We start from the raw sequence: 144,179 nt of genomic DNA, 5'->3' as shown, positions 1-144,179 counted from the left end.
ATTTCACTTGCGTAGATTCCTTCAGAATAGGACATTTGCAATCATCATTAATTGAACAACCATCATTATAAATTATCACATTTAATTTATCACAAGGTTTTAATTGTTGTCGACCACTTGTGTTTAAGGAAAATGGGATCAAAATAGTCTTGGAAACATTTAGTGAAAGAAAATTGCTTTCTAGTAATTTTTTTTCAATAGGGTCCTGTAATATTCGAATATGACACAGGCAACCAAGATAATAAAAACTTAGTCTTATTTCATATGAAAAACTAATCGAAAGATTTGTGCTTAGTATTTTTTGCATATGGATGCTAAATATTGATACACATTCCAATTGCATTTGTATCTGCGTCCCATTTCCTCACTTGGTAGGATAATGACACGCATGAAAAAATTTCATATGTATGTATTTATTCACACTGCAAGTGGGTAAATACCCGGTGGCAGTGGTAACTAATTACACTGAATAATGACAATTAATAATAATAATAATAATAATAATAATAATAATAATATAACAATAATAACAATAGTATAATAATATTAATTAAGAGCATCCTAAAATTAAATTAAGCAAGATCGCTTAACCTCTTCCCTTACTATATATTTTACCATTTCTGTGAAAAAAGTGTCATATTTTTTTTTATTTTCGAAAAGCGGTCATTTAATATTGCAGAGTCACTGTACATCACTAATTTTGTTACATACCTAAAAAATCACTAAGAAATAGACATACATTCATACCTGAATTATTATCCCGAGTCATCTCGTGCACCTTGATTCCAGCTCTGGTAGTTGTCCCACTTAGATTTTCTCCTGAACTATTTACCAACTTATGTTTTTTTATGGATCAATTTATGAGGTACAATATCAGTGCTGTTAACAAGGCGTTAAATGTTGCTTGTCGTGTGATAGGCTCGAAAGCAGGGTATTACGCACAGTGGCACATTGCATTCCGGACAGTAGTATCTGCTCTCCTATATGAGAGAGTTTTGGGAAGAATGGTGTAGCAATCATTGAATATTTGTACCAGTACATCTGTTCTTCAGGTTTGTTAATAATGTTCTGCAGTATCACCATGCCCAAAAGTACACGTATTTCAGAGTCTGTAGTAGGCCGCCACGAATTATTTTCAGCATTCTGTGAACACTTATTAGCATGCCGAATCGTCTCCTCGAATATAATGTTGATGAGGTCATTATTAAAGAATAATTTAAAAAATTGACAATTTTTAAATTTCAGGAAATGGGGACCTCGGAGGTCAGAAGAAATGGTGCCAGATGTCTTCTATTCAAACCACTGTCGAAAAGACGCGACATCAACTGATCTGAATTTGTGTGTTGGTCTATAACTTCGTCTTCTGATACCGATGTTTCATTTCCTAATCTTTTACAGGAATATATTCCTAATCAAAAGTTTCGGAATCACTAACTTGATCCATCTTTACCCAAAACAGCACAAAAAGCACTAAACACAAACAGAAACCGCCAAAACTAACTAGCATCTACTCACTACTGTGTGTGAATGCTATGTGAGCATAGAATTCCACTCGCAAGGAAGAGGTACGAAAAACACCACCAGATATAGCAATATCACTAACTTCTGTAGCCATCTAGTGAGGAAAAGGTTAATGAAAGAATGGAAACGTATGTGTTCGGGATATAATCCTTAGCAGCGAAAATGGGACTCAAACGAGTTAACTCGGGTTAATAAATTTTGACACAAGTTAGCAACCCGAGTTAACTCGGGTTAATCAGGGAAGTGGTTAAAATAACATTTAAAGTAAATCACTGAGTGCAGCTTCAAATCTATCTATATTTAAATTGTGGGCTTCAGGCTATAATTTATTAAACATGTTTAAAGCCACAGTTTTAAACAGCCTTGTAGTTACATTTAATCTTGCTGTGGGCACATTCAACCTAATGGAATACTGATGCACATCGGATTTTAACTTTCATTAAGCACTGATATGTATAAATATTAATGACTGTCAAAATGCCCTCGTTAACTAATGGAGATCTGCAATGAGCGTCGTAGGAAGAACTAAAATGTCACTACCGTTGTCCCATATTTGAATCCCATATAACATTACCCTGTTAAATAAGGCACAGTAAGCATTCTTGAAGTTGGACTTTGGGACCAGTTTCTTTAATTCTCTCAACAAATATACGACCCTAGATAATCTCGTACAAAAAGTGGCATAAGTATGCATGGGCTTATCCCACTTTCGTCCTTAATTAATTCTGATTTGCCTCTATCCCATATTTACCTCTACAGTCAGTTGTCACTTGTCAGCAGCTCGTGATTCCCAAGTTCTGACCAATGCACCAATGCAACTGTTTCGTAAGCTCTTTCTGATAACGTAATAGGTCGTCAAATTATTCATTTTAGCTGCAACATGAAAGATACATTTAAGGCGTATTGCTCGATATTTCTCCTAAAAGTTACAAACAGATCCACAGCTATACAAGGTGAACCGTAAATAATGTCAGTAATTTAAATTTGTTATTCTTTGAAATATTTCAAACAATAAAGTTTAATATAATTTCGCTCGCTTTTGCTTCCTTTTCCGAGAAAAAATGTTTTATATGAAATTTTCATAGCGTTTTTGGGAAAGCCATTGATTGCATTCCAAATATGCTCAGTCAATTTAAGAGAGCAGTGTGTTATGATGATAAATGACAGAGTTTTAGTTTTGTCCTTTAAATGTGAATAAATTTGATCCAAAGAAATGTAACATCGAAAAATTTCTTTGCAGAATGTAAAAGTAGATTCGCTCGGATCAAATTTCTCCACGTTTAAAGGACAAAACTAAAATTATTTCATATTATTTGTATATTAAATATGATGTACCGAAGTACGTATGATAATTCCGTGCAAGAATTCTGCGTTAACATATGATGGAGGATGGATAAAACAGAGAAAAATTTTCTCTAGCACCGGGTCTCGAACCCGGGTATTCATCTCTACGTGCTGACGCTTTATACACTAAGCCACACCGGAGAGAATAAATCTCTACTAAATAGTTGAGTTCCAGGTCTTAGTACGACTCGTAACATGGTTAATAAATTTCGTGAAACTGAAAGTGTTCATGATAAGAACCAAAAAAGACGACGTGCAGTGCACACAAACTCTGAATAACATTGGACACCTGGTGGAAAATTCGCCTAAAATTTATTCGGCGTCGTTCTCAACAAACAAGAATTTCCTTCACTTCCGTACGAGAGGCTACGAAATTATTTAGGGTAAAACAGTATAAGATTCTGTGGAGCAAGAACTTACAATCTGTTGATCCAGTACTTAGGAATAGATTTTGTAATGCATTTTGAGTGAAGTGCTTGACGGAGAAATTGATCCTAATCTCATTTTGTTTCCAGACGAAACTTGGTTCCAACTACGTGGTTATATTACAGAGGGTCGTACCACAGTCTAGTATATACAGTCGCGAAGCTCAATACGTAGTAAATATGCAAATATTAGATAGTTGCTCACCACTAGGATCACTAATATCGCCTCATTAGAGGCAATGCAAAATAATACCGTCGCAGTCTATTGTTCCTAGCACCCTCAAAACTCAAGCTTCGTGACTGTATATAGTAGACTATACACTTATGTATTGACATATTGTGACGCCATTAACTTCTATCATGTGACCACAGGCAATGTTTGCAAAATGGTCGAGAACGATGGTTCGTTTCGACAGCGTGCTGTCATTAAATTCCTTGTTAAAGAAGAAAAATCTGCTGCTGAAATTCACCTCAGACTTCAGCGTGCATACGGAGATGTGTGCATGGGCGCCAGCAGTGTTAGGAGATGGGAACACGAGCATCCAAGATGAACCTCGTAGCGGTCGCCCTCGAACTGCCTCCACGGAACGCAACAAGGAAAGAGTTCATAAATTCTGGGATGCATTTTGGTTGAATTTCTTGAACCTGGACAGACTATAAATGCTGTCCGCTATATTCAGACAGTTTTGAAGCTCCGTCGTGCATTGCACGAGAAACGCTCGGGAAAGAAGATCATCCTGCAACACGATAACGAGTGGCCTCACACTGATCGTGTCACCGTGGAGAAAATCAAAACATTTGGGTGGGAAACTCTTCCGTAATCTCCCTACAGTCCCGACTTGGCACCCCCCCGACTGCTATCTTTTCGGTTCTGTAAAGACGCAGCTGCGAGGCCAACGCTACGAGACTCTGGAAGACATACGGAAAGCAGTGCGTCAGTGTCTTCGGGAAGACGAAACAGACTTTTACAGCAAGGTAATTTTCAAACTTACAAAACGGCGGGAAAAGTGTGTGCAAAGAAATGGCGACTATGTTGAAAAGTGACAGAAAAGTCTGTAGATTAAGATGATGTACCTGGTTTGTCTAAAAAAAAAATAATAAAAATTAAGATTTATAACAATGGGTTGCGCATGACTTTCATAATGACCCTCGTAATAAGCAAGAAATGTGTGGAAAATGAAGGTAGACAGTTCTCCTTGCAGAACATGCGTGAATACATAACTTTCAAATATAATAATAAGTAGTATTTTGTTAAACAGTGACTTCACTGTCTCGAGTTTAACCGAGAAATGATGTTGCTGGTCGGGAGCAAAACTCCCGTGGCCCGTGAACTCCATGCTGCACTCACGTTTCATAGATAATCCGCTCACTCAGAATATATTTTATGCTCGACCATGCCGAAATGTAGTAATTATACACCTGGTAGCAGTCCTTTAATGCGTGTCATTAAAGTACACCTACTCATTAAAGTACAGGTGTTTTCAGCCAATGACAACTCAGCTTACAAGTGTTCAGCCAATGACAAGTCAGCTTTGCACCGTTATAAAACCACAAGTATCGATTATTCTCGGATATGCAATCGAAAGAGAACTAGCGAAAAGTCACGGAGGCTGGAAATCCAATACTGTCGCAGAAGGTTATGTTCTGTTACTATAATAATTAGCGTTAATTATAAATAATATTCAAATAAATTCAATTTGTCATCTCGTTTTTCAATGTCGAATTCAATAATCAAGGTTATATCAAATTTAACGGGATTACATCAAGGTCAATGACATTATTGTTCCCCGGAAAAAAATCAATACTTTCGCGTCTGCGCACATCTCACAATTCACGACCTAGAACAAGGTCACTTCCGATCTTGTCAGATACAAATAAAATGTATACATCTGAATAATTTCAAGTTAGAAATATGGTCGAGCATAAAAAGTCGTATGAAACTCGCCTATAATGGTAATTAAGAACATCCATACTCGCTTCTTAATTACTATCATTATAGGCTCGTTGCATAATGTACTATTATTTTATTCATTCATTCCATTTATTCATTGATTTACTTACGTATTTGAATTCTAAATTTCTTATAGAATGACTACAATATATGGATTGAGTACTAATAAGTATCAGAAGTTCATAATCGCCAGAAATTGTGAATATTTTTACCATCAAGTCAATTCCATTTATTATGCCATTACACATACAAGTAATACACTTCGTCACATATGATACATTTGAAAGCCACATTAAACAACTGAAAAACACAAATATAAATAAAATTAATTGAAACAGTAAAAATTAATTAGAACAATGACAACACGAAATATACTGAGATTATAAAAATTAATTAAAACAACTCACACTTAACATATTCGTAATAACAAAATGTAAATAAATTTATTCGTTAAAAACAGTTTCATGCGAATTTATGTTAAAAACCTCACCAAGAGAGTAAAGAGGTTTTATTAATAGCTAATTATAAAATCTAGTTTTAAAGCTTTTAATTGGTAATTTATAATACACCGTACCCCGCTTAGAGGGATCGAGAAATAAGTGCTAATTTAAAATATAAATAATGGTTTTATAACATAACTTTTTGTACAGCTTGATGTAAAAACTCTCCGAGTTTCAGAGAATTGTCAGTGCAACTCGATGTGTGCGCCTTGAGCTACCCTGAAGACATCAAAAAGGTACTCAACCTTCTGCCAAGTGTTCCATAACATTCGTGGAGTGATTAGCGCAGCTGCATTTATAATGCGTTGTCTCAGAGCGTATTCCGAATCTCAGCGCTGAGCAATCTGATCGCATCACGGTGTTCCGAATTTCACCGATGGCGACACTGATGCTCCACCGGTGTCCCACCGGTGCCATCAGCTTGCAGAGGTGGTGGCAGTCTCCATCAGCCGCCATTAGAGAATCTGATTGGTTCTTGTATAGGGCGGGAATTAGCAGACGAATGACATCGTGCACTGTTGTGTCATGGCGGTGTGTTCTGCTTTAGTTCTGCTGTATTATTTGTAATGAGCACAACGTAAAAACAATATGTTAATGGCTTATGAGCGAACATGTCAACGGACCACTTATCACTACCGGTTCAAGAAATAAATTGTTTATGCTCTCTTTTCTTTGAACGAGATGGAAGTACAGAAATTTCGCAAACTTTTGTTAGCGTAGCACAGACAAGAACTCATACAGTCGCCATGACAGCCATCGATCCTTCCAGCAGTTTTGTTCCTATTTCGCTGCAGCGTGACGTCATTGTTGTCCATCGGTCCGGTGAGATTCGGAATACGCTGTCAGTTTTTCCAAAGTGTCAACTGTACCACGTTGGTACACAACACTTGTCACAAAGCCCCAGAGGAAGGTCAATGGGCGTCAAGTCGGTTCACCTAGGTGGCCAGGCAAGGGTTCTTCTTTTCCGATCAACCTATTGGGTTTGCATTCAAGAAACCACGCACTGCTTCGTAGTAATGGGGTGGAGCCCCATGTTGCTGAAAACCGATTCTGGAAAGAGTTGATCAACAAAAAAAGTTCTGCAACATTCCAGATACACATTCCCTGTGACTGTCGTCTCGATGATGAAGAAGAATGATCCAATGACGGAATATTCTACTGAATATTAAATATTATGTTTTATTTAACGACACTCGCAACTGCAGAGGTTATATCAGCGTCGCCGGATGTGCCGGAATTTTTTCCCCCAGGAGTTCTTTTACATGCCAGTAAATCTGTTGGACATGAGCCTGTCGCATTTAAGCACACTTAAATGCCATCGACCTGGCCCGGGATCGAACCCGCAACCTTGGGCATAGAAGGCCAGAGCTATACCAACTCGCCAACCAGGTCGACGTTCTACTGAATGGCGCCAGGCTTGTTTCCACGATAAATGTTAGTGCGCATGCGCATGAACATGCAACTGTTTTTAAACCATTGGTGCATAAACTTGGACAGTTTCTGCATCTTATCAGATTTAAATCACAACAATATCTTCATCTGATTTTAAATGTAAATTTGGTATAGAGAGACGAGTCCGATACTTTGTCAGGGAATTATATAACATTTGCCTCAGATTTGGGTAAAATCTCTGAAAAAACTCAACGAGACTAAATTGGAACTCACGCCCGAGGAAAGACTTGGATCACGAGGCTTGCAAGCTACGTTGAGAATATGCAGGTGACGTGCAAGGTTATGATAATGTATTTTTTCTGTTGCAACTTTCCTATATTCCCTTTGAAGTTTTTTTTTTTTTTTTTTTAATGTAACGACGTTTCAAGACATTATCCTCCAATGGCTACTTATTAATTAGTTACAGAGGATTGAATACGAAAACATTCATAACTATATTAGAGGTCAGCAATTCACTCCATTACTGCGGGCGTGACATCACGAATGGCATATTAAATTATCACAAGGTCTGTCAAAAACCGTCCTATAATAAAGCGAAGAAAAAAATCAAAGAGTACGATATAAACTGTGTACATTATTAACTCTCTTATGTAATGACGCTAATACGGTAGTAGTAGTACAATAACATGGACGCTTTAGGGTCCTTCAAACTAAACCAATTTAGTCGCGCGTTAGTGGAGTTGCAAACGCGCGTTAGTGGCGCTGCTTTATAAATTAATTTTTTTAAAGAAATTTGCAGTCTTCCAGTGAACATGGACGTAGAAGGAGATATACTTTTGGCAATTTTTCTCAGACGGAGAAAGGATAAACGTAAAGATAGAAGAGTCTGGGTTCATCCATTAGTTTGGAGTAGACCTGGTTGGCGAGTTTGTATAGCGCTGGCCTATGCCCAAGGTTGCAGGTTCGATCCCGGGCCAGGTCGATGGCATTTAAGTGTGCTTAAATGCGACAGGCTCATGTCAGTAGATTTACTGGCATGTAAAAGAACTCCTGCGGGACAAAATTCCGGCACATCCGGCGACGCTGATATAACCTCTGCAGTTGCGAGCGTCGTTAAATAAAACATAACATTTTTTTTTCCATTAGTTTGGAAAGACAGAATCGAAGACTATTCCATATCTTATTTGATTATTTACATCAGGACGATAAAAATATTAATTTAAAATTACGCAAATCAGAAACAATATGGCATAAAACATATTTTTGTTTAATATTTAAGAATTCAAAATTAATAGGCAGCAAACATGAAACCATTCATAACACGTAATTCAACCACTATGATATACTACAATAGGTGTCTGTTGTGTAATGATAAAGTCAAAGACCGTGGTGTAATTGAACCCAGGTTCTAACCTGAGATCAATTACAGTATTTTTTTTAATCTTTTTGTTAATTTATTTACATTATTTTAGATGCGTTATTTTATTGTAACATGAAATGAAGGAGATTTTACTACATAAATGATATATCCGTAGTTCGCACTAGTCTAGCTATTTAATTGTCTAGTCTATGGTTATATTATTATTTATTATGACTATTACTTACTTACAAATGGCTTTTAAGGAATCCGCAGGTTCATTGCCGCCCTCACATAAGCCCGCTATCAGTCCCCTTCCTGTGCAAGATTAATCCAGTCTCTATTATCATATCCCATCTTCCTCAAATCTATTTTAATATTATTCTCCCATCTACGTCTCGGCCTCCCCAAAAGGTCTTTTTCCCTCCGGACTCCCAACTAACACTCCATATGCATTTCTGGATTCGCCTAAACGTGCTACATGCCCTGCCCATCGCAAACGTCTGGATTTAATGTTCCTAATTATGTCAGGTGAAGAATACAATTACTATTAACTATTATTATTATTATTATTATAGTCATTCTATATTATTCTGTCGTAACACAGAGCCTATAGTTGTTCTTGTGGGTCCCAAGAGGTAAAAAATAATTAATCAAGTAGCATGCATATTCAAATTTTACGACTTGTTATTGTTATCAATAAAGAAGGAGCATTTTCTCAGAAACTATTAGAGATAAAGTAATGAAATTTTGCACACTCATTTGTTATTGTACGTAGGCTATAATGCAAATTTCCCTAAAGAAAATTTGTTTTTAGGTGGATATTTAAAGAAGTTCACTTTGGTAAAGCAATGATATTTTTTTTTTAAATACTACTACATATTTTTAATTTTATTTAAAAAAACGAATCGATTTTTTAAAATTCTGTCTGCTGCGATTTGTTACATATAATGTAGAGCAAATGTGTATAAAATTTCAGAACCATAACTTTAATAGATAATGAGAAAATGTTACTTATATTTTGTGATACCTGGTTCTGTTAGGTGGGTTCGTAATTATGCTTCCTAACATGGTAAGGTATTTTAATTAAGTATCATAATAGTCAGTTACTGTAAATAACTGTACCAAATTCAAGATAGATAGCTAAAAAAATAGTGGGATCAGTGATTAATGACATATAACCACAGTCTAGTACAGTGATGTCAAAGCAAGCGCATTTTTCTGACCTTGATGTCGTGCTTGGGCAGCAAGCGCTAAGTATGGAAAGAGGAAGGGTTTGTGTATATGAATAAGCAGCCTGATGGATTAAGAAAACAGTGGTGCACAAACTTCAAACGGAAAGTGAAATTTTATGTCGTTATTTTTATATGGCTTCTTTCTGTTTAATATTATCTATATTGTCTGTAAAACAAAAGTACTAACACTGATTTCTTAATATTGCACTTTTGATTTAAATCTTAATAACATAATAGAGTTAAGAAGGAATATTCACTTAAATTCCATAGTAGTATAATATTACACTGTATTAAGTGGATGAAACACATCATTCATAAATAAAGTGACATTCCAAAGAAAGAGATTGAGTATGACATGATAAGTTGGAATTTATATTGATGATATCTTTAGCCTTACAAAAATAATCAATAAACTAATCAAAACAATATTACAGTACAAAGCAAAGTTACCTAGGTACTGTATCTGTTTTAAGTGTAACTAATATTACATAACAAAACTCTTATCGTATTATGTTTTTAAGGTGATATTTGTGAGCACCTTCCTATCATCAGAATATTAAATTATTTTCTCGAAATCTGCTGAAGCTATAGAGCTGACATTTTTACAACACATGGGCACGTATCTTTTGCTTATGATGTAACAGTAGTTGGTTTGTTAATTCATTTCCTTACAAACAATTTCCATGCGAATATTTTCAAAATTTTCAATACACTATCTTCAGTAACTTAATACGTATATACGGTATATTAGATTTACGAAAATAAGGCTACTAAATAAATAGGCCTATACCTGAAAATTTCACTTTTCTATGCGAAAAGTTGAGAAAATATTTCTTTTGAATAAAAAAATCAAACTTCTGAAAAATGAGCATTAAAATTAAAACTTACATTCATATAATGCACTTATACTTCTCAGGCAAATCTAAAAATTAACATGAATATAGTTTTAATAAGTTCTCTTCCCTTTATCTATTGAATCAGTGCTGGCATCCCTGAATACACTCGACCAAGCGGCATATACCACCTCTTTCGTCTGTCTCTTTCCTTTCCGCTGTAAAGCGCTCAGGCTCTCCTGGGCTCTAAAGCGCGCGCTTGCTCCTGTGGGCATCAATTGACATGCCTGGTCTAGTATATACAGTCACGAAGCTCAATATGTAGGAAATATGCATCCATTGATAGTTGCTAACCACTAGGATCGCTACTATCGCCTCATAACAGACAATGCGAAATAGTACCGGTACGGTCTATTGTTCCTAGTACCCTCACAACTCAAGTTTCGTGACTGTATATACTAGACTGTGATATAACTGTGTATTTGAGACCAAGTCTCCCGTTAAAATGAAGGTAACAGAGGCAGGTAGCTTAGAGAGAGCTTTTCAAATGCTGCTAGACTTTGTAAATTTCGTAATAGGATCTTGGAATTCCCATCTGTTGCGCCTGTTTCATTCTACCTCCACACAGAAGCTATAAATTGCAGCCAGAGCAGAGTTGAGTACGCTATCAAGGAAACGAAATCAATCAATGTGTCTGATATCTCGAAGCCGCAATGCAGGTTTGTGCCGGACGTACTGGTGGAAACAGGTTCATACCAATTGAGCGATCTTGTTTACAGAATATGAACTATGTTGCAAATCAAGATTTCAGGTATAACTCCCTGTAAAGTTGATTTGAATAATTTCGAGGGAAAAATTGTTCCGGAGCTGGGTATCGAACCCGGGACCTTTGGTTTAACGTACCAACGCTCTACCATTGAGCTACTCGGGAACTCTAACCGACACCGACACAATTTTTCCCTCTATATCCACAGACCTCAAAGTGGGCTGACAACCGTCAAGCAACCAACTTCGAGTGCACACTAACTCTGTGTGACTTAAATTGTGGTTTTCTGTTCACGAACAGTGACGTGTATTATGCAAATCAAGATTTCAGGTATAACTCCCTGTAAAGTTGATTTGAATAAAGCGTAGAAGAGCGTGGTAGAGCGTTGGTACGTTAAACCAAAGGTCCCGGGTTCGATACCCGGCTCCGGAACAATTTTTCCCTCGAAATTATTCATGAACTATGTTAACTGCCAAACATACACAGAAGGTGCAGCACACTCCACTGAACAAAATATAGTTTACGAAAGTGACATCTCTCATACGTTTTACGTGTTTCGCAATAATTCAATGTCTTTATCATGTTACGAATGATATTGCCCTTTATAAATTATTATCTTGAACTATTATTCAATACATATATTCAGTTAAAGTCAATTGATATGCCCTGGTATAAAAGAATGAACTAATAATTCATTAATTTTATTACACAGAAGAATAATAAAAATTTATCTGACCAAAAATATGTATTACCCAACAAATTTAATTTATACAGATTTTAATGTATTAACTATTGAAGAAATTTATAAATATAGTTTACTAACTTACTATCACAGAAACCAAATAAAACATAAATCTAATCGACATGAATATCGTACTCGAAGACAAAAGTCTACTTTCCAATTAATTGAGCCTAAATGTCATACAAGTGCAGCTCTTAAACATGGTGCTAGTTTCGGCTCAAGACTTTATAATAAAATTATAAACCATTTTCCAAATATGAAATAGCCTATTTTAAAATTGAAGCTTTTAAAAAAGAAATTTATAAAATTATTCATGATATATAATATTAACAAATGTATTTTTTTACCTTTTATTTCTGTCGACTATATTCATGTTTTTATTGAATATCACTGGCTTCTGTCTGATTGTCAATTTATATTAAATGCATATTTTTCTCTCTTTTCTCTTTTTTTCTTTTTTGCTCTTGGTGTGTTATTTATTGGTTTGAATTAAGTTACTTACTATATTTAGTAAACTGTCCTTGTAAATTTTATGTTATATTATTGACTAAGACAACACCCTGCACGAGCCTGGCTCTTACGGTAGTGGCGAGAAACATTTTTGTTTTATAAATTTAATTTGTACTCACTAGCTAGCTAGTTAAATAAATAAATAAATAAATAAAAATTTTTTACAGGCCTAGGAGAAAATCCACAAATGATTAGGAAAAATACGGGAATTTTACTTGAAGCACGTAAAGAGATAGGTTTGGAAGTAAGTCCCGAAAACACAAAGTATATGTTTATGTCTCGTGACGAGAATATTGTGCGAAATGAAAATATAAAAATTGGAAATTTATCCTTTGAAGAGGTGCAAAAATTCAAATACCTAGGAGCAACAGTAACAAATATAAATGATACTCGAGAGGAAATTAAACGCAGAATAAATATGTAAAATGCTTGTTATTAGACTATTCGGTTGAGAAGCTTTTATCATCTAGTCTGCTGTCAAAAAATCTGAAAGTTAGAATTTGTAAAACAGTTATATTACCTGTTGTTCTGTATGGTTGTGAAACTTGGACTCACTTTGAGAGAGGAACAGAGGTTAAGGGTGTTTGAGAATATGGTGCTTAGGAAAATATTTGGAGCCAAGAGGGATGAAGTTACAGGAGAATGGAAAAAGTTACATAAAGCAGACTATATGCATTTTATTCTTCACCTGACATAATTAGGAACATTAAATCCAGACGTATGAGATGGGCTGGGCATGTAGCACGTATGGGCAAATCCAGAAATGCATATAGAGTGATAGTTGGGAAGCCGGAGGGAAAAAGACCTTTGACGAGGCTCAGACGTAATTGGGAGGATAATATAAAATGGATTTGAGGGAGGTGGGATATGATGGTAGGGACTGGATTAATCTTGCTCAGGATAGGGACCGATGACGGGCTTATGTGAGGGCGGCAATGAACCTCCAGATTCCTTAAAAGCCATAAGTGAGTAAGTAAATTTCTAATCTGGGAATTTTTATTTTACTATTCTCAGTTTTCTTTATTTTGGCAAATGTTACTAGTTACAACTCGGGAGAAACATAAAATAGCGAGTATTGACAATAATCATATGATTATTCCTGCATTCTACAGAGAGATTATTGAACTGTTGACTTGTTAAGCAATGAATGAATCAGTTATCTGGAAGAAGAGGATTTATTGAGTGACACATTTTAAAACACAATGCAATCATTTATCAGGTTTAGATAGATTTAAAATAGTAGGCCTACATTCAAAAGCAAAATATTCATCCCTTTGCTAATTTCCAGTCAACATAGTACAGCTATATTTACATTTGTGAACAATTTTCTTCAAAACTTACAATTATAAACTCCAAAAAAAATCCACTTAATCAGATGAATTCTTAGGTTACTTGCTAATGGAGCAATAGTAGCAGTTTGTGAAAAATGTGTTTTTTAGAGGAATAAAAATTCTTGATCTCCTGAAAAATGAAAAATGTGTTACTGAAGAGAATTCAGATTCAGTTAACTTCCGCGATGCCTTTTCAACATTAAGGATCAATACTGAAGCCTGCAATGGTACGAAAATATACCGGTAATGATGTTTCATTACTCGTCGTTAATATTCAATTTTAGAATTTTGATAAAATCAACAGATGTCAAGTGCGTTATAATTACTTATAAACCATTTTACTTAAAAATTAGTCACTACGTACATACTTCAAATCAAAATTATCCCTTTATGCACATTTAGAAAATTATGGCCATATTCCATAATCTGAAAGTTCAGAATATCTACCAAAGGCAAATCAATTGCTGGACGGTCAGTTAAACCGAAAGATTGCTCAAAATGTATAAGGAAATGCAATTTCAAATTTACTCAGGCTGAGTGGCTACCAATTCATGAAGAATTTTGGAATTTAAATGACACAGATAATTAGATTTTAACCAAAGGTAGAGTGTGAAAAATGGCAAGTTTGTCAGGCATAGTTTCTTGCAACACTCGAGTTGCCTGAATCGTTCACACATGAAATGCTGTATGTTCAAAAGGAATGAACATTATATAATTTTGAGAGATCAAAGAGGTCAGCACAAACCAGCTTGTCTAAGTCAGATGTTGTAATGGAAGAAATTACATTTCATATTAATGATTTTCCAAAAATAATATCACATTATGCCTGAAAATATTCAGAGAAAGTGTACTTGCCTCATTAGTTAAATCGTAAGAAAATGTTCAAACTGTACTTTGAAAAATGTGAAAATGATGGCATAACTACTGAAAAGAATAATTTTGTCGAAATATATTCACAACACAGAATTTAACTTGCCCTTCCATTTGACTAAAATGATTTGTGCGATACATGCTACTGATTTTCTCATATGAATGCCACAGGCAAAGAAATTCATTGTCAAGATCAGGATGCTCACAATAAACAGAAATGTTTAGCGAGGGCTAGAAAAGACAACATTGAGGCGGAAGCTGCAAATGGAAATCCATTTAGCTGAATTTGATCTGGAGGCTGTCTGCTACTGTCCCAAAGCAGATGCTAAAGCATTATTTTATGGGCGAAGATTGGCTGTGTACAACTTAACTGTATACAATAAATTTTCTGTAGAGAAGTCGCATGCTATGTGGAGTGAAAGAACTGCCAAACGTGGATCTGCAGAAGTTGCTTCATGTCTTTTTAATTTCCTACAAAAAATTCAGATGGTAAGGAATGGAATTCCTTTTTCAAAACATGCAGTGGACAAACCAGAAATATAAAATATGTCTGTTATATTTCTGCATGCTGTTGGGCATCTTGACATCCCTTTAATCAATGATATGTCCTTTGAGTCAGGCCACAAATAGAGTACGACTCTGATCATGTCTCAGTAGAGAAAAGAACAAAATTATTTCACGTCGGGATGGTTCACTATTGTCAGAATGACAAACAAAAAAATACCATATAATTGAAATTCAGCATGTACCGAATTTTTCAGAACTGAGGCGCTACATGAGAAAGGACAGAAAAGTTTTCAGTGATGTAAATAATGTCAATTGGCTCAAGATGGCCTGGTTTCAGTACAGGAAAGAAGACTTAGAACATATTTATTTTAAATACAGCAACAGGACTTCTCAAGAATTTGAGTTTAGAAGAATACTAATCCGCCGAACTAAAACAAGAATGCGAGATTCTTTCACACTTCAGCCTTTGTTTTCTTCTCCAGTTGCTAAATATCTTCTGGATCTACGCAATATGGGGATTATTCCTGACCAGTATCACCACCATGCTATAAGTAATTAATAAATGATGTTACAGACGGGAAAGAAGCGAAAGTTAATGAAGGTGATTATGATGATAATGATGACAATCAGCATTGTGATGCACTTGGAGAGCTATGATAAGTAGAGAAATCCGATTAAGAAAGCCAGCTATAACGGCTAGTATGGGGACCATCGTGCTAATCACACGATACCTCTATTCTAGTTAGATTCCACCTCTGCTTAAGCATCTGTGCTTGAGGCCAGCAGCTGGCTGGTCGGTCTGGACCCTTAAAGTGCTGTAGCGCTACGATTATTATTATTATTATTATTATTATTATTATTATTATTATTATTATTATTATTACTGAGGACTATTCCTTCTTCAGTATAACAATTGTTTACTACTGTTTCAGTGAAACAGGTTTGTGTAAAAGTCATTGCACTTTGTTATGGTGAATTATGGTATATTGCCATCAATTTAGTACTTTAAGCATTTTGGCTTATTATCCAGCACCTTGCTAATCAGTATTAGAAGAAAGACTTATAAAACTGTTTGTTTCACAATAATTAGATGTAATTACACAATAATATATAAATAATTCAGTGCATTATTTCTATTGTCATTAATATTAAAATCAAGTGTAACTTGCAAAAAGAACAATTTATTTAAAGTCAAAACAACGTATCTACAACACAGTCTTTTTTTTCTTACGTAACACTTAGCTTAAACACAAAAAAATTGTTGAGCGGATGTAAACATACTCTAATAACAACGAGTTATCACATATGTCGCACACAATAATATAGGAGGTAACAGTGATAGTGTTTCAGTTGTTGCAAAACTTCTTTTGCATTTATCTCAAAACATGAATTTTGTAGATACGTCGTTATGACTCTAAACCCCCGAATTTATATCAATAATGTCAGTGTTTTTTAGTATAGTGCCTGGCCCTAGTCTATTGTACTTCAAAGATATTCTCGTAACCTAGTTCCCTTTTGAACAGTACCAATATTACCAAGCCCATTCGCAATGCAATAAATTCATTGTTATTATTATTATTATTATTATTATTATTATTATTATTATTATTATTATTATTATTAGTGACGTTAATCTATTAATATTGAGCGATGCTGCGTAAACAGGAACAGGATATGACGTGTACAGGTCCGCCCCGTCGTCGCCATGGATACGCAGTACGTGTCGTGTTTGGTGCAAACCGGACGGCTGCCGACACTGTCTCGCTGCAATGACGCCGGTGAGCGTGTCGGCGCTGCAGCCCGCGTACGCAAGACCTCCGCAACGCGGCTGGCAAGCGCTGCTGTGGGCCCAGGTGTGCGACTACTGCGAGAACACCACCCTGCACGGCTATCGCTACCTCACGGAGCCTGGCCGCCACTGGGTCGAGAGGTTTGACACATACCTTACATTACAATAAAAGCCATCTATAGACTGTGTTACATTACTAGTGATGATTATAGTGGTGGTAATAGCAGCAATACAGTGCTGCTACACTTCTTTTCATTCTACTTAGTTCATAGAAGCCGCGACTTTTTACCCGCCCAGAACAAAACGAGACAGTCGCTCTTTGGCAACGTTGCCTTGTTGTACAGGGGCATCACTTTATTTTTACTTCAATTTTTATTGTACCTGAGTTTTTAAATGTACTTCACTCCCACGCCTTCTACTAATGAAGTTCAACCGTCCTCCACACAGATCCAAGACCGCATATACAGTCCTATAGTAGCCTTACGGTCATAGTAAACAGTACGTTCCAAAAATATGTTCACGTTTTCCAGTGACGAAAGAGCTTTCATTATTGAATCATTTTCGCACAGGTACTGTCGTCCATTTGCCTCCGTCACATCCCGGTTTCCCCCACCAGCTTCTATTCGCCTCTCTGTAAAGGCTAGTGGCTGGGCTGTCTTAGCTGTTTTCTGAGAACATTAATTTCTGGTAGGAATGGACGTCTACGTAACATTATACAACTGTTTAAAATAACTTAAATAAAAGGACCTTGTTAAGTAATTAACTGGCATGTGCTCCCCCCTCCCCTTTGTACGACCTTGCGACGTGACCACTTGGACGGACAGTAGATAGCATGTCTGAGTAATTTTATCTTTTCGGATCGGGCAGAAGTGAAGATTGAATTTATAGTACGTAAGGTACTCTTTTATAGAGTAGGTACAGAATTATTTCAACATGAGTTACTAGTACGAAAGTCGAAACTGGTAATTGGGATTAGGTACAATAGTCTATAGTGCGATAATATGCACATTAGAACTGAAGCCTGTATCGAAATGAACGGCCACCATGTTCAAAAATGTGTTAAAATATCCATATTATGATTATTTTTCAATTTAACTACATTCTCTATATTGTACGCTAATGTGCTGTAGACAGTATAATATAAACTGCATAATGAATACGTCCACATGGACAGCTCAGTTCGTGAGTAAAAACACTCATTGTTAATACTGTACTGTATTTTGATTAAACAAAAGCCTAATGAAAATTATCAAACTCAAAATCGCGATATTTCCTAGTTTACGTAAATGGATGAACTATTTTTCTTCCCTCATATACCTAGTAAGTGATTTGTTTGTACATTACGCCAGTATCATCGAACTCCAGTCGTGGAAGGGGGTAGCGAACGGCGTTGATCCAAAGGTATAGCCAGGTTAATATTAAAAATGTTAGTAAAAATAAAATGATGTCCCTGTATGTTACGACTCAGTCACTGTTAGTGGTGGTAAATTAATTACTACATGCACCCAGACAAAATACTGTATCCACGAAGAAGAGACGTATAAAGTAAATCGCGTGAAAAGCATTACATTAGGCCTTACTTGCTTACAAATGGCTTTTAAGGAACCCGAAGTTTCATTGCCGCCCTCACATAAGCCCGCCATCGGTCTTTATCCTGTGCAAGATTAATCCAGTCCCTACCATCATATCCCATCTCCCTCAAATCCATTTTAATATTATCCTCCCATTTACGTCTGCGCCTCCCCAAAGGTCTTTTTCCCTCCGGCCTCCCAACTAACACTCTATATGCATTTCTGAATTCGCCCATACCCTCCCCATCTCAAACGTCTGGATTTAATGTTCCTAATTTTGTCAGGTGAAGACTACAATGCGTGCAGTTCTGAGTTGTGTAACTTTCCCCATTCTCCTGTAACTTCATCCCTTTTAGCCTCAAATATTTTCCTAAGAACTTTATTCTCAAACACCCTTAATCTCTGTTCCTCTCTCAATGTGAGAGTCCAAGTTTCACAATCATACAGGACAACCGGTTATATAACTGTTTTATAAATTCTAACTTTCAGATTTTTTGACTGCAGACTAGATGACAAAAGCTTCTCAACCGAATAATAATATGCATTTCCCACATTTATTCCGCATTTAATTTTCTCCGGAGTGTCATTTATATTTGTTACTGTTGCTCCAAGATATTTGAATTTTTCCACCTCTTCGAAAGATAAATCTTCAATTTTTATATTTCCATTTCGTACAATATTCTGGTCACGAGACATAATTCTTCGTCTTATACAGTTTCAGTTGCTAGAAATTGGAACTCGCTTCCGAGTGATGTAAGGGGTTGTTGGACAATAACTTCATTTAGGTTAAAATTACATAAATTCTTACTAAACAGATTAATTGCTGATTAATATTTGCTACCTATAATGAAACTAACATCTGTCCATTCTTATTACTATCATTAATTTCTCTAAATAGATTTACAAAACCTCTAATGGCAATTACATTAATATTCTCATTATAGAAATATATTTTAGGTTTATATATTTTTTTCTCCCTGTAACATAGTCCTAGTAAGCTTATATTGAATTAATTTTCATCATTTTACTAGCTAACTCAAATCTTAAATTAATTATAATTGATTGAATTAAATTAGCTCATAAAATAAGTTACTACTTTACCTTATAGGTTTATCTAAATTTAAATAAATATGTAGTCTACTAGTCTTTAAAACTTTAAAACTTAACTGAAGAATATAGCTGGAGAACCTTTTAAGTGTAGTGTAATTATTTGTAATTTAAATATGTATTGTATTGATTAAGGCCGGTTGAGTGGAAGAGAAGGCCTTATGGCCTTAACTCTGCCAGCGAAAATAAAACATTATTATTATTATTATTATTATTATTATTATTATTATTATTATTATTATAATCATATACTTCGTCTTTTCGGAATTTACTTCCAAACCTATCGCTTTACTTGCTTCAAGTGAAATTTTCGTGTTTGAGATATTTCAAACAAAAAAGTTTAACACAATTTTGCTCGTTTTTGCTTTCTTTTCGAGATGTGCCTCTAACAAGAAACAACTGTCTCCTTCAGAATGGACTAACGCCCTAGAAATGTCATGTAACATCTCCACTGTTCGTGACGTAGCGGGCAGAAGTTTCAACACAACCCGATGTCGTTTTCCGAAATGCAGTGAGATTGAAACACTTGGATATGTGCTGGGATCATATCCAAAAGGCGAACTTCTCATTAATGCAAGACATCACAAAGAACTGCATTAGCCTCTACCTTAAATCCTTAGGATGGCAAATTCATGAAGAAATCCACTGTCTCTCTACTGACGGTTCACATCGTAGAGCCGATATAATTTCAATAAACAGATATACACAAAAAGCAATCCGACTATCAGATTTGAGGGAAATTTACAATGGATTGGTGAGGTGGATAAAGAAAAGAAGTCAATCTATTAACCCTACATCCCTTATCTGACATTGAAGTATAATCTTTCAGAAGACAATTGGTCAGTTATTAGCTTATTATTTGGTTATAGAGGAGGAATTTCTAAACTATCATGGACATTTCTAAAAAATCTTAAAGATCCTCTCAACTAGTGTGAAATTTCCGTTTCAATAATTAATGACTGTTTGAAGATTCTTCACCATCATTTATATTTCAACAAACCTAACAATAATTGACATATTAATAATTCTCTTTTTGTCAGACTTTATAATCCCAGTGAAAATTATTTAGTACAAATCCATATTATTTAATTCTACGTTATTTGTTTAATTTTCTTTAAATCACTTACTTTGTAAATAGTGTTCTGTGATACAGGATCCCTGCGGTCATCGATATACTTCGGTTGATGTCATTATGATTAAACATATATGAACTATTTCATAGGAAAGCTAAGAAAGCTATTGATTCAATTCCCAATATGTTCAGTCAATTTAAGAGAGCAGTGAATTGTGGTAATAAGTGACTGAAAGAATTTTAGTTTTGTCCTTTAAATATGCAGAAATTTGATCCGAACAAATTTAACTTTTCGTTCTGAAAAAGAAATTTAAAAGATTGTATGAATGAAAAGTCTCGGCTTTTCAGCCTTGTCTAACTTGCAAATAGTTTTACTAGAGTAAGTGAAACTACTTGGCCCTACAAGGAAAAAGCAGCACTATATTATCAGCTAATGATAATATATTGGCCTTCAAGAGGAAATCCCTGTTTTGGACCAACTGTTCCGCAACCGTATTGTGGAGTATTTCCCAATACCGGTACTTGCAAGAGTTCCGTGATTAGTTTTGACCTGATCAATTGTTGCCAGATTAGCTGTATAATGAGATAACGCAACTTCTTGTTTTGCGCGAGTCTATTGGACAACTAGAGCGAAGTACATCAGGTTTCCTGAGTAAAGAATCCCACTGTAACTTCAGAAAAGCCTCGTACCCTGGCGACGCAACAATATGAAATCTTACTGATATCATTTCTGACTCTAGACTGCAGACAACGTTTCAGATGAAACCATTGGGAGAGTTTTGATACAGTGTTAAGAAATAGTAATCTGAATTGTCTTCTAAAGCTGATGTAGTTCTTCTTTCATTTGTCGGCACCTGCATGTGTGAAGAGGAATTTTTCCTTTTGCTACGACGAAGACAAAGTACCGCAAGACAACTGCATGCTGAATCCGAAATGAGACTTCAAATATCTTCGATCCAACCAAATTAGGGGTGGAAAACAGCACCACTCATCGCATTAAAAAAGAATATTGAAAGTATGGTGAGAAAAGAATGCGTTTTCACTAAACTTGTTCACGTTAGAAACAAATATTTTTAATGTAATGTATGAGAATTTTTAATATCATAATTTTTATTCCACAAGTCATTGTTTTTGACAAAGTATTGGTTTTGTTAATGGCACTCTTTCATAACAGTTCATGGTGAGCAAACATCTGACGGAAAACTATGACTGAGCCAAGGGCTCCGTGGCTGAAAAAGTTTGAGAACCTCTGGCATAAGTACGAGTAGTTACATGAGCAATAAAATTATTGATATAAGTTAATAGCAGTAGCACTGGAGAAGTATAATACCAGTCATTATAAAAGTAGTAATAGAGTAGCAATAACACCAGATAATATTTGCAGTAAAACTAGTTTAAGGGCTAAAAGTTAATTATTTTAAACTATTCTTTCATAATAGAATGACATACCATTATATTACAATGTAACATGTATTACAAAATATAGGTTCTTATACAGTATAGTTGAGAAACTTGGTATCGAAGTTGGACGACTCCACTTTTGCTTTTATTACAGGAGAGGCGAAAAACTAGATCCTCGGAAATCAATGTCACCGTTATATGTATATTTTTTTAAAACATTCTCATGGGTAATAGAAACATTTTTTTCAGTCTCAAAATGTGATTAAAATTAATATTCAGGTCGCAATTTAAGTTTAAAAAGTGGATATGTTCATCTCCGAAACTAAGTTATGGAGTTGTCCGTTTTTGAAACCAAATGAAGCCATATTCAAAGTGGAGTTGCCTGTTTTTGAAACCAAAGAAGCCATTTTTTTAAGTGAAATTGTCTACTTTTGAATCTAAGTCTCTTCTAACTCGGTTTCAAAGCAAATTTACCTAAAACAGCACTTATTCATCCACAAACCGATTATATAAACAATCAGTCATGTTGGATTCGCGATGCGTGATGAGAAAATGTGGTACGAATGTGGGCTTCTCATTGGCTGCTGAAGGAATTGTCCTAATTTGAAACCAAGCCACAGTGGAGTTGTCTACATTTTGATTCTAAAGCGCACAATTAAGTGCTATTTTCGCTCTGTTCTGTCCGTTTTTTAATCTAAACAAATCCAGAATCGCATTCAGCATACAAAATTCAGTGAGAAACAATCGATATATCGCAGTCGCAAAAAACTGAGTTGTCTTTGATAATACGCTCATTTCATTTCGATGATAAATTCTTACATTGGGTACAGTTCGTTAATTCACTGTACAAGTTTCTCTTTGATTTATTGTAAGATTATTGATCATTTTGACAATTCTTTGTAAGCCAAATCTTATAGCTTTGAGTATTATTATTATTATTATTATTATTATTATTATTATTATTATTATTATTACTTACTTACTTACTTTTAACGAACCCGGAGGTTCATTGCCGCCCTCACATAAGCCCGCCATTGATCCCTATCCTGAGCAAGATTAATCCAGTCTCTATCATCATATCCCACCTCCCTCAAATCCATTTTTAATATTATCCTTCCATCTACGTCTCGGTCTCCCCAAAGGTATTTTTCCCGCCGGCCTCCCAACTAACACTCTATATGCATTTCTGGATTCGCCCATACGTGCTACATGCCCTGCCCATCTCAAACGTCTGGATTTAATGTTCCTAATTATGTCAGGTGAAGAATACAATGCATGCAGCTCTGCGTTGTGTAACTTTCTCCATTCTCCTGTAACTTCATCCCTCTTAGCTCCAAATATTTTCCTAAGCACCTTATTCTCAAACACTCTTAACCTATGTTCCTCTCTCAAAGTGAGAGTCTAAGTTTCACAACCATAAAGAACAACCGGTAATATAACTGTTTTATAAATTCTAACTTTCAGATTTTTTGACAGCAGACTAGATGACAGAAGTTTCTCAACCGAATAATAACAAGCATTTCCCATATTTATTCTGCGTTTAATTTCCTCCCGAGTGTCATTTATATTTGTTATTGTTGCTCCAAGATATTTTAATTTTTCCACCTCTTCAAAGGATAAATCTCCAATTTTTATAGTTCCATTTCGTACAATATTTTGGTCACGAGACATAATCATATACTTAGTCTTTTCGGGATTTGCTTCCAACCCTATCACTTTACTTGCTTCAAGTAGAATTTCCGTGTTTTCCCTAATCGTTTGTGGATTTTCTGCTAACATATTCACGTCATGCATAGACAAGAAGCTTATGTAACCCGTTCAATTCCAAACCCTCTCTGTTATCCTGAACTTTCCTAATGGCATATTCTAGAGCGAAGTTAAAAAGCAAAGGTGATAGTGCATCGCCTTGCTTTAGCTCGCAGTGAATTGGAAAAGCATCAGATAGAAACTGGCCTGCTGTAAGTTTCACTAAGACACATTTTAATTAATCGAACTAGTTTATTATTATTATTATTATTATTATTATTATTATTATTATTATTATTATTATTATTATTATTATTATTATTATTATTATTATTTGCTGATTTAAGGCTGGTATGGGTGGTGGTGGAGCTGGTGGCAACGTGGGGTGTGGTATTCATCATCCTGGACGTGTGGAAGGAGTACATCAACTCGCCCACTGTCACCACGGTGGACTCCACCAATTACCCCATCTGGCACGTGCCCTTCCCTGCGGTCGCAGTATGTAACATCAACAAAATCAGCCGCACAGCTACCTGGAACCTCGCTCAAAATCTGTAAGTACGCTCTTTCATCAGATTACATATTATAACTTTTCAATCAACCGCCCGTCCATCTATCCCTGCATTTCTGTTTATCTTGTCTATCTTCTTTCATTACAATATTTACGTAGTCAGGATTGGTTATTAGAGAATGTCTGCAAGTACATTTAACTTCTATTTAGGATTACCGGTCATTTTTCCGAATGGACAATTTCCGAATCTACGTACACTCTTAGACAAAAAAAAAAATGACAGGGCTCCAGATTCTATGTCCAATTCGGAAGACTTCGGGTGCATTCGTCAGAGCATAATACACACGCGGACGAATTTCTTCTGTCGTAAATGTTTCCAACACTCCACTGCCACCACTATATGATGATTATATAACATGCTTTTTAAAGAGTCATCGTCTCTCTTGCATAGCGTAGTCGGTAGCATTGTGGTCTTGTATCCGAAAGGTTTCCAGTTTGAATCTCAGTCTATACTTTGTTTTTTCATTCTCATTTTTTACTTCTTGTATAGCGATAATAACCAGTATTGTGAAATATTTAACAGAAAATTAATATTTACAAAGGGAAAGTTAGATACATAATAGCAATCCTTTCCGTTGTATCTTGTATTTAAAAAGACTAAACGAAATCTTCTCGGATAGAAATAAACAAAAATAAACCTTAAGTAAAAGAAATCCTCCTCGGATAGGAATAAACAAACATCGTCCTTTTCTTTGTATTAAACAAAATAAAGAAATACATCTCGGAGACCAATAAACAAAAATCAAAATAGATCAAAAAAATTCAATATCGGGTATGTAACCTCTCCGCATCTATAACCGCCTGCATCCTACGGGATATACGACCTTGAATCGCCTATACAAGAAGCTAGACTGTTACCATGGAGCTATCACAAAGCAGATATGTAACGGCACTATTTACGAGTGTAGCCAATATCTGGACACACATGGTTTTGTCTTTAACATTATTCATCTCGTTTTTGCATTACTATTAATATTATGATGATGATGATGATTATTATTATTATTATTATTATTATTATTATTATTATTATTATTATTATTATTATTATTGTGTTTGTAATACTATGAATATTATTATTGTTATTATTCTGGTTGTTGCATTATTATTATTATTATTATTATTATTATTATTATTATTATTATTATTATTATTATTATCATTATTACAGCTGCTACTACAATTACTACTACTAATACAAATTATAGTAACTGATCAATATTCCTTATGGAGAAGGGAGAAGATCCAAGAACTGAGCATCTATTTTAATTCAAGGGTAATTAGGAAGAAGTCTCCGATATTACTGAATGTTTTTGTTTAATTTTTAAACTAATCCAAACTCCTGTGCATGTTAATAAATGTATCATTTGTTTCTAGCTAGAGAAAAAATAAAACGAAACAAATATATATACTTATACGAAGGCGGATACGAACCCGATTTTTCTGCGTGTGAAGTCAGAGTTTTACCACGGAGCTATGACACACACACACACACAGAGTTGAAACCGTTGTTTGCCGATATAAGAGTATGTTCTTGGATCTCGCTGGTTTCGTCCTTACTACTCTTATTTTAGTCTCGTGTATCAGGCGCACGGCCGAACGGAATTTAGACAAATTTACGCTTCAAGAGTCCGGTCATTTTTTTTTTTTTTGTCTAAGAGTGCACATTATTCCAGAAAAAAGCAAATTCCGAAATGATGTAATTCCGGAAGTAAAATTTCCTTACTACCAACTTACTTAAATTCAGTGTTTTCTGAAATTATTTTTATTATTGCTACATGTACTGCAGTGAATGGTACTTATTTTAAGTTAATTTCATCTCTTCACTGGTTCACCAATAAATCTCGAAAGTACTGATGAATCAGGTGGTTTTGCCAGGAACTATTTTCTGTTACATTCTGGGCGGTTGGTAGCATCTTGAGGGAAGTTACGCACAGTGTTAATGACATCTAACTGTTCATCAGTAGAGAGCAGGAAAATAGTACCAAAATAGTAGTCTCTCTACGTGGTTACAAGTGCTGCGGGTCTTTACTACAGACCAGGCCTGGGAGATTTATGCGTTAGCTTGAGCGATCTTCAGATAACGGTCTCCTTCTACTCCTACAATTGTGATCCTCGTAGACATAAGAATCGATCAGCGGCGTGCAATGTGTAAGCTAGATCTACATGTGTTATAACTAGAGAGCGGAATTTAGACAAAAACCTATTTTTTTCCTTGATACCATCATTCCCGGAGTGGCTAACCGGGAACTGTTTGACAAGCCACCCTGCATAGTCAGGAGGCCCTTGCCCTTCATGGGATTTCGTGGCTAATTCTAATTCTAAAAAAACATACAGGCTTGAACTTTAATATTTACATTTTTCATGGAAATATAAGTAGAGGGACATCACTTTATTTTTACCAACATTTTTAACATTAACCTGGCTATACTCGGAAACACTGTTGCCCCCTTCCATTTCAGGAGTTTGATGTTACTAGTGCAATATGTAAACAAATCATTTTACTAGGCATAGGAGGAGAGAAAAGTAGTGTATCCATATATGTTGTAGGGAAATACGATATTACAATGTTCAGTTTGATCATCACTTTTACGGAATTTATCAAAATACAGTAGAGTAGTAACATTTTTTTTTTTCAAAAACTCAACTTTTCAGGCGGCTATGTTCGTTATGTAATGTCTACTTTATTTAGCATATTAATTATTGATGTTAGCATACAATATAGAGAGTGCATTTAAATTGAGGGGGTCGTAAGTAAAGGGCTGTAAGTGCACTTAAATTACTTTTGAGAAAATGGGGTTTAAATATTTAAGCTTTCGTAAAATCGGTGACATTTTTATTTAAATTTTAATGTGTGATGCGATTAAAATATCTCTTTGCCACTAAAATTTTAGATACTTTTGCTTACACTGGATGCACTTAACTCATGTTATTACAAATGTCACTAGCATTCCTTTGCTTCTAGCCACCTCAATTCAAAAAAAGCTAATCCGAATTTTTAAACAAGTTGCTGAAAATGGTTGCCGTTCATTACAATGCAGGCTTCAATTCAGTACGCATATTATTAAAAACATTTTGAAGCATATTCTCTGAAATTGAATTTATCGTTTCTTGAATATAATTTTTTAGTACGATATTATTAATATAGGTTCTTTCTTCTATAGAAAACGCAATCATATTTATGAAACACACTATACACTGCAGTGTTTACTTCACTGCTTGAAGACTTCGAATGCAACAGCGGCCGTAAGTTTGTGTGTCTGACGGGAGCAAGGACATTAGTGAAGGGGTGAGAGTGAAGTACATTCAGAAATGCAGGTACAATAAAAATGCAAGTAAAAATAAAATGATGTCCCTGTATAAATAAATAGGTTTTATAGTGCCTAAAATGCCTATTTCGACATTAGTGCCTGCTTTTAATTTCTTTTAATTTTTGCATCACTTTTCGTAACTGTTTCGTACAGTTTGCATTACAAGACGGATAACAACAACTCCTTCCTAGCAGTGAACGACACAATAGAGAAATACCTCCAGGCCACCCCTTCTCATTCTTACAATCTTTCAATCCTAAAATTCCAACTTTCAGGCGGCCTGGGTAGCGTAGTAGGCATAGCGCTGGCCTTCTGTGCTCGAGGTTGCGAGTTCGATCCCGGTCCAGGTCAATGGCATTTAAGTGTGCTTAAATGCGACAGACTCATGTCAGTAGATTTATTGGCATGTAAAAGAACTCCTGCAGGACAAATTATTATTATCATTATTATATTATTATTATTATTATTATTATTATTATTATTATTATTATTATTATTATTATTATTATATCTTCCTCTGTCTGTTAGCAATTTAACACAAACTCGCTGGTTGTACCCGAATAAGCATTCTCTTACATTCCAAGACAGATAACAACCTCTTTCTTTGTTCTCACCATTTGTAAGTACAGCAGTGAGCGAGACAATAGCCACAATAGGTGCTGATCATCTACTGTGAAGCAAACTATGGGAATGTGATTGGTGAATGAAAAACACTAACTTATAGACAGAATGTCTTCATTTTGTGTATGCACGTGTATCCTTGTAAAATGTGAAATGTGTGGAAGTTTCTTTAATCCTAGAATTTTGCGTTAAATAAATGTTGAAACTTACATTAGTGACATTCTTTAAAAAAAAAAAAAAAAATTTATTTTATAGAGCCTAAATAAAGGAGTTTAAGAGCCTATTTTAGGTGCCTAAAATGCAACATTTTAGGGTCTAAAATTCCGCTCTCTAGTTATAACAGGTAATTAAATGCAGTGGCGGCACCTGCATATTTCTTAAGAGGAGGAAAGAAATTAACAGCACTAAATGACACCTTCCTGAATGAAACATGCTACAAATTAGCCTACATACATACATGTAAGACCAGATAGTGTTGGGGTTGGCCTTCCCTTCTGTATAGCAATAATCTGTTCTTGTAAACTGAGTTTCCTAAATTGTCCAAAATATATTATGATTTCACTTCCATTCATTGTTGAATAATTGCACAAATTAACAATTACAAGGAAATTCACAACACAATCTCGAGCACACTACAGCATCACACGTGTTGGAAGAGACTAGCTACTAACTCGTAACCGGAACCGTTTTACGGAAAAATGGAAATGGGAATGGGAAATAATCTGAGGAAAGAGAGAACACTGCACCCACCCACGTGGTCTGTATTGCCACATGTACATTTTACAAGTTCAGTATCACATACTTTTGAAGAATGTCAGTTCTTGTAAAGTCACACTATCATTATTGTTCAAAGCTGCTGGTGGCCGATTAATTTTTTTGTTAAAAATGATGTAGTTTGGAGTACTTACTTTCAGTTTCAAATATATTTGTACAAAATTGACAACTTGGCTATTGCCCTGTCTAGTAAACAATGAATAGAAGTGAATTTCAGGGGCCAACTACGTAAAACTACTTCCTCTTTGTTTTACATAAACCCGACTTTAACTTTCAAATATCCACGAAAGTTTCAAACCATGAACAGTAGCCTATATAAAGTGCAATGAATAATATTTTTTATTTATAATTTTAAAAAAAAGTTTACATGGTATCTTTCATGGCGTTGCGTTAAAACTGTTTTTGTTGTGTCTCCTCCTAGATGTGTTGTAGTCCGGTTGAATGCAACATCGTTAGGTGGCAGCGGTAGCGAGCTTGCTGCACGACCAGTCGGCTTCTATTTCCCCTCCATGACTGATTAAGAGGAGGATCTCCTCCCTCTCCGTTCATTTACTTGCTTTAAAACTCTGCTTCTTTCTCTGGCCGCTAGTGCGCTATTGTCTATGTGTGTTAACTGCAGTAGAGAAGGAATGGAGTGCCTTTCCTCCACACAGACAATCTCGCATCTTTCTCACAATTTTCTACAGCACATGAGCGCGCGTAGTTTAAAACTCGATCAGCCGAGTTTTTCTTATAGCTGTGAACTTAAAAATTATCGAATCTTCCTCGAATTTCAAGGCACATATTTTATTTGGTATTTACTTTCAAAAGAAGAAAATGTGAGGAGGGCGTTCCTCCCTTACCTCCCCCGAAGTACCGCCACTGATTAAATGTAGTATTTACGTAGGTTACATCCGACGTAATTGTCAATAACCAATATCGCTAACCATCAAACATTCCATTTCTCCAAAACGGCTTGTCATGTCCGTGTCAACAGAAGCAGCAGTCACAAGAGCAACGCGACTGCGCAGGAGTTCTTCTCACTGCTGCAGTACTTGGGGCGCCTGTACGACCACGACGCCGACAACATCAAGGAGATGGAGAGACTGCACGAGCTGTTGACGCGAGAGTACGGCACCTATGACGTAGCCTCTATCATGCATAAGGTAAATCGTACTTCTGATTAAGGAAAACAATTAACACAGGCAACTAGACTTGTCAAAATATACAACAATTTGAAATTTGAAGCTAATCCACAAATTATTATTTGATGACTTTATACTTCAGACTTTCTGTTGGTTCTGAGTTCACGCAGGTAATCATGAAAAGTTACATTGTCTATTATAAACACAAAATAACTGTATATACACTGCTTAAGACATTATGGCCCAATTGTATAAAACTCCCTGACTAAAGATCAACTTTGATCGAAGATCGGAAAGTGAACCGAGTTCAGACACTTCTTCTATTGTATAAAACTTTTCCGCGATCAAATTACCTTGGTTCAAATGCAGTCTAAGTTCACGTGAAAAGGATTTGGCAACAATGCATAAACAGATTAAGTATGTGATGCGCGGCCCATGTTGTACAGGTTTGTTCAGTGTCGCCAATTTAGCGACTTTTTACTCTTTTTCAACGACAATTTCTTTTAACTTTTATATTGCTTAAATCGAGATTTAGCGACCTTTTTAACACCCCATAGTGACAAAATTTAATCTTTCTTTGTTGATAATGAGAAATCTAGCGACTTTCCAACTACTTTTTGGCGACTTTCCGTACACTCTGTTGGAGACACTGGTTTGTTTTGTGCATTGTAAATAATGGCGAAAAATAAGAAGATTGACCGTTCTCTAAATTGTTATCATGTTACGGTGCTTGTTGACCGTTCTCCAAATTGTTATCATGTTACGGTGCTTGATACTGCTAAACATAATAAAGCTTTATAAAACGACAATTTTCGTTTAGTAATGCAGTTAATTGAAAATTTATAAATGTACCTATTATATCCATTAATAATTAATGGTTATAAACGTAATATAATTATAGGTTATGTTATTTGATACTCCTGAACACGATAAAGCCTTATAAAATATAAGAATGTTTGTGTATTAAGGCAAGAAATTGAAAACATATACATCTATTAATATTAATAATAATGGTTATTCTTTTTGCACAATCTGCCACTCGTATATTTCAAACAGAAAAGAATAACTGAACTTGGATCATTTAACTTAATCGGAGAAATTTCTTCAGTCAAAGTTGACTTTAGTTTAAGACAAATTAATCTCAGATTAGACTTTATACAACACAAAACTCCAAGTTCAGCTAGAACGAGGATCAATTTAACCTCTGATCTAAGATTAAATGGTCTATACAACCGGCCCTAAATATTATAGGACCAAAAGCTATGTTGTGCATGTTCACAGTATGTCAAATTAATGTATATTTCAAAATTCTACGTAAAATAAGACATTTAAACAGTACTAAAAAACTTTATTGTTAAAGGAGTGAACAACAGCCGATTTTACAATAGAAATCAATCTTCATGAAAACTGATATCAATAATCATTAGGCCTACATATTTTTCTAACAAAGAAAAAGTTACATAAATTAATTTATTTATATAGATCTATACAAGAAAATGAATTGCACAAATTAATCACAAATGTTCGGACAAATCTCCAGTACTCATCTTCAACTACTTATGACACATTTTATCACCAGTAAGAGGAGAAAAAGATTTCCGGTCATGTTGCTTGTTCTCTCGGATCTTCACATTACTCACTCTTTGGCTTTGTGTGTCCATATTGGTAGAAGGTAACATTATTCTCTAGTCTTTGTCAGCACTCACTTTACTTGCCAATTCTGTAATATCATTCATTGGTCTTTGGCATAAATTAAGTTGGAATTTCTGAGATACCTTTTCTGGTTTCCTGCAGCACAAATCTTCTGTAACTCTAGAAGATATCAATCCAGCAGTAGAATTTATACCTGAAATAGGCATCATGGCGGGTTTACGTTTTTTTTTTTTTTTTTTTTTTTTTTTAAAGCTGGGGAAATGGAGTTCTCTGTCTGTAACAATGCTCCTTTTACGTGTTCCTGTTGTTCCGTTATTCTGTTGTCGGTAGTCATTGGTAATACACAACGTTGTAGACCATATGGGTGGCAGTGGTCCTACGTTATTCAAATCATTTGATGATAAATGGAACAGTTTACGTAACCTTGGGTCTTTAAGAACACGTGGATCTGCTTTATTCACTTTTAATCCAGAAAAGTTCGGCCGTGGTATTGTGATGGGCACTAATTTGCATGAAATGAGTGGATGAGAATGTAATGAAGCATCTGTTTCATTGGCAGGTTTATAATAAGGTACAGGGTTCAACGGAAGTCCCATGATTTCTCTTAGTTCTATAGTATTATGGGAACCAGATCCTCTAAGATCACCGTCACCATTTATTTCTATGTCATCAGGAGTAGTGTTGTAAATACTAATTTTTTTACGTCTGTTGTAACAGATCTTAATCCTGTTTTTTCGATGAACGTCTTTCAGTCTGAGTGCAGCAGGAACTGGAAGGCATTGCTGCTGAGGCTGTGATGTTATTCCTACTACGAAGATCTCGTGAAGCAAGTCTAGGATCTCTGGCTTGCATTACTAGCACTTGTATCTTGACATCAACATGTTCTGCTAATTGTGAATTGGATGCAGAACTTCCTTTCAAGACAGAAGTAATATTTCTTGTCTGGATTTAATGCTAGACAAAATTCTATTTACAGACTCATTGATTTCTTTATGTGGAAGTTCCTTAGATGAATTTAATGAAGACGTTTGACTGGAAAAGTTCTTGAGAACATTTACCAAACCTGGATCCTCTTCATCACTCGAACACCAATACTTTTCTTCAGTATTTATTTTTCTCTGTATCATTGATTCTATTTAATTTAATCTCTTTCTGATAGGTCAGAATGTTTGAGGTTGTTTCTTTCTGTTTATTTGAATCTTTAGGAAAAGTTCTCTTTGCTTATTAGGTAGGTTCAGAGGTAAAAAGTTATTATTTTCTGACCGTCCACTTTCGTAACACTCTTGTGCAGTTATGGGCTGTGCAGAGGAACATGTAATTTCTTTATTGCTTTTCGTCTCTAGTTCTATTTCTCTGTTTTCTACAGTTTTCACTTTCATACATTCTGAATGTCCTCTGGCTGAATGACGGCGAAGTTTCCATATTCATTTTGTGAATCATACTCGGGTGAAGAAGGCATTGGTGTACGAGAACCTCCTTCTTCAGAGACTGGTAAGTCATACTTGTTTGGAGAAGGTAAGTCTTTCCTGAACATTGTGTTCTCTAACGTTGTGGAGGAATAATTGGAACTTCTATTTGAAGGAGCGATGGTATTTTTTACTTCCCGACAGAAGTGCTGATATTACTGTGACCACTTTTCATCTCTTTTGAAGCTGTTTCCTCATGTGTATCCACTAAGGATTACATATTTTTATTATGGGCCTTATGACTGAATTTACAACGATCTCCTGCCAAACATCCAAGTCCAGTGTGAAAAAACTTGCATGGGAATTCTGAATGCATATATAGGTACTTTTCCTTCTTCAAGCAACTACTTGCCGCATAATGTTTACACAATTTCATCTTTCTGTTATAACTCTTGATGTTATTTAGAGAATCGTTATGATGACGCTTCTTTTCCAATCGTTTCTTTTTTTCTCACTCAATTCTATGTGTTCTATTTTGTAACTTTTCTTATAGTGTCTTCGTATTGCAGGAAGTGGAGAATCACAAGTACCGATAGGCCTACTGGTACTGGATTCAATATTGTCTTCGTCAAATTCAAGCTGATAATGAGGATTGTCAACTAGTGAACGTTTTGCACGATCAGTTACTTTGCTTTTATAACGGAGCAAATAATTATGATCATTGCATGTAATGAGAGATGCATCTCGAACAAACAACAGTTTATCATTTTTAACTGCCTCGTTTTCATTGAAATGACTGACATTGATTTCTGTTTCTTTTGGTAGGTATTTCCCTTCATTTTCTTCGATATTAAAACATTTTCAATTCCCTCAACATGCTTACTGTGCCTTTTTCTTTTGCGTGTCTTGGGAAAATCCATGATTTTTTAGTATCTCCTTCATGTGTCATTGATGTTTTCTTGTCATAGTCAGACGTACTGCTTGTAATATCGCCTTCTATTAACGTACTATCACAGCTGGAACAAAAGGGCAGTCCTCTTGGGATGGAAGTAGTATATCTTGATTTACACCGACGAGAATGTGAGGTTAGGCTCTGATTGTTATGCACTTCTACAGAAGTAACTGGCACACTAAATGCACTGCGACGCTTTATTCTGGCAAACGCTCGTATGTTTCTGTCATGTCCATCAGGTTTTCCTACGCTTACGTCATCATTTGAAATAACATTATCTTTTATTTTCCCTTCTTCAAGATCATCTCTTTTAATACTCATATCATCAGTTCCATGGGGTACAACAAGGGTCTTAATATTGGCAAGAGCCATTTCCATTGTCTTTGCCCGAATACCTAGTTGGAAACCCTAATAGAAATAAGCAGATATATTTATTAGTATGAATTACACTATATCTAAATGTTACTGGTAAACAACATACGAACTGCATTACAAACATATTGTTTATGAGGACGTTACTGGGTCTGATCTATTGTTAGTGAAACATTTTCATCGATTTTCATATTCATACAATATTAATGCCATTCTCTTAGCCTAATGGCCATTACTAGAAACCGTACTTTGTCCGAGTATTATTGGAGTTTCTGCTGTAACGAATGAGTGCGAGCATGTAGCAAGTGAAGTACTTGTATCTGCTCACGCGAATCCTGTTTAGTCAAGTTGGGCAGAACAAACATAGCTATTTATAATTTATATTATTTAAATTATGTACACTAAAATGCGCTATTTTTATTTTTACTTTATGATAAAGAATATAGGCCTACATTGATCAAACATTATATTTTACACTATTATGTGTAGTGTTGTGTATTGTAATGAAGTGTATTTCATTTCATAATGGTTTAGCCTACTTATTTTGTAAATACTTTATAATGGTGCATAAAGGGGCTTCATACAGTGAGTACTTTCAACAGAACGATTGTCAAAAAGACTGATTTTCGTATTTACAACATGATCTTTATTCAAATATAATTTTTGTAGAATATAATTTTTATTTTTCATATATCAAGAAATCGTCCTTCAGTATGAAATATTATTTCTTTAACACAAATTGTCTTATATAATAATAAATTGCAATTGTTTAACTCTTCGAATTACATGTAACTAAACACATCTGCCTTTTTCCTATTATTATTATTATTATTATTATTATTATTATTATTATTATTATTATTATTATTATTAGTATTATTATTATTATCATCATCATCATCATCACTCCATTGCTTTCTGTGTTGCTGTTATTTATATTTGATGTCCATTTTTATGCTGGTTAAGTGGAAGGGTAGGCCTTATTGTCTTAACTCTACCAGTGAAAATAAATGTACAAATAATTTAAATTGTAGAAAACATCATCGTAGCATCAGTCTTTATCACTGTAATGCATTGTAAACAGTCTATGATGTCTAGTTTTGAATCATGAATAGAAAGTCAACTTCAGCATAAACAAGATGCTGTGGCACGCCTCAAGTATGACGTCACGTCAATATTGTCTATGAACAGCTAACTTTATCTCCGTACGTGCCCTGGGACAAAATACGATCCCTAGTCATTACTAATAACCTAACCAATAAGGAACATGAGCATGGAGTAATAAACCTCCTCATCCTCCTCCTCCTCCTTCCCCTCCTCCTTGACTTCAATGTTTCCGTTTTCCCTACTAGCGATCAAATTTCCCCGTTTTAACAAAAATCTCCCTTCACTTTCCATCTAACTGATGCCCGCTTAATAGAAAATACAAACGTGTATAAAACATTCACATTCAACAAACAAATATGTTTCTTTTTTAATTCAGTAACAATCTTATTACGCCTAATTGTGAGGAATGGGATACAAATAATTGGAGGGTTCAGAGCCATAGTGGGCCAAGCGCCATTTATTAAAAATAGAGAAAACAAGAGTTAAAATTAAGTGCTTACCATAATTTAACGAAACATATAGCAAGTAATATAAAGTATGCACATTGAAACTAAATGATATGTCAATCTTCTTTTTAACTATGGTATTCACTTAACTTTAACCCTTGCTTTCTCCGGTTTTAATAAATGGCATTTGGTCCACTATGGCTCTGAACCCTTCAATTGCATAGGCCTCATATTCATAAACTACAATAATTGTATAAATAAGTAGGTAATCGTACATTAAATTAGCTCATCTTACCCGGAATAATTATTAAATAATTACTATTTCATAGTTTCATAATTTGATGGCATTATGATGTGAGGGAAGGGATCTAAAAATGTAACACACAAATTTATGTTAGCGAGATGAAAGCAGTTGTCATTAGCATCTTAAAATGATTAGGCCTATTCAAAATATTGAATTGTAAGAATATTGACGAATACCTGTTCGTGGCTAAATTATATCAGATACTATTTCCAAAACACGACACTTAAAAATGATTTAAAAATAACTGGCCCAATACTCAAATATCTACAGTACCCAAGTATTTTGTCTTTAAATGTAGTATGGTATTAGTAAACAGTATAAATATTCAAATTAAAATTTGTTTTTCTAAAATGTAAAATTCAGTTGATAAATCAGTTCTGTTGTAATGTAGTACCAGTATATTACAGTCTAGGCCTATTAACTTTTGTTATTATACGCATAGATGGACAAACAGCGTAAGAAATTCCGAAAGGAAACAATATTCTCAACAGTATATAATTAAAAGTGCAATAGTGTTTTGTACTGCAAAATAATGTATACTGTTCTGATTAAAAGTGGTAATGGATCATGGGAAATAAATCAATATGCACTGCAGCCTATAAGCATAGGCCTATTATTCTTATCCTAGAATTTCCTTAACAATGGCGAAAGCAACTCAGAAACCAGACTATGTACGCTGAGTGAACCTCCCACAACCTCTATCTCCTGCTTTAGCCATTCATAATACGGCAATTAAAGGCATACAAATATGTCTTGTAATTACAATACCAATATCTAAATTTTTAATGAATTGAAATGTAAATTATAGTTACGGAATTTCCAGAAATGTTGATAGACATATATTATCAGTTGAATGAACATGTTATTCTTGTCTTTAAATGTTTAATTATATTTTTCTTTCGAATTATTTTCGCCTTCTTTATCGTCACTTCATCAAATAAAGTTATAACTGGAAACGTTTTCGTATAACCATAGTAATGAATTTAAGTGCCAATAATTCAGTACATTTTTAAGAAACCTTCAAATAATGCACTGTTACTACAACAACACTTTCGCAATCATCTTAATTATTATATGAATAAGTATACAAACATAATTTAGAATACCGGCATGTACAATTTATTTAGATAGAAGTTTCAAATAAAATAAAATGTACAATGTCATTGTTGTTTATACCTGGAAATTAAGTTTCACGTTTGCAATATTTGTATTGTAATTTAATATACATGGTGTGTGAGTGTGTGCGTGCGTGCGTGTATGACTAATACCTACCCACTTCACTTTGCGTGATTCGGGTTCCGCATACTGCGAATAGATGGCAGGACTGTGACCCATTTTAAAATTGCACACCACTTCGGCGGACCACGTTATCTGTGAAGAGTTATGTCCTGTACTATGGTAAGTGTATGTTAGGTGTTCGTGTAGGTGTAGTGTAGGGAATGGGTGGTGATGATGATGATGATGATGATGATGATGATGATGATGATGATGATGATGATGATGATGATGATGATGATGATGATGAACATTGTATTAGGGTTATTTTTAAGTAAAGAATTTCGAAACACACCCTTTCCAATAATGTGCCTTTTCTGACAGTCGTACAAGAATAGTCATAAGGTCGTCGATCATCATGTTCTTTTTCTAGGTAATGAATTTTTGTTATTATTTTTTTATTGAATTGTTTATTGGTCGACCAGTAAGAAGCGATCCTTGTTCAATGTTGTCATAACACATTATATAGGGTGTTTCAAAAATACTTTGACAAATCTTGGGAGCATGTTTCTCACACCAAAACAAGTAAAAATGTTCATATAAACATATGTCCGAAAATCCTTAGTTTTTTAGTTATTAATGAAACAACATAATGAAATATCTGTTAGATATTGTAAACTTGGTAGCAAGTGTTGCAACTTAAATCAGTTCAGAAACTCATAACAAATGTTCAAAATGTACACAAATGACTATAATCAACAAGTCTCCATGGCAACACATAGCCATCTAGGATAGAATAGGTCATCAGCAAACTTGTATCGATAACATCATTCGATTATCTAACAAAATGAATATTATTATCGGTTACAAACTTAAGTTGTTGAATTGTACCTCGAAACGCGTTGAACGTAAACTTTCATTGTTATGAGTTTCTGAATTGATTAAAGTTGCAACACTTGCTACCAAGCTGACAATATCTAACAGATGTTTCATTATGTTCTTTCATTAATAACTAAAGAACTAAGGATTTTCGGACATATGTTCATATGAACTTGTTGTGAGGAAAATGCCTCCAAGGCTTGTCAATGTATTTCTGAAACACCCTGTATAGTAGCATGATGAGGTTGGCTGTTTAGAGTCCTCTTCTTGGATTTATTTTCTATTTAATTAATTTAATGAGTTGCTGTGAAATCTGAGAAACATAGAAGTGATTAAAATGTGATCCTGACGTTTCTACGTTGTTATGATTGATTAAAATTTATGAAGAATCATCTCAAGTAGTTTCCTTTTAAGTGTAGACGACATAAAATCTTGCTCCAATGTTTTATGCCATAGCTCCAGGAACGTCAGGAAGTTATTTGAAGTAAGATTTTGGCATTGAATGGATGTATTGTTGCACTGGAATAATTCCTATTTCCTGATGCAGCTGCTGATTTCTTACAAGCCATGGGGCATTTACTTCTGTTCGCAGGAAATTGTTTAAAAGAACTTGTAGGCGATGTACCTATTTGAGTATTATTTGCTATCCCCCACATTGACGCTCAGTGAGTTAAATGAGGTCGTACAAGCGAGGTGTAGAGTAACATTGAACAATTCAATCCAATTTGTGAACGTCTATTTATCAACGGGTATAATTTTCGAATTCTATAAGAGACTAGCGAACAATATGAGTTATGTGGACATTCCATGTAAGTTTCGTATCCAATAATATACCCAGATATTTTATTTGCTATCCCCCACATTGACGCTCAGTGGGTTAAATGAGGTCGTACAAGCGAGGTGTAGAGTAACATTGAACAATTCAATCCAATTTGTGAACGTCTATTTATCAACGGGTATAATTTTCGAATTCTATAAGAGACTAGCGAACAATATGAGTTATGTGGACATTCCATGTAAGTTTCGTATCCAATAATATACCCAGATATTTTATTTGCTATCCCCCACATTGACGCTCAGTGGGTTAAATGAGGTCGTACAAGCGAGGTGTAGAGTAACATTGAACAATTCAATCCAATTTGTGAACGTCTATTTATCAACGGGTATAATTTTCGAATTCTATAAGAGACTAGCGAATAATATGAGTTATGTGGACATTCCATGTAAGTTTCGTATCCAATAATATACCCAGATATTTTATTTGCTATCCCACACATTGACGCTCAGTGGGTTAAATGAGGTCGTACAAGCGAGGTGTAGAGTAAAATTGAACAATTCAATCCAATTTGTGAACGTCTATTTATCAACGGGTATAATTTTCGAATTCAATAAGAGACTAGCGAACAATATGAGTTATGTGGACATTCCATGTAAGTTTCGTATCCAATAATATACCCAGATATTTTATTTGCTATCCCCCACATTGACGCTCAGTGGGTTAAATGAGGTCGTACAAGCGAGGTGTAGAGTAACATTGAACAATTCAATCCAATTTGTGAACGTCTATTTATCAACGGGTATAATTTTCGAATTCAATAAGAGACTAGCGAACAATATGAGTTATGTGGACATTCCATGTAGGTTTCGTATCCAATAATATACCCAGATATTTTATTTGCTATCCCCCACATTGACGCTCAGTGGGTTAAATGAGGTCGTACAAGCGAGGTGTAGAGTAACATTGAACAATACAATCCAATTTGTGAACGTCTATTTATCAACGGGTATAATTTTCGAATTCAATAAGAGACTAGCGAACAATATGAGTTATGTGGACATTCCATGTAAGTTTCGTATCCAATAATATATCCAGATATTTTATTTGCTATCCCCCACATTGACGCTCAGTGGGTTAAATGAGGTCGTACAAGCGAGGTGTAGAGTAACATTGAACAATTCAATCCAATTTGTGAACGTCTATTTATCAACGGGTATAATTTTCGAATTCTATAAGAGACTAGCGAACAATATGAGTTATGTGGACATTCCATGTAGGTTTCGTATCCAATAATATACCCAGATATTTTATTTGCTATCCCCCACATTGACGCTCAGTGGGTTAAATGAGGTCGTACAAGCGAGGTGTAGAGTAACATTGAACAATTCAATCCAATTTGTGAACGTCTATTTATCAACGGGTATAATTTTCGAATTCTATAAGAGACTAGCGAACGATATGAGTTATGTGGACATTCCATGTAAGTTTCGTATCCAATAATATACCCAGATATTTTATTTGCTATCCCCCACATTGACGCTCAGTGGGTTAAATGAGGTCGCACAAGCGAGGTGTAGAGTAACATTGAACAATTCAATCCAATTTGTGAACGTCTATTTATCAACGGGTATAATTTTCGAATTCTATAAGAGACTATCGAACAATATGAGTTATGTGGACATTCCATGTAAGTTTCGTATCCAATAATATACCCAGATATTTTATTTGCTATCCCCCACATTGACGCTCAGTGGGTTAAATGAGGTCGTACAAGCGAGGTGTAGAATAACATTGAACAATTCAATCCAATTTGTGAACGTCTATTTATCAACGGGTATAATTTTCGAATTCTATAAGAGACTAGCGAACAATATGAGTTATGTGGACATTCCATGTAAGTTTCGTATCCAATAATATACCCAGATATTTTATTTGCTATCCCCCACATTGACGCTCAGTGGGTTAAATGAGGTCGTACAAGCGAGGTGTAGAGTAACATTGAACAATTCAATCCAATTTGTGAACGTCTATTTATTAACGGGTATAATTTTCAAATTCTATAAGAGACTAGCGAATAATATGAGTTATGTGGACATTCCATGTAAGTTTCGTATCCAATAATATACCCAGATATTTTATTTGCTATCCCCCACATTGACGCTCAGTGGGTTAAATGAGGTCGTACAAGCGAGGTGTAGAGTAAAATTGAACAATTCAATCCAATTTGTGAACGTCTATTTATCAACGGGTATAATTTTCGAATTTTATAAGAGACTAGCGAACAATATGAGCTATATGGACATTCCATGTAAGTTTCGTATCCAATAATATATCCAGATATTTTATTTGCTATCCCACACATTGACGCTCAGTGGGTTAAATGAGGTCGTACAAGCGAGGTGTAGAATAACATTGAACAATTCAATCCAATTTGTGAACGTCTATTTATCAACGGGTATAATTTTCGAATTCTATAAGAGACTAGCGAACAATATGAGTTATGTGGACATTCCATGTAAGTTTCGTATCCAATAATATACCCAGATATTTTATTTGCTATCCCCCACATTGACGCTCAGTGGGTTAAATGAGGTCGTACAAGCGAGGTGTAGAGTAACATTGAACAATACAATCCAATTTGTGAACGTCTATTAACAAATGGGTATAATTTTCGAATTCTATAAGAGACTATCGAACAATATGAGTTATGTGGACATTCCATGTAAGTTTCGTATCCAATAATATACCCAGATATTTTATTTGCTATCCCCCACATTGACGCTCAGTGGGTTAATTGAGGTCGTACAAGCGAGGTGTAGAGTAACATTGAACAATCCAATCCAATTTGTGAATGTCTATTAACAAATGGGTATAATTTTCGAATTCTAGAAGAGACTAGCGAACAATGTGAGTTATGTGGACATTCCATGTAAGTTTCGTATCTAATAATATACCCAGATATTTTACAGCGTCTTGAGTAGAGAGTTATGCGACTTCTTAATTCAGAAGAATCAAATGAGGGATTATGAATAGGTATTAAAGTGATCATTTTAGTTTCTGTCTTGGTAATGTTGAGCAGTAATCGCCAATCAGAGAATCAGATAGCTCTTGTAGGGATGATTGAACAATGTTCAGATAGCATGAGAATAAAAGAGAACCTATCATCAGCATATAATAGCTATGTCTGATGGTTGTAAGTTGGGAATGTCATATTATGTGAAGAGATTGAAGAGAAGTGGTGACAGTATAGACAGTTGTGTTACTTTGGCTAAAACTGGACGAAGCGTTCATTTTATAACATCTGTACGTACCGGTAGTAAGAACTGACGTTCAGATGACAAACTTTTCACGATGGGTGTGAGATAGTCTATACTTCTATAGGATATAATTTTAGCATTGAATCATCATCTCAAATAGCGTCAAATGCTTGGATAATATCCAGAAACACAGGAGCAGTATACTGTTTTCTTTCAAAGCCTTTTATGATGCACTCAGTCACTCTTTGCAATTTTATGTATGGTAGAATGTTTCAGTCAAAAACCAAACTGAATATCTGAAATAATCTTGTTTTAGAATGTATCTACACTAAGAACGTACAATTCTGAACACTACTCGTGGTTTATGCTTTGTTTAATTAATAGTTGACAATATTTATTTTTATATAGAATTATAGATATTCTGGATAACACGTAGGCTACATGAACTGATAGATGAACCGCTTGTTGGAACGAACCTCACAACATTCGCAATCAAAGGCAACAATCTGACTCACTGAGCACGAACCTCGTCAGTGAAACAGCTGTAGACACAACATTATCATGTGCTCGCGCTGGCTGCTGACTGCTCGATGATCAAGATCACACGTTGTTCACAGCACTGCGTTCCAATAACGAAATGTAACTCTGTAAATATTGAGAATAGCACCCATGTTTGCATGACATTTTTTGCTCAAAATATCTTCATAAATAAGCTCCGTAAGTGACGGTAAATCCTCGTGACTGTTTTATATATATATATATATATATATATATATATATATATATATATATATATATATATATATATATAGGGTGATTCACGAGGAAAGGTAAAAAATTTAGGATGTGAATTCTGAAGTCATTCTGAGTCAAGAAGTTCATATGAACGGTTACGGAGATATGGCTGTTTGATTTCACAAAACCTTCTGAGATTCCATTGTACTAACTCGCATTTAGAGACAGATAACGGACAAATTTAAAGTTTATATTCATGTATGAATATATACCTAATATTCTGTATGTCGGGGTCGATGTTTTCGCACATTTTCAAAGGTACCTCCTTCTGCTTCAATGCACTGTTGCGCTCGGGCGTGAATCGCGCTCGTCGCTCGGGAGAGATGCATGTGGCTGTTCTTATGCCACATCCAAAATACAGTCGATTAGCGCCTTTCACGTTTCCCCGTTCCTTTGCTATACCAAGTCTTTCATCCAACCCCATAGACAGTAAATGCTCTTTGATATGATACCCTTCTGTTCGGAAAGCGTCGTTCATATTCAGCGACGGCACGCAAGGAACTTCCATCGCACAAACCATAAGCATACACATTATCGGCGTATTCTGTAGTCGAAAATTTATAAGGCATCTTGAAAAACACAACTTAACACTTCCGATAACTGTACTTGTATAACTACTGTATACTGTAGGTAGCTGACTGAACTGCTGTGAACCGATAAGTGATAGCGTATTTGTTGTGACATTTGTAATGCCCCACCACCCGGTTTGTTTCTCTTCTCTTATCTACATCGCTCACAATGCAGATTCCAATGTTACGCCATTCATCTGTGACCTTGGCTCACGTCAGCAGCATATGGTAACGTCTGATTCACATTGGGGCGAGACGTTTTACCAAAAAAAAATTATCTAGCTCCGCCATCGTTCGAAAACGGACCTATGTTCATATGAACTTTTTCACTTAAAATGGCCTAAGATATCGTATCCCAAATTTTTTACCTTTACTCGTGAATCAATTTGGAAATATACTGTATAATTCTCACCTCCTGTAATGGCTTTCTCGGTTAAAATCTTCTCCATATTACCCACTACATTCCTCCCAATTTTTTTAAAGTCATTCACCCTGAATTTTCTCCTAACCGATTAAAATGTCCTCATTCAGCTATCGCCCAGGTGCGAGGACTTACTGGTTCGCTGTCGCTGGTTGGGGAGGCTACAAAACTGTTCGGAGCTCTTCCAGATGAGGAAGACGATGGAGGGCTACTGCTGTTCCTTCAACTACATTCGGTCTTCGGACAACTTTGACAGGTGATGCTGTATGAATCTCTCTACTATGCTGCTGCACATATTGTAGGCCGAGTTGCTCAGACTTAATGTTGTGTTAGCAGCGAGAACGTGCCGGAGGGAGTCAAGGGGAAGCGCGTCAGCACGCCCGGCTACCAGATGGGCCTCACCGTGCTTGTGAATCCGCGCCCCGACGACTATTACTACCCGCTCATCTCGTCCTACGGCACCAAGGTTAGACGTAAACTCATCTTAACCCATCGGTCATATTTTATTATGCTTGCTAAATTACATTTGGCATTAATGAATATACAGGGACATCATTTTATTTTTACTAACATTTTTAATATCAACCTGGCTATACCTTTAGAGAACCGGAAACACAGTTTGCTATCCCCTTCCACGACTGGAGTTCGATGATACTGGCGTAAAACACAAACAGATCACTCTACTAGGTACAGGAGGGAAGAAAATTAGTTCATCCATTTACGTAAACTAGGAAATATCGCGATTTTGAGTTTGATAATTTTTATTAGGTTTTTGTTTAATCAAAATACAGTACTGTATTAAGAATAAGTGTTTTTACTCACGAACTGAGTTATCCATGTGAGCGTATTCATTATGCAGTGTATATTATACTGTCTACAGCACATTAGCATACAATATAGAGAAAAAAATTAAATAGAAAAATAATCATAATATGAATATTTAAACACATTTTTGAAAATATTGGCCGTTCATTTCGATACAGGCTTCAGTTCTTTTGTGCATATTATCGCACTATAGACTATTGCATCTAATTCCAATTGCCAGTTTCGTCCTTCGTACTAGTAACTCATGTTGAATTAATTCTGTACCTACTCTATAAAAGAGTACCTTACGTACTGTAAATTCAATCTTCACTTCTGCCCGACCCGCACAGATAAAATTACTCAGACATGCTATCTACTGTCCGTCCAAGTGGTTATGCCGCAGGATCGTAGAAAAGGGGCAAATCACGTGACAGTTAATTACTTAACGAGGCCCTTTTATTTAAGTTATTTTAAACAGTTGTATAATATTACGTAAACGTCCAATTCCTAACAAAAATTAATGTTTTCAGAAAAGAGCTAAGACAGCCCAGCTTTTACAGAGGGGCGAACAGAAGCAGGTGGGGGAAATCGGGATGCGACGTAGGCAAACTGATTGTGCGAAAATATGATTCAATATTGAAAGCTCTTTCGTCACTGGAAAACGCGAACATATTTCTGGAACGTACTATACTCACTAACTCAGTACTGCTTACTATATGCGGCCTTGGTTCTGTATGGAGGTCAATTGGAACTTCATTAGTAGAAGGGGTGGGAGTGAAGTACATTCAAAAACTCAGGTACAATAAAAATTGAAGTAAAAATAAAATGATGTCCCTGTAGTTCCAACCCAACTACTGTTACGAGCCAATGATATGATCTGTGACTAAACTGTGGAGCAGTGTTCTTGAACGGGGAAGCACAATCGCGGGAGATATTACTACTGTTCGACCTGAAAATATTAATTCGAATCCTCCGTCAGAAATGATGACTTGATTTTCCCTTCGCGCACTCGAATTAAACATGCTTCATGTTATACTGTATAGTATGAAAATACAGCATTATTTAATTACAGAAGTAAATCCAACCGTTCCAAATAGCGAATGTTTCCTTAGGGTACGTACAAGATGGAGCCTGGTTCGTTACCGAGTTGGTAGCTTGTAACCTAGTTGGTCGTTGGGCAGAAAGTCGGGTGTACAAGACGGAGCCTGGCTGGTTACCGTGTTGGTCGCTCCTAAGCTAGCTGGTGTCTGGGCAGAAGGTCGGGGTGATGACTGATGAGTAGGGACCAGATTTTTATGTAATATCAAAGTGTGAAATATGTACATATTTATTTAAGAAAAATAAGCTGAATATGTACCAAAATATGTGAAACCATGAAAATATTTAATGTCAATATCTGGCAGGTATTGGATAGGTAAGACTCTCCAGTTATGATTTACCGCACACTTGACACATTACTATTTTTCCATCTGTAGTGAAAGCTTCGTTCACTGCAATCCATGGTTTTATTTTTTTCGTTAGGGTTGAAGATACAGGGGCCATTTTAGTTCGTTAAAAGCAGTAGATAAACTCACTTGCACTTCATATTGTAAGTACTAAAACTAGAGTGAATGAAATGAATGACACAACAGTAATGCAAGCACTGTTTCGCTTTACTGGATTAGGAGAAAATAAGAGGGGACACGTGCATTTTAGCTGCTCCCTGTGAGAAATAGTACCTACTAAAACTTCAAACTATAGGAATTTACAAACTGTTGTTTGAAAACTGACATTCCTGTCTCATTCAGAAGGGTAGGATTATTCCAGCCGAGAACTATACTTTCTAATTGCTCGGAAAATCCTATTTCCGTATAGATCTATTAAATTTAAAGTAAAAAGGTCAAGCAATAACCTGAAAAGCTATTTTTTTTAATCTTTCAACATCTTTCCAGTTTGTTTCTTTACTCCAGCTTCTTTTCAAAAGTTGGCTACTTTATTGCGGCTCATGCCAGACTTGACTCGAGTTTTCCCTGGAAGGATTTGGAAGAGGGTGAATAAGGTTGCAAATTGCATGAGAACGGCTTGTTAAGACGTGTGCAAACAATTATAGTTCGAGACAAACCATGTCGTCCTCATCCCACTCCACCGCATGAAGGCAACGTTACTTTCTGAGCGATTTTTACAATACAATGTAGATGTATATGAGAAAGGTTGCCTTCTGTTCACTCATATTTACAGTGGGCGGTATGAGGTGAGTGCCTCTATTACTTCCTGGAACTAAGGACGTTATGTTTCGTCCCGAAATATATCCTTTCTTGGGTAGGTAAAAAGGTTTTTTAAATCTGTGTAATTATTTCAAATTGTAAACTTCCCCAGCAGTTTTTTTTTTTTTTTTTTTTTTTCCTTTTAGAGAAGTAAAAATGAATAAAACCCTAAATATGTAGATTTATGTAATACTAAGCCATAATATGTAATGTGGGGTAAATATGTAAAAATATATCGAATCAAATTTTAATATATTAATGGTAATTAGAAGATTCGCAAAGGTTTGTTATTTATATACGGTTAGGTTGAAAGGTATATAATATGTAATTACATAAAAATCTGGTCCCTACTGATGAGAACGAAACTTGTTTGCGCCTGCCAGTCAGTGTAGCTGAACTTACTCTGCTTTTTCAAAATTCTCTTTAAAAACAATAATTTATAAAGGTGGCAGGATGGATTATACTGGTCTTCAGTTTCTCCTAAACGTACCTTAGATATTTAGGTATTTTCAGTACGGAAATAACCACGTAAACAATTCCATTTTTCTGGAAAGCGTCATAATAAAACCCTTTCATTAAATCCCATATAGTTCATTCTCATACACACAGAGCATTGATAAAATAATATGTATTAATTGTCAAAAGGTCAGTGCCGGTAATTATATTGTTTCTAAAATCGCCACTTTCTGTAAAATATAAATTATTCATTTACAAAGTTACTTATTATTGGTATCCATTTCACACCACCTCATTCTAGTGCAAGATCAAGAAAGCTTGGAGCTCTACCTCCATGCCCCCGAAGTGCCTTCATGGCATGTGAGGGAGCTCCCTTTACCTTTCATAGTGTCTCCATTTCAACTCCTACTTCATCTCACAATTTCACAATAAGATACAGACTTTGGTGGTCGGGTTGAGCCTAATTTCAAAATTTGTAAACATTGATTAACCTACCGGAAAATTGTTTTTAGAATTTAAAATCTTGAAAATACATCAAATTGATATCAATGCATTATTAAATTTGATATATAAAAATCACACCTATTTTAGATCATATGCTCACAAACAAAACCAAAAGCATGAATACAATACGTTTGTTGGAACCCAAGTGTTTAACGAGCACTGCTTTCAACCAAAGTACTAATATCTGCCCTAGAATTTGTAACAAATTAATAAAGAAATACGCACATCTATTTCCCTCCATCAGTTTGAAATTTGAAAATGTATGTAGGTAAGCAATTTGTTATGAGTAAAGATTCATTTTTAGATGTTAATATGTTGTAATTTATGCGTCATTTATTATATATCGAATCCTACCCTGAACACAAAAACACACTCTTTTAATAATAATAATAATAATAATAATAATAATAATAATAATAATAATAATAATTGTTTATTTGAACTGGCAGAGTTAAGGCCATTCGGCCTTCTCTTCCACTCAACCAGTATGATAGAAAATTACTATAATGCTATGAATATAACATAATTAATACAATACAATACAATACAATACAATACAATACAATACAATACAATACAATTCAAAGTAATACAATACTACAATACAAGACAATATAATACATAATTAATATAATACAATGACAATTCTTTTCATCTTACAACACCAATAAAATAATTATGTAATAATAATAATAATAATAATAATAATAATAATAATAATAATAGTAATGATAGTCATACCTAAATTAAATTAAATTATTAAACTCGATCACAAGTATAACTTCAATTTGACTGCGCCCGTAAGTAATCGTTTAGCCTTTTCTTGAAAGTGGTTATTGTCTGGCAGCCCCTAATCTTCTGAGGTAGAGAATTCCATTCACGGGGGACTGAGACAGTAGAGGAGTGCTAGAATGTTGTAAATTTACAATTTCTTTGTATTGTATTTTTCTGGCAATAAAAATTATTATTATTATTATTATTATTATTATTATTATTATTATTATTATTATTATTATTTGAAATTAATCTTTCCCAATCCATTATAAGCGTTGAAATGACGAGCAGTAGGCGTTTGGCACTTGGGGAAGTTTTACGGACTCACAGGACGCATGCGCAGTAAAGACATTTCGGTCGCTGGTAGCTGGTAGCTGGAAAATGAGGTGATTCATTCTATACCAGCTACCAACGGGCTAACGGGCTAACAGGCTACGTAGCAGTCTACCGACCAGGCCTCGTCTTGCACATCTCCATTGCTTAACGTTCGGGCATTCCTTCCGACTAGAGATGGGTAAAATAGCTGTAACAGTTTATTTGAAACTGTTTCGATGCGAAACAGTTTCGTGATATAACCTGTTTCAACTGTTCCAAAGGGTGTTACACTGCTCCAGTGATCACTTCAACGTTCCACATGGTTCCAACAGATAAACAGTTCAGTTTCTAAACAGTTTTCCTCTTCTTTGCTGTCTGCAAAGGGCACGTGTAGCGCTATCATTGACCTCCAATCGAAAGTAGATATATTATCCATGTTCCACACGGCGCTCGTGCAACAGTAGCCTATTTAGGATCGCGCAATTTAATTGTACGAATCAAATTCTGTAATAAATCTGATATTATTTATTAGCCGTCCATTGATGGAGAATATGTTCATGGTGCCTTAACATGGTGTTAATTATTAATATACCGCGAAAAATATCATCGGCTAATGTCATCGTTATTAAACTCCTAGGGTTATAAACATTATTATTACTAAAATCGATTTATTTTGAATTGTAGTTATTTACTGTACCCTTAACAGTAACCTACGAAAAATGATTTTCGTTGCCATAATACACTGAACAGCTGATTTAAAGACGATTCAAAGGCTTTGAAACATGTAACTGAAGGAGATGAGAGATTGAAACAGTTGCAACAGTAATTATAACGTCATTGGTTGGAACAGTTGGCACTGGTGTTGTAAACATATTCTTATGAAACTGTTATTTTGGAACAGCTTCGTTCATGAAACAGTTATAGTCGAAACTGTTTCTTAAAAAGAACAGTTTATCCCATCTCTACTTCCGACTCGGTAACCAGTCAGGCTACCAACTACCAAACAGGCTCTGTCTTGCACGTGCCCTTACAGGTTGTTTGGGGCTAACGCTGCGCTTATCTGTAGCCAATAGCAGCATTTCCCTCCATCTGCAGCTAAAACAAAATATTTTCTCCTGCACGTCTCCACCACATCACGAATCAATTCGACAGCTCCCTACATTACGGTTAAAACGTACCAGACCAGACACGAAGTTGTGGATCTAGGTGCACTTCCAGAGCATAGATAACACAAACGAGAGAAATTCAATCTAATAGCAAGCATGATCAGAAACTGTCAGTACAGTTAAGCCTAATCTAATATCCGATTCACACGGGGATAGTTTACAGGAGTCAAGTGCTTGAAGCCTCTATACTTGACACCGTATTTGTGATCACACGGAGTCACTGACTTGAAACTACACGTAAAAGGTACACTGTTTTAAGTTTTTTTACCTTTTTTACCTTCTACATCAATGTTTTGGACACCTTGTTCCTTATGTTTCGTAACAAGTTTCTGAAATAATTGCCTCTTGTTTAATTTTAATTTTTATTGTTAACTATTGAAGTTTTCTCGTGCCGTATATTCCACGGAAGTTTGTACATCTCACGCACTTCTAAAAATAGGGTCTATATATTTAATTTTTATTTATTTATTATGACTTACAGGAAAGTATGTACACAGGCTAGATGCCCATCAAAGCATCTTCCTCATAAATTCAATTTATAATTATTGATAATGATTCACATGGACAGCAGTTATAAAATAGGTACTGTACTAATATATGCAACCGATTAGCAATAGAAATAAAAGAAATGAAAACATGAAAGAGATGTTGCTTATTATGAATAAAAATCATAAATTTAATAAATCGATACCGATAATAAATTGCAGGGTCAAAACAAGGAAAATGTTTTGATATTTGTCTCTATCTAGAGATATTAAATACCTATTTTCTTCTATATATATATATATATTTGGAGAGAGATAAAATGGGGTTAGTTTGAGTATTTCAACGGAATCAGTATTATTTTTGTTCATATTTTCTGAGAAATATCGTCGACTAAGTCGTTCTTGTGTCATTGAGAGTATGGAAACCAAAAATTCATCTCAGTAACCTAGTTGGGAACTGGAATAGACAAGGTATTTTGAATATCTTATAATATAAGAACTAAGGAATTTATTCTGTATCAACTTGATAGAATGAACATTGTTTTGGAAACAAGGATTCCAAAAAATTATAGTAACATATTTATTCCAATTGTTTCTAACCAGGTGTAGGTCTAACCTAAAAACAGGTTGTTGCTTGAATAATTTCGAATTACAAATCCCGATTTGTAAGCAGAATTAGTAATTCTTAAAATGTGGGGTGTGAAAGTGAAATTAATCTCAAAATCGATACCTAAATTAATTAGCTATTAATTTAAACAAACCACACAAGTACATTACCCACAATATCTGCTTGCAAGTTGCTACAAGTTCGCATTCATACGAGGAAAGTGGTGGGGCCAAGTTGATCACGTGACGGGAAAGTGACACAAAAGTTGACGAGACGTCAACTCAAATTCTGCTTGACCGCCATGTCACAACTTGACTGTCCCGACCGTATCACACGCTGAAAGTCGAAGAAAAGTCGAGTTACTTCAAGCACTTGACTCCTGTAAACTATCCCCGTGTGAATTGGCCTTAAGGGCAGTAAATTTGTGGGGTAGGAGAATTAATAACAAACAAAGTATCCGAAAACTTTTAATCGGAAGTGTAGGCCTATGTCTTCCGAACAGTTCAAACAAATAAATTATAGATACACAAGTGTCTTGCCCATAGGTAGGTCTTTCACTGCAAACCCAGCATTCTCCAATCTTTCTTATTTTCTGCCTTTCTCTTAGTCTCCGCATATGATCCACATATCTTCTTAATGTCGGCTATCATCTGATATCTTCTTCTGCCCCAAACTCTTCTCCCGTTTACCACTCCTTCCAGTGAATCCTTCAGTAGGCAGTTTCTTCTCAGCCAGTGACCCAACCCAATTCCTTTTTCTCTTTTAGATCAGTTTCAGCATCATTCATTCCAAAACAACTTCATTTCTTATTCTGTCTGTCCACTTCACACGCTCCATTCTTCTCCATCTCCACATTTCAAATGCTTCTATTAGTTTCTCTTCATTTCGACGCAATGTCCATGTTATCATAAACAGTAATATTATAATTTGCATCCTAGTATAGAAAATGAATTCTCGAAAAACTCGTAATCGTATAACGAGAAGTATGTGCCTCTTTGTGATACGCCTTTTTGGAGAAGAGTTCCTGAACTAAACTTACTATATACTGTTTTCGCTGTAAGAAAAATCCTAATGTAAACATAAGCACGTTGCTGTCATACCCGTGATTGGCTCCCAGTCGAAACACTCACATGACGCAGGAAAATATAGTTCGTATTTGGAAACCACAATCTTGTATTATTTGAAAATAAAAAATTGATTTCTAGTTGTTAAATACGATGAAACATTTAACTTCATTCATGTGTAAAACGCTACGTAAATGAAAAGCTAATTTTATATTTTGTTATGTGCTATGACTGCGGATGAATACCAACAGTAATACCGAGGTAGTCTGTTCTTGTAACAAGCTGGCGTCACTTGAGCTCGTAGTTGTTCACGTAAGCTAGTATTGAAGTATGGCTTCTGTATCCTCAACTGTCCATTGTGAAGACATAAGACTTAAAAATAATTTAATTGTAGTAATTATAAAGCAAATGTTTCCTAAACAAATGAATGCATAGTAGTGAGGTCAGGCCTACTTGACGAGTAACGGGAATTGTTTAACATGAAACAATGTACAGGGACATCATTTTATTTTTACTAACATTTTTAATATCAACCTGGCTATACCTTTAGAGAACCGGAAACATCGTTCGCTACCCCCTTCCACAACCGGAGTTCGATGATACTGGCGTAAAACACAAACAAATCACTTTACTAGGTATAGGAGGGAAGAAAAGTACTTCATCCATTTACGTAAACTAGGAAATATCGCGATTTTGAGTTCGATAATTTTCATTAGGTTTTTGTTTAATCAAAATGCAGTACTGTATTAAGAATAAGTGTTTTTACTCACGAACTGAGTTATCCATGCGAACGTGTTCATTATTCAGTGTATATTATACTGTCTACACCACATTAGCGTACACTATAGAGAATGAAGTTCAATTGAAAAATAATCATAATATGGATATTTAAACACATTTTTTAAAATGGTAGCCGTTCATTTCGATAGCCTACAGGCTTCAGTTCTTTTGTGCATATTACCGCACTATAGACTATTGCATCTAATTCCAATTACCTGTTTCGTCCTTCGTACTAGTAACTCATGTTGAAATAATTCTGTACCTACTCTACAAAAGAGTACCTTATGTACTGTAAATTCAATCTTCACTTCTGCCCGACCCGCACAGATAAAATTACTCATACATGCTATCTACTGTCCGTCCAAGTGGTTATGCCGCAGGATCGTAGAAAGGAGGGAAATCACGTGACAGTTAATTACTTAACGAGGCCCTTTTATTTAAGTTATTTTAAACAGTTGTATAATATTACGTAAACGTCCAATTGCTAACAGAAATTAATGTTTTCAGAAAAGAGCTAAGACAGCCCTGCTTTTACAGAGAGGCGTGCAGAAGCAGGTGGGGGAAATCGGGATGCGACGTAGGCAAACGGACAGTACCTGTGCGAAAATATGATTCAATATTAAAAGTTATTTCGTCACTGGAAAACGCGAAGATATTTCTGGAACGTACCGGTACTATACTCAGTAACTCAGTGCTGTTTACTATAAGCGGCCTTGATTCTGTCTGGAGAACAGTTGAAACTTCATTGGTAGAAGGGGTGGGAGTGAATACATTCAAAATCTCAGGTACAATAAAAATTGAAGTAAAAATAAAATGATGTCCCTGTACAACAGTAGGCGTAACACGTACTGAGAATCTATGGCGCCAAACAATGGCCAATGAAGCCTCACTTTAGTCACGTGCTGTTGTTTACATTAGGATTTTTCTTACAGCGAAAAGATTATATGCTACAGTTTCTCTCTTCCGTGCTCGTAGGTGCTGGTGTTCAACCCTGGGGACTTCCCGGATACTCCAAGCGGGGGCCTCATTGAAAAGTTGGTGGCTCCACGCGCCGAAGTATTCTTCCGCCTGGAGGCCACGTCGGTATTCGCCGTGCCCAGCGTGCAGAGCTTCGAGAGATCCCAGCGCGGCTGCCTGTTCCCCAGCGAGCTGCCCACGCTCTTCGCCGGCGCCTACTCGTACAGCGACTGCCTCATGAACTGTCGCATCCGCAGCATACACACCCTGTGCCATTGCCTGCCCTTCTATCTCCCCTCCCGCGGTGCGTCACTCATTGTTATCTTAATAGAAAAATTCTAGTGTGAAATATCACACTTCTAAATCTAGCAGTTCATCAGTACTTCTGTAGCCACTTTTTATAATAATTATAATCTTACAAGGAGAGGACACGCTCTGTATATCACCGAATGAAATAAGATTGTGTGAGATGAAAGCACAAGACGTACCGTTTAAAGTCATACCTGGTATGGGTGGCCAATGACTCCTCTTTTGAAAATATTGGCTACTAGCTGTACCCGTGCGCTCGCTGCACTTATTACAAATAAATATAAAGTAATTATATAATTAAAATAGAACATTGGGTCCAGGGAACATTCGTGTTTGATAGAAGAATAAATCGTCTAATATGCTACTTAATTTAAATTCTATTTAAATAATTAAAATGTTATCATTTTGGTCCATAGACCATCATTTGGTGCAAAGATAATTCGTTTAACATTTTTCTAAATTAGTCTTGAATGCATCCTTTAATAAATCACTCCAAATTAATAGAGTTGATTGTGTACGAAGATCATTTTTATGTTAACCTTACTCTGCATCTTTTTTTTTTTTTTTTTGTTAAGTTTATTTTATTCACGCCTTAACATCTGTGGTCATGTCGCGTGTTTAGAATATGTGGGAATATTAGCAGGCCGTTTTTACTCTTGTAGAGTTCCTGTTTCTATTGTGTGTTCATGTAACTGATTATAGACTTTGATTAATGTTTTTGGTATTGGTAATTGAGGCGGTGATGAGTAATGGCATGTATCTTTCCAATCCGGCATTTGGGTATACAATCTATTATATATAACTTAATTATATTTCTTTCTTTCGAAAATGTAAGAATTCACGATCTCCTATGCACTACTGCCATAGAATGAATAAATTTGTTTTTCTTCCTACTAAAAAAAATAATATTTTGCACATATAAGTTACAGAACAACGACACTATAATCTGAGGCGGCAGTGGAAATGTGTTGTATTGTTATTTTAAAACTCTTGTATATCCTTAAATATCAGTCCTATTAAAATTTTTCCCGGGATAAAACTTACCGAAAATCATTTTTAAAGAAACTTTTGCTATGTAACATTTTTCACAAAAATCACTAATAAGCGAGATATTTCGGTATATTTAATTCAGGCCCCCTTATAACCCACCTTTTAAATAAAGTATTTTGAATGCCATATAGCCTAAAATATAAGGTACAACGAACTTAATTTATATTCCAATTTTCATCGAAATCCCTTCAGCCATTATGGCGTGAAAAGGTAACAAACATCTAGACAGACAGAATTAAATATCAGTCCTATCAAAATTTTTCCTGGAATAAAACTTATCGGAAATCATTTTTAAAGAAACTTTTGTTATGTAACATTTTTCACAAAAATCAATAATAAGCGAGATATCTGGTTTATTTAAATCAGGCCCCCTTATAACCCCCCTTTTAAATAACGTATTTTTAATGCCATATAGCCTAAAATCTAAGTTACAACGAACTTAATTTATGTTGCAATTTTCATCGAAATCCGTTCAGCCATTATCGCGTGAAAACGTAACAAACATCCAGACAGACAGACTGACTTTCAAACAAAAATTTCAAAAAAGCGATTTTCGGTTTCAGGATGATTAATTATACATGTTAACACCAATTATTTTTGTAAAATCGAAAATTACCAGAAAAATTTCGTTTGCAGATTTATTATTAGTATAGATTGTTTGTGACATACTTACGTTAGGTGCCTAATAGGGAATCATTAGAATGTGTGATAGCGTATCTCATATGGTTGGATGCTGAGTTGTTATCCAGGCAACCTACGTTCGAATCTTAACTGATCCTATATTTCTTTTCTTTTAATAATGATAAATAGTGTGATCACAGTAATCTATTTACATATATCATATTTCTCAATGTATTGAACGCTTCATCATGTTTTAAACAAATTACTAATTAACTAACATTGTATTGTAAAGGATAAACAAGGAAATATTGCTCACGTAGGCAGGTCACTGGTGTCTGTTCTGTTTCTATTGCACTTCATTTTGTACATGATTCATTATGATAAATATCATAAAAACACACAAAACATACATATTTCCTGCACCATGCACAGCAAATGAAAGAAGGTTGTACACAATCACACACATTTTTCCGCACTTCTGCTGCGAAACAGACATCTTTCACATTCACAAACACTTCTCGTTCGTTTATTAATTTTGATGCATACCACGCATATTTCAACATGGCTTTGAATATAGGAGCTGACAACTGAAAGTGAATTAAGGAGTGAATTTTGAGGGCATCCTCCCTTGAAGCAATTTGTCGTCCAGTTTGTAAAAGGAAATAGCTTTTTGCAAATATTTGATAAAAATCTTCACCTGTCTCAAAAAATAAACATCACAGGACTGGCATAATCCAGTACATTTGGGTCAAATCACTTTAAGGTTGCACGTTACTTCATTTTCTTCATTTGTAAATATTTCATCATACAAAGAAGGATTTACTTGCCCTTCCCACGAGTCCAGAATTAGAAGAAATGGCTGCTCTTTCACATATGTCTTTATTACTTTCTCCAGATATTGCTTATGGAGTTGAGATGTCAGCTTTCCTGATGAAGAACGTGTTACACATATATTTCAGAATTTAGAAGTGAGTTCATCTACTTGACGTTGCACTCTTGGGCCAAATTGTCCTTTTGGTTCTAATAATAAATAATAATAATAATAATAATAATAATAATAATAATAATAATAATAATATCAAGTTTTAAAAAATGAGAAGGCATTAGGATTCGAACTGGGGTTGCCTGGATGACAACTCAGCATCCAATCATATGAGCTACGCTGTTACATAGTCTAACGTTTCCCTATTAGCCACCTAACCACCTAACGTAAGTATGTCACAAACAATAGCCAATATTTCCAAAACGAGGAGTTATTGGCCACCTATACCAGGTATGACTTTAAACAGTACGTCATGTACGTTCATCTCACACAATCCTATTTAATTCGGTGATATACAGAGCGTATCTTCTCCTTGTTAGCGTCTTTCTTTCAAGGTGAGCTGATTTGGAAATATATGTATATACATTTCAGGAAAATCCAGAGACTGCAACATGCTGGATATCCCCTGCTTGAACAAGTACAGAGGTACGAGATGAGTTAACTACTATCATCAAATCATTAGGCCTAACTATCAGTTTTATCATAAATAATTCTCCATCTTTGGAGAGTAACGGTTAGCACGTTAGCGTGAAACGAGCTGGCACGGGTTCAAATCCTGATTAGGTTTTTCCGATGTTTTCTCTCAACCCATTAAGAGCAAATACTGGGTAATTTTTAGCGTTTGACCCTGGTCTTATGCCGCTAGCATTATCACCTCACTTAGACGCTAGATTACTATAGCAGTTGATGAAGCGTCGTAAAATAATCAATTAAAAAAGTAAAATAAATAACTGATCAGCAGTTAGCTTGACAATTCTTTAGTTCATGTGACTAGTATTTAAGAAGACCATGGATCTTTCGTAGAAGCTGAGTTTATAGTAGCCTATAAAAACTGTCCTGATTGGTCACTCCCATATCAAACATGTTCTGGAAATGACGGTTTCCATTTCGGTTGAAATGCAAAAGTGAAGACGAGCATAATAGAGAAAGTAGCATAAAGAAGAAATATAATTTAAATTCCAATAAATTTAATTGGAGAATGTAGACACATTTTAAAGAGGCTGTGAAGGTATGAAGTACAAAGACTTTGCACAGAAAGAAAAGGCATCGAGAAATGAACCCATCGCGTAAAATTTTACAACGTAAATAGTAATTGACGAGAACTAGTAAGCAACCAACTTATTGCGTAATTAATTATAGTTTTTCTTTAATTATGTTCAAAAATGTAAACACGATTTATTTCGACAGATGATTTCATGGTATGGATTTATCATCATATAGCAAATCGCAACCGTCATTTCCTTCTAGTAAGGAATAATGACATATTTTCTTTCTATTCCAGCACAACATATCTGCACCAAAATTATCTGTCTCTTTATCAAATGTATTAACGGTACTCAATTTGTGTAATATATCAGAAAAGCACTCTTTATTTTCATAATATTAAATGACTCAAACGATTATGTCAATATATTAGAAGGTGAAATACAAATACAAATGTCTCCATTAGGCACCTTTTTCAATCTAAGATTTTTAATGATTTTTTAGAAAATGTAACTTTGAGCTGTAGTAATTGATTGATTCATTGATTTCTCGAGGGCTGGATCCGAGATATATCCCTGCACCAAGGCCACTTAGCCTTATTATACGCCCTATATGCAATGACAAAGTCCAACAGATATAAGCTTATTTTAGATTTATATTTTGCTCCCTATAACATATATCTAATAAACTTATATTATTTCTCATCATTTTAACCAACTAGCTATCTCAACTTAATTATAATTCTTTACATATTGGATATAGACAGAATTGAATTATATTAGCTATTAGGTCATAAATTAAGTTACCGGTATTACTTTTTCTTATAGGTTTTATGTCAATTTACATAAACATGTAATAGTCGTTAAAACTTAACAACTGAAGAATATTGCTGGAGAATCTTATAAGTGTAATGTAAATATTCATAATTTAAATATGTATGTCACTATTGTATTGATTAAGGCTGATTGAATGGAAGAGAAGGCCTTATGGCTTTAACTCTGCCAGCGAAAATAAAACATTCTATTCCCGGGTGGAATTCGTGAATTTGATCTAGACAGGTGGGCCACTATTTCTGCGTCGTGCAGGAAGTTTCCCATTGGCTACTGGCGATCCCGATCCCATAGCCAGAAGCCCCAAGCCTTGAAAGCTAAATCAGCATCGGAAACCTGCATTAAACTCAGACATCAACCCAGCCTACGTTTACTATTACAGATGATACACGAAATAAGAGAGGAGTGCAGAATGTTAGTAAAATGAAAGAAGGAAACGGGAGTTCCCCGAGAAAACCCTCTACAACGTCTGTTTTTTCCACGATAAATTCCATCCAGACCTGACCGGGGATCGAAACCGGGTCGCTAGGATGGAAGGCCAGCGCGCTAGCACTGTAGCCAATGATGCGGCAAACTGTAGTAATAACTGTTCTCACCCTATAGTTCGCATACTTTCAGGATTTAAAGTTAACATGATTGGGTAATGTAATCTCAAGACTCACCTATTCTGTGGGCGGACAGAAATCTCACCTTCAAATTTGACAATAGATTCGAGGAATGTCAGAGATTAAGAACATTGTTGAAGTAGAAAGAAATTCTTAGACAATCGTCAACTTTTGAAGTCAGTCAACTTATCTTGATAAAAGTTTGTGACTATTATCTGCGTTCCTCATGACAATAACCGTCCCTAATAATATCCCGTGTTTATTTCACTGCACTAGAGAAGTGGTCGACACTGAAGCCCTCCGAGGACATAGACGAGCTAGGTCCGGAGATGGAGGAGTCCATCTCATGCCTGGAATGCTTCCCCTCCTGCTCCGAGACGTCATACCACGTGCAGACTGCAACGGCCGGACTGTCCTCCGTGCCGTACGACCGGTCAGGATTCTTGTGAGTATACTGTATCTTGTTGCCGTCTCGTTGTTCAGAAGTAACTAATATAATCTCGTCTTCCTTTTTATCCAATCACTTTCTCATGCTTATCCTGCCTTGTTTTGATCCATCGCTACCCTTTCAGAACATTTTTTTGCAAATCACCCTACGTTTCTTACTCAACTTTGAGCTGACATATTCTTGATAGCTCAGTTGACATAGCACTGACGACGAACGCAGAATCGAGTTCAAATCCCGGCGATGGCGAAGACATACAGAATGATTCACGAGAATTTACCGTCCCTTACGGAGCTTATTTCCAAAGCCATTCTGAGCAAAAAATGTCATATAAACATGTGTCCTAATCTCAATATTTTCAGACTTACACTAATTTGAATTTGTTTGTAAAATACCATTATTCTTGAGTTTTAAGGGTAAAAGAATATTACAGATAAATAATGAACTATTCAGGAGTATCATTTCTTTAATTAGCTAATATTCTGAAGCTAAAATGTGTTGTGAATTCCATAGTTGCTTCGTACAGGTTTTTTTTTTTTCGATTTTTAACTACAAAATTACATTTTCTTATGCACATATCACAACAATTGTTACAAATCACGCCACTCTTTTAAATTTTTCAAAACTGTAAATAAGGAAGCATAATTAAACCGCAAAGAATCAAGTTCCTAAAGTTGTATGATTTGCAACAATTTTTGTGATAAGTGTGTAAGAATGATTTCATTTTTAATTAAAAATTGAAAAATGAAATCTGTATAAAGCAATTAACAACACATTTTTAGCATCAGAATACTAGCCGATTAAAGAAATTATACTTCTGAATAGTTCATTCTCTATTTGTAATATTTTTACTCATAAAACTAAAGGTAAAAGGTATTTTACTAACAACTTCAAATTAATGTAACTTTGAAAATATTGCGATTAGAACAAATATTTGTATGACATGTTTTGCTCAGAATGTCTTCGGAAATAAACTGCGTAAGTGACGGCAAATCCTCGTGAATCACCCTGCATAATTCGACGCTGCGCTCTGGCGTGGGTTCGAACCTATTCGGGCTGACTGCCTAGTTAGGAGTTTTTACGAGATTTTTTCCCAACTATAAGGCGAATTTCAGATAATCTCAAGGCAAATTCTCGGACTTATCCCACTATTACTAGTTTCACCAACGCTACAATAACTCGTATTTTATACAGCATCATTAAATACTACAATAAAACAAAAAATGCGACGTTGAGAATGATATTGACAATGTTGATGAGGACGACAGCCACGAAAACAACTACGAACACTCTGTGTGTTAATATATTAAGTAATGATTGCAATAATTCTTGTGTTGTAGGGACAATATCACTCTCAGGAACCACAGTGTGTTCCACCTCTTCTTCGGAAGCAAGAACTCTTTGCGCTTGAAGCAAGATGTGCTGTACTACTGGTACGACTTGCTCAGTAAGTATTATTATAATTCACTCAATTATCTCTTTCCCTTGACTCCAGTTATAAAATAATCTATAAGCAATACATTTCGGTAAGTGTATAGGATCGGTGCCCACCCAGCGTCATGATGAATTTGGGGAGCTACGATAGTTATCAAAATTCGGTTTCTAAAACCAGCTACAAGAGCTACAATAATGGAGCTCCAAATTTTATTTCTCTATCTGTACATATCAGCCAGAACCTCAATCAGAGGATTACAATTAATTAACAACTCTTATCGTATGATCGATTTTTTACTGTCCATAATATTCCTTGACTTTCGTGCTCTACCTAAACATGATGCTTGCCGATAGCAGGGGACTTGTTCCGCGTGTTGTATCTAAGTAGTAAACATTCGCTTTCTCCTATATCGATGGAACAGTGTATATCATTTCAACCTGAAAACTCGTTACAAAATTCGATCATAATAATTCCACCGTCTCATAGTCTCCTAAGTTTCAAAGTACCTATCTTCGAATAAACATACCATGTACATGATTTGCTTCGCTCTCTTTGTTTCAGGCAACTTCGGTGGTATATGTGGTCTGTTTGTGGGCTTCAGCCTCATAAGCATCGTGGAATTTGTATACTTCTTCACGGTGAGGCTATTTTTTGTAATGAAAGGGTCCAACGAGATGAAGTCGGGAGAGAGACTTGGTTCTCGGAGCGGAAACATTTACTGGAGAGAACTCATACCACGCCAAGTTGCCCCTCGCTACTAAACCCGCACTCCGAAATTACTGCATATCATAGGTGCCGACTTCTTTGAAATATTGGAAAGGGGGGGGGGCAGGACTCTACACAAAAGCCCAAGAAAACTTTAGTTGCTTTTCCTCCCAAAAAAATCTTTACACATTTTACAAAAAATAACATCGTCTGATTTTTCATATACTACCCATGGAAATTGTTTAACCCAAAATGGTTGTAAATTACGAGCCGTATGCACTACATTTTCCCTTTCACTTCTTTGAACACCCTTGCAACAATAATTAGTTTCACTGCCGCTGCTACTACCCAATTTATCACTCTGTTCTCGACACTGCAGATTTATTCTTAACAGTTTTCTTTATTAAGAATTTAATTATCAAATCGCAATCACTGATCACTTAATAAGCATACACCCGTGAAGAGGATCATTGCAAGAAAAACATCACTAAAACTGAACGTTGATAACGGTCGCTTTTAAATTTAATAAAAAAATACTGAACTTTAATAATAATTTGTTTAACTGCTATTAGGAAAAAATACAGTCAATTACATTGTTAATTCCGGATTATTATTTCCGCTTGGTAATACTAATGACCGTTATTGTCGATCGCGATAGTAGATAGATTTAAAATGAGCCGGAAAAAAATGTGGATCATAAACAAAGAAGTTGTGTCTCATCGTTCCATCACAATCTAGTATCTACAGTCACGAAGCTTGAGTTTATGAGGGTACTATAGGGACATCATTTTATTTTTACTTCAATTTTTATTGTACCTAAGTTTTTGAATATACTTCACTCCCACGCCTTCTACTAATGAAGTTCAATCGTCCTCCACACAGACCCAAGACCCCATATACAGTCATATTATACGATCATAGTAAACAGTACGTTCCAAAAATATGTTCTCGTTTTCCAGTGACGAAAGAGCTTTCAATATTGCACCATTTTCGCACAGGTACTATCGTCCATTTGCCTACGTCACATTCCGGTTTTCCCCACCTGCTTCTATTCGCCTCTCTGTAAAGGCTAGTGGCTGGACTGTCTTTTAGCTCTTTTCTGAGAACATTAATTTCTGTTAGGAATTGGAAGTCTATGTAATATTATACCCATACAACTGTTTAAAATAACTTAAATAAAAGTACCTCGTTAAGTAATTAACTGTCACGTGATTTCCCCCTTTCTACGATCCTGCGACATAACCACTTGGATAACATGTCTCAGTAATTTTATCTTTTCGGTTCGAGCAGAAGTGAAGATTGAATTTACAGTACGTAAGGTACTCTTTTACAGAGTAGGTACAGAATTATTTCAACATGAGTTACTAGAACAAAGGACAAAACTGGTAATTGGAATAACACACATGAGAACTAAAGCCTGCATTGAAATGAACAACCACCATTTTGAAAAATGTGTTTAAATATCCATATTATGATTATTTTTCAATTTAACTTCATTCTCTATAGTGTACGCTAATGTGCTGTAGACAGAATAATGCACACTGCATAATGAATACGTCCGCATGGGCAGCTCAGTTCGTGTGTAAAAACACTCATTGTTATTACTGTACTGTATTTTGATTAAACATAAACCTAATGAAAGTGACCAAACTCAAAAGCGTGATATTTCCTAGTTTACGTAAATGGATGAACTACTTTTCTTCCCTCCTATACCTAGTAAAGTGATCTGTTTGTATTTTACGCCAGTATCATCGAACTCCAGTCGTGGAAGGGGGTAGCAAACGGTGTTTCCGGTTCACAACCGTTGATCCAAAGGTATAGCCAGGTTAATATTAGAAATGTTAGTAAAAATAAAATGATGTCCCTGTAGAAACAATAGACTGTGCAGGTACTATTTCGCATTGGCTGTAATGAGGCGATAGTAGCGATCCTAGTGGTTAGCAACTATGTATGGATGCATATTTACTACGTATTGAGCTGTGGTTCCATATTGTGTGGGGATTAATCGAACTCAAAAGCAGGAGGAGAGAAGGAGAGGGGACATTGTGAGCTGCGTCACTAACATATTGCGACTGCTGACCCCTCTATGGATTTGAAATAGCCATTTTTGGCATAGGCCTAGGCTGTGTCCTAGTTCGTCTTTCATTTTTTAACATGAGGAATATCTCTTCGAATTATTTCGAGAAGCGAGACTCCTCTATTAATTTAATTGGGGAAAACGTTCCTGACTTTATAAATAGAGGGGTCAGAAAATGACTTGACCGTTCCGAAGTCGGTGCCTATGTTGTATATTATGGTCAATCTTCAATCGACATCATAGCAACAGTAAAATGAAATATCAAGAAAAATAAGAGAAATAGATTATTAAATAATCCTTGTTCATATTAATATTACATTTATAATAAAAGTTAACTAAACAAAATATACTGCATAAAGTTTCCGTGTTGAACGGAAACAGATAAAATTGTTTTAAATTATGCCCCTTCTTTGGCACCATTGTGACAAATTCAAATACCTTCATTATTAGTTGGTAGGTAATCAGTAGACATCGGAAGTTAAGGCACTAAAAAATGGTATTTTAGGCTCCTAAAAAGGCTCTAAAAACAAGAAAAATAGAGCAATAAAATACACTGAAATTATATTGAATCACTCATAATTCATACAGTAAACATCCATAAGACCATAAGTAACTTAACAAAGTACACTGGAAAAGTAGTTTCTCTGTTCTATGGACTTGTTTCAATTGTACTTTTAAATCCACAACTTCACGTCCATAATCTGAGTTACAATAAGCAACAAGCAACTTTTCAAGATTAACACACAAACTTCTGTCACGTTTATTGAACAAAATCTCTTTATATGTTGAAAAAGATCTTTAAACGTATACTGATGTAACTGGAGCATACTTAAACAGTGCCATCCTGGCTAAATACATAATAATCATTCCATTAGTAGCCAAAGCAGGAAATTCTACTACCCACTGACGATGCTTTCGATGTTTTCAATTTTGGTATTTTTCATCACACAACAGTACCCTCACAAATACAATCCTAGACTGACTGCGCACTTCGTGTTCTCAACACAGTGCTGGAGTCAGAAGGACAAGGTCGATTCCGGAGTTAAGCAAAACAACAACACTGCATTGCAACAGGGTGTCCCATAACTATGGCTACTATGAGAACTGCAATTTCCTTAGTTTCGAACGCAGAAATAAATGCAGTATTGTTGAGTGAGTAGTCATATAAAGAAAAAGCAAAACAAGTACATATAAAAGCAAAAAAGGGGCAAAAAAGTACATATTAAAGCAAAAAAGGGGCAAAAAAGTACATATTAAAGCAAAAAAGGGGCAAAAAAGTACATATTAAAGCAAAAAAGGGGCAAAAAAGTACATATTAAAGCAAAAAAGGCATTAACAGCAAAAAAGGCAAAAAAAAAGCAAGATCAAACTTCATCACAATGCTTCATTTCCCATGATTCGTGGACATTTACTAACAGCCTTTAAATATGAACATTCAAATAAAATAGGCATTTCCCTAAACATCCGATGTCTGAATAATCAGACATTTGAGCCGTTGAGAGCAGAAGTGGTGTAAATAAAAAATAGATAATAATGATTAAAATACCGTATAAGTTCCATAAAATACAGCGCAAAGTAACAACTAATATGTCTGTCGTGCTATTCCCCGAGTACTTATAACTTGACCATTTTACTAAATATATAAAAAATATATTTTAATTTATCATGTTAATCCAGATTATTAAAGAAATTACTTACACCACTTTTGCTTTAACGTCTCATTTCTTGTATGAAATGGTATTTTATGCATCTCTTGAATAGGTGGCTGAAATGAAGATAATATTCTTGGTGCACATCATTTTTAACACTTAGGGCCTTTGTTAAAACTTGCTTAACTAACAACTTTTAATTATGTATTACGTCAATTATTTGAACTTAAGAAGAAACTATGCATTTTTAACGAAGCTAACTTAGTTACTTTCTTATCCATATGAACTGTACACGGCAAAAAGGATGAATAGAGTTACCGGAACATTCAGCGTCATATGCCATTGTTGTATGAAGCTTAGAAGACAGACAGAACAAAATCAAAGCAAATACAGTGTCATTCTACAAGTATACGAGCACAGTCTAGTATATACAGTCGCGAAGGTCAATACGTAGTGAATATGCAAACATTAGATAGTTGTTCACCACTAGGATCGCTACTATCGTCTCATTACAGACAATGCGAAATAGTACCGTCACAGTCTATTGTTTCTAGCACCCTCAAAACACAAGCTTCGTGACTGTATATAGTAGACTGTGATACGAGTGTATAGTTACGTTCACGTACAGGAAGAAAAGACACAATGTTAACAGAGAGTTCATTTTCATAAACTTTGAGATCAGCCTGAAACTTGTCACATGTACTGCAAGTGTTACGGCGTGGATATCCAAATGATAAGTTAAATCTGGTTTGAAAATCTTTCTTTAGTATTCATAAGACACATCGGAACGACCTTGTGAAATATGCATTTCATAATTTTTTTATGTTGAGATTGTCGGGAAGATAATATTGGATCACTTTTTGATTGACGATAATGTCTTTTCCGTCCCTTGAATGATTTCATAAATTTTTTGTTGTGATGATTATGATGTGTGCCTCATCGATCTTTAGGTGGCATACCTGTAGACTTGAGAGAGTTCTGTAGTACCTGAACGTGCTTGTAAGAGATCCCATGCAAGGAAATGAATGCTTTCAAACACACTGGTATTTCGTCTATGTCGTTAGATTTTAACACGCTTACCTTATAAGAATACTTCCTATAAAGTAATTTAGCTGCTGCAAAGGAATATTTCAGAAGTGTCCTTCATAAGAGGAAGTAAGCCTATAATTTCAACAGTCAATAAACTTTTGTTTTTATATTGAATTAATTTTTTATGACTGTAGCTACCTGGTGCCTCTTTAATACATTATGCATTAATTGTATCAAACACCTAGAGCATATCAACATTTTTCCTTAAGAATTTTATGCTCATTAAAGGCTTGATTTAAATAGCTATTAGGCTATATTATAACAATTTATTTGGTTTTCTTCTTTAACTCGATCATTCATTCTCTTCTCTTGTATATTATATTACTCTAATAGTTATTAAATTAATTAATAGCCCATCGTAAATTGTATGCATTAAATAACATAGACCCTATGACTACATCATAAACAGGCTTCGAGACTTCGGACCCAATAGAGCAGTTCAGTGGGAAAACCGCATAACGGCGTACTGAGTATAGTGGTAAAGCGTACAGTGGGTGGGGTATTGTAGAATGAATGTCAACAAATAGTCTACACAAAGAAAAACGCTGTGGATTTGAAGGTTCTGACGAATAATTTGGTTTTATACAAACCTATTTTCAAACTGCATCTGAACTTTTACACGGTTAGAAAAGTCAGAGCAAGATATGCGGAAGTCCTAAAATTGATTGAGGAAATGACACAGAATTAATGAGACACCAAGTACACCGGATACTGAACTGTAAAACAGAAGTGGAAATCAATTTTATGTAAAAATAACGGATATGGAACATTGTGTAGGCTAATATAAACAGCAAATTGGTGGACATAGAGTCACCCGAGAATAAAGGACTGTCTCTTAGAGACTGCAATGATGTTAGGTTTTCTCGTTTTGCTCCTATCACGTCATGCGACGTAGAGCGCAGCTTTTCACAGTACAAACTTTGTTTTGCAGATAACCGAAAAAGATTTATGTTTGAGACACTGAAAATGTATCTTGTAGTACATTGCAATTCGGTACTGTAACTGCACTTCCTAAAGACGACCAATAGGATAAATGAAGAAATTAAAATTGCTACATGTTTATTTTCATCATTAATACTATGTATAATTAAACGCAAATGCTTATAAAAGACAGGAGAATAAATGCTTTTCACATTCTTTTGACATTCTCATTGTGTAATGTATATTTACTTTCAGAATGTACATTTATGTGTGTGTTTCCCCATACTACTGTACTCTACTATAAATAGCAACGTTATTACCTCAACATATCTCTACCTTTCACTACCCGCAGCGAGTCAACAACCTATAGTACATGCACAGTAAACTTATTGTAACGGATTCCAAGTCTCGAAGCCTAATCATAAAGTACTAATGCATTGCAAATTTTTTGCTCTTTGCTGTGAGTTACTACAGGAGTAGGAGGGTAGTAGAGTAGGGAACAACTCCTTGGTTGCCGCTCCTTCCTCCGCGCAAGAAAGGCACAAGGAACATCATGCGCTCGAATGCTTATTCATCCTTCTTGCCGTGTAGTTCTCATATGCTAGAAACTAGGGTAAATACTGACCTAGCTCTAACTTTATATAAGTGTTGAATAATCTAGGCCGCTTATTCATATGTGGATATACGACAGCGAAATACAATAATGTTTATGAATAACGGATCATGCATCTTAGAGGAAGAAAGACACTTACGCAGAGTTGTACTAAAGACAGGCCCACAATATTCTTACAACACTAAATGTGGCGTGTATTCATGGGACTACATAGTTTCAACGACACACAATAATTATACCGCTTAAATTGCAATATCCGATACATTACATATACTATTTATGTCATTTTTGCCCTAAAGTAGGCCCTAACTATGGAAATAAGACTTAAAAAAACATGATAAATACAAAAATCAGCGAATAAAAGAAGAGTTCTATCGCATTCCATTTCACACTTTTACCACGATAGCATTACTTTTCTTTATAATCAAACGAACAGATAAAACTACAGTCATTCGTAACATACATTCTAAAACTATCAAACTTACCATTAGAAGCACAGTTGAAAGTATATCCCACATTTGACACACGTATGCAAGCTTATAACAGACAGACAATATTCCACTGCAATGAATAGCTCATCTTCTTGCTACACATTGTTCTTCAACTCTTTCGGTGTTCATAGGTTATCTTCATCCTCATAGCGAAGACACATTAGCTAGATTCCGCGGTCACAAAATATCCACACATGAAATGCAGTCGTTCATCGCTAGATTTCGTATAAGCGGGCACTTCGTTGTAGGTCCTCGTTTTGCGTTTATTTTCACCGTATGAAGTCTAATGTAACAACTATAACAATGTGTTTATGAATCCCTTTAATGTCATATTATTCTTCTTAGGTTATTTAACAATCTGTCTTGAATATGTAAAATTGAGCTGCTGGGCATAGCCTGCTCAGATGAAGTTGAGCTCACGTCCTTGGGTTGGATGACTGCTCAGTATGACGTCAGCGCACCCCCTACTTACTTTCTAACCAAGAGGAGTAGAATTCTACTCCTCTTGTTTCTACCCACTCGTTTCTCAAATACAGCGTCTGACAGCATCAGTGGCAGAATATCTTTATCAAAGCCAACGGGAAACTCAGAAAAGCGTAATTTAATTAATGGGAGATTTATTTTAGGAGGTGATTATTATGTTCAAATATTTTATTAGGCGGTACAAAATACATGATACAACGACATACTCATTATGCCACATGGAACATGTTAACATATCAGATAAGCAGAATCTGAAATCTTTCCACTGTGACTTCCCGAGCTATAACAGTAACTCAGTTAAAACAACATTGCTTATGTTTTCTTTCAGACGTAGAACATACAGAACAACTTAGTGGCTTTATAAGATGTTCGAAACAATCATTCCAAAAAGTCATAATATTAGTCATAGGTGGAGAGAGAGCCGTTTCCGTGAGGGGGGGGGGGCAAAGCAAAACCATAGAATTACCATATAACGGGGTTATGGGGGACATCATTACCTCCTCTTCCGTTTAGCTTGACCGTGGTACAGTATATCGGAATATGATCATTTAATAAAGGTATTTTCGGGGGGGGGGGGCATGTTTCTTACAGTGTTACATGCCATATCCGCGATGTTTCGGACTGAATTGTATAGGGCTTAAACTGTAGATCGACTATAAAAATTATAATATGGCATAATTTAAAACAGTTCCTCTCTTTTTCTCTCTCGTACAGAAACACATATACTACATCAATAAACCTATGTAATAATGCTAACAGAAACTTTTTCATATTAAGCTTTCCTGAAGATATCATATGAAATTTAAACTTTAAATATTTTATTTAATCTCTATATCGGGATCACTTTTCTTTTTTCTGCATTGTTCTGCAGTATGTTATTCATATTTCTCCAAGTGGCAGCCTGAACACCTGCAGACTTCCAACACAGAGTACAGGTTGTTTGTTATAAAATAAACATTACAGTGCTTCCATTCCTCAAATGAGGTTTAAAAATTCTTATATATTCAAAAATTTAAAATAAATATTATAGTCCAGACACATGATCTGAAGACATCAATTCGTCAATTTAAGCACAGAAACTTAATCATAAACAAAAGAAAAAAAGATCTTTTGAATTCAATATTTTCTAAGGTTAATGAAAAAAAAAGAGTTCAGTGCCCCTCCATGCCCCCCTCCCATAACTCCGCCTATGGTATTGGTTAACTATGTATGTAGTTTCATGGAAAATAGTTCGCCATCTTAAACACGGAGAATTCAGTAACAATGTTTAGTGAAGATTGCTAAAATAATATGTCCAGAAAACTCAGAATATTTTTTAGAATATCAAGTTGTTTAGGCGTACCATAGCTAGGCTTATTAAAACTCTATGTGAATAAATCAAAGCTGTAAGAAGTAGTAAAATCAAGAAGTTTGTGGCTTATTCTTTTCTTTAGCTTTGGAAGAAACCACTGACATTAATGGATACGTCCCAGTTAGCAATATAGGTACATTCAAGGTGTGCTGCCGCTAGTTCGTTATCTCAGAAATATTTATTGGATTTAGTCCCTTATATGTGAAGAATCCTGATAAAGCCATTTTTCAAGTAGTTTTAAATGTACTGGAAAGCAAAGAAATTTCGTTGCTAAAGTTGGTTTCTATTGCACCGATGGCGCATTTGCAGAAAAGATAGCAACATTCGGTTCCACTTACATTATTGTGAGCTTTTCTTCCCTTAGGGCCTACAATTCAATCATGTACAATCTAAAACATCATCAAGACTTAGTGATGAACATCATCTAGCTCAACTTAAAGTTGCTGTTTCAGATATAAAATCTGATTTTGAAATGCTGGTTAATTCAGAAGCTTCTTTGTACACCCTATCTGCATTTAGACATGTTTATTGAGTAATTCCATTTTATATGTATAGAGAGTTCCTATGCAGATCAGTCCCACTCCAACTTCTACCTAACATCTGATGTTGGGCGGCGAGTGGTCATGCGTGTACGGACAGGACCAACGCAAACCGGTCCCACTCCACCACTTACCGCTTAGCTTCCTTGGGACAGACACTTCGCTCTGCTGTCATTAAGCCGACGGAACATTACTACCTGGGACCGGTCTGCACAGGAACTCCTTATAAGCTATTTGTCATTTATATTATAAAAATAAGTACAATATGTGCATACCAAAATGTAATTGTGTGTGAATGTATAATATATGTCTAGTAAAAATTAATTACACTATGCATTTTATTTGTTGTTATGGCTTGTATGTAAATTCGTGTAATATTTTGCTCATCACAAAACAAAGTATTTATTATGCTCATACGTTTGTAAAACATGGTAATATTGTAAAATAGTTTTTGACAGGTACCCCAGCGAATAGGGATTATAAAGAATGGACACTGAGCGAATTTTCCTGTGTTCTGTTTCTCTGTGCGCCACGGCTAGTTCCACTTTCAAGCGCTAGAGGTAGTGTAATCGAGCATACGCTAAGATAATAATTGAGAATAGAATTAAGGCACAGGATCCAAACATCGCCTACCTTATTGCATAATCCAGTAACGCTTTGCTTCAAATAAATTCAAGTTAACAGCTTTTCCTTATTTCTCAGTGACAAACTAGTTGTAATAATAATAATATTTTATATTTCAGATATCATAAATTATATTATACAATAATATAATACGTTATAAAATTAAGTATCGAATTCGTTTAATATTTGTATATAATATAATATAGGTATATGGTTTTACTTCTCGTAAGAGTTTTGTTTTTCCATTTTCAGCGCTATCAAATCATTACATATTTTAATTGTTGTTGGGGTCAACGTCTGAACTCTCATTATAAAGGAACTCTAGAGTCTAGACATTGCAGTTAATGAAGGATTTATTATTTTATGGATCCAATTTATTTTATTTGAGTACATAATGTACCTAGATGTATTAATTGTATGTGTTATATTTCCGCAGTGTCGACTGCTAGCTGGTGTGATGTCAGCGCCAACTCTAGGGAGAAAGCAGAATCTGACGCTCTAGCTGGCTTAAAGGTCATTGAAATCCGTCCGGCTACATCAAAGGTACCGACGCGAAGTGTCCATTCTTTATAATCCCTATTCGCTGGGTACCCTAGGGTGAGCCCCTGGTTTCTTCAGTATAAATTACGTTTATTGCTTCCTTTAATATCCGATTTTTTACATGTTCAAAGAATAATTAGATTTGTTTCATAATAAATAATGTGGAATCAAGTACGCCTATTCTAACACAGAGCCTTTACCTAACCTTTTCCTCAGTGACGTGCAGCAGCGTGACGTGAAGGGAAGCAGTGCCTGTATGTATGCCATTGCTCGACTGGGCTTCGATGCCTGTTGCTTACATACAGTGTTTCCATGAAATTGCTTCCCCGAAAACGTCATCACCACACACCGCTGCTTTTCCTTTAATATATTGGTGGTATAGCTGGAAAAGTTCAAATATGCACAATATTGTCATATGCTAATATATAAAATGCATATCGGTAATTTCTGTAAGCTGTATTTAAACAAGACTGATCAATTATATCTTCAAAAAAAAAAAAAAAAAAAAAAAAAAAAAAAAAAAAAAAAAAAAAAAACTTTTTCAAGTGTAAAATAAATGAAATTATTAAGATGATATGACAGCGAGACACTCTCGAAACACTTAACACATGCTAAGGGAATTGAAATATTGTCATAATTACCTTCTGGAAACATTTTCATACTGCTACATAAATTCGTTTGAAACAAAATATAACTGTATGAAAGAAACAGACGCTATTTACTGTCATGAAGGTACTAGGTTACTTAATAAATCTCTGAAATACAAATACCGTAATCCAATAAATGTAATTTATTCATAAAACATTTAAACAACATCATAAAATAGCATGCCATGCCCATGTATTTCACATACTATGAAACTTATTTATAGTACCAACATAAAACATATTATAAAATCTTAACAGTCTCAATAATAGTAATTTATGGTATGCCTACAAGAGAGTAAAACTGATTTTATTCGTAGCTGAGGGTGATAAATCCGACAAGTGAATAAAATCGATTTATTCTCGCATTGCATACAATATTTTATACATTACTAATAACCAAACCAGAGGATTTTAAATTGTAGGCCTATTTTTGATAATGTGTTGGTTGTGAAGAAGTTATAAATGAAATGAACGTGAGAATTTTATTGTTGGTAGTGTGTGTTGTCAAGGGGGAAGTAATTTTAAATGTAGGCCTATGTAACAGTGAATCAAAACTTCACTAGGCTTTGGACAATGAAGGATAACACTGCGAAACAAGTCAGCCAGGTAATTATCTCAAAGTTAATAAAGTAAAGAAGTTGCAAGATCTGTGCAGAACTTACAATTCACTGCTAATGATGAAGTTATTGTTCAGGTTTTCAAGAACGAAGTAAGAAAAAGCAGTTTAGATATCAGTAATGTAAAAAAAAAATTTAATGTGCTAAGTCCCTTAATATGACAACAAAAACACGCATTTCCAAAGACTACTATTTGTAAAATACGTGTAATTCAACATGCATAATGCTAAAATGAAATTATTCTTTATTCATTTTATGTTCAAGATTGTCTATTCTGAACAATCGTAAACACTTTAAATCCTAATTTCATTCATGTGCACAAGACAAAACAAGTTGCATGATGTTTGTCTACAAAAGTACAGTCTTTTTTTTTACATTTCATATAAACAACCTTATAAGTCCAGTAAATTCCACCGTATTATTAACAAGGTTACCATGGAGACGACCAGAGAGTGGTTATGTTTCATTATGAGGACGTTTTGAAAAGCAAAGCCTTCTAATTTTTGTGTTATTGTTAAATTTCGGAGTAACAGCTGTCATGCATTCTACACAGTTAATTTTTCTGCTTCACTACACAAGTTTCGTACCTCTGTCACTAGAGAGCAATAAATTATAGTCTGAAACATGGCGGCATATAACAGCATTATGTCAGTGCATCTGAAGCAGCATGCTGTGATCAAGTTTCTGACGGCAGAAAATGTGGCCCCGATTGACATTCATCAGGAGAATGAAGGCTGTTTATGGATATGCATGTGCAGACATTAGTACTGTGCGACATTGGTCTGTTCGTGCTTGTAATGAACTTTGTGTACTCTCAACTTGTGTGACAAAGGATGGAACGTGTGCAGGCTATAATCGCAGAACTGGGATTCCGGAAACTTTGTGCACAATGGAATTTGGTTTCACTGTCTTTGATCATCCTCCATACAGTTCCAATCTGGTGCCATCAGATTTTCATCTGTTCCCAAAACTTGAAGAACACTTGGGAGAACTGTCCCTTGATTCTGATGATGCAGTGCATACAGAAGTGAGGCTGTGATTCTGTCGTCAAAGTGAAATATTCTACAATCACAGTATCAAGAAACTGGTCTCCCATTGGGAGAGATGTGTTGATCACCAGGGAGACTACGTGGAGAAATAATTATATGGATATCAACAATAAAGTTGAAAAAAGTTACCACTTTTTTACTCAAATAACTATAGTTATTTTCATATAAAAATTTGGAGGCATTACTTTTCAAAATGCCCTCATATTGCATATTTAAACACAAAATAAATAAGGATCTGCTGAAATCTCGCAAGATTTTACCCCTCCTTACTCGAGCAGTAAAGTGTGGGATGCCTCTTCATCTGCGGTATTGATAGACAGTTATTTCTAAAGTTAAATGACTTTATAATTGCATACCCACCGTGAATTAAAATAGCTTTCAAGACGTGTTTGTGTACACAAAGTATAAAACCATTACCCTTCATCAAATGACATGTAGTAGACATGGCTAGAGACAGGGTAAAAACTCTAACATTTCAGTTTAATAAAGTAACTCATTTAACTGCATATACTAGTAGACAAAATAGATAAAAACCTAACATTATCAGGAGTCAGAACACTTTTTTCAAGACAAGGAGTTAACTTGTATGAAAATTTTAGACTGCCATTGTGGCTGGGTGTCTTGAATTTTTCTACCTTGCTACTTGGAACGATTATATTTGAAAAAAAAAATAAGTACCGGTACTCAAGTAGTACTAATAATATTGATGTTACTATTAATTTGTAATAGAATTTTAATTAAAGATGCTTTCATCTCCCGAGGTTCTTTAGCATAGAAATTCAATGTGTGTGAAAAAGGCCTACAAATTTTGCCCCATTCTTTTACGTACCATAAATTTACAATAAGCGATAACAACTTCACTTCCCTCCCGAAAGAAGTCATGCTAATGATTTTATTGATATTTAAAATCCATCACCCTCGGCTGGGTTGAACCAGCGAATCTTCGCTCCAACTGCCAGTATGGTAACTGTGAGGTCATCAAAGACAATTGTAATATAGGCTACAGTACTGATAAATACATTAAAGTTTTAAGATTTTAAAGATGAAACCTTAGGCTGGCTTACATTTTACTTATCAAACAGAAAACAAAAAGTAGAGCTAAATACTATACTCACTGGTAAACGTTATTGAACCAGTAATAAGTACTTCACTGTGTTAATATTATAAAGTTTGGTGGTAAATTATCTGATTGATTAGTTTCGACGTGTTTTGCGCCATCCTCTGAATTCTAGTATTTATAATATAAACCCATGAGAAAACAGAAGAAAGAGCACTTGGCTAAGAAGGGAGCTCAGCTTCCACTAACCTAGTCAAAACCAATGTCATTCCAGTTTGTGAAAATAGCTATAAAAGAGCAATTCAAGACGCAACATCTGCAAGACCTAGCCTCAAGAAGATCTGAGAAGCACTGCAGAGAGTCAATACTGGTGAAACACCTCTACTGCTTTGAGATAATGGAGACACCATCCTGCAAATTGTGTAACCACAGTCTACTATATACAGTCACGAAGCTTGAGTTTTGAGGTTGCTAGAAACAATAGACTGTGAGGGTACTATTTTGCATTGCCTGTAATGAGGCGATACTAGCGATCCTAGTAGTGAGCAACTATCTAATGTTTGCATATTTACTACGTATTGAGCTTCGCGACTGTATATACTAGACTGTGGTGTAACTCTAATACAGAGATGGACCGACATCACCTTTCAGTCTATCCTGACCTACAGTCACTCACAGAAGTGGAATGCTATTGGGAAGCCAGGAAGAAGATGTTTTTTCTATAAAACTGTTTCTTAATGTTTGTTCACTTGCTTTCTTTGAAGGTTAATGATTCTATAATCAATTTACAAGCCATTAGATAAATATCGGTAAATATTTACAATATTAATACAGTAAAGCAGTTATTACTTGTTGAATAATGTTCATCAGTGATTATATAAGTGTTAAAAGAGTGTATCCAAGAATGATGAATAAATACTGTCAAATAGTCACAAAGTTCCTCACTCGAAATGTTGTAAAAATATTACACATGGTATTCCCATGGGATTAACTTTAGGCCCATTATTGTTTCTAGTTTATATATATTAATGATTTAACCTCAACCATAAATAATTAGACTAGACAGCAGTTCAGAAGGCAGTCGGCTGCTATATGCGCCGTAGCATTTCTGGCATGTGACGTCACAAGCTTGTACAGTAGAACCAATCAGAATCAGTCTATAACAAGTACTTCCCGAGTTCGTTTGTTCACGTGCGAGTGTTTCAGTACATTGAATAAGTAAAACTAACATTTACTGTGTGTGTAAGATAAATAAATGGAAGAAGAGACTGTAAAAAGACAAGTATTGCACAGGCAGGTGCGGAAAATATTGTTTAAGTTGTATAATTATTCTAAAAACGTTGACGAGCAGAATGCTGCCGGCCATCTTGATGCTGCTGCAACGTTGCCAACGTGCAAGAAATGACTGCAGAAGCATGTGTTGTGGGAATGGGAACCGTACAAAGAATATTGTTTGTTTGGTGTCATGCTTACAGTAATCAACGGCTAAGTTCATTATTGTCTTTTGATAATTTAAATTCCCTCCTGCGCTATTTGTATTGCACGTGCTCGTGAAGTACGATGTGCCAATGTTGTATGCTGCCTTGCCTTCACTATCTGTCTCTCTCAGCGCAAACGCTAGCAGACTACCACCTTCCGAATTGTCGTCAACTTTAATTACTCCCATATAATCTTATTTGCAGATGATAATCCTACAAGTGTGATTATTTCAAGTAAACAATATGATCACTTTATCAATACTTCTGATACAGTGTTAAAGCTAACAAATAAATGTAATAATACAAATAAACTAACACTTAATATTGATAAAGCCAATGTAATGAAATGTAGTAAACATAATAGTCCTCAGTTTTCCTTCAATGTTGGCTTAAATGGATTTGATCTCAAAGAATTTATAAGAACAAAGTTTCTTGGTTTGGAATTGGATATCACTTGAACTGGAAAACACACATAGAATATATTAGGGGACTTATTTCTAAACTGAGCTCTGTCTGTTATTTATTAAGATCCTTGTCTTCTATTGGCGATATAAACAAGCTTAAAATACCATACTTTGCATACTTTCATTCTATAATCAAATATGGATTAATATGGTTGTCTAATTCTGAAGATAAACATATTTTTGTTTTATAAAATACTGTTATCTCTGATTGAGGTTCTGGCTGATATGTACATCTATTATTAGGTAGTTAGATAACACTTGATGATATGTGCCAGAGGAAGAAGAATTGTGTGTGTACATCTCAAGTCTGATTAGTGAAATATGTTAGTAGTCAGCGATGTATTCAATGGAGGGGGAAAGGAATTGGTCATCCTACTCCATTATATCCTGGCTTACTTGCCTCATGAGTGAAGTCTTACTGGTGTACTGGTGTCACTTATGAGGTTCCAGCCTGTCTTCGGACATTGACTAAACATCAACAAAAGAACATTCTAAGAATAATAACGTGCATAAAAAGCCATCATGTAAAAAGATTGTCAAAATTTAGGAATCTTCTGTAGGTACATTCTTTCCCTGATGATGCTTTATGTTACAAACCAAGAAACTTTTAGTAATGATCACAACATATAATTTTAATACAAGACGCAATCAGATTTCTATCTACCCACTGTTAGTCTCATCTGTTACAAAAAAGGATTTCACTATTCAAGTATTACAGTCTTCAATATACTTCCTAATTATCTTAAAGCTTTGAAGAACCAAGATAAAAAGTTTACAACAGAATTAACAAAATTTCTCCATATTCATACTTTCTAGTCAAATGATTAATTATTTATGATTATAAATTACCGTAAATGAATATGCTTGTGTAACTTTTTACTTGTTCTTCGACTCGAAGGTACAATGTTTGTGTAAGATGTATGGAATACAATGAGTACAATGAAATGAAAGCAATTTAGACTACTACGATGGATTCAGTCTGCAATAATCACACAAATAGTACTTAATTACAGTATTTCAAATGGAAATAAAACAGTTGTAGCAGCAATTCATGAAAATCTTACTTGAAAATACAGCAGTACTGGTACCGGTAGGTCTTACTTAGCCATTACTCATAAAAAGAGGTAACCAAGTAACCGTACAGTTGAGTGATGTTATTCACGTGAAGACATTATTTTCTCACAAATTGAATAACATTTCATGCCCAGTAAAGAGGCATCTCGTACAGCTATGACTGTATAAAAAATCAGAATCATTGTATCACTTGATTTCCAAAACACAGAACATAGCTAAAGAACGATACCAGTACTTTATGTATTATAGATGGTGCAAGAATGAGAGCTGTCTTATTAATCTTATTTACAAAAAAAATCGGTTAATATTGTAAGAAACACAACAATTGAAGTATATTTCTCAAATTAACCAATTTATTTTCTGTAATTTTGTACCAGTATATTAGGCCTACGTCAAATTAGCCATATAGCTTAGTAATATTGACTCACAAGAAAACATTGTTTTCTCATAAAATGTATAATAAATTATATTTCATGTTGGACGAAGAGGCATATTGCTCAGCCATGACTGCAGGAAAAAACCAGAATCTTTATATCACCTGATTTCGAGACACAGAACATAGATAAAGAACGATATTTTACTGTATTATGTATGATGCAAGAATGAGAGCTGAACTATACGGTAACATTATTTACAAAAAAAAATCGGTTAATGTCGTAAAAAACACTACCGGTAACAATTCAAATATTTCTAAAATTTACCAGTACCAATTTATATTCTGTAATATTTTGTATTTACATCAGTTAGCTGTACGGCTTAATAATGTTCACTCACATGAAAACACTGTTTTCTTACAAATTGAATACCAGTAACAAATTACATTTCATGCTAAGAGGCATCTTGTTCAGCTATGACTGCAGAAAAAAATCAGAATCTTTATCTATGTCATCTGATTTCCAGTAAACAGAACATATGTAGATATAGAAGATACTTTTTAGGCTATTACTGTATCAGAGATGACGAAAGAATGAGAGCTGCATTATAATCTTATTTAAGTTACAAATAAATGAGTTAATTTCGTAAGAAACACTAATTGCAGTATTTCTCTAATTGAATGATTTGTTTTCAAAACCAGCTTTTTCACTTTCAGTTAGTTTTACAGCTGGCTTTGAAATATACGAACCAATTTAAAAATGCGTGTTTATTCTTATCTTAGGGTTAGGTTAGGTTAGTTTAGGTAAGGTAATGGTTAGGGACGACACTTTGCACGTCCGCCATATTGAGGCTTATTGTGCGTCCCGAATTTTATGGGATGAATGAAGATGAGGTGTATCAGCCCACCGGCTGCATGTGACCTCTCATCCACTCACCCAAGGGGGACCCCCCTTCTCTCCCGATCTAAGTTCATACCACCAATGTGACCAAGCAGCACAGGATCTATTCCAACGGCCCTTCCAAGGTGTCGAAGCACCCTTGGAAGTGCTCTTAAGAAATGAATCCTGGCAGAGATATTGCGGAAGGCTGGGAACCCAGGAACGTTTGCGGAGAGGACGCCCCCCCCCCCCCCCCAAGCTCCCCATAAGCGGACGAAGACATGAGTCTTGAGCTGAATATGTCTATGGAATGAGATGAAGAAGATGAATGATATGAAATCAAAACTCTTTTCCTACATAGGAGGTAAGGGAAAATGGACTGTGGCAATGAAAATTCCAACCTGGTATTTGCCTAAGTTACTGTGGAAACCACGGAAAAACAACAGTCAGATTGGGCAGTCCGGGAATCGAACCACGGACCTTCCGAATGCGAGTCCCATGCGAACTGAATGAACCACCTCGCTCAGTTATTCTTATCTTACACATATTTTAAACCATTCTATGTATTAAATATATTAGAATACTTCATGGTTTACTAATAATTACTAAATTAAAATATAATATAATAGATTTTGGGCTAAAAAAAACAACAAAATAGAAGGTTTTGGAAAAGAATCATACTTTCAAAATGTCATTTTTCAGTGACAAATAGCAGGAATTGGCAAAAAAAAATAATAATAATTTCAGCATTGAATTTATAATGTAAGATATATGTTTACTTTATTACTGAGTCAAAATCAGTTTTCGAGCAAAATAGCAGGTTTTGGAAACAAACCATTCAATTTACTAATTTATTTGATGTAGTTTTGTTTATTACATCAATTAGCCTTACAGCTTAGTAATGTTCACTCACATGAAAACATTGTTTTCTTACAAAATGGAAAACAATTTACATTTCATGTTAGGGTGAAGAGACAACTCGTTCAGCCATTACTGTAGAAAAAAATTTAGAATCTTTACTGTATATCACTTGATTTCCAGGATATAGAACATAGCTAAAGAACGATATTTTGTAGAATAATGTACGGCAAAAGAATGAGAGCTGCATTATACTCTTATTCACAAAAAAAATCGGTTAATTTCATAAGAAATACTACTGTAGGTATCAATTGTAGCATCTCTCAAATTCACCAATTTCATTTTATTAAATGTTGTATATCATCATACATCAAATAAGTGGTGAAGCAGATGAACAAGAATTAAACAAACGAGTTATTTACTGATATCACATGTTGGAATGAATATAATATTGTCACTGACACATACTACCGGTACATGTTACGACCAATACAGTTTCACTGCAACGGAATACTTTCAATAACCAATCTATTTGCTGTACATCTTATTGCCTACCGATACCTTACATTATTCATCTGAACTATGTCTCAGGAAAAGAGGACATCAATAGCCTTAGAAAGAACTGAGATTTTAAGCTTTCATGACTCAGAAAAAATTGTTGGTTTTTCCACCGTGTGTTGAGACTTAATATGTCCAAACTACCTATAGGTTCCAACATCAGGATAATTTAATTATCAGACTTGAAAGATAGCTTGCATATATGATAGTGTCAGCCTCAGAAGAAAAAAGAACACCATGTAAATTTGCAGAATGAACAGAAAGTATTTAAGGGAGTAGCAAAATTCCATTATCTGGGGAATATAATGGATAATGAAATCAAAATGAGTCCCACAATAAAAGACCGGATTCAAGCAGGGAATAAAGCATATTTCGTAAATCTGAAATTGCTAAAAAGTAGGTTCCAAATAAAAAGAGGTGTGAAGCAAGGAGACCCTCTATCACCAAAACTATTTACAAGTGTGCTGGAACACCAATTTAGAAAACTGAAATGGAAACACACACATGGACTAAATATAGATGGGCGGAAACTGACACACCTCAGATTTGCAGATGACATAACTCTGATAGCAAGATCAGCAAAAATGCTAGAGGAAATGATCATTGAAGTGGACAAAGTAAGCAGCGCGGTAGGACTCACAATGAATCACACAAAAACAAAAGTTATGACCAATGGTACACAAGACCCTGTTCAAATTCAACAATCACCACTTGAGTATGTGCAGCAGTACGTGTACCTCGAGCAAAGCATCTCCCTAAACAAGAACACAGAGAATGAAATCAAACGCAGAATAGGACTGGCATGGAACAAATTCTGGTCGCTCAAATTCCTACTCATGGACAAACGGCAAAAAGCAAGTACGAAAGCTGAAATCCTAGACAAATGTGTCATGCCAACATTACTCTATGGCTGTCAAACGTGGTCCTTGACAGAAAAACAGAAAAAACAGCTACACGTTTGTGAAAGGAGAATGGAAAGGAAGATCCTAAATGTTTCACTAAGAGACAGACTCAGAAACGAGGAAATAAGAAGGACAAAAATGCGCGTTGTGGTAGAAAGGATAGAAAACCTAAAATGGAAATGGGGCGGCCACGTAGCACGCATGGATCACCAGAAATGGACGAATCGCATCACAATGTGGGACCCGAGAGAAGGACGACGGCACGTGGGACGACAAAAAACCAGATGGCCGGACTACTTCAGGACCAGAGCGGGAAGTCAATGGTCGAGAGTGGCACGAGATATAGAAGTATGGAGGCAGCTGGCACCAAACATGAATCAACAAGCACCAGATAGGACAGAAAGTCAACGACAGTGAGTGTAATTCGTGTGAAGTGATATGAGGAAGTGTGGGGGATGAGTATAGTAGAAATGATCGAAGAGGGAAGTCAGGAACAGTGAAACGAAGAAATATCAGTAATATGACCAAGCTCCCAAGGACTCGCTCACCTTAGGAGCCTACTTATGAGCAATTCCCTGTGACAACAGGAGGCCCTTGCCCTTACGGGATGCGTACGGGCTAAATTTATTATTGTTATTGTTATTATTATTATTATTATTATTATTATTATTATTATTATTATTATTATTATTATTATTATTAACCAGGACAGATAAAATACAGATATATAAAACATTAATAAGAACAGTTGTTACATATGACGCAGAAACGTGGACACTAATAAAATCAGACCAAGATTCTTTAAGGAAATTTGAACGTAAAATAGTGAGAAGAATTTATGGACCCGTTTTGGATAACAGCATGCCGAGAATTCGATATAATGAGGAAATCAACCAACTTATTAAAGGAGAAGATATAGTAAGATTTATAAAATCACTAAGCCTGCAATGGCTAGATCATTTAGAACGAATGGATGAGAATAGAATACCGGTACCTCTAAAAGTGTTTAAAGCACGATGTTATTCAACAAGGAAGAGAGGAAGACCTAGAAAACGATGGATAGATAATGTGATGGAAGATCTGAAAATTATGAACGTGAGGAGATGGAGAGAAAAGATTGGAAATATAAGAAAATGGGGACTGATTGTGAAGGAGGCCAAGACTCACATAGGGCTGTAGTGTCGAGTAGTCAGTCAGTCAGAAAGATAGCTTGCTCTGCTGGATCCCATTAGGTCTCATACTATGCTATCCTGATGACAGAACCTGAAAGTATTTCTGAAATGCTAAAGTCCTAAAGCACTGTGAAAATCCAAAACGTTTCTTCTGAATGCAAAGGAGCTGTTAGAGTGATCAACAAATGGAAACATAACAGAATGCGTCACATTACCTAAGAATTGTCAATCATTGTGGTTCTCAAGTCTTGTCTTATATGTGAAAGAGAGATTATTTCATTGAGCTTTCTGTAAAAATGTCTTTGTTCACCTGGTATTGCATGGGATGTCCCAGTGAACAGTGGAATGAAAAATGGAGTACTGTACCAGTATGACTGATAGGGGATCTGCTAAATCAAGGGAGAAGCTTATCAAGAATATAAATTCCTACATAAATCTGATAAATAGGGAACTGATTTCTAGTTCAGTAGGTCTACCTATTGTGTTTCTTACGTCCTAAACGTAGCTATGTTATTCGGATATCTCAATGTTTCATGTACATAGGATCTCCCTATTAAAATTCTGTAAGACCTAAAACGGCTAAATGAACCATGAACTCCTATAAATGCCTAAAAACTATGTTTCTATCTAAAAAGCGCCTATTTGTATTTTGCGTATATTTAAAATAGACATACCGATACCTACTAAAAATGCAAAAATACCCCAAAAAGACTACAAAATCGGCGTTTCTAGCGATCAGCATCGAAGTCTTTTAGTACGTAATAGAGGAACAATTGTAGCATAAATCTGGAATATTAAAAGTCTTTAAGTAACCATATTTTGTGAATATAGGGACTGTTTTTGATTTGTATTAATACTGCTCTAAAAATGTTCAGTAGATATGAACAAAGATGCTTAACAAAAATACAAGTTGCAAGACGAAAAAATGCAACTTGGTGCTTTAATGCAGGGATTCCCAGCCAGTGTGTCGCACAGCACCATGGAGTGTGTTGCGAAATTTTGGAATTGAAAAATAAATTTTATGCCATCCACAAAGTCTCTTCACAACGTATACTTTATGTAAATTGAAGTTTTAGATATGGTATATTTTATTTTGAGACAGACTTTACCAATAAAATGTGAACACCTGCAACAAAGCTCAGCTTAATTTTTCTGTCTGGAGATAATTCGAACGAAAGTGAACATCTACAACAATGCATAGTAATTCGTTTATTCTTTCCACTTGGTAAGAAAGAGAGTTTAGAATCGTCAGAACATATTGGACAATTTCAGTACCGGTATAGGCCTATACGTGTGGGCAGGTGATAGTGCAACTATTTTATTAAAAGTGCTTTATTTAGATTTTATCATAGACATATTTTTAATTCGAAAAAGACAATCTGAATCAAGGTCTGAGTTAGATGACAGCAGTGCTAATTCAAATAATGTGAGGGAAAATTCCCTTCCGAATTCACAAAAACATTCTTGCAATATGGTTTTACGTAGCGTGGAGATGAATATTTAAACAAAATCTGTGTGTCTTATATCAGGAAATGTTTTGTGAAATCAGTTGATGGTGCGGAATAAACTAAAAAGATACTGTACTTAGAAAGTAATCATTCGGCGTTCAGGCACCTTTTTGTTGCATCATTTTTCATCATGGAACCGAAATGTGTGTGAATAACTATGTTTTAATATAATTTTTATTTGAATTCCGCTTATACCTAGAAAATCTTAGTTGGATGAAAAGGAGATTGAAAACGACAAAATTCCCGTACAGTGAACAGTAATCATCTCACCGCCCGCTATAAAATATTCTACACAGAGTTCCACCACCTTTTACTCCAGTAGAAAAGCACTGGTGTTATTATTATTATTATTATTATTATTATTATTATTATTATTATTATTATTATTACTATTATTATTATTACTATTATTATTATTATTATTATTATTATTATTATTATTATTATTATTATTACTAAATAAGTGTGTCGCGAGATTGTGGACGTTCTGTAAAGTGTGTCGTCAGTCAATAAAGGTTTGGAACCACTGCTTTAGGATATTAAGAGAAGCTTATGGGAGAGACATCCTACTACAATGAACTATTGCAAGACAGATGGAAGCGAGGCATTCACTTTCAATCAAGAGCTGACAACCAAAGAGCTTTAGATCAACCAGTGAGAGAGACATCCAGAAATGATGCTGCAGATTGGGTCCGCCATCTCCCAAGGATTTGACAACGTATTGTTGACATGGTAGGGGATTATATTTGGAGTATGTAATGCCAAAAGTACCAGTAATCTAAATAAATTTAGTATGAAACACAGGGGCGTATTTTGCGGGCTACCGGGGCTACCGGCGGTAGCCCAAGGAAATTACAAAAGAAAAAGTTTATAATATAACATAATGTAATAATTTTGTATTATTAGTTTTACCATAGTAATTAAAATTAAAGTAATTATTAGATATATTTTGTGTAATAATAGGGTCAGCGGTAGCCCAAACCCTTTAACCAGTATACGCCTCTGATGAAACAGTAACTATGTTGCAATTACTTTTCGAATGGCCTGGTTATATAATACAGGGCAGTCTACAGAATTCTGTGCAGAGAGTGACTCAGCCAAACACTCACCATCAGTTGCCACTGGCCATCTAAACACAATGCTGTAGGCCGCTCTACAGTATACATCATATAAGGTTATCACTGATAGTAACTTATTTTATCATAATGTCTTATCTATTTAATCCACAGAGACATGGCAAGGATTACTGGAACTATCAAATATGGAACTCAGTGATCAGGAAAGGACATCTAGGTATTCCAATGTGAGCTGGGACACATTTTGGAATTACATACAGATTATGTCTTCAAGATTATACCTGAAATTATTCCCCGCACAAGTCTTTTTCTGAACACAATTACTGTGAAAGCCTAAAATCTCACAGAAACACAGTGAGTTCAATGCCAGCCATCGGTTTTTCGTCAATAGAGACTCCAGTCATGTATTTAAGACATGTTGATTAATGTCTTACAACTGTTCTGATTACTTTACCAACTCTGAGCCTGACACATTGTAATTACAACTTTACATGTATATGAAGAGCTCCCTGCAAAAAGAAGGTAGCTCCACTTATACAAAGTTGTGGAAAACAACAGAAAGATTTATAAAAATTCAACTTTTAACTGTGCTTCTTTCATTTTTCAGAGTAGCTATATCTTAGGTACCTAGGCATTTCATTTTATTACTCACTCATTTGATACAATCAGCAATTTAGGGAGGTAAAATATAAACAAATAATGGAGCTACTCCCTTTTCGCAATAAAATTGGATATAATTAGCCACATTTTCCACTGAAGACAAAATATTGTGCGAATATCACAAACTACAACACAAGATATAACATTCAGAATGTCCCATTTATCTTGTGCACCTATTATAACTTTTTTGTTTGGATAGGTATTGAAATTTTTGTTTTTGAGATTTATGTTAGAACGAGGGGCTAACATGAGTGTGGAGATTTGGTGCATGTAACTACATTATGGTACAAGATACACGTGACGTCATCAATTTTTCAAATAGCACTACATAATTTAATCATGTCACATTGATTACACACATTAAGTCGAGTTCAAAAATGTATCACAATGTCACCTTCCCAATTAATAACAACAACAAAATGCAAAATGAATGCCATCAGAATGTGTCGTTTGTTGTGGTGCCCCATTCATCTTGTGCATTAACTTACACAAAACGAAGGACGACTGGCGTCCGTACACGTCGTGTGTTGTGTGTTTGCTGTCTTAACATGTAAACAAACCACAACAACTGTCGAGGCCACACTCCACGTACAGTGCCCTGCACGTTCTCCGGACCTGTCGCCGCTCAACTTCTTCCTGTGAGGAACTGTAAAGGACAGTGTGTACCTGAACATTTTGACAACACCAGACGACATGCAGCAACAAGCTTGTGTGTCCATTCAGCCAGTAACATGCCGGGCAGCGATACGTCTTTCGGGGAACACCTTCGAATGTGCATTAATATGAATGGTCACCATTTGGAACATGTGACTCTCAAAGCATAACATTATCACATTGGAAGTACGTTTTTGTTTCGTTTTGTTGTTGTTATTGATTAGGAAGGTGACAATGTGATACATTTTTGAACTCGTCTTAATATGTGTAATCAATGTAACACGATTAAAATATGTAGTGCTATTTGAAAAATTGATAATGTCACGTATATCTTGTACCATAATGTAGTTACATGCACCAAATCTCCACACTCAAGTTAGCCCCATGCTCTAACATAACGCTCAAAAACAAAAATTCTAATACCTATCCAAACACAAAAGTTATAATTGGTGCACAAGATAAATAGGACACCCTGTATATATATATATATATATATACAGAGTGAACCGTAAATAATATCATTAATTTCAGGGGGTTGTTCTTTGAGATATTTCAAACAAAAAGTTTAATACAATTTTATTCGTTTTTGCTTCTTTTCGAGATAAAAATTGTTTTATATGAAAGCCATTGATTTAATTCTCTATATGCTCAGTCAATTTAAGAGAGCAGTGTATTATGATAATAAATTATTGAAAGAATTTTAGTTTTTTCCTTTAAATGTGAAAAAGTTTTATGCGAACAAAATGTAACATTGTAAAATTCCTTTGTACAACGAAAAGTTACATTTCTTCCGCTCAAATTTCTGCACATTTACAGGACAAAACTAAATTTTTTTAATCATCTATTATCATAATGCACTGCTCTCTTAAATTGACTGAACAGTTTGGAAAATAAATCGATGGCTTTCGTTTTTGCTTCATTTGAAGATAAACATTTTTTTATATGAAACATTACATAGCACGATTTGAGAAAGCCATTGATCTAATTCCCAATATGCTCAGTCAATTTAAGAGAGCAGTGTATTATGATAATAGATGATTGAAAAAATTTTAGTTTTGTCCTTTAAATGTGAAGAAGTTTTATGCGAACAAAATGTAACATTGTAAAATTCCTTTGTAGAAAGAAAAGTTACATTTGTTCCGCTCAAATTTCTGCACATTTAAAGGACAAAACTAAAATTCTCTCAATCATCTATTACCATAATGCACTGCTCTCTTAAATTGACTGAACAGTTTGGAAATTAAATCAATAGCTTTCCCAGAACACGCTACGAAATATTAATATAAAATAATTTTTATCTTGAAAAGAGAGTAAAAACTGGCAAAATTTTATTGAACTTTTTTTTTGTTTGAAATATCTAAAAAATAACCTTCTGAAATTAATGACACTATTTAAGGTTCACTCAATATTTATATCCAGGAGCTACATCCTTTTTGCACTGAAACAATTGGGAGCTCAGCTCCAATTCCACTGTAACTTACTACCAAATGCTCAGGATCACACCATCCCGCACTAAAAGATCGGGCATATTTTTTAAAGTATGAAACAAGCAAAACATTAATTTGACCAAAAAGTGGAACCAACCCCGTTTTGTAGGGAACCCTTCATTATTCTAGTGTTGTGCAACTGATTGAATAGTGAGGTTAATAGAAATGGCGTCGCTTTCTGCAAAATACTTTGCAATGCTAATTGGGAAACAGAAGCAATCATGGCTCCCAAAAATAACGTCAAAGCTTACAATGTCCTCGTGCGTCTTTCTATCAAACCTGAAGAGCTTCTTGGATTTTTCATCTTCAGATTTTACCTCAAATGAGTAACTGTATTTGCCTGCAGTATTGATGTTGCCAACATACTGTACAGCACCGAAGAACGTAGTATCTGTCTTGCGATAGATGAGCTTCACCCAGAACAGGTTGTTGAGGCAGGAGAACAAGAACATCATATCCATTTCTTCGCGGTTCTCTATCTTCTTCACCTTGAAGACCTTCTCGAAACCCACGAACACTCGCTCGCGATGAGACTTCTCCATGTGGGCAAGGAGCGTGTGAGCCTGGCCTGTCCACGCGCACTTGGCAGCAAAGCAGTCGTATGGCCGATACAGACACTGGTGCTCATGGACCAACATGCCGTAGCCCTGCGGCATCACCTCGAGGCAGCCTGCGGTGCGGTACACACAGGCAATGAGCAGCTTGGCAGCAATGGCCTCCAATGCTAAGTTGCGCGCCTGGATGACAGGGGAGCCACACTCGGGACACATACGTCGGGAAGGTGGATCACTGCAATGGCTGCACAAACAGTGGCCAGACCTGCAGATAGGAAGAGAAACACATGCTACTTCAACTCAGCTAGTTAAGTAATGTAACTTTAATGGCATATTTTCCGATAAGTACAGATTTATACAGTGTGATCAGTTATGCTTTCCCCCGCGGCACGGGGTTTTTCTATGAGCGAGTCCCCACTCGTTTGCCGCGCACTGGAGGAAGCAGCAAGCACGCTTACTGCTTGACCTTGTTCATTTCTTAATTCCACAGTATACATAAAGTGTATTATGCCTCGTGAGTTTACAACGGCGGCACAGTGTATCTTTATTTACGATTCTTATGTGTTAACTCAGTCAGCTCGTGAAGTTCAAAGACGGTTTCAAGAAAGATTCCACGGTGTAGACGCTCCAGATCGTAAAACAGGCTGGGTAACTTTCGTTGCTGGACTCAGGAGTCATTTCACCGGCATCATCACCTTCATCTCATTCAGACGCTAAATAACCAAAGATGTTGATAAAGCGTCGTAAAATAATCTACTGAAATAAAAAAATAAAATAAAATCGTAAAACTGTCCATAATCTTTATCTAAATTTCAGGAAACTGGAAGTGTCCAGCCTAAGAAACCAAAAAAGCAGCATAGGGTTCTCACCAAAGAAAGATTACATGACTTATTTCGTAATCGTTTAGAAAATTCTCCTAGAAAACCTCTTCGTCGTCTTGCACAAGTGGAACTTACATATAGGTCTGTGCTACTTACTAAATTATTGCACTTCAAGCCATATAAAATAACTGTGGCACATGCTCTTCAGCCAAGTGACCCAGTACGTAGGCGCACATTTTTTTGTGAGTGGATTCTGCGCAAAATGTGTACAATGGACAAATAGATCCACATTTAATATTCTTCTCGGACGAGGCCTGGTTTCACCTCTATGGTTATGTGTGTACTCAAAACAACCATTACTGGAGTGCTGATAAACCTGACTTCGTACATGAAGTGCCCCTCCATGATGACAAAATCGGTACCCAGACCATGCGCATCAGTGAATTATTTTTGAAAATGCGAAAATAACCAGAAAAATTTTGGCTACAGATTTATTATTAGTACATCCTTCGGTACATCAGAGATAGGCAGCGATCTTATTGTTACTCGAACTCGTATTCGATCCAGCATTGATTGAAAAACTGGAAGATGGTATTTCGGAATTCGGTGATAAAGGATGAAGCTGAACTATTTCCCTGTTAAATGCTCAAGAACATCCAACAGCGCCAATCGGGGACCCCAGTTGGCAAGGCTCGCTATCATATGAGGGGTGGTCACAGCGTCAATTGAAGTGTTCAGAACCATAGTGGGCCAAGCGCCATTTACTAAAACCGTAGAAAACAAGGGTTAAAATTAATTTATCGCCATAATTCAATGGAAACATATAGAAAGAAATATAAAGTGTACACATTAAAACCAAATGATATGCCAATCTTTATTAAACTATGGTATTCACTTAACTTTAACCCTTGCTTTCTACGTTTTTAATAAATGGCGCTTGGCCCACTATGGCTCTGATCTCTTCAATTATGGAAGTATGCACATGTAGTGAGAATCGCTGCAGACAAATGCGGTCTGTAATATCTGGTGACTGTTAGATCACTCCATCTTTAGGGACTGATAATTAACCAGTAGAAATTTTACACATCTCACCTCTATTGCCAGGAGTTTGTGTGCGTAAATGGAATAAGTATGTTCTCAGCTGTGACTGATTTTCGCCTGCCCCATTTCCACAAGTATAAAAAATCAAAACTGTAGAATAAAAATGTTTTAAAATAAGGCTCATTACTTCTGAACTAATCTCGTAAAGCAAATACATCATATGTAGATGACATAGACAACACAGTCACTTAAATGTTAGGCCTACGTACCTGCATTGCCTGATGGGCGCATACAGGTAGCGTTTGCAGGCGCAGCGCAGCGTCTGCATCACTGTAGAATTGATGTCCTCGGACACTACGGCGGAGGACACCGGCTTAATGCTCAGCTTCTCTAGCTTCAGTTTGTCCATTCTGCAGTCAGCGACCGGACACTGAATCAGTCCAACCTTCTCCTCGATAGCCTATAAGAATAAGTATTGAAAGAATGAGTGTGTCTGTTTTATAACCTTGCCACTGTGCGGCACTTCATTAGCTTCAAGTGTGTTGTAAGGTTACGAGCAGTGTTTGAAAATTATATGCACCAAAAACCCTAAAATATACACGCAAATATGCTCTTAAAATGACGAAATATGCACTTATATATGCACTGAAAGCTGAAGAGCCGACGAACTTACCATAGAATAGGATCTGACGAAAAACAGAACACTAGCCATATAATGGGAAATATTCATATTATTGAGCATAAAGGAAAACAAAGTCACTTTTATTTCTTAATATTGAATTATTGCTTTTTTTCATTTAATTAAAATCATTTAATACAGATTATTCATTTTCTTTCATGACTGTATGAAACTTGGTGTAGGTAAATTGGGTCCCGATCATGGAAAATGCGGTAAATTGGGTCCTGGGTCGAAAAAGGTGGTAGATTAATTGGGCCCCAGTCTATTAGCATTACCCAGGAAACACCGCGTGGAGGTTGGCGATCCACGTCCCCCAGAAATTTATGATGTTAAAAATTAAAACATCCTGATTTTACTAATTCAAACGTACTAATTTGTCCCTTCGTCAGGGTGAGAAATTAACCGGGGGGGGGGGGATTTCCCCCTGTTGGAAAGTTATCTCCCTCTCATAAATGTATATTAACATCCCTGCCAGAGATAACGTCTCTCCCTCCCCTCACAAAATGTAACTGTTTTAATACGAGTATCCTTTAAATATTCATGTATTATCACCAGCAAGCTGACAACAATCAATACCTTAGGAATTACACATTTTAACTTAAGCCTGCTCATAGATATTGTTGTTATTATTATTATTATTATTATTATTATTATTACTATTATTATTATTATTATTATTATTATTACTATTATTATTATTATTATTACTACTACTATTATTATTATTATATTTATTATTATTATGCAGTACATCAGTTATTCATAGATTTCAAAAAGGCATATGACTCGGTTAAGAGGGAAGTATTATATGATATCCTTATTGAATTTGGTATTCCCAAGAAACTAGTTCGATTAATTAAAATGTGTCTCAGTGAAACATACAGCAGAGTCCGTTTAGGTCAGTTTATATCTGATGCTTTTCCAATTCACTGCGGGCTAAAGCAGGGAGATGCACTATTACTTTTTAACTTCGCTCTAGAATATGCCATTAGGAAAGTTCAGGATAACAGGCAGGGTTTTGAATTGAACGGGTTACATCAGCTTATTGTCTATGCAGATGACGTGAATATGTTAGGAGAAAATACACAAACGATTAGGGAAAACACGGAAATTTTACTTGAAGCAAGTAAAGCGATCGGTTTGGAAGTAAATCCCGAAAAGACTAAGTATATGATTATGTCTCGTGACCAGAATATTGTACGAAATGGAAATATAAAAATTGGAGATTTATCCTTCGAAGAGGTGGAAAAATTCAAATATCTTGGAGCAACAGTAACAAATATAAATGACACTCGGGAGGAAATTAAACGCAGAATAATTATGGGAAATGCGTGTTATTATTCGGTTGAGAAGCTCTTATCATCCAGTCTGCTGTCCAAAAATCTGAAAGTTAGAATTTATAAAACAATTATATTACGGTTCTTCTGTATGGTTGTGAAACTTGGACTCTCACTCTGAGAGAGGAACATAGGTTAAGGATGTTTGAAAATAAGGTGCTTATGAAAATATTTGGGGCTAAGAGGGATGAAGTTACAGGAGAATGGAGAAAGTTACACAACACAGAACTGCACGCATTGTATTCTTCACCTGACATAATTAGGAACTTAAAATCGAGACGTTTGAGATGGGCAGGGCATGTAGCACGTATGGGCGAATCCAGAAATGCAGATAGAGTGTTAGTTGGGAGACCGGAGGGAAAAAGACCTTTAGGGAAGCCGAGACGTAGATGGGAGGATAATATTAAAATGGATTTGAGGGAGGTGGGGTATGATGATAGAGACTGGATTAATCTTGCACAGGATAGGGACCGATGGCGGGCTTATGTGAGGGCGGCAATGAACCTTCGGGTTCCTTAAAAGCCATTTGTAAGTAAGTAAGTGTTATTTTTATGCAAGACAAGCAACTCAGTGCGACCAAGCGTTGAGCCGTATCGAATGAGAATAATAATAATAATTTTATGAGTGGTATTTCCTATCTAGGATTCTATCCTCCCCTCATCAGAAATCTTAATTCGCACCCTGCCCGTTGTCAACAGTGTCACTTGTTCTGCAATAAACTATTTCTTTAAAACAGACAGGACATGAAACATTTATTATGGTAAAAATTTTAAACACACTGCTTTTACAAATTCAAACGCATTAATTTGTCCCGTTGTCAATAGTGTAATTTGTTCCGCAATTTAACTGTTCCTTGTTCTTTCCTTCTATTTTTAGTCTGCTTTCCTGAACTTCTACATAAAATGTAAACTTCGGTTTGAAAATAATTAAGTCAATAAAGTTAAAAAATAATGGATGGGCGTTATAAAAACAGACAGTGAGGCTACAATAGAAAGATTCACATGCATTGGTAATTCTGTTTGAAGAAGCAGAAAATTTACACCACTGAGGAATGGGAATGTGACATCTTGAGCAATGTATGTTTCGAACACATGCTCCGTGAACTCAATTTTTCATTACCAGCTGTAGGATCGACATGAAGTCCTCGACGAAACAGTTTTCGATGTCATCATGAGGTAAAAATGGTAGTCCAAAAAAGTATTTTACATATTTGCCACTCTCCGAATTAGACACAGGTAGCAAAACTATAGAATGATACTTGGAAAACCCAGGACTCAATCTACCTAGATCAGGGACCTAATTTACCGTTCAAATAAGGTTCGGAAATTGACCGGAATCTGATTTACCTACACCCATGAAACTTCATGACACAATAACCTTTTCCATGTTTTCAGGATTAAATTTGTTTCTCCTGTCCGCAAAAAATAAACTTGTGGCAAGAAAAAGTTCTTTTTACATCACGAAATTTATCATTTGGTAACAAGAAGGATTAACATCCACATCACTATCATATTCTTGAAGCATTTTGCTGATTTCTTTCATCTTCTTCAGACCATCATTTTTTACTTTAGCTGACGACGCCTTTTCTTGACAAAATTGTTCAGAACTATAATTACTCGGAACTCCTTCATTTGACTTGGGAAATATGTACAGTCGGTTAAGGCGCTTGCCTAATGATCTGAAGTTGCGTTCGGGCGCGGGTTCGATCCCCGCTTCGGCTGATTACCTGGTTGGGTTTTTTCCGAGGTTTTCCCCAACCGTAGTGTGAATACAAGGTAATCTATGGCGAATCCTCGGCCTCATCTCGCCAAATATCATCTCGCTATCATCAATCTCATCGACGCTAAATAACCTAGTAGTTGATACAGCGTCGTTAAATAACCAACTAAAATAAAAAAAAAATAAATGTACACCCTTTGACACGGAAATTGGTCGCTGTTCACAAAGTACCACCTCGAAATAGCTCGGAAATCATCTTATGCGCTGAATTTATTACGCGTGTAGAGATATTCGAAGCCCGGTATTTGTAACGAGAAGAAAGGCCTCTATCACTAAATCATAAAGGCTTCGACTTGATTTCATTCTCGGACTTCGATGCTGAATATTTCCCCGTGGGAATCTCGCGTGAACCCGAACGACACTTCGACAAATTTATGCTACAGGAGGGCGACCATTTTCCGTGTCAAAGGGTGTACAAACTACTGAAATTGAGCAGAAAACAATTTTTTTAAATTTGCACGAAACAAAATGGCAGATGAAGTCAAAAACTATTACAATTCCCCCTATACAAGGAACATCAAAACAAATACACCAATTTCAGTTGACCTTGCCAACTATTCCATACACTGAAGTCTATCTAAAAATGTACACCTTAAATTTGTAAGTACCAACTAACTATAAAAAATGAAAGTTACTATTTTCCGCTCTATTTTAATGATTTGTAGGTATTCTCCAAGTACAAACAAAGAGATTTGAATAACTTTGTCAAGAAAACGGCGCTAAAGTAAATAACTACTATATATTTTACCAAAGTCCAGAAAACTATAAAACAAGTTTTCGCTACAAAAAAAATGATCTTAAAGATTAAATATGCATTAACATTCAAAATATGCACATACTGTATATGGACAGTCGGGTGAGGCGCTTGCCTCCCGATTTAAAGTTGCGCTCGGGCCTGGGTTCAATTTCCGCTTGGGCTGATTACCAGGATGGGTTTTTTCCAAGGTTTTCCCCAACCGTAAGGCGCATGTCAGGTAATCTCTGGAGGATCCTCGGACCCATCCCGCCAAATACCATCTCACTAACCAATCCCATCGACGCTAAATAACCTAACAGTTGATACAGCGTTTTTAAATAACTAACTAAACAAATTAAAAAAAAAAACATGTTTGTTTTTATTTAGTTATCTGTCCGAAGACAGGTTGGAACCTCGTCATAAGTGACAGCAATAAGACATCACTCATGAGGCAACTAAGATAGGAAATAATAAGGTAGTTTGGGCAGTTTCTTTCCCACTCCATTGCATACATCGCTGACTAGTAACATATCGCGGGTGCTCGTGTAAAGGGGGTTAAGTTAAATTGTAAGGTATGTAAACTTCTCTCCTTTGGCACTGAACAAAACCCCTTTGTCACAAAATACGGAGCACTGTAACGGCATCATAGATGGAAGAATTACTTAACCCCTTCAACACAAGAGAAAAGTAATTGTGGATAGTTCAAATCTAAACTTATTCCAGTTAGTCAATTCATACTTAACTCCCTTTACACGAGCACCCGCGATATTACAATAATCAAAGATTACAGATGTATACAAACAATTGTTCTTCCTCGGACACATATCAAGTGAGGTGTACTGCCTGATAATAGATATACATATCAGCCAGAACCTCAATCAGAGCTGTACATGAAACATGTAATTACTAAGTTAAGATATCCAGCTCCCTACAGATATGCGTTTGCACGTATTTTACATCACTAGTTATAAGTTGGGAATCACCCTTACACACCTCACGCTGTGTACGCTGTCTAAGATCAAGGGCTGAGACAACGGTAAGATAATACACGATAAACACAACACAAAAATTGGAATTACTCAGTCCCTATGGAAGGGAGTCAAGTTTTCTGCTGGATTTGACAGTCAGCAGGGACGAGAATTTCTTTTGTGTGATCGTGTGATTTGAATGAACGTTTCACTGATTCCTATACAACAGCGAGTGTTTATGATTTTTTAGTATTCAGTGATTACATGACGAATGCAAAGATGGTTTTCATTAAATTTTCCAGGTATTTAAGTTAAGGAGATGCACTATCACCTTCACTTTTTAACTTCGCTTTAGAATATGCCATTAGGAAAGTTCAGGATAACAGAGAGGGTTTGGAATTGAACGGGTTACATCAGCTCCTTGTCTATGCGGATGACGTGAATATGTTGGGAGAAAATCCACAAACTATTAGGGAAAACACGGAAATTTTACTTGAAGCAAGTAAAGCGATAGGTTGGAAGTAAAACTCGAAAAGACAAAGTATATGATTATGTCTCGTGACCAGAATATTGTACGAAATGGAAATATAAAAACTGGAGATTTATCCTTCGAAGAGATTGAAAAATTCAAATATCTTGGAACAACAGTTACAAATATAAATGACACTCGGGAGGAAATTAAACACAGAATAAATATGAGAAATGTCTGTTATTATTCGGTTGAGAAGCTTTATAAAACAGTTATATTACCGGTTGTTCTGTATGGTTGTGAAACTTGGACTCTCACTTTGAGAGAGGTACAGAGATTAAGGGTGTTTGAGAATAAGGTTCTTAGGAAAATATTTGGAACTAAGAGGGATGAAGTTACAGGAGACTGGAGAAAGTTACACAACGCAGAACTGCACGCATTGTATTCTTCATCTGACATAATTAGGAACATTAAATCCAGATGTTTGAGATGAGCAGGGCATGTAGCACGTATGGGCGAATCCAGAAATGCATCTAGAGTGTTAGTTGGGAGACCGGAGGGGAAAAAGACCTTTGGGGAGGCCGAGACGTAGATGGGATGATAATATTAAAATGGATTTGAGGGAGCTGGGATATGATGATAGAGACCGGATTAATCTTGCACAGGATAGGGACCGATGGCGGGCTTATGTGAGGGCGGCAATGAACCTACGGGTTCCTTAAAAGCCATTTGTAAGTAAGTAAGTATTTAAGTTTCTAATTGTGTTTGCTAGAAAATGAGAGAGAATGGAAGTGTAAAATCACCCAGGAAACTGTTCTTGTAAAATGTTTTTAAACGTGTTTTGTTTATATTTTGATGTAATACCATTTAGTGACTGTCCAAGACACCTTGCAGGCTTATAACGGTAGCCGGTAGCGCAACTGTGGACAGTAAAAGTGTCGCTTATTAGTAAGGTTTTAATCTGGCGCAATGTACAAGACCACAATATCTATATTTTCTTAATATCAGAAGATAACAGAAGATAAACGAAATTATTTCGGATATAACCAAAGACTTAATTGACCATAGTCAAAAAACTTGAGCAACTGTTCTTTTCTTCGCAGAAAAACAGAATCGAAAGCCTAGTAAAATAAAATGAAATATTTGTTGACTAGTTTCAGCCTGTTCTGAGCTATCTTCAGAACTGGGTGATCCTGGTCTTCGTGTTTTCTGATTGCTTTTCCTGTGGGGTTATGTTTGTGTAATTTAATGTGTAGTCAAGAAGTATGTGTTCTGAAATTGAGTTGTGTGTTGAGGATTTCATGCTGGTGTGTTTTTGTGTGCCTGTATATTTCGTATTGTTCTAGTGTGTTTAGTTTCTGGTTTTTCGGTTGAATATGTAGAATTTCCATGTCTGTATTTATGTTGCTGTAGGTGTGGTTGGCATTTGTGATGTGTTCTGCATATGTGGAAGTGTTTTGTAATTTTGTTATGGCTGTGATGTGTTCTTTGTAACGTGTTTGAAATGACCGTAACATAATAGACAACATAATAAGAACGACAAAACAGAATTACAAAAAAAAAAAATAGGAATACAACACAAACACAACACAAAAAATACATCACACTAACATACGAAAACAAAAACACACATAAAATTGCAACCTCATTCAAGAAATTAAATTACAACATTGCATACAGAACAAAAAACACTCTACAAAAGCAACTCAAACACAAACAAATACAACCACACATACAAACTCAAATGCAATACCTGCAACAACTTCTACATAGGACAGAGAGGCAGATCAGTTCTGAAGATAGCCCACAACAGGCTGAAACTAGTCAACAAGGTACCGTAACCTAATATTTAAATCATGGGTTAGGTTATTTTTAAGACGCTTTATCAACATCTTAGGTTATTTAGCGTCTGAATGAGATGAAGGTGATAATGCCGGTGAAATGAGTCCGGGGTCCAACACCGAAAGTTACCCAGCATTTCCTCATATTGGGTTGAGGAAAAACCCCGGAAAAAACTTCAACCAGGTAACTTGCCCCGACCGGGAATCGAACCCGGGGTCGACCTGGTTGGCGAGTTGGTATAGCGCTGGCCTTCTATGCCCAAGGCTGCGGGTTCGATCCCGGGCCAGGTCGATGGCATTTAAGTGTGCTTAAATGCGACAGGTTCATGTCAGTAGATTTACTGGCATGTGAAAGAACTCCTGCGGGACAAAATTCCGGCACATCCGGCGACGCTGATATAACCTCTGCAGTTGCGAGCGCCGTTAAATAAAACATAACATTCGAACCCGGGCCACCTGGTTTCGCGGCTAGACGCGCTAACCGTTACTCCACAGGTGTGGACTAAATCATGGCAGCCCTATATTTCTGCGTCTCATTGACGTGTTTGACACAGTTATATTAAACCTCGGCACTAGAAGTAGTAGATTATGGTCAGCACGACGTTTCGACTGTCTTTTACCAGGGAAAGGTCTGGTATTCAATTTTTTAAATGAAAAATGAAAAATCGAATCTTCACTTGGACTTTAACTAGGGATCTTCGAGCCTGCAGTTTCTCACTTACCGGTAGAACCAATCCGGATTCTCTTAAAATTTTACCAAAAGCCAGCTCAAAATTAAAATTTTTAAAATGAATTTCAACATAGGTAAAGTTTAATGTGACTAGATACGCAAATCTGAACAACAGGACACTACATTTAATACCGTACGTGAAAAATGAAACTAGTTGTTGTACAGTTGTCAAAAAAAAAGTAGCCGCACTCCTGAACAGTGAAAATTTTCTAAGTCCACTTCGGGTCACGACGATGTTACACAATGCATGTGCTTGTAGAAGAAATTCCGGAACTATGGAATTATTCCATGTCTGAGTCTCGTAGACCAGCGGTAGAGTGCTTGTTTAATGATTAGAAGATTGTACGTTCGGGCCTTCTTCCAGTTTTTATTTTATTTTTAATCGTTCTTAATTAATTTTAATTCAAATACCTGGGAGCAACAGTAACAAATATAAATGATTCTCGGGAGGAAATTAAACACAGAATAAATATGGGAAATGCCTGTTATTATTCGGTTGAGAAGCTTTTATCATCCAGTCTGCTGTCAAAAAATCTGAAAGTTAGAATTTATAAAACAGTTATATTACCGGTTGTTTTTATGGTTGTGAAACTCACTTTGAGAGAGGAACATAGGTTAAGGGTGTTTGAGAATAAGGTGCTTAGGAAAATATATAGGGCTGAGAGGGATGATGTTACAGGAGAATGGAGGAAGTTACACAACACAGAACTACACGCATTGTATTCTTCACCAGACATAATTAGGAATATTAAATCCAGACGTTTGAGATGGGCAGGGCATCTAGCACGTATGGGCGAATCCAGAAATGCATATAGAGTGTTAGTTGGGAGGCGGGAGGGAAAAAGACCTTTGGGGAGGCCGAGACGTAGATGGGATGATAATATTTAAAATGTTATGATTTAAATGTTATGATTTATTTAACGACGCTCGCAACTGCAGAGGTTATATCAGCGTCGCCGGATGTGCCGGAATTTTGTCCCGCAGGAGTTCTTTTACATGCCAGTAAATCTACTGACATGAGCCTGTCGCATTTAAGCACACTTAAATGCCATCGACCTGGCCCGGGATCGAACCCGCAACCTTGGGCATAGAAGGCCAGCACTATACCAACTCGCCAACCAGGTCGACAGGATAATATTAAAATAGATTTGACGGAGGTGGGATATGATGATAGAGACTTGATTGGTCTTGCTCAGAATAGGGACCGATGGCGGGCTTATGTGAGGGCGGCAATGAACCTCCGGGCTCCTTAAAAGCCAGTAAGTAAGTAATCGTTCTTTAGCGATATAAATAATATTCAAATTATCATTTATATTCTGTTATCGTTCTTTATCGATATCAAGTTATTTATATTTTGTTATCGTTCTTTTAGCGATATAAATAATATTCAAGTTATAATTTTTTGTATTTTGTTATCGTTCTTTAGAGATATAAATGATATTCAAGTCATCATTTTTATTCTGTTATCGTTCTTTAAAGATATGAATAATACTCACGTTTTTATATTCTGTTATCATTCTTCAGCGATATAAATAATATTGAAGTTATCATTTATATTCTGTTTTCGTTCTTTAGCGTTATAAATAATATCCAAGTTATTTATATTCTGTTATTGTTCTTTCGCGATATAAATAATCTGTATTTTATGTAGGCCTAAGTAATTATTATAATACAAATAACCATTTTTCTTTGTAAAATAGGTTATTATATTTAAATAATTAAATATATATGATATAATATATTATATTAATTAAACAAACCAATATTTATCATTTATATTCTGTTATCGTTCTGTTATCGTGATACTGTATAAATAATATTCAAGTTATTTATATTGTTATCGTTCTTTAGCGACATAAATGATATTTAAGTTATAATTTATACTCACTTACCGTTCTTTAGCGATATAGCCTAAATGACATAAATTTAATATTAGGTTTGGAACAATACAGTTGCATAATACTGGTATTAGTTTTCCTTTTTATATTATTACATTGTACTATCTTGAACCACAATAAAATGAAAAGGAGTGATGAGAAATTGAATCTGAGACGTTGACATCTAAATTCCGACGTTCTTCCGCTGAGCTACGAGGGCACAAAAGCGTGGAAACATTTGCGGAAAAATTGGCCCAATCCCCCTCCAAGATTTTCTGATGATTTGTAGAAGCTACTCCAGGATGCGGGGGACAAAGGCTAATTGGGAGTTCCCAGTCTCTGATCGGGTCAAACATCCCGATAGGACTAATATTTAACCCTTGCGGTGAATTTTGGTGAAGTCCAGAGGGTCCAATTAGTCAAATCCACTCTCCTCATCTGCACGCTTGGGTGGGATCTAATAAGATGCGAAAGAGACAGCGGTGTGCGGAACGCAACGGGAAATTATCGCATTTATCCTTCTCAAGAAAAACTGCAAACATGAGCAAAGGAAGCTTTTAATAGAAAAAGAAGCATCTTCTGCGGACCTCTGGAGAAAGTACTAAGTAAGAGACTAGTGAAGTGCTTTATGTGGAGTGTGGCATAGTATGGGGAAGAAACATGGACATTACGACGAAATGAAGAGAAACGAATAGAAGCATTTTAAATGTGGATGTGGAGAAGAACGGAGCGTGTGAAGTGGACAGACAGAATAAGAAATGAAGTTGTGTTGGAAAAAGTGGGTGAAGAAAGAATGATGCTGAAACTGATTAGAAAGAGTAAAAGGAATTGGTTGGGTCTCTGGTTGGGAAGAATAATGACATTAGGATATGTGGATCATATGCGGAGACCAAGAGGAAGGTAGAAAATAGGAAAGATTGGAAAATGCTGGGTTTGCAATGAAAGACCTGCCCATGGGCAGAACACTTATGTATGTATGTTTGTTCAGAATGCCTGGAATGTCGTGTCTAGGAACAGTCATTATTTGCAAAGACTAGTCGATTCCATGCCCACTCGACTGCAAGATGTGATCGAGATAAGGGGAAGATAGACTAAATATTGAATCGTAGCTTTTTGTTTTGTTTTTTGAACGCTTAATTCTTTGAATGTTCTTACATAGAGGCAGTAAGTTTGTTTTATTTATGCCACGAACGAAAATTTTTTGACAGTAAAATATTTTTTCTTTCCATTTACAGCCACAATGTCATAATGATAAAGTCATGTCATAATACATTAATGAACCTGATGATAATTACTAAAATAATCGTAAAATAGAAAGGAACAATTATGTATATTATGTCAAAAACAAAATAAAAAATAACATAAAAAGCACGACGGTGTATTCGAACGCAGGACCTCACGAATAAGAGGCCGGAACGCTACCTTTGCGCTATCAACTAACACAGAGGAAACTTTAATTATAACTGTAGATAACAGGCAACGTGGTCCAACAACGTGTAACATCGCCTGTCTCCGAATTGTAGCGAAGATACCCGAAGGGAACTTTGCTTCAAGAGAGCGGCCACTTTTTCTTTTGACAACTGTACAGAAAGAAAACAAAGTGAAACAACTTAACACAGAGGTACCGTAATCGAAGCTGTAAAAGCCGTTTAGTGAAAAATTCAGAGAATGACACACTTTCAGTTGTATGTGCGAATTAACGGGGGAGATGGGGGGGATTTCTCCTCCTGATGGAAAGTTACCTCCCCTCATAAATTCATATTAATATCCCTGCCAGGGATAACTTTTATCCTCTCGTCACAAAATATAATTGTTTTAATACAAGTATATTTTATAAAGTACAGTATAAAGTAAGCAAAGAAAATAATATTGATGTATTATCATCACCGGCAAGCTGACAACAATCAATAACTTAGGAATTACACATCTTATCTTAAGTCTGCTCATGGATATAATTATTATTATGACCAAGATGCAAGACAAGCAACTCAGTGCGACCAAGCGTTGAGCCGTATCGAATGAGGACAATAATAATTTTATATACTGTATGGTATTCTTTATCTAGGATTCTATCCCCCCCCCCTCAGCAGAAATCTTAATTCGCACCCTGTGTTCAACTATGTAAGCAAGTTTACAACCTACGCTCAGCTAGGCACGCTGTTAGAATAGTTCCTCATATCAACAAAAGCACGTGGTCGTTTCTAATATTTTATTGGTGGTTCATTCGCGCGTAATATTTCTGGGCGTGGTAACACAGCACAGTATAAGAAGGTCAGTGTTGAAAATGGACATGCATTTAAAAATAATATAATAGGCCTAATAAATTATAATTACGGTAAGTAAAATAATTGTTAATTACTGTATAAATACAAATATATCGTCGTCGTTTCTGCAATAACTCCTATGTGCAAAATATAAAATCTTTCAGAAGGACGGAAAAACACATCTATTCATCCTATGGCAGCCGTACATAGGAGACTGTGAATTCTTACATTTTCGAAACAAAGAAATATAATTACATATAGGATATTTTATTATTTGCTGTATCACTATTTAAGTTATTTAATAGAGAAAAAATCTGAAAATCGATAAATATGTCACATAGGAGTTATTGTAGGAACAACGACGATATGTAAATACAAATATGAAGTTATAAATTATTCATTAATATTACTAATTGTGCACTGGTGTACTTTGGTGCGCAACCAATTGAGAGATCCTTGCCCACGTGCATTTTTTTATATAAGGGACCATTCTAAGAGCGTGCCAAGTTTTTTTTTTTCCTTCTTTTTTGGATTACAATGGGAAGATCTTCGAGACGGAACAGAGTAATAGCCTATTCTTGTAGCGGAAGTAAGATAAGTAAGTAGACAGTGCAAACACTTCTATTTTTGAACTCCCTTCTACCCACTGCCCGCTTGGAACATCCAACAGAAACTGAATTCGTCATATTGATACATAGCTCAGTTGTAATCGTAATGTAAACACATTTTTCCATGCTTAAAAGTAACGCCCGACTACTGTCCGCCTCTGGCAGACGGGAGGGTAAGCTGCCAGCTGCAACGCTGCGCCAGACCCAGAGCTCTTATCTTCCTTGTAGACGTCACAAATCGCTTCTTTAGTTGTGATAGCTGTAGTGTAACGAACTTTGGATATCTATATTGACAGTACATTATTAAAAATGATTTGTAAGCAATTGATTAGAAATGTGTTTAACGTTCTGTGAGTTGGAGCTAGTCAAAGGACTATCTCCTTGCATCCCGGAAACTACAACCCAAGAAATTATGTAGCGATCTTACGATACACATACAAAGTATAAAGCTCATCCACTCAAGATTGGTAGAATACAAGCAAACTATTATGCAATACCCTAGATCATATATGTAACAGATAGGTCATCGCTATGTTAAAATTGTTTGCACTTTGAAGAGAACAACCGCCAGGACCGCCACCCGTCCGCCGTAAACGAACACGAGATGGCAGTGCAGTCGCTAATGCAATTCAAATGGGAATTATGGCGTGACTCCTTATGTAACAACTAGATGGCAGCGTAGTAAACCTGACAAAAGTTGTTAACTTCAAAGTCTATAAGGCCGACCTATCTTGGGTATATATGATCTAGGGCAATACTAAGCCTACATAGCTGTCTTGGATGACAGTTATCATACGAAAATATATCATACAGTTTGGTGACACTGAACATAATTAAAATACTGCGGTGAGGTTGAGAATAATTGTTGGAAATCATACTTAAATTTTCACAAATGTGGTAAAACATAAGTCTGATTTTTCAAAATACATTTAGATTTTTGCATTACAGTTTTAGAAAGCCGAAAACGTATATGGCGTACAATTTTGCTTTCCCTTTATTTAGCTGTTACATTAATTTATTTATCACATCTATTCTGTACCTTACTTTTCTTGCATGTTGTTTGCTTGGTTTCGATTGCTGCTGCAATAAACAACAACATTAATTTTCAAAGTTTCAAATGAAAATGACCGCCGAGTGTCGGATAGTATAACTCTGTATCCGAATAAACTGCGTTCGACATCGGCTGAAACGAAGGGCGCATATATAAAATATTTCACATCATCCATTTCTACATCAAGTTGATAACAATCGCACTTTTCATCTGACAAAACTCTTGCAATTTTGCATAATGCATTGAATCCACTTTTTTTTTATTACTGTGTTCATTTTCGCACACACCTTTTTGCTTATATCATCTTACAGATCATTCACTTTTGAGATGAGATTATTTACTATCGAAATTTATTCCAATTTCACGCCAGTCTTTTCGAGACATTCGGTTGTAGAGCGGATAAATCCAAAATTAGATTAAATATATTCACACTGTTTTTTTATTATTATTATTATTATTTGGGTCGTGTCACCAAGAAGAGTTTGTGCATTACTTATGGAAGCTGCATCCTTTCCGTCAAACATCTGTATGACTCCTTTTACCTTTATATGCAATGATTGTATTGTCTTGATTTTATAATACGCAATAATCGTACACAAAACACGGAAAGTGCTTGCTCAGGCGTGTGTCAAATTCGCTTCCGCTGCCTGTACTTGAAACACGTCCGGTGTCGTGTGTTCATTTTCAATCGACCTCAAACTGATACAAATACCGATGTCACGACCCTAGTCATCACCTATTATTTCCTCAAAACATAGGATTACCAGATGTCCGAATTTCGCCGGGTATGTCCTGCAGCGGCCAGAAATTGATCTGTTTTCCCCCTCTTTTTCAAGTCTTAGCGAACCAAAGGCAGAAACCATTTTTATCTGGAGTCCATTATTTATGATTGTACAATTTAGTATTCCTTGTCGAAACAAAATAGCTCATCAGAAAAGTAACAGAAATAAAAAAATTACACAAAGTATGAGCTTAATTACAATTTGCACAGTTAAATAGTTAATTTACTTAATATATTATTAACAGTTTTGTATCAATTTTATCGTATATCACTACTAACAATTTACCTTAATATAAAAAAATATTGAACATAAGCGTCACGTCACCTGTCACATTATCATGTCCTGCTATTTTGTTGAAAATCCTGCTTTTTAAATAAAATGTTCTGCTTTTCATTCACTTTTTTTTTTCATCGGGTAACCCTACTCACAAGTAACAGTGCCGAGGTTGAGCTTGGAACTCCATCTCCATCCTCCTCATGCTCTTTCATGTAGGATTGCCACATGAAAAAAATGGAAAGCAGGGCATTTTATCTGAAAAAAACAGGACTTTCCACAAAAAAAACAGGATATACAGTAATAACGTAACAGATGACGTTACGCTTATGTTCAATTTTTTATATAGGCTAGGCCTAATAAAGTACAAAAGCATCTCAACACACAAACAAATATAACCACACAGGTGTATACAAACTCAAACGCAATACCTGCAAAAACTTCTACATAGAGCAGACAGGCAGATCAATTCAAACATGTTACACATCACAGCCATAACCAAATCACACAACACTTCCACATACGCAGAAAACATCACAAATGCCAACCACACCTACAGTAACATAGACACAGACATGGAAATTCTACATCTTCAATCGAAAAACCTGAAACTAAACACACTAGAACAATACGAAATATAGAAAATACACACCTCCATCAAATCCTCAACACACAGCTCAATTTCAGAACACACACACTTTTTGAATCCACATTACACTACAGAAACACGCCCCCACAGGAAACGAAATCAGAAGGCGCGAAGACCACCCAGTTCTGAGGAAAGCCCATAGGCTGAAACTAGTCAACAAGGTAACCTAGTCGATTAACACGTGAAAGCATATACAGTATATACTTTATATTCCGAAGTGATATAGTGTTAAAACTTGTGTAATCAAGATGTAGGCCTATAATTTCCTGTTATTATTAGTAAAGAATAAAATTGATACAAAATGTTAATAACCATTAATTAAATTTACCATTTAACAGTACAGATTATAAATTAGTTTAATTTATACCTTATTTAATTTTCTGACTGTTGACACATTTAATGGGCAGGGTTGGGTGGTTACGCTGTTTAAGCTGCACTTCCTTCATCTGGCCGCCTCCTGTGAGTGACTCAGTGGAAGCCTTTCGTTCTCCCGACGCCAGGCTAGGGGAGGTCCACAAATGTGTCGATGTTTGTGCGTGGTTCATAGAATCGTCCCCTCCCCTACAGACATTTATATGTAAGACCTATTAACCGGAAAGGTTAAACGACCAATATTAAAAAAAAAACTCTACTTATGAACTTCAGATATAGACCGATTTCTCTTATTTTTTCCACTGAGAATTTAGCCTACGAGAGAAAAATGCAGGACAATTTCTGACTTTCATACAATGCCTCGCCGGACACAGGACACACCCATAATAAGTAGGACATGTTTGCTGAAATCTGGACGTCTGGTAATCCTATCTCCATGGCATCTATAAAGGGAATAACTTTACCTTTTTGTAATCACAAATCAGATTCAATTACCGCTGTTACGATTCTGGCATTATTGCAATGTCAACAGTTCTTGTGATTCCACAACACACTTTTACGAAATAAATCGCAGCTACACTGATAAATAATTATAATGTATTCGTACGCACAGAATGATTTCTCACACTCACTGCATTGCTTCACACTAACAAGCGCTGGCGTAGACAAGGAGCAGGAGCACAACTGCCAACATTAAGCAGTGTTGTCAACTGTAGTGTACGGAAAATCGCCAGACACTAGTTCAAAAGTCACTAGATTCTTATTATCAATAAAGAAAGTTTTACTTTTGTCAATATAGGATGCTGAAAAAATCGGTAATTTCCTATTTAAGCAATGGGAATGTTAAAATAATGGGCGCCAAAAAAGAGTTGAAGTCGCCAGATTTAGCGATAAAGTCGCTAAATTGGCAACACTGGAAGAAGGCGAGGGATTCCCCGCCAGACAGTGGCCTTGGCTTTTTATAACACTGACCCCTGTAAGATTTCTTCTACGCTAGGACAGTGTTGCCACACATACGACTATTTCTGTTCGACCCAGCGTTGAATCGTAAACGTATTTGTACGACTATTTTCAATTTTTTTGAAAGATTAAAATACAAGCCCCTATATAAGTTACATTTATACTGTTACAGACATGTAGTGGCTGCAAAAAGACACTGTATGAATTAACCACATTAAAGCTACGGTTTGGCTACGGCGATCTTCGCCGACGATCATCGCTGGCGATCTTCGCTGGGATTGTCCCGTTGATTTGAATGTGCATGGTTTCCTTACGGCGATGAACGTCAACGAACGTCGCTGGGCTCGACGAACATCGTCGGCGTTTGCCTTGGAGGCAAAAACCTGGCGATCATCGCCGAGAAACCAACTGTAAAATTACAGTAGGTCATGAATTAAATCATTTAATAACATGTGATTTATACATCATACATAGCATAATGGCGGTAAAACAGAAATCTTTCTGCAATTTCTCCACTAATGAAGACGAGATATTAATTGATTAAACACAAATCCCTGTTCGACATGAGCCAAAAAGAAGAACCAACGTAAACAATAACAAATCTATATTTTGTAACAACCAGAACTTTTAATACAATTGAGTAATGTGATTCATAATTGAAGGATACATACACGATGCGGCAGATTTAGCTACTGAAGCAAACGTTAGAGTGTGAAATAGTAAGTGAAGTGGAATTCCGAGCAAAGGAGAGAAGTGCAACAACCTCCTCACATTATTTCTTTTATTTGTAACATTATGCCCTAAATAAATGCTCCTAAATGAAAAAAAAAAATAACATTGTTAAAAGTAAAAATAAAGTGTTTATATAATTGGTTTTTATGTTAAAGTTATGCTTATCTTTCAGCTGGGCTTATTGTTTGTGAATAAATTTTGTGGATAATTTTACAATATCATTTTCAATTGAACTTAAGACAAAATAAAATTGTTCGGAAGAAAGTCTGAAATATTCCTTAAAATTGGTGGGTTAATTTTCAAGATGTCTTAATATCAGTGAATTAAAAGACCTCTCTGTATATCTACTGTATTTCTAAACATGACATTAACTGCCGGTACTTTAAAGATCCGTACTTGTTTTTCAAGGCAAAACTTATATTGGAACGTTATCATATTGTCATCCACATATATTATCAGCTGATCAGACATGGTCAACTATATAAAACAATTTACTATCCATCTACGGAGTTCGCCGGTAAAGAAACCACTCTCTGACGATGACCACTGGCGATTTCAATCGTCAGCGACGTTCGTTCGACGAAGATCGTCGTAGCCAAACCGTAGCTTTAAGGTAAAGGTAGCATTTGAAGGGCAAGGAGGTAGAGCTCCATGCTTTCTTGAACTCGGCACTAGAATGAGGTGGCGTGGCTGACACCACGCTGCGACCGCCTTCACCTCCGGGAAAGACCCGGTACTCAAATTTGAGACCGAGTATACCTCGGGGCCGTTCTAGAAGTTTGGTAACGAGAAAATCTCGTCACCACCCGGAATCGAACCCCGGACCTTCCAGTCCGTAGCTAGTTGCTCTACCAACTGAGCTACTCAGGCAGTATATACTATGACACCTGCAAAATCAGTAATCTATGAACATAATGCAAAATAGATTGTCACACACCTGCGACTGCAAAACAAGGAACGGAGTTGTCTGTTCTGTAAAGGCTGGTTCACAATAAGCCGGGAACGGAAACGACAACGAGAACGAGAACGGAAATATTGTTAAATACATGTTTTTACAGAGCCTTCTTTAGTTACAAGCCGGAGCATGGGTAGGTTTGGCAACGCAGAGTGGAGGCGGGCGGAGGCGAAATAAAGGCATGACGTTTGACGTTTTAGTGCTTTGATTTCGTTGTCACATATACATTTTCGACATTAATTTATACAAAACTAAGTGCATATGATCAAGATTCAGCGTATTGATGTACGTAATTTATTACGGAATCCGAAATGGTATTTTATTTGAATTTCAGAACACCGCCTAAGTACGTGCATACAGCCACTTATAACTTCAAACAAATTAAAATCATACGTGTTTTCAATTGATGGTACTAGGGAAAATATATAAATACTTAAAGAAATGTACTTCTACCAAAAATAAATAAAATAACGACGTACTTTCGCAATACCCTATTCAAATCAATTAACCATTATGTGGCCATTAAATTGATAATGTTTTGTCGCTTTATGTTGTTTCACCTCTGACGTGAAAGGTCTAGAATATCATATAGGCCTACATTTTAATTCCATGTGATCTGTCGTGCTTTTCAATAAATATTTCCGATACCCAGGAAGCCAGTTTTAGTTTGAACTCGCCAGTCATCATAACAATACTGTTATCCTAAATTATTTGTTATAAATTTTAAAAAATATAATTTTAAATAGGCCAAGGCCAAGTATAAAGATCTATGAAAAAATTAAGAGAAATGCCTTCAACATGCGCAACAAAACACGTCATTATCTATTAAGTATGTGCCAATTAGCGTAAACTTATTGAACTTTAAATCCTGTAAATACGAAGTGAAAAGAAACGTGTGTATAACTAATTTATTACAAAAGGAATAATATTAATAAATAAACCTTGAAAACCAACAAAGTGAGTGTATGCATCTACAAATTATACATTAGTTCTGACGTATAGCAGACATTCCGAATCTTCAAAACTGCAACTTATTTTATGGGATCACAAAACAGCTGTTTACAATGAACTTGAAAATCAACGGCGTAACCTTATTGATATAGCAGGCGATACCCAACAATTTGGCTAGAATTCTGATACATCACAAACCACAAGTAAGACTATAAAAATGTAGTTAATACAATATTTAATATTTACTTTGTCATCTCATCACTAACCGTAAAAATTTCCAAAGACTGCAACCATTTTTTTTTTTTCATTTATTGTCTTGATTTTATTGCCAACACGCACATAGTTTATAATACATCAATAATGAACGTTTGGTGCGACCGCGAACATAATTCCATCGACACAGACTTATATTGTAACATTAATTTACATTGAAAATCGGCATTAGCACAAACACATGTACTGTATGGTCGGCCTCCGGCTGACAGTTAATTACAGTGTTGCCGACGTATGGCCCCGGCTTGTAACTGAAGAAGGCTCTGTGTTTTTAACATTATTTCCGTTCTCGTTTCCGTTCCCAGTCTTAAGTCAGCATGCAATGAACCTACAGTAAGTAATAGTAATAGCATCGACGAAAGAAAGGTGCCGTGCCATAAATTAAAGCTTTCAAACCTTCTTCTTCTTCTTCTTCTTCTTCTTCTTCTTCTTCTTCTTCTTCTTCTTCTTCTTCTTCATGCATTAAGCCCTACTAAGGCTTGTTGCGCGCTCAAAATTATTAGTTCATTGGTCTTTCCATCGTTTTTTTGGTCTTCCTATGTTTCGTTTTCCTTCTGGTATATAATTTAATATTTTCTTTGGGTATCTTCTCTCATCCATTCTGTCTACGTAATCTAGCCATTTTTTTCTGTGGTGGTCTATTTCTTCATTTAGGTTAAAAATCTGTAATTGTTTTCTTATATCTTCATTTCTGATTCTGTCCCTTTTAGTGACTCCCAGAACTGATCTTAAAAACCTCATTTCTGCTGCCTGTAGTCTACTTTTATCTCTACTTGTCATTGTCCAAGTTTCACTACTATATAGAGCTGCAGGAACTGCCATAGTTTTATAAAATTTTATCATCGATCTTTTCTTACTTTATTTTTTTAAAGTTCTTTTAATTGTTCCGCATATTTTTTTTTTAATTTCAACTTTATTTCCAATATCTACCTCTTTAATATATGATATTGAAGCGTTCGTACCGCGGCCAGGGGATTATTCAATTACTGATCAGCTCCAAATTAAGCATTCAAACCTAGACATATTAATTAATTAAAGGATGTATGGTGGTCATTTCTAGTTGACCATCTAATTTCAGTTAGAGCTCTGTGTATTAAGTGGAATGTTAGGGACTAGATTAGCTTGAGCAAAAATACTCGTATGTTACATTGTTACGTAAGATACATACTTTAGTCAAGCGGTGACGAAGAACTTATGATAAAGTTTCATAACTCTCAATAGGCCTACCTCACAATTTAATAACTCAGTATGCGGTAAAACAAGATTTATACAGATTTGAAATCAGCTCGAAAATTTATGTAAGAATCAACTGTTCTTTCACTTGATAACAGACAAAAAGATTAAGTCTTGAGTCCTCTGTGAAACAAAAATGCATGCTATCTTCCAATATCCCATGGCAGGCTCAGATGAGGAGCTTATTTTCAAAACGACCCTTGTCCATTCCAATGACTTTGTGGGAAATCACGAAAAATGTTTTTAGGTCTAAAATTTCTTACCAGCTACGCAAGAAACATTATGAAACAGAAGAGGTTGGGTGCATTTAGAATCAGAGATCGAGAGGGGTCGATTTCTAAAACACGGACGAAATTGTGGTTCCAAACCTCGGCCTTTAAACCGCGATAGAGGTCTGAATCCTTATGCGATTTCTAAAACGAACGAGGTTCGTGGGTTTTATATATGGCAACGCAGCTAAGAATTGATTTTTATTCTTGTAAACAGTCGATATTAGAAAGAAAAGAACATCGGGATTAATATTTTTATTGCATTGTAGTAAGTCACGTTCTTTTTTTCTCAGCTAAGGTATTGTTATATTTACTAATTTACAGAATATAATTATGCACGTTTAAAATACTAGCATTACTTAGTATTCAATAGAGAACGGAGGTTTTCGTACCAGAATGATATTGCCCAAATAATTAGCACAATTTGAGCGTTTATGTTATAGTTTATCACTTGTTCATAACTACTACCAACATTAACTACCTGAAAACCCGGTTCTAGGGAATGAAAAACCTCAATTTTAACTGGATTAAAATTTCAATTGAAACTAAAATGTTGTATAGTTTTTTATTTTCACATTAATACTACGTGGAAAGCCCTAGTGGCATAAAACTTAAAATAAGAAGACAAAATCACGTTTTCTTCATATTCTTGTAGTCCACATCATTTTCGAGTATTAAATAAAATGTTAAAACTACTGTAAATACTAAGAATTAAGTTATATCGTCTTATAGGCATAAAGGTATAATTACGAGCATATCTTACTTTCCTCAAAGCAACAAGAAGGTGTAAAAAATTGTCAACCCGCCGCCTCTTGCATTTCGTTGCAGAGTATTATTTTGCATTCTTGCTAAATTTTGCATTAATTCCTTCGAAAATCAAAATATTCGCCTGAAATTATCGTCGTTATATAGTTACAAAGGATTATTCCTGTCTCTCATCATTCTAATTCGGGGATTTAACACCCGTAGAGACAAAGTTTCCTTTGATAATCATCCAGCTGATCTACTATCTCTATCTTGCATACGTGAAGCCGTGATTTTAAACCTACTCCAGCCGTGGTCTCTACTTCAGAACATGGTTTCAAGTCATGGCTCAGAAAGATGAAAAAGACCTCGTTTAAAAAATCCAAACGCGGTTTAAAGCCATGGCCGTCTAGACCTCGTTTTAGAAATCGACCTTTAAAGCTGGAACTAATATTTTGTCCCAATTTGCTGTGGACAAGAGTCAGTTTGATTCCAATGGTCGCTTTTAACGCAAGATTTTAGTGGTTTAGAAGGCGTTCTGAAGTCAAGTCATTAGAGTTGTATTTAGAGTTATATTTGAAGCATACATGGACACAGGAAGCTCACGTTTTGAAAATGAGCTTCTCAGATGTAACTAGCCAAGTTGATACTGCTTAAGCAAATAATAAAATTGTTCTAAGAGCTCATGAAATATTAACACTGCTCGATATCGCTTCTATGGTTCAAGCACTAGCGAGCCGGTCTTAATCAAGACGACCTTTGTTCAATCCCCCGCTAGGGCAGTGGGCAAAGAAAACATTGCAGATAAGCGTTCTTGGGGTACTCCCGTTTCACCAACACTCTCCCTTCATTTCATCTACCATCTGCAGTGATTAGAATAGATTAGGGTGAGATCTTGGGTGTAGTACGTGTTTCCGATACTGATATAAAAAGGCTTGGGGCTTCGGGCTTGGGAATTATCAGGCTACTCTTCCTTCAGGCCTGAGGCAGGATGGCCCACCTGTCGGACTTTGACAATCATCGCATATAGGGCGCATAATGGGCTAAAGCAAGTCTTGTACAGAAACCAGTTCCGGGTCCGAAAAGCCAAACCAAGAAACACTGTGACAAATCAAGGTCAATTGAGGAGCGGGCATACGATTCATCTTTCTTTCTTTAACTGGTTATTTTACGACGCTTTATCAACTGCTATGGTTATCTAGCATCTGAGTGAGATGAAAGTGATAACTAAAGCTCGGATTTCTAAGCAAAATGCATATTCTTTTAAACACTTTTAAAGATAAACAGAAAGATTATACTTCATAAGACAACCTAGATAAGCAGTTTTAACTATGTTTGTTAGTACTTATAAATGCTTATTTCGCAGAAAAACGTTTTTGCTTATTTACTTTACGATTTTTAATTAAAACAGCATATTTTACCCAAAACTGTAATTTTAAAAGTGCATATTTCACTCCTAGCCGTCATTTATCACTGATTTCCTTTTTTATTGGCTAATAAAAAATTAACTTCAGTCGAATGCGTAAGAAAGCAAATCTAGGGTATGACCTAGAATGTTGTGAAATAATACTGCGTAGTTCTAATTAGGAGAGAACCTTGTGATTCCCCGCCAAGCTTCTGCGACTACGCAGGTCAATCGGTTATCGCACTTTTCGTGTTATCAGAATAATGTCATGTGCATGGATGGTGAATCCCCGAGTTCCAAGCTGCAGTGTGCAAGTTGTGCAACACGCGTTGCTTCAATAAGATGTGTGAGATTGCTCGCTCTTGTAGTTAAGGAATGCCACCCACAAAAACATCTCAATTAGCATTCTTACGCAAATGCATAAATGAGTTTGGAAGTAATATTTTCAGCGAGGACGGCAGTGTCTTATTTTGTTTAGTGTGTGAAAAGAGTTTTTCTGCGAAGAAAAAATATAACATTGTGCAGCATATTAATACAACGCGGCATAAAGAGAGGTTTAAAAATAAATGCAAGTTAAACCAGCAACTGATTAAAAGCAATGTGTGTGAACAATCGAGTTCTAATGATAGCCTACATTTTTCAATAATAATAATTCAATAATGTAATAATAATAATAATAATAATAATAGTAATAATAATATAATAATAATAATACTGAGGTAAGAGTCCTACGAAACAAATAATTTATCATAATAGGCTATATCCGTGTATTCGTTTTTGCTTATTTTCACCATTTTTCGTGCTTATTTGCTTGGTTATTTTACTGTTTGATTGTGTTTAGAAATCCGGGCTTTAATGATAACGCCAGCGAGATGAGTCCAGGGTCCAGCGTCGAACGTTACCCTATATTTACTTAAAGTATCTATATCGACTTTTAGGATAAAAATCCACATCTCTTCTTTAATGTCTTTCAAACTTTAGTGACATGATTATAGGAGTAATCTAAGCAATTTATATAATTCAAACTTGAAAATCGAATTTGGGGGCCCAAAGATTTTTTTTTCATTAATAAAATTTTGGATCGACCTAACTCCATTGGAAACTGACCTAGGGTAAAAACTTCTTTGGCCAAAATTATCCCCTACATATGGATAATATTACATACTAAATTTATTTATTTATTTATTTATTTACTTATTTATTTACTTATTTACTTATTTATTTATTTATTTATTTATTTATTTATTTATTTATTTATTTATTTATTTATTTATTTATTTATTTATTTATTTATTTTGAACCATTCAAAATATGTCACATTATACAAGCAGTTCAGGAAAAAAATATGTATGTATTTGTATATTTTTGGGATGAAATAAAATTATAATCGATTGAAAATAATAATTTAGTTTACAACATAGCCACATGTTTAAGCTTTAAACTGATACCTCAATGAAATCTTTTGCCCAATAATTGGAAGTCTAATTTTTGTCCGTCTGAAGGATAATAAATGTCGGAAAAGTGAAATAGGAGACAACAGACACTGAAGATGGCGTAAGGCAGTGATGTCAAAGCAAGCGCATTTTTCTGACCTTGATGTCGTGCGCGAGCATCAACCGCTAAGTATGGAAAGAGGAAGGGTTGTGTGTATGAATAAGCAGCCTGTTGAATTAAGAAAACAGTGGTGCACAAACTTCAAACGGAACATGAAATTTTATGTCGTTATTTTTATATGGCTTCTTTTTGTTTGATATTATCTATGTTGTCTATAAAACAAAAGTACTAACACCAATTTCTTAATATTGCAGTTGTGTTTTAAACGTTAATAACATAATAAAAAGTTAAGAAGGAATATTCACATAAATTCCATAGTAGTACCTACAACTATACTTACTTACTTACTTACTTACTGGCTTTTAAGGAACCTGGAGGTTCATTACTGCCCTCACATAAGCCCGCCATTGGTCCCTATACTGAGCAAGATTAATCCATTCTCTAACATCATATCCCACTTCCCTCAAATCCATTTTAATATTATCTTCCCATCTACGTCTCGGCCTCCCTAGTACCTACAACTATACTGTACTAAATGGATGAAACACATCATTCATAAAGAAAGTGATATCCCCCCAAAAAAAGAGACTGAGTATGACATAATAAGTTGGAATTGATATTTGTGGTACCTTTAACATTATAAAAGTAATCAATAAACTAATCAAAACAATATTACAGTACAAAGCAAAGTTACCTAGGTGCTGTATATGTTTTAAGTGTAACTAATATTCCATAACAAAACCCTTATCGCATTATGCTTTTAAGGTGATATTGGTGAGCAACTTCCTATCATCAGAATATTAAATTATTTTCTCGAAATCTGCTGAAGCTATAGAGCTGACATTTTTATAACAAATGGGCACGTATCTTTTGCTTATAATGTAACAGTAGTTGCTTTGTTAATTCATTTCCTTACAAACAATTTCCATGCGAATATTTTCAAAATTTTCAATACACTATCTTCAGTATTACATATTTACGGTATATTAGATTTACGAAAACATTCTGTAAGGCTACTAAATACATAGGCCTATATCTAAAAATGTCAATTTTGTATTAAAAAGTTGAGAAAATATTTATTTTGAATAAAAAAAATCAAACTTGTGAAAAATGAGCATTAAAATTAAAACTTACATTCTTATAATGCACTTATAAGTACTTCTCAGACAAATCTAAAAATTAACACGGACACAGTTTTAATAAGTTCTCTTCCCTTTATCTATTGAATCAGTGCTGGTCATCCCTGTATATAGCTCGACCAAGCGGCATATACTATCTCTATCGTCAGTCTCTTTCCTCTCCGCTGTAAAGCGCTCAGGCTCTCCTGAGCTCTAAAGCGCGCGCTTGCTGCTATGGGCATCAATTGACATGACTGGCGTAAGGTATGAAAGTATATTGCGCTTGTGTTATAAATGTCCAAATAATTATGAAATTATATATATATATATATATATATATATATATATATATATATATATACAGGGACATCATTTTATTTTTACTAACATTTTTAATATTAACCTGTCTATACCTTTAGAGAACCGGAAACACCGCTAGCTCCCCCCTCCAAGACTGGAGTTCGATGATATTGGCGTAAAACACAAATCACTCTACTAGGTATAGGATGGAAGAAAAGTAGTTCATCCATTTACGTAAACTAGGAAATATCACGATTTTGAGTTTGATAATTTTCATTAGGTTTTTCTTTAATCAAAGTACAGTACTGTATTAAGAATACGTGTTTTTACTCACGAAGTGAGTTATCCATGCGAACGTATTCATTATGCAGTGTATATTGTCTACAGCACATTAGCGTACAATATAGAGAAAGAAGTTAAATTGAAAAATAATCATAATATGAATATTTAAACACAATTTTGAAAATGGTGGCCGTTCATTTCGATACAGGCTTCAGTTCTTTTGTGCATATTATCGCACTATAGACTATTGCATCTAATTCCAATTGCCAGTTTCGTCCTTCGTACTAGTAACTCATGTTGAAATAATTCTGTACCTACTCTACATACTGTGAATTCAATCTTCACTTCTGCCCGACCCGAAAATATAAAATTACTCAGACATGCTATCTACTGTCCGTCCAAGTGGTTATGCCGCAGGATTGTAGAAAGGGAGGAAATCACGTGACAGTTAATTACTTAACGAGGCCCTTTTATTTAAGTTAAATTAAACAGCTGTATAATATTACGTAAACGTCCAATTCCTAAGAGAAATTAATGTTTTCAGAAAAGAGCTAAGACAGCCCAGCTTTTACAGAGGGGGTGAGCAGAAGCAAGTGGGGGAAATCGGGTTGCGACGTAGGCAAACGGACAGTACCTGTGCGAAAATATGATTCAATATTGAAAGCTCTTTCGTCACTGGAAAACGCGAACATATTTCTGGAACGTACTATACTCAGTAACTCAGTACTGCTTACTATCTGCGGTCTTGGTTCTGTGTGGAGTTGGAACTTCCTTAGTAGAAGGGGTGGGAGTGAAGTACATTCGTACATTCAAAAACTCAGGTACAATAAAAATTGAAGTAAAAATAAAATGATGTCCCTGTATATATATATATATATATATATATATATATATATATATATATATATACAGTGCAGTCGAAGCGAGCAGTCGAGTTATAAGTAGCGACAAAAGTAAGTCAGTATTGAGAAGAAAGTATGGGCGACGAACTAACTTCATATATTTTTGAAAACTATAAGAAATGAGCTTCCTAATGATGCAAAAACATTATTCACCAGAATCTTTAAGAAATCTGACTTTGCTAGAATCGATGTATAGACCTACCTTATAAGTTAAGAGAAAACTCCGGAAGAAACCTCAACCAGGTAACTTGTCCAACTAGGATTTGAGCCTGACTCCGCTAGTTTCACGTTCAGACGTGCTAACCGTTACTCCACAGCGGTGTGCACGATTCGTCTTAAGTTGCGTTAATTTGTGTAATATGTACGAAATATCATTGGGTCATGAGACTGGAATTTACTTGTTTGGTTGAAACAATAAAGACATGCAAGTAGGAGGAGCGATGTCCCCACAGGGAAGTCCTGGGCTGCTGCTCTGGTTGACAGCTTAACGCCCTGATTTGTTATCTACTTAATGAGAGACAAATTGTCCCTCTATGTCGCATAAATACATTACGAAATGCAGATATAATTATGTTTTCAAGTTAACATAAATTCCAATATAAAGATGCAAGTAAAAATTGTATACATTATGAAATAAATATCTTAATTTGAAGGAAATATTAGACCTATTGATTACCTATAAATACCTGCACTTTCAGATTGACCCTCAAAGTAGGTACTATCGATTTTCGTATAATTACAGGCCAACTGAAAACATTTATCACAATAATTTCCGTAATGAGGAAATCAATCAATCTTCTTAATGTATTCAGCTGTTTCCTGACAACATCAAGTCCACTATAGTCCACTGTAGTCTATTCAGTTCTTTTTCACGAGAAATGAGGAGTATTTTGATCGGTGTTCATTACAGATGCCTGTTACTAGTAGCCAGAGTTGGGGTGTTGTCAATATATACTGCAGGGCTGTGTCTTCTGCAACTGGTACTGATGATTTTAATTTACTTCTTTTGTGGTTTATGGATGGACAGTATAGAAGAATGTGTTCCAGATCTTCATCATGATTATTACACCTCAGACAAGTAGAATTAACAGAAATGTGAAATCGGTGTAGGTACAATTGAGTGACAATGTGACCAGTTCTGGCTCTTGTTAAAAGTGTCTGAACATGTCTGGGCAAGTTTTTGTACATTTCCAGGTCATTTGGTTTCTTTTGTACAGACTGTAAAATTTTGCCTTTGTCATAAGAGAGCCAATTGTTGATCCATAGGTTTGTAAAATGAGACTTTACTGAAGGAAAAGCACTGGATAGAGATATCACTTGAAGAGGTCTTGGTTGCAAATATGTTGCCTGTTTTGCAATATTATCGACTTTCTCGTTTCCAGGTATACCACAATGACTAGGTATCCATTGAAATGTTGTTTCCTTTTGGAGTTCTTTTAGTTGACTTAGTTGTTTCTGAATTGGAATAATTCTATGTGCATATAGGTTTGGTACATATTTAATTATATTCAATATAGCCCCCTTGGAGTCAGTAAGTATGCAAATAGATTTTTCAGACATTTGAGTAACACACTAAAGAGCAGCATCAATAGCTAGCAATTCAGTGTCAAGACTGGAGGAGGATGAACATGGTATGAAATAACTTTCTTGATATTTTGGAATATACTGTAATACCCTGCTCCTGATGTCCCATTATTAGGATTTAGAGATCCATCTGTATAAATCTGAAGGTGATCCTTATATGTGCTGCAGAGTAGTTCCATGGCATCTAACTTAAGAATGTATAGAGGATCATTTTTGGAATGATTTCCTGGAATTTGTATGCTATATTCTGGAATCGCCCATTTCCATGGAGGAATTTCGTTCACAACTGGAGTTTTAGCAATGAGTGTGTCTGTGATATAGATTGGTATTTCTTCTTTTTTATTTTATAGAAATTACAAAGGATATCACCTGACAGTTTGAAGAACATCTGAGATCTGGATGAGGCTTGCAATTTTAAATGTATTTTTAGATCCTTTTGTAATATATAGTGTCTGATTGGTTGAATATTACATTCAATTTCTAGGGCAACAGTTGATGTGGTTTTTGGCACTCCTAGGAATAATCTTAAGGCTGAGTTTTGAAGAACAGAAATTTTTTGTAGATGAGTTGCTGATGCTCCTCCCCATATTTCACATCCATAGGTCAATTTTGATCGTATATAAGCATTATAAAACAGACGCATTGTCGTGATATCTGATCCCCATTTCCTATTAGCTATGATCTTCAAGAGATTTAATCGTGGTAGACACTGCGAAGCAACATTGATTAAATATTTTTTCTGTAATGAGGAAATAAAAAGTACCGAATTTGTAGTGGTCTATAACACGAACTCTTCAAATTAAAAATCATTTCATAAATAAATATGAAAATTAATATTTTTATTCACTGAAACTTCATTATCCTTCAACATAATTGATTACATCCTCCTCTCACATCAAGGCACTTATCACGAGAATCTGTAGTTTAATAGTTTCATTTATGCAAGTAACAAATTCAGCAACTACTACAAAACTGTCGGTAAAGTTGTGTCCACTTGTCGAGTCAGCGCTAAAAACTAATAGTTATACATTTTTTTTTATATTATTCAAAGTAACTTCTATCGCTGCCTTTCAAACCATGGAAATTAATGTCAACTGGCGATGTTTTTAAATGGTTCAATCTATGAAAAGCACAAATAGTAAAAATCATTATAAGATATCCAAGAAAGACTTAAAACAAATAATCATTTATTACTGTTAAATACGAGAAAAATTCGTACCGGCACCGGAATAGAACCCAGGACCTCTCAGCACTGCGCGCTGAGTGCTCTTTACCAACTGAGCTATGCCGGGACACGATCCACGGCGCCGGCCAAACCCCTCTGGGTTCGATTCCCGGTGCCGGTACGAATTTTTCTCGTATTTAACAGTAATAACACAACTGACTAGTTCACACTAGTCGTGTAATATTCAATGAGGTGGGCGAGACCTCATTAATATGAATATTTGATATAAATAATCATTTATTGTAATCCCTTTGACTATTTGTACAAAAGGCTGATTTCTCACAGGTATTTTCCCGGATACCGTAAAAATTATCTTCCGAGAAGTCATGTAATGTATACTGAACGGGTCCGCATAGTACTTTGGTACGCTTTTGTCTCTTTGTGCGCCCTACATTTGCGATCACTGCCCAAGTCTGACAGGTGGCCTGGGTGGCTTGGCTTTACGAGGGCTGGACCCGGGATGAGTCGGTACACTTACGCACGCTTCTAGCCCACTGTGAGCCCTATATATGCGATCATTGTCCAAATCTGACAGTACACTTTTCTGCTTTTCATAGTAACGTCAAATTTTGCATTCATAAAAATTCATATTCTATTAATATTTAAACAACTTCATAGTTAAATCTACTCCACAGATCGCACAGCCTCTTCGTCTTTGCTACCAGGAACTCGCTCCAATTTTGTTTTCTATAAATAAGCAACCGGTTCTGTTCAAACAGAACGGCCCAGTGACCCAGTATTAACTCAGGGGTCGGCGAGCGAGCAAGTGAAATGGGTAGTGGCGGGAATATGAAGAGCACGTGAGCTCCTTACGTCATCCGGCGATTAGCAGCGATGGGCCTGTGATCTTACAGGACCGTATTCATAGACATTCTTAGCGCGGGCTTTCGGTGGATGATAGCGTTTTTCGTATTCATAAACCAGTGTTAGCGATAGGATATGATTTGAATTCTGTACAAGTAACCAGTGGATAGCCGGGGCTAGTTTAGCACGCTCGTAGCGCGTGCTGCGAAATGTCTATGAATAGCACCCACAGTGTTTTGATGAAGCGATTATTTTGCACAAACGTGCAGTAAACAGAAGATGTAGTTAAGCGCACGTTGTGCAATCATGTTGTTTCAATTTTCCAAGCATGAATAAAACTACTTTATCATTATAACTTAATAACGAAAACATAAGTTATTAATAGAGTCCGGAAGTTTAGGCATTTATAACAGTTAAAATAGGCGGGCAAAAAAAGGGCAATAAAACTAAAAAAAAGGCGTTATAATCTTTGAAAAAGGCATTATAAATTTTAAAATGGCATAGTAGGCTATATTTTAGCAATAAATTTAAATTATATCAACATAACTCACATATTTACTTCGTAGGTGACACATGTTGACTTATAACATAATTTTTTCGTGATTAACTGTCTTTTCACAAAACTTATATAACAAAACTGTTCCATCGGTTGAAAACTCATGGGCACCAAATTCATTAACGTAAGCATGAAGTTTATTTTTCAATGATTTATTGAATTTAGGCATTCTAGCCAACCGATCTTATACTTTCTGTCCAGTAAATATATGATGTGCTCATACTACAAAACCTAGTAAACTAATTGATAATATAGCAAAGATTATTCCTAGGTTTCCGAATGGTTCCCCGACAATAACTGACTGTTCCTCAGTATTCCTCACTCATATTTCTTTCTCCTACAATAATAAACATGTGTAGCACAAAACTGTAACAGTAAGATTTGAAAATATGAAAGCAAACAATCTGAAATGCTACGTGAGAACTTCTATGAGAACGAACTTAATATTTAAAATTATAAAGCTGATTGTTGGTATCGTGAAGACATGACAATATTATATTTGTAACTGTGAATTGTCGATCATTATTCATATTACACCAATAGTATTAAAGCACGATTATTTGTATTATAAATTACTTTTATTTACTATTGTTAGTAAAGTTAGTCATTGTTTAAAATATTTAAATTTCATACATATTATATTACAATTAATTAGAAAATTGCAAATAAACAAGAAATATTGCTTTAAAATGACAAAACAATTAGCAACAAACACCTTAAAAAGGCAAAATAAAAATTGGCCCTATCACTTTTATTTACTCCAGATCACATTTATATCTATGAAAATAATGATTTACTTCCACTCAGTAAAGAAGGCATTTTGCCAAACATCGGGCTCTAGTTATTAGTAATATTGTTGATATCTAAAAATTTCTCCGTCACAAAAAGAGTTGATTCACGCCACGAGTGAAAATGGCTAAAATTGTGCAATATCAACAATATCCGTGCTTTCATCGAAGGAGATATAAAATGCTATGGATTATTTAACCGTTAATCATAATTGCCGTTTGAAAATGCTATGAATTCTTTAATCCTTAATGATAATTACCGTCCGATATCTGAACTAAGTTTCTCTATACGGCGAGTCACAGTTCGAGTTAAGAGGTTGATCATGTTGAATTTGACAGCAGCTATTCACAAGGACGGTTTCACGGAAGGTCCTGAGAATTGTCGGCATTCTCTCATAATTAAGTATTCGATTTTGTAGCTAGCTAGAACAGCAGCTTGATTCCGAATCTGTAAGTCCGTGTCTTGTTTGAAACGTTAAAAAAATAATAAAGTATAAAAGTAAACCGTTGAGCTACTAAATTTGAAATTAAAATAAATCAAAGTTAGTTTAAATAAACATTTCAAGAAATCTATAAACTATGATGTAGGCTATCAATGACATAAAATATACTTACTTACTTACTTGCTTGCTTCCTTGCTTGCTTGCTTACTTACTTACTGGCTTTTAAGGAACCCAGAGGTTCATTGCCGCCCTCACATAAGCCCGCCATTGGTCCCTATCCTGAGCAAAATTAATCCATTCTCTATCATCATATCCCACCTCCCTCAAATCCATTTTAATATTATCTTCCCATCTACGTCTCGGCCTCCCTAAAGGTCTTTTTCCCTCCGGCCTCCCAACTAACACTCTATATGCATTTATGGATTCGCCCATACGTGCTACATGCCCTGCCCATCTCAAACGTCTGGATTTAATGTTCCTAATTATGTCAGGTGAAGAATACAGTGCGTGCAATTCTGTGTTGTGTAACTTTCTCCATTCTCCTGTAACTTCATCCCTCTTAGCCCCAAATATTTTCCTAAGCACCTTATTCTCACACACCCTTAATTGACATAAAATATGAATATAACAATTCAAAAAATGCTCTTTCAATGACTTTAGGTCTTTCAGCATCTTCAAACGTTCTTCCTCTTCTAATTCATCATACGTGGCGGCGTGTCTCGCTTTGTACTGTTTTCAATATTATGTTTGCTTGCTATAGTAATTTTATTACATAGTAGACATGTTGTACGGTCTTTAATATAAAGCATCTATCATGCCACCGGACTACTCGTTTCTCCTTACCCTTCTTTTGCTAGATTCCACGTGCTCTGCCGTGATGAACTCACCACTGATCCAGTATAGCTGAGAGGTGGTATGATCGCCTGCCCGAGCAAGTAGCGGGTACCCAAACGCCGAAGTGCTCTTATTGGCGACCTTCGGCAAAGTTTATGGTTTGAAATCTCAGAATTAAGTAACTTTTTTTAAGGAATTCCCCGCTCAATATAAGATCATTAGAAGTATTTATGTCATAAGTTAACTACAGGTATCGCTGTAATAGTGGAATCATAAGGTGAAGAGTGGGCAGAACGGAGAAAAATTCTCACCGGCACCGGGAGAGTAAATAAAGCGTCAGCATGTAGAGCTCAAAACCCGGGTTCCCGGTGCCAGACAGAATTTTTTTGATTCTGCCCATTCTTCACCTTACGGTTATGCAGAATTCCTGCACCGAAAGGTCATATGTACTTCGGTACACAGTCTGGTATATACAGTCACGAAGCTTGAGTTGTGAGGTTGCTAGGAACAATAGACTGTGCCGGTACTATTTCGCATTGTCTGTGATGAGGCGATATTAGCGATCCTAGTGGTTAGCAACTATCTATGGATGCATATTTACTACGTATTGAGCTTCGTGACTGTATATACTAGACTGTGGTACTAGAAACAATACAGGTACTATTTCGCATTGTCTGTAATGAGGCGATAGTAGCGATCCTAGTGGTTAGCAACTATCTATTGATGCATATTTACTACATATTGAGCTTCGTGACTATATACTAGACTGTGGTAATAGTGGAATCATGTTAAATAACTTTGTGTGTGTGTGTCTCTCTCTCTCTCTCTCTCTCTCTCTCTCTCTCTCTCTCACACACACACACACACACACACACACACACACAAACGAATTAAACATTCAATGCCTGTCCGTCACGGTGTTACAATTACACTGAATTCCATAGCACTCATTGGTTACATAAACTAAAGCTGTGCTCAGAGTTGACATGAGCCAACTCACCAAGACTGTCATAACCTAGTCACCCTGACTTCTGGCTTAATTTTGTCAGTCTTGAAAGTAATGTCAGTGTGCTTCTCACACCATTAGTATTGCACCCTGCAGTATCTCAAATACTGCCGCTCGATGTCTAATTTCTCATCCGACATCGTCATCAGTGTAAATTTTTCACATTGTCAGTTCAATATATATGGTCCATATACGTAGGTCAATATTACTGTCACTATTCAAAATACTATCACCAATACTAACAGTGTGAGGACAGCTTAATATAGGCTTCTATGCTACTTCTTAAACTAATTTTGTAAAACTTACCTCTTAATTTATACTGCGTGAAATGTTACAGTGTATGCGGTTTACATTGCTTCTTTCAACTAACTTCAGTGAAGATTCTCCACACTTTCACTAGAAAAATGTTGTTTAATCGAATGGTAAATAGACTACTGTTACTGTAGACTACTGTCAACACTGTCCGATATTTTGTTTCACAACCTAAGCGCCTGTGGAATGAGACAGACGAACAGCTGAGCTGGCTAGTACTTCGTTCGACCTTATCGCCACATTCAAACACACACCATCAAGGTCGAGTTCGCTTATGCTAGGCAGGAGATGCAATTGCTAGCCGCTAGCCATGGCAGCACCGTTGCCAACCATGCAATAAATTATCGCGTTATGCGATAACACTCATAAGATAATGAGATAATTTTCGTTAATCATGTCATTTCTCTGAATTCATTTCACTTTGCTTTCCATAGGAAGAAATTATCACATTAATCAAACACATTGAGTTCGTTCCATTCTTTTGATCTCTCCAGATAAACGTCTTAAATCTGTCCCGCTCTTCGTCAAGATTGTCGTGGGAGAGCTCGCATCCTTCCCTAGTCAGTAGTAGACTAAGCTGGCATCATAGCTATTCAGTTAATTACAATAGTCTGTTCGTAGCTGCCGTAAAGGTGCATTGTACACGGTTCAATTTTCCACGTGTTTACGCATGCAATCTAGGGAGAATATTGAAAGAACCAGGTTGAAAACGTTCAATTAAGATGCATGCAGAGTTTGTTTTTTTTATTGGGTTATTTTACATCTAGGTTATTTAGCGTCTGAATGATATGAAGGTGATAATGCCGGTGAAATGAGTCCGGGGTCCAGCACCGAAAGTTACCTAGCATTTGCTCGTATTGGGTTGAGGGAAAACCCCGGAAAAAACCTCAACCAGGTAACTTGCCCCGACCGGGATTCGAACCCGGGCCACCTGGTTTCGCAGCCAGACGCGCTGACCGTTACTCCACAGGTGTGGACTGCAGAGTTTGTCCACACGACGCGCCATGTTCAACGTCATCTTCACTAGTATAATATTAATTAATAAATATTAAATATCAATTCAATACTTAGGCCTACTTAATTCGCAAAATTGGGTTGAACACTCCATAGCCACTAATATTTGTGATAATCTTCAATAAAGCTAATCGTACTTGCCGCCATTTTCAGCTTAAAACTTTCATCTTTACCAAACAAATTAATTTTCAGTTTATTCACGGTCTCCTGAAACAATCAGCTGCTCGCTGCATGTTATTGTTGAACGAAATACGCACAAGATACCCACCGGCCGGCGATGGGTAGCTTTCAACTGCCGCATGCGCTTTGATTTTTATTGGAAAAAGCATGCACAATTGACTGTGTTTCGTTCACTCTTGCATGCATTGCATGAATGCTTAAAGTTGAAAGAAAAGATGAACCGTGTAGATGCACCAAGTTTATTTAGTATTGTGTAAAGTTTTGATAGTATGACATTATTATTATTAATATTGTATAATTGCAATAATTTTGCGCAAAACTCTATTATTTTTAGATTATAATACCATAATTTTGTGTTTGAAGATTGGCAATGCTGCATGGCAGGTTGTTTCGGTTGCTGTCAGCCGGTGTAAATGCAGTCCATTGCTTGACCTTGAGCTGCCAGATCGAAATGCACAGATAACAGAGACCTGAATTAAATAGTTTAGCTATGAACATTGTCGGCGAGTGTGTTGGAAATGTTGGAAGGACGTATATTCCGGTCTTCCGTCCACAGGACTAGGGGCTTGGCTTGTGTTGTGCGCAGACATGTGTTGTCTTCGCGGTAACTCTGTGCCGTGCTGACCACATAATAATAATAATAATAATAATAATAATAATAATAATAATAATAATAATAATAATTTATTTTAAATCTATTATCACAGTTATCATTTTCCTTATATTATTATACTTTAGCTTAAATTGATTTACATCAGCGTTTCTCAAACTTTTTTGAAATGGGAACCACTTTTTTAAGTCAGAACAGTTCCGCGGACCACCTTACTCTTGTTCCCTTCGAAAGCAAATTTAATCATTTTTGTAGCATATTTTAAATCCAGTATACTTATATTTTAAAATAGAATTAATTAATTATTGAAATTATATTAATTTTATATCAGTATTAACTAATTAAGCTAATGTTAATATAAGAAAATTAATTTTTTTGTTTGTTTAATACTTTAAGGTTATTAGAGTTTGGATAATCTTTAACTTATTTACTAAAAATAAAACAAATGTTGGTACTCACATTAATGAGCTGGATGAGCCTGCCGATTCTTGCACAGTTATCCTATATTTGGACTGTGGTGGTAAGCGTAACTCGGAGATCGTCACATACATCGAGTCGATTTCGGTAGCTACTTTGTTTTTATTAGAGTTAGTGATGAAAACCCTTTCTCACACAGATACGTAGAAACAAACTGATTTATAATCTCTAAAGCACCATTGTACAGTTCACTGTATTCTCTTTCCACTTGTGATGAGGTCCAGAAATTAACAATGCCTTCCGCTTGCAATTGTATTTTAAGTCCGTTCTCATTCGATAATTCAATTAACTGTTCTCTTTCACTCTATGAAAGTTTGTTAGTTTCAATATCGCAATGAAAGTGATCACGAACCCATGAAAATTCGTCGTATTTACTTGGAAAATAAGTTTCAAATTGTGACCTCAGAGTTGTATTATTGGTGTACGACGTACAGTAGTGATCATTTCAATGTGCAGACTGGGTGTCGGCAAAACTATTAAGAAAGTCATACGGTAAATACATGAAAAGGTTCGGTCCTCTTATATGAATTCGGGTGGTCCCTGCCTGGGTTACAGGCGCGGCGCCAGATGTGCAGGGAAAATGGCTAGAAACACCACGTTCATAGTGCTTCAAATCTCTCTTTTGTTGTTGAGAGTAGAGTGAGAAGTCGGTAGACGGATAGTGTAATAAATTTCATAAAATGTCAGTACTGTAATGGGAGAAAAAGTGAAAGGCGATTGCCATGTGTCATTTCCAAACTCTGAGATTTTCAGCTATAGACTGATACGCAATTCGTTTGAATTTTATTTTTCTTCTGCTTTTTTTTAAGGACCACAAGGGCAGACCTCGAGTACCACAGGTGGTCCGTGGACCATAGTTTGAGAAACGCTGATTTAGATCATTCAGTGAAAATTACGAAATATACCGTACATATACATAATATAAATGGAATTAAGTCACACAACGTTATATCAAGGCATGTTCAGCATACTCGCTGAGCCATTCATAAAGACCGTCCTTCTATTTAATATGTAGGTCTGTGTTTACGAATTGTATGCGGAAAGGGGAAAAATGTCCGAGTTTCGTGCCAAGGTTTTCTAGGCTATATCAGATTTGCATGCCATCACATTCACAGGTACACAGGATTAGGCAATATCTCTGATTGAGTCGTGTCTGTACCTCAAGCCAGAGCCGCCGACAGAATTTATGGGCCCCTATGCAATAGTGTACTCGGACCCCCGTTGAAAAAAGTAACAATTACAAGCTACCAGTTATTCTAGCCGTAATAATTATTATTTGCAAAATAAATGAGATAACCCTCGACACAGATATGAACTTAAAAATATACACTTCTATTACATTGAAAACTTTCAGCAAAATTTCACATTAGCACAATATATTATATTCATAAAACATTATTCCTAAACACCTGTAATTTCTAACTTGCAGTCCGACATCAACAAACAACTCTCCTTGACTTTACTGATGCAAAATCATCAATTATATCATCAAAATTTAAGACCAAGCAAGATCGCTGTCCAGACTACGTAAGGAGGCCAGTTACTCGTTCTTGACACATTGTTTATCTGAATACATTTTTTATTTCCTTCATTTTGCTGAAGGATCTTTCAGCATCAACAACTGTCACAGGAATTGTATAGAATATTCTAAGGCTATGCAAATAGTTGGAAATAAACTGTCCAGTTTTAATTCCCTCAGACTATTTAGGAGATTCATAGGTTCCAGAGGGGTTGGCCCTAAATTAGAGGCATGAATTGATTTTAAATTTGTCGGCTCATCACTGATATCATTGTTAATGTCTCCATAATATTTTTCACGCAGTCTAGCACCCTTATTAATATCTTCCAATTTTTTCTATCTCTCCTTGTGCTTCTCAGCTCCCGACTTATGCTTGTACTTGTCCATTGCGTAGTTAAACTATAACCGGTAATACTAATAAACAGAATTTACTAGACAAACGACAACGAAAAGACGAAAGTTTTGAGACGAAACATATAATGTACTGAAAAGGAAACGTATCCTACCACCTTGGTTTGAGATACTCCACTAGCATATTGTGGTGGGCCAGCGGTTGGTAGTTAAAAAGGACAAGCCAATAAATAATTGAACGTGTTCGATACAAGTGACGGGAAGATAATTCAGGCAAATGTCGGGGCCCTCAATTGTCGTGTCCGTGAACGTTAATGCGGGAAACTGATATTCTATTATATAAAAGTCAAATATTTAGGCCTACATATGAAGTGATAATTAGTATTAATTCTACTATTGTTGGTTAATATGTCAAATTTATGTAACAAATATTCTTACAAAATTTTATAGTACCCGTATGTATCTACGAATAATTATTCATGATATTAAAAAGTAATCAGACTCACTTAATCTGACGGGCCCTTATTGCTCACAGGCCCATATGCACTCGCCCCCTTTGCCCCCCCTTCTCGGCGGCTCTGCCTCAAGCTATAGCTCTGGTCATTCATGCAGGATCTCCGTCCAGTTCGTGATGGAATTTGTGATGGACAAAGCAGATGTTGCAGAGAGTTTTTCTCGGGGTATTCCCATTTCCCTTTATAATTTCACCAACACTCTCTACCTCCCTCTGATTTAATCTAAAACACTGAACAACAAATTTTCACTGAAAGTGTGTAAACTGCATCAAATTGGGGTTTTCAGATTAATTTGAGCATAAGATGATAAAACTTTACCATCCACAAAAATACTTAGCTCTAACTTCTTAAATAAATTATCTGCATCTTATAACACTGCGTAACAAATTTTTAACTTTTTTTTTTTGGCACTGGGCAGGTGATACATGTTTTCTGTATAATTTGAGCCTCCTGAATACGAATATGACAATAAAAAACTATTGTTGGTTACGGTGTTTGAAAATGTTTGAATTTATATCTATTCCAAATGCTGCTTTATACAGGGCGTTTCAGAAATACTTGGACAAACCTTGGGAGCATGTTCCTCACACCAAAAGAAAAAAAAGTTCATATAAACATATGTCCGAAAATTCTTCGGTTTTTAGTTATTAATGAAAGAACATAATGAAACATATGTTAGATATTGTCAGCTTGGTAGTAAGTGTTGCAACTTTAATCAATTCAGAAACTCATAACAAATGACTATATTAAACAAGTCTCCTTGGCAACAGATAGCCATCTAAGATACAATGGGTGCATCAACAGACTTGTATTGACATCATCATTCGATTACCTAACAAAATGAATTATTATCGGTTAAAAACCTAAGTTAAGTTGTTGGATTGTACCTCGAAACGCGTTGAACGTAAACTTTCATTGTTATGAGTTTCTGAATTGATTAAAGTTGCAATACTTGCTACCAAGCTGATAATATCTAACAGATGTTTCATTATGTTCTCTCATTAATAAATAAAAAAGTAAGGATTTTCGGACATATGTTTATATGAACTTTTTTTTCTTCTTTTATTGTGCGGAACATGCTACCAAGGTTTGTCAAAGTATTTCTGAAACACCCTGTATAATGACAATAAGGTTAAATATTCAATGTTCAGAAGATTACAGCTTTCTTTTTCTGCATTTTCTTTTATACTGGGGATCAGGTACATCACGAGCTAAAGTCCAACAATAGTCTGCTAGCATCTAGATAGTCCACTGTCCTTCGTATCTTTTTTGCATAGTTGAAAGTTCTTGATGAAAGTGCTCGCCATGTTATCGCTGAAATCGCGACAATTCTCGGGGAAAAAGTCGAGATGGGAGTGAAGGAAGTGAATTTTCAGGGACATGTTACATCCCATACTTTCATACGCCAACAGTAAATTTTGCACTAGTTCTTCATAGTTCTCACTTCTACGGTTACCCAGAAAATTTAATAGGTACAACCTCTTTAAATCCAGGCGGCTCTCTCTTTTCCTTCCAACAAAGATTCGAAGTGATTGTCCTTCATTATTTCTCTAATTTGTGGTCCATTGAAAACTCTCTCTTTTATTTCTGTCACTAATAGTAGGACATGTTTCCTGAATATGTTTAAATGTTTCAGTTTTATGTTTAATAAAAATTACTTTACTTTGAGGTATAAGGGGTCGGTGTATAATATTTTTCTTCTCTGGCTCTAGTGACTGTCGTTTTATTTTATAATGCTTATCTCGAGCGCGACTGTCCCATTCGCACAGAAAGCAGCAAAATTTTGTGTAGCCTAATTGCATTCCAAGAAGCAATGCTACAACCTTCAAATCCGCACATATAAACCATTCGTACTTCGTACTTTGAATATTATCATTAAAGCACACTTTAAAGAAATACATGTCTTACACAGAATACTAACATCACGGAAATCTCCTGGTAAAGGCTGGTTCACAATAAACCGGGAACAGAAACGACAACGAGAACGAGAACGGTAATATTGTTAAAATAAATTTATTTAAGTACGAGCATTCACAATTAACTACTGTGAATGCTCACACTTAAATACATTTATATTAACATTATTTCCTTTCTCGTTCTCGTTGTCGTTTCCGTTCCCGGTTTCTTGTGAACCAGCCTTAAACTGAAGTGATTTTACGGCGAACCTGTTTCTCCCTCTCCAAATGGAACCGAAAAAGGCAATAAAATAATCTCCGCTTCTAGAAGTGGTTTTGATAGGGTGGTCTATTGCAAAATATAAGCTACAGTAATGTCATTAAAGCTCACAATGAAAGAAATGCACAACTCAAGTAAAATCAGGTAAACTCAAGCGAATTCATACCTCGAATCTGTTGCACCTCCTCCATATAGACTTGTAAAAGGGCAATAAAATAATTACCTTTTCTACGAGTGTTTCTAACATGGAGCCTACTTATACTAATATTGTTTTCACATAATGGTTCGTCACATTTGTAAAACAAAATAGTTACACACGAAATACGGTAATGTTTTAATAAAATGCATAGAAAATGAATTGTATTGTGCATCTCGAAACCCGAACTGGTGGAACAGTTTGCTTGTTATTTTTTAATTCAGAAGGTCCAAATTAGTAAGAATTTGTTAGTTTTATGTCTGGAGCAAAATGACTGTTGACCATTGTTATCAAAGTAGGCTACTCACTAAATAAATATACTTGTAGTCCAGAAATTAGCCAAACCAATAATTTTTTAAATAAATAATTACTTGAATGGTGTGATATCAGAAATGCAACATAAAGTAGAACATTTCCTAAGAAATAACCAATAGACCAAAAAGACTGACAAATGCAAAATAAAAGTTGGAGATATTAGTTCGTGAGCTGTGAATATATTGAATAAGGAGTCGCGGACAGCAGATGAGGTGTGATCCTCCAGGTTGGGGGTTGGAGGGAGGGCTAACAACTCATCACCGTAAAAAAACAGCTTGTTACGAAACCTCAAAATAAGCCTCGGGATGGAAATGATCCTCTGGCACGACCACAGCAAAGGAATAAGGTTATGAGATTTGGTACTTGGAATGTTACAAGTCTATATGGAATGATACTCGGGATGAAATTAAACACAGAATAAATATGGGAAATGCCTGTTATTATTTGGTTGAGAAGCTTTTATCATCCAGTCTGCTGTCAAAAAATATGAAAATTAGAATTTATAAAAACAGTTATATTACAGGTTGTTCTCTATGGCTGTGAAATTTGGACTCTCACTTTGAGAGAGGAACATAAGTTTAGGGTGTTTGAGAATAAGGTGCTTAGAAAAATATTTGGGGCTAAGAGGGATGAAGTTACAGGAGAATGGAGAAAGTTACACAACACAGAACTGCACGCATTGTATTCTTCACCTGACATAATTAAGAACATTAAATCCAGACGTTTGAGATGGGCAGGGCATGTAGCACGTATGGGCGAATCCAGAAATGCATATAGAGTGTTAGTTGGGAGGCCGGAGGTAAAAAGACCTTTGTGGAGGCCGAGACGTAGATGGGAAGATAATATTAAAATGGATTTGAGGGATTTGGGATATGATGATAGAAACTGGATTAATTTGCACAGGATAGGAATCAATGGCGGGCTCATGTGAGGGCGGCAATGAACCTCAGGGTTCCTTAAAAGCCAGTAAGTATATTAGTTCGTGTTGAAGTGAAATGAGTTTGTATTGCATCCTGCATTGTTTGCGATGTCTCAGAAAAAAAGATATTTCATCAACTTCCGAGCCCTACTTAGCCTATAAAGTGAAATAGACACTGGCGATCGGCCAGAAGATATGCAGGAGACAGCAAGCGAATACGTGATAAATCAAATGTATAATGTTTACATGAGGGAAACCATGAAAAATCCTAGTCAAATTGGCCGTCCACGGGATGTGAAAACAGGACCTCCCGAACGCGTGCCTCAAGCGTTACCGTGTCAGCTACCTCACCCGGTTAAATATTCATAATTTTTTTTTTCTAATAACAGGTTTGGATCGGCTTTTGCTTTTGGGCCACCGGTGTAGCTTAGACGGTAGCTCGTTTTCCCCGTAATTTGAGTCTGCGCTCGGGCAAGGGTTCTTATCTCGCTTAGACTGATTACTGTTTTTTTTTCAAGGTTTTCCCAACTGTAATCCAGATGTCAGGTAATCCTGTGTCGAGTCGTCGGACTCACCTCAATATCAACAATTCCATCGACGCTAGATAACCTCGCAGTTCATACAGCCTTGCTGTATAACCAATTTTAAAAAATGATTGACATTTTGCGAGTATGCGATGTCTCAATATTTAATCTGTTACGTTTAAAATGTCTCCTCGCTATCGACGGCGCTAGACCTATTTGCTCGCTGTCCGTTTAATAAACAAGACGAGCTAGTGCCTCCGAATGTCAAATTTGTATGTATCAAACTCAAGAGTAAACAGAATGACAAGTAAACAGAGCTGTTTTATAATTCAAAGGCACACGACGCAATTCAACAAAGCCCTCACTCTTCTAATATTCAATTTTGTTTTCATCCAATACTGTGAATGTCTAAATATTTTATGCGATCCGCGAAACTTCCCTTCACTTATGCAAAATAGTGTCCCCCTACAACAACACTCTAAATGCTTGATAACATGTTCGTCTATACAAACAGCGAGTATACTGTCATTTTGCATTTTCTAAAAGATCACAATTTCCCTCTGTCATAATGTAAACAAATACATTTATACAAACACTACAAAAAGTTTACAAGGCCTACAATTACGTTGACTGACTGCATTCAAAGTGTGTATGTATATATGTATATTAATTTCAGTAATGTTATTCGTGAAAGAATTTCCAATAATCCTCTCTAGACTAAATTGGACGGAGTTTCGCAATAACAGACCAACCGACAATTTGAAGACCTTTTAGAAGACTGCTAGATGGGGCCGAAACAGGTCTACAGAGGCCTAATTCGTGAAGGATGATGATGATGATGATGATGATGATGATGATGATGATTTTAAGAAAAAAAAAAAGAGATATTTGCACAGATCTTTGATGAAAGGCTAATTTAACTCGGAAAAAAAAATCAAGAATGCGATATCTGAATTTTGCTGCTATTTATAAGTAAAAATTTGTTTACTGCAAAAATTTCATTTATTTATTAAAACTCTCTTATTAAAATCGGTTAGTATTTTTTATATTAGTTGTGCTATTTTTGTAATAGTATGAATACGTCTAGAATAAAGTGTTTTATAAAAAAAAACAGATTTATTACAATGGGCAATATCTCGAAACAGGTTTTTGGCACTTGGTCTATTATTGCGTAACTCCGTCCAATTATCTTACAGATTTTCGGTACTTCAATCCGACAGTGGACATACAAGAAGTTGTATATTTGTATAATACTCGTACGAGTTCTATGACTTGTGATTACCAAAGCTCGGAAGTTGGGGACTTGTGTCTTTGAACGTGGCTAAGCGACCGGACTTCAATGTCAACAAACTCCCGCTTCCAGCACGGAGGTACTGTCAGGTCTGCTATAAAAGTGGTTCCTGGCTGGAACAACATAATGATAATATTATGATAGGTTAAAACATCTAATTTTATAGCATATATATAAATAAACATGCAAAATACATCAAATTTACAGTTCTGCTCTGTACATTTCATTACAGTGTATGACTACATGCATTCGAAGATTTTCGAACCCATAAATTCTTCGTCTGTTAGTTAAACATGATTTGAAACGAAGGAAACTTATTTCCACGTCACATGAAGTGACGGGAGCAAACTTTAATTTTTTTTTATTTATTTTAACTAGCTACCTAGTGAGTACAAATTGCATTTATAAAATAAAAATGTTTCTAGCCACTACCGTAAGAGTCAGGCTCGTGTACGGTGTGGTCTTAGTGAATAATATAACATAAAATTTACAAGGACAGTTTACTAAATACAGTAATTAACTTAATTCAAACCAATAAGTACAACACAAGAGCAAGAATAAAGAAGAAAGGGAAAACGAGAGAAAAATACACATTTAATATAAATTGACAATCCGACAGAAGCCAGTGATATTCGATAAAAACATGAATATAGTCGATAGAAATAAAAGGTAAAAAAAGTACATTTGTTACTATTATATATCATGGATAATTTTACAAAATTCTTTTTTAAAAGTTTCAATTTTAAAAAATTTCAAATTTGGAAAATGGTTTGAAATTTTATTATAAAGTCTTGGGCCTAAATAAAATACTGAATATTTCACTGTCACTGTTTCCTGTTCGATTTTCAACAGATTTCGTATCTGAGAAAGATAAGTATATCCTAAATTTTTCTCGCAAATAGTTTTCAATTAGTGTATCACTACTAGGGAAGGTCCCTCTACGACTTGATCCATGACAAATTCTCCATCAGTTTAAAGGACTGCAATGTCTTTCAATGAATGCCCGTTTCCAGCTCTAGTTTATGTGTGGTACAACTTACAAGATATAAACTCTGCATTAGAAGAAAATAATGTATCTCCTCAGAATTCCTCCACGAAATTCTGTACCTAAAATTTAAGAAATGCATTTTCAAACTTCCATAACAACCATTCGAATAACACGTATTTTCTATTTCCTCAAACAGACCGTTTACCTGTAATTCTCTTAATGTCATTGGCTTCGACGTGACACAGTTTATTCTTTCGTCTTCTTGCCATTCGATGTGACCACTTTCTTAGTACAAACGACTGTCCCTGAGCACTTGCAGCGTGAGCTTTGTGTACGTTATGCCTGTAACCTTACTCAAGGACACGACACACAAGTCCCCAAGATCCGAGCTTTGGTGATTACTTCTGGTCCACACCTGTGGAGTAACGGTTAGCGCGTCTAGCAGCGAAACCAGGTGACCCGGGTTCGATTTCCGGTCGGGGCAAGTTATCTGGTTGAGGTTTTTTTTCCGGGATTTTCCCTCAACCCAATATGAGCAAATGCTGGGTAACTTTCGGTGTTGGACCCTTCACTCATTTCACCGGCATTATCACCATCTCATTCAGACGCTAAATAACCTAAGCTGTTGATAAAGCGTCGTAAAATAACCTCCTATAATAAATAAAAAATTACTTCTGCGGTGGCTGAATAATTAGACCTCCGACTTGTCACGCAGGCGGCCCAGGTTCGAGTCTCGGTCAGGTCTAGGATTTTTCAATGAAAAATCCATAGTGATACTTGTGACAGTTGGAGTTTTTCTCGGGGTTCTCCCGTTTTCCCCATATTAGGTATCTACATCATTCCGTCAACATTTCTCCATTTCGACATCATTCCATAGCATTCCCCGATCGCCGCCTGGCGACGCACGGAGGGGGTTGACCTAGGGACGAAGGGGGTTGCCTGCTCGAATTTCACGTGATCAAACAGAATACATTTTTAGGTCAGGTCTCGTGAATCGTAAGCTGTTTAGTCAAAGCAATTAATTTCATGTTGTCAGACAAAATAGATTTTAATATCAGATCATACTAATCTACTAATTACCAACATAATGTGCGAGAGGTCCAGGAGGAAAATACAGGCCTCCTCTTTCATAAATTATTATTGAACAATTTATAAAACACCTCCCAACGTAAAGATGTGGTAAATAAGTAAATAAGCAACATATTTTATTATTATTATTATTATTATTATTATTATTATTATTATTATTATTATTATTATTATTATTATTACTTACTTACTTACTTACTTACTTACTTACTTACTTACTTACTTACTTACTTACTTACTTACTTACTTACTGACTTTTAAGGAACCCGTAGGTTCATTGCCGCCCTCACATAAGCCCGCCATTGGTCCCTATCCTGAGCAAGATTAATCCAGTCTCTACCATCATATCCTACCTCCCTCAAATCCATTTTAATATTATCTTCCCATCTATGTCTCGGCCTCCCCAAAGGTCTTTTTCCCTCCGGCCTCCCAACTAACACTCTATATGCATTTCTCAATTCCCCCATACGTGCTACATGTCCTGCCCATCTCAAACGTCTGGATTTTATGTTCCTAATTATGTCAGGTGAAGTATACAATGCGTGCGGCTCTGCGTTGTGTAACTTTCTCCATTCTCCTGTAACTTCATCCCTTTTAGCTCCAAATATTTTCCTAAGAACCTTATTCTCAAACACCCTTAATCTCTGTTCATCTCTCAGAGTGAGAGTCCAAGTTTCACAACCATACAGAAGAACCGGTAATATAACTGTTTTATAAATTCTAACTTTCAGACTTTTTGACAGAAGACTAGATGATAAAAGCTTCTCAACCGAATAATAACAGGCATTTCCCATATTTATTCTGCATTTAATTTCCTCCCGAGTGTCATTTATATTTGTTACTGTTGCTCCAAGATATTTGAATTTTTCCACCTCTTCGAAGGATAAATCTCCAATTTTTATAGTTCCATTTCGTACAATATTCTCGTCACGAGACATAATCATATACTTAGTCTTTTCGGGATTTACTTCCAACCCTATCGCTCTACTTGCTTCAACAAGAATTTCCGCGTTTTCCCTAATTGTTTGTGGATTTTCTCTTAACATATTCACGTCATCCGAATAGACAAGAAGCTGATGTAACCCGTGCAATTCCAAACCCTCTGTGTTATCCTGAACTTTCCTAATGGGATATTCTAGAGCGAAGTTAAAAAGTAAAGGTGATAGTGCATCTCCCTGCTTTAGCCCGCAGTGAATTGGAAAAGCATCAGATAGAAAATAGCCTATACGGACTCTGCTGTAAGTTTCACTAAGACACATTTTAATTAATCGAACTAGTTTCTTGGGAATACCAAATTCAATAAGAATATTATATAAAACTTCTCTCTTAACCGAGTCATATGCTTTTTTGAAATCTATGAATAACTGATGCACTGTACCCTTATACTCCCATTTTTTCTCCAATATCTGTCGAATACAAAAAATCTGATCAATAGTCGATCTTTTACGTCTAAAACCACACTGATGGTCCCCAATAATTTCATCTATATATGGAGTTAATCTTCTCAAAAGGATATTTGACAAAATTTTGTACGACGTCAACAAAAGTGATATTCCTCGAAAGTTACTACAGTTAGTCTTGTCCTCCTTCTTAAAAATAGGTACGATTATGGACTCCTTCCATTGTTCTGGTACAATTTCATTATTATTATTATTATTATTATTATTATTATTATTATTATTATTATTATTATTATTATTGTACATGGCATGTGAATTTATCCTCTTTGATGATATCTGGTATTAGTTGGCAACACTGAAGAGACGGCCAAATTAGCCTTTTAGCGCGGGCTTCCGGTGGATGATCAGCTAACTAACGTATTTCGTATTCATAAACCAGTGTTAGCGATATATGATATGAATCCTGTACAAATAACCAGTCGATAGCCGGGGCTAGCGAAATGTCTATGAATAGCACCCTTAGGAACTATTCTTACGTGATCCTCACTATAGCACTAGTAAGAGGGCGGTCCCGAGAGCGAGACTAAGTTTTTTCACAAGTGTTATTCCTCTTTATTAGCACCCTATTCTAAGCGTAATGTTATAGCTGTCATTTTTTTATTGACAGAAATAATTCTCGTATGTTTGAAATAATATATATGCAGAATTATTACTCCTTCCATTAATTCAAAGCCATATAGTAAGCGATATTCTCTCGATACCATCCTTACCATGTATATGCATTCAAAGGCACGTCTCTCTCGCATGAAGATAAGGAACATGACACCCACGGTTTTTCTGTATTCGGAGATATGTTTAAATTATTGAAATAATTGAAGGGTTGAGCGCAAGAAAGGCACTTCTCTCAAATGCAAGTTTTGAAAACATTGATGTTGAAAATTCAAACCGTAATAATGTTATCTATGCACGCCTTTACATTTTGGGTACTCCTGACCTCTATAATCACAGTATTGAACTACAACTTGGTGATCATATGCATAACAGATCAGAGAACACAATGAAGCGTTTTACTCAAAAAGGGCACATCCTCTAAAATGCCCTTCTTGCACACAGTCCCTCAATTTTAGGTTTGTACTGTAAATATGCAGAAATTTGATAAAAAGTTACATTTGTTCGGATCAAATTTCTGCACATTCAAGGAACAAAACTAAATTTTTTTTCAATCATCCATTATAATAATATACTGTTCTCTTAAATTGACCGAGCATAATGGGAATTAAATCAATGGCTTTCCCAAAACACTCTATGAAACGTTTCATATAAAACAATTTTTATCTCGAAAAAGAAGCAAAAACGAGCAAAATTGTATTAAATATTTGTTTGAATAACCTCCTGAAATTATAATGACATTACTTACGGTTTACTCAGTATAAAGCAAATTAAAATGTTTAGTAGGAAAATAGCATCACATTCGAGTCAGAGACTTTGCCAGTCTCTTTATATTCTAATTTAATTCACATCCTTTCAGTCTTATTAAGAACTGAACAGTATATCTACATGTAGAAATTCCTCTTTCTGTGCTGTCAATTCACAGATTCATCAAAGTAAATTGAATTGTTTTATTCAAAAATGCCTATTAAAACTGCAGCAGCTGGAGTGACTAGGTGCCTGCATATCGTATCGTTGTGTTTGCATCGAGAGCAGATCATTAATATTTCTGCAGATGTAATAGCCTCTTCATGTTTGCTATAGAATTATGCATCTGCAGATCGACAAAGCGGCAGGACAAGAAAACCGCGTAAATACACGATGTTCTTTACATTTATAATACGGAAAACGACCTGGAAAACACGTACGAGCCAGAGAACCTGCGACCACAAAATTCGTGAGCAAAGGTGGGCATTGAAATGCTATAGGCTGTAACTTTACATACCGTAAAGGAAGTGTTATGGGGTTACTGACCGAGGAAGTTTTAAGAAATTTGTATTATTATTATTATTATTATTATTATTATTATTATTATTATTATTATTATTATTAAATACGATGACATTACACTTAAACTTAACTTCAAAATAAATATTCTTATCACAGTGGCGGTGAAAATAAAGTAAGAATGACATACAAATTTGTATGTGTTAAAATGGCATAGAGTAGGTCTATTTATCCTGCGTTTGGTTGTAATAATAATAATAATAATAATAATAATAATAATAATAATAATAATAATAATAATAATAATAATAATACTAAATAAATTTCATAGTGATTTCCTGAGGTTTGAAATTATCTCAATTTTGTGTCCTATTAGGCCTATAGTAAAGAGATGCTGTAAAGAAATACCGTACTATAGTAGAATACTGATTGTAAGGTCCAATATGCCAAAGATTAAAATGAGGTCACGCTATCATTTGAAAAATAAAATGAGGTATTATTATTATTATTATTATTATTATTATTATTATTATTATTATTATTATTACTATTAATAATGATAATAATAATAATAATAATAATAATAATAATAATAATAATAATAATAATAATATAAAATTTCGTCCAATATTCTTCAGAGGAGATTATCTGCATATGTAGATGAAATTATTGGGAATCGTCAATGAAGTTTAAGGCATAATAGATCGACTATTGATCAGTTTTTTGTATTCGACATAAATTGCAGAATAAATGGGAATACAAGGGCACATTACATCAGTTATTCATTGATTTAAAACAGGCATATGACTCGGTTGAGTGAGAAGCTTTATATAATATTCTGATTGATGTTCCCAAGACGTTAGTTCGATTAATTAAAAGTTCTGTACGGTTGTGAAATTTGGACACTTACTTTGAGAGAGGAACAGAGGTTAGAGATGATCGAGAATAAGGCGCTTAGGAAAATATTTGGGACTAAGAGGGATGAAGTTACAGGAGAATGGAGAAAGTTACACAACGCAGAAC

The 144,179-nt window shown here is 35.6% G+C and overlaps 2 protein-coding genes across 4 annotated transcripts; one reads left to right on the top strand and one right to left on the bottom strand.

Annotated features, from left to right (window-relative positions):
- The first annotated feature begins 13,486 nt into the window (after positions 1–13,486).
- LOC138697016 (sodium channel protein Nach-like) lies at positions 13,487–63,332 on the top strand. Its single transcript, XM_069822609.1, has 11 exons — positions 13,487–13,541; positions 16,950–17,214; positions 24,318–24,524; positions 30,224–30,392; positions 44,636–44,755; positions 49,096–49,110; positions 54,699–54,984; positions 58,075–58,128; positions 60,398–60,566; positions 61,907–62,013; positions 62,563–63,332. Exons 1-11 carry the CDS (start codon positions 13,487–13,489, stop codon positions 62,760–62,762), a joined length of 1,647 nt encoding a protein of 548 aa, XP_069678710.1. The 3' UTR covers positions 62,763–63,332.
- A 10,526-nt stretch (positions 63,333–73,858) lies between these two features.
- Positions 73,859–127,923, bottom strand: LOC138696019 (E3 ubiquitin-protein ligase Siah1-like). 3 transcript variants are annotated; one of them, XM_069820493.1, is made up of 3 exons: positions 127,653–127,923; positions 92,283–92,473; positions 73,859–90,416 (listed from the first exon to the last, which is right to left on the bottom strand). In XM_069820493.1, exons 2-3 carry the CDS (start codon positions 92,420–92,422, stop codon positions 89,723–89,725), a joined length of 834 nt encoding a protein of 277 aa, XP_069676594.1. In that variant the 5' UTR covers positions 92,423–92,473; positions 127,653–127,923; the 3' UTR covers positions 73,859–89,722. The 3 variants fall into 3 exon arrangements, with proteins under 3 accessions (XP_069676594.1, XP_069676593.1, XP_069676595.1); XM_069820492.1 differs by lacking the exon at positions 127,653–127,923 and adding an exon at positions 108,893–109,083; XM_069820494.1 differs by lacking the exon at positions 127,653–127,923 and adding an exon at positions 108,424–108,863.
- Positions 127,924–144,179: the final 16,256 nt, after the last annotated feature.

This window comes from Periplaneta americana, chromosome 3, assembly GCF_040183065.1.
Source record: "Periplaneta americana isolate PAMFEO1 chromosome 3, P.americana_PAMFEO1_priV1, whole genome shotgun sequence".
Classification (NCBI taxonomy): Eukaryota; Metazoa; Arthropoda; class Insecta; order Blattodea; family Blattidae; genus Periplaneta; species Periplaneta americana.
This window is presented reverse-complemented; position numbering and strand designations above follow the sequence as displayed.

Bases quoted from the DNA above. Each gene is read 5' to 3' on its own strand.
- LOC138697016 (XM_069822609.1), top strand. From the start codon at position 13,487: ATGACGGGCTTATGTGAGGGCGGCAATGAACCTCCAGATTCCTTAAAA. The intron at 13,542-16,949 runs GTGAGTAAGTAA...CTGCGTAAACAG, and splicing joins AGATTCCTTAAAAGCCATAA to GAACAGGATATGACGTGTAC. The intron at 17,215-24,317 runs GTTTGACACATA...TGCTGATTTAAG, and splicing joins GGCCGCCACTGGGTCGAGAG to GCTGGTATGGGTGGTGGTGG.
- LOC138696019 (XM_069820493.1), bottom strand. From the start codon at position 92,422: ATGGACAAACTGAAGCTAGAGAAGCTGAGCATTAAGCCGGTGTCCTCC. The intron at 90,417-92,282 runs GTACGTAGGCCT...TCCTATCTGCAG, and splicing joins GCGCCCATCAGGCAATGCAG to GTCTGGCCACTGTTTGTGCA.